Here is a 144,179-nt window from a genome sequence, read left to right on the forward strand (position 1 = left end):
CTATCAAGCTGACAGTTTTTAATTTCATTTTGTTTCTTTTTCAGAATCATGATGACCTGTGATGTTAAAAAGCATGTTGTTTTTCTCTCTTTTTTTTTTTTTTTTCTGTATTTGTTGTTTGGTTCTCAGCCTTTTGTGGTCCCATTGAAAACAGTACAGAGCGTGTCTTAATTTTACACACTACTTTAAATTTAATACTGAGATTCACTTCTTCTGATATCGCATCAAAACTGCTTTTCCTGATAAGGAAGTTAAGGTTTTTTTGAAGGACTTCATATATTTTCTGGCCATTCTTTCCTTTTGGTATGATTACAAGTTTCACTTAAATTTCCAGAAATGATTTTCATATTTCTTGGTTTTGTTTCATTCTTTCTTTTCTCATTACATGTTCTTTAATTTTAATGCTATCATCATATTATGAAGTAAGTTTCCCCAGTTTCCATTCATTAATCAAGATTTTAGGAACTTTTCTAGAAACCAAAGTAATCAATGAGCAAGCTTCCTTTAAAGTTTAATTATCCATATTTTTACCCCACGTAGGTAACCAGAAGATAATATATGTCATCAGAATGATCATGTGTAGAATAGCATCATCTAATTCCCTTCCAGTCCCCTGAATTGGGGCAAATTAAGCTTCATTCAAAGGTCTTAATGAATTTTCCATGGTCTCTGGAAGGTTTATGGCAGCTGTTAGTTACAAATCTCATTAATATCTTTAATAAATCACCAAATCCTTATTGAACACCTACTTAAAGACATAAAATATGCTCTGGGGAAACAAGAAATAATAAATCCAATCCTATGAAACTTAAATTCTGGAACACTGTATGTTAAAATGATTATTTTTGCTATGGATTAAACATTCACAGTGATGGCAAAGGAAGTGACTGAAAAAAATTACTATTATATAGTTTGGATAATCAAAAATGGACTCTATGAGATGATATATTTTGAGCCAAGATGAGGAAAATAATAAACTGTGAGGCTGGGGAAGAGTTTCTCAGGCAAAGAAAATAGGAAATGCGCAGGCTCTGAGCGAGAAAGCCTTTGCACAATTGATGGCAGAAAACCAAAGCTGGTGTCAAGATCTTTGTAAGAATGAAAATGACATAGACAAGATCAGAAGTGTAGAAAAGGATGAAATAAAAGAGGGCATTTAAAATCATGGTGAAGAGTTCGGAGAATTTTGCAATGACACAATGATATAATAGAGCTAAGTATGTGTTTTTTTGTTTTGTTTTGTTTTGATCTGTTTTTGAGACAGAGTCTCGCTCTGTCGCCCAAGCTGGGGTGCAGTGGCTTGATCTGGACTCACTGCAAGCTCCACCTCCTGGGTTCACGCCATTATCCTGCCTCAGCCTCCTGAGTAACTGGGGCTACAGGCGCCCGCCACCACGCCCGGATAATTTTTTTTTTTTTTTCTTGGATTTTTAGTAGAGACAGGGTTTCACCGTTTTAGCCAAGATGGTCTTGATCTCCTGACATCGGGATCTGCCCGCCTCTGCCTCCCAAAGTGCTGGGATTGCAGGCGTGAGCCACCGCCCCTGGCCACAGCTAAGTATGTTTTTAAGAGTCAACTTTTTTGTGTGTAGTATAGATTGATGTGTGTGGTGTGGATTGGTGATGCAAAATGAGAAATGAAAGCTAGTTACAAAGTGATTACAGTATGTTGCTGCACAGTAAAGGTAAATTTAGTAAGGTACAGGCATCATACTGATAAATAAGTGGATAAATCAGATTTATTGTGAGAGAAAGTTGTTAGAATTCATTGATGAGATTGAAAATCAAGTTGAGGAAAACAGAGAAATCAAAGTTTATTCCAAATTTTTTACTAAATAAATTGATTGATCATGAGCCCCATTAATAAAAGAAAAATCTAATTAGAAGATCAAAATAGAAAAAAGAAATCTCCAGTGTTATGCCTCAAATGTTTGGATTTAGACATGGTTCTTTACCCAACGTTTAGAGGATGGATAGAAAAAAAAAAAGAATTAGTCAGTAAAGGGGTATTGAGAATGAGTTTACTCTAAAGTAGGAGGATGCTAAAGACAGGGTTGTTTCTCCAAATGGAGAGATTTATTTCAACGGGTAATGAAGTAAACAGCTACAAAACTTCAAGTAAATGAAGGAAAAAGGTGTTGTTATCTCTGGTTACAAAAAGGTTGTCAAAGACTATGAAGTGACAGTTTCAATGAAGGAGTTAGGATGACACTAAGATTAAATTGGATCTGAGAATAAATGGGCAGCGAGGAAATGCAAATACCAATTTTAGACATTTGTTCCAAAAAGATTTTCTATAGATAATAAAATAATAAAAAAAAACAGCAATAGATCGAGGGAACATCCGATTATAAAAGGGTTTTGATTTTGTTTGGGTTTGAAACCATGGAAAGTTCATATAGTATGGTTATATCCTGATGAGAATAATTTGGGAGAAAGGGAGATATTGGTGATGCAAAAGGAAAAGTGTGAATAGCTCCAAGAAGAAGTCTGAAAAAGTCAAGAGAGTATAATATTGCAACTGTGAGTTACAGGTTTTACTTTTGATTGACTAAGAATGTTTATCTCAAAGTAACTAGGAATAAGACCAAGAATACAGATAATGATGCAGACAGTTTTGTAAACCAATTAAGTAAAAAAGAGAAAGTTTTTATTTTACCTCTTGTATTTCACAAAATAAAAGTGAGATAAGGCCATCAATTTAAAATGAGCATGGAAGTAGTAAGTTTGAAAGCAAAATGTGAAGATAAAAAACTGATTGGTCCAGGGAATTGAACAGTAAATTAGTAGATTACTCAGGCAGTTTCAAGTGCCCATCTAAAGCTTGCGGTCATTATCTCCAAGCAAAAACAGTCAAAGTGTTTTTCCTGCCACCTCCCTCTAAACTATCTTCATTAGTGCTTGTGCTCAGGCAAGAATAAAAAAGTAGTCTGGTTTAACTACTGTTTGAGTTATATGTCAATACTGTGATTATTCAGCCTATTTGGCCAATTGAGGAGTAGGCTAGATTGAAATGCCACCAGGTATACAAAAGAGCTAAGTTACCTCCAAAGGAGCAAGCATATGGATATACTATGGAGTTAGAGTTAGTAATGGGACTGTGAGGGCTTGTGGGCAGCTCATGGGTATTGGGAGCAATTGTAGAATCAATGAATAAGAACTCCAGTTGAAGTTTTGGAATGCAGGGTTCTGAATAAGAATAAAAAATAGAAGATAGTTGTGAGAAAATGAGCTAATTGGAATTGAAATTCTGTGGGTTAAAAAAAAAAGTTGTGGTGTGACCACCTAGATAGGCTGTGGAAAGAAGAAACCAGTGAATATTTTTGAGTACTTTGGATGAACCACCTCTGTAGATATTGAAATCCCAGAGAATAATGCCAGAAGTGTATGTAGGAAAATAGTAAGTTTGGGTTGATAAAGTCAGAAAAGAACTTTCTGTTATAAGTCTAAATTATCCTCATAGATGATAAACACAAAGAGTAAGATGGAGGTCATTAATGGGGAGTAATGTCTAACAACAGTAGATGCTAACAGGGTATGGTTATTCTTGGTCAGTATTACTCTGCCCTTATATCTGTATTTTATATCTAGGCCCTTGTAATTTTTCTCCTGTTACAACTTAATAGTTTTGCTTCATTTCTAGTGTCTAGTCCCTGCCTTGTTCTGTACTATTGCCTCAAATTTTGCAGAGCAACTAGTTTCTACGTAAGGTGTGTGTATTATTTACTGATGCAAAATGTAATTACTTTATACTTACTATGTGCTAGCTATATAACACGATGTTTGGGTTACTATGTGATTTGGACACTTAGCAAAAACTATTGGTCTTCAGTTTTTCCAATGTGCTTATCTTTGCTATCAATTGACCTTTTCTAAAGTGAGTTGTTTTTTTATGATTTCTTCAAACATTCTCACAGCAGAATCTTATGAATACATAAGAAATTTAGCAATATTAGGTTACAAAATAACCATTAAAACACCTTGTATGTATTTCATATTATAAATGATGAAGATCTTAAGAACTATATACAACACTCTAGGTCTCATCTCAAACACTGAAAATGGAGTCTACTGGTGACCTACTCACTTTATATTTACATCCACCACATTTGTAATTGTAAATAATGAGGTAAGCGCAACCATTGATTTCTTGGATTTCCATCAATTTCACAGTTATCATTTAATGTCTTTCTAAATACCTCATTTTGTGCTCTTAGGAAACCTGCATTAAAAAAATCACATCATCTGTTTGAAAGTTTATGTGACATCCACAATGTACAGAAGCACATGACTTTAATGTTTCCAGAATAAAAAAGCTTTGATGTTTGCACTTTGTGGTGCAATTTTACAGAAAAAAAAAATTAAATGGTATGGAGGCTAATAAATACTTTGAGTAAAATGTTGTCTTTGTTTTGTGCAAAATGAGTAAAAATACGCCCTTTAACCTATTAAATATTCTTGAAAGATAGAGGTGCTTTGTTACTGTAACTAAAACAATTGTCATTTAATTTTTTAAAATCCGGTATTTTTCCCCATATTTGGTGTATGTTATTTACGAAATAGTGTGTGAACGGTGATTTTTTTCACTTTTCTTCCAAATCTCTCTTGTAAAAAGAGGAATCGATTTTGGCTAATAGATTTAGTAAACCTTTAACATTTTGTCTGCCATTTAAACTGTGTCTTCATATTTGAATACTTTATACCTTTTAAATATGTTAAGTGCCATAATAATAATGTGTGCTCATGTTCATTCAGACACATAAGGTCTCAGAATGTGGGGTTATAATTCTGCAGAAGGAATATTTTGCCAAGTTGTGATATCCTAGTGGGAGACATTAAAAATATAAATAAATGAATAAAAACACAAAACAAACAAGAAAGTAGACCAGGAAACGATTGAAATATCATATAAAAGTAAAATGTATGAGGTTAATTTTAGTGACTTTTGAGGAAAAGTGTTCATGATATCTTACTAAGAGAAAAAACATCAAGTAGAAAAATAGCAGCTCATATTTCAGAATTGATAAATGAGTTGTAGTACATTCATGCAAAGAATATTATACTTTACAAGATTAGAACAAATATTGCTACAGTCAGCCCTAGATTATCTTAAAAACACGGCAGATGGGGTTAACAATACCTAACAGATTAGGTATTGGAAAAAAAGATCAGTAACCTTAGTAGAAAAAAATGAAAATAACATCAGTGAACTGTGGGATAATGTCCAGCAGCCCAGTAAGCTGAAAATATTTCACAATAAAACCCACAGATACAAAGAGGTCAATGAATGCCAGCACAAAAGATAAAGAAAACTATATGAAGGCACTATATAATCAAGTTGTTCATAACCAATTACAAAAATAAAATCTTAAAATCAGCTACAGAAATGCAACTTTATATAGAGAGCAATAAACATAAGAATGACAGTAGGTTTCTCTTCTGAAACAACACAGCTAAAAGGAGAATAAGACATCTTTACATTAATAAAAGGAAAAAAAAAAACCCTGCCAACAAATATTTCATCATTCACTAAAAGTATCTTTAAAAGTTAAGCAAATCAAAGGCTTTTTCAGACATACTAAATGTAAACAAAATTCATTAACTCTTGATGCACATTTTAAAATATAATATAATTTATATTTTAGGCACAAAGAAATGGTACCAGATGAAAATATGGATGTACATAATTAAAAAACCAAAGTGATAGACAAATTTCTTTCACAATTTCTTTAAAAGATATTTCACTATTTACGTAAAAATTAGTGTGGAGTTTATAATATGTAAAAGTAAAATGTATGAAAATTATAAAGTACAAAGGGAAAAAGTTAAAATAAGCTTTTAATACTATAAGTAAAGTCAAATACTATATTTTGAAAATAGATTGTGAAATGATAGAGTTATGAATACAATGCAACCACTAACGTAATGAAACTAAGTTTTAGCTACTAAGTCAACAAATGAAGTAAGCCAAATAATATAAGTATTCAATTTACCCAAGAGAAAACAGAAAAGAAAGAGAAACCAAGAACAGATTGAACAGAAAACAAATAAAAGAAAATAGATTTAGCTTTTGCCTCATCAAGAAACATTAAACATAAATGATTTGAATAATGTAATTAAAATAATTAAAACACAGATTAACAGACTGAATAAAAATACAAAGGCCAACTATAGACTGTCTACCAGAAATGGATTTTAAACATGAAATCACAAAGAAGCTAAAAGCAATGGGAAAGAAAAAGAAGGCACACAACACTATTCCTAATTTTAAAATGTTACAGGTATCTGCACTCATGTTTATTGCAGCATTATTCAAAATAACCAAGATACAGAATAAATGTAAATATCTATCAGTGGATGAATAGATAAAGAAAATGTGAAATATATGTCTATGTACAATACAATTCAGCCTTAAAAAATAATAAAATTTTATAATTTGTAACCACATAAATGAACCTGGAAGACATTATGCTAAAAGAAATAAGCCAGGTGCAAAACGACAAATACTGGATGACCCTATTTATACAAAAACCTAAAAAAATTGAACTCATATAAATAGAGACTATAATGACAGTTACCAGAGGCTAGTGATAGGGGAAATGGGGACATATTGGTTGAAAGATACAAAGTTACAGGGAGAAAGCAAGAATAAATTTTTGAGATCTACTGCACAACTTGACAACTGTAGTTAATAATAATTTATATTTCAAAATTCCTAAGAGATTCCAGTTTAAATGTTCTTACCAGAAAAAAATAAGTATTTGAAGTGATGGATATGTTCGTTAGCCTGATTTAATCATTCCACCATTTATACATATATTAACACATCACACTGTACACAATCAATACACATACAGTTATCATTAGTTAAAACACATTTGCTCATATGTGCATCATGGTGCTATTCACTATAGCAAAGACATGGTACATATACACCATGTACTTTTTATTGCATCCCAGCACTATTCACCATAGCAAAGACATGGTACATATACACCATGTACTTTTTACTGATGTGTAGTATTCCATGGTGTATATGTACCATGTTCAAAACCATGTCTTTTTAGAAAGATGGATGTAGCTAGAGACCATTATCCTAAGTGAACTAATGAAGAAACAGAAAGCCAAATACTGCATGTTCTCACTTATAAGTGGAAGCTAAACTTTGACTACACATGGACACAAAAATGGGCACTGGGGGACTGCTTGATGGGGGAGGGTGGGAGTGGAGGTAGATTGAAAGGCTGCTCATCGGCTACTATGATCATTACCTGGGTGGTGGGATAATTTGTACACCACGCCTCAGCAGAATGCAATTTAACTAGTAACAAACCTGCACATGAACTCCCAGAACCTTAAATAAAAGTAGAAAGAAACAAAATGTAAAATATTAGAGTAGCTATTTTAATACCAGATAAAGTACACTTCAGATTTTTTAAATGTTGTCATAAATAAAGAGGTTCATTTCACAATGATGGATCAATTATTTAGACAATACAATGATCTTAAAGGCTCACACATCAAATAACAGGGCTTAAAACTTCATGAAGCAAAAACTGACATTAAGTTTGAGGTAAATAGACAAATCCACAGTTATAGTCAGAGATTTCACTATGCTTCTTTCAATAATTAATAGAACTGGTAGACAGGAAATCAGTGAAGAGATATAAGGCTTAAATAGAATTTCCAAAACAACTTGAAGAAACTGACATTTATAGGACATACCAAACAACAACAACAGAATGAATATTGATTACAAGTACATAAGAAATATTTCCCAAAGTAGACTGTATCTAGGCTAGCAGCCACAAGCCAAATCCTGCCCATGGCTGATTCTAGAAACCCATGAGCTAAGCATGATTTTTATATTTTAAAGGGTTATAAAAGAAGATTATGTAACAGAAACTGTACATAAGTAATTCAAAAAGCATACAATATTTGCTATCTAGCCCTTTACAGAACATTTTTTGCTGACCCTTTTTATAAGCCATAAAACAAATGTCAGTATATATAATAGATTCAAATGATACAAAGTGTTTTCTCTGACTGCAGTTTAATTACATTAGAATTGAGTAACAGAAGGATGCCTTAGCAATCTTTAAATAACGCACTTTGAAATAACGTATAGATTAAAGAGTAAGTCAAAAGAAATATTAGAAAGATTTTGAACTAAATAAATATTTAAATACAGAATATCACATTTTGTGGGATGGTGCCTAAGCAGTAATTGGGAGATGGGACTCATGGCATGAAAGGGTCATATTAGAAAAAAAAAAAAAAAATTTGCAATTTTGTGACTTCAGTTTTAATCTTAATAATCTAGATAAAGTTCCAATTAAATATTAATAAAATAAAATAGAGGAAAATAACTAGAAATTGATTAAATTTAAAAAACAGAGAAATGATAGAGAAAGCCAATATCAGTAAAAACAAATTTTGAACAAGACCAACAACATTAATAAACCTTTATGCAGACTGATCAAAAATAAAAACAGAGAAGGTAAACAAGTCTAAGTAAGTGAAATTGCCACTGACTTTATTTATTTAAAAAGATTATAAGAATATTATGAACTACTTATGCCAATAAATTCAACAAGTTCGATGAAATGGACAAATTCATATGAAAAACAATTAATTAACACTCATTCCAGAATAAATAGATAACTGAGTCTCTTAATCACATTTGGAGTTTAAAATCCTTTTACGCAAAGGCTTCACTAGTGAATTCTCCAGAACATTTAAGGAATAAATAATACTATTTCTATACAAACTCCTGGAGAAAATTAAAAAGGATGCCTTTCCAAGTCATTTTGTCAGCATTACCCTGATACTAAAACTATAAGAAAAGATAAGTGTAGGTCAATATCTGCCATGAACACAGATGCAAAAGTTCTAATTAAAATTTTTAGTAAATTGAATCCAAAAATATATGAATTGGTTAATACATCATACTAATGGAGCTTATTTGTGAAATACATATGGGTGTGTTTTGTGTGTGCATTTTCTTAAGTAAACGTGAGTCTGCAAAGCTAAAATACAGATCTTTGAGAATATAAATGAAACAAGAAATGGGGAAAGGATTCCCTATTTAATAAATGGTGCTGGGAAAATTGGCTAGCCGTAAGTAGAAAGCTGAAACTGGATCCTTTCCTTACTCCTTATACGAAAATTAATTCAAGATGGATTAGAGACTTAAATGTTAGACCTAATACCATAAAAATCCTAGAGGAAAACCTAGGTAGTACCATTCAGGACATAGGCATGGGCAAAGACTTCATGTCTAAAACACCAAAAGCAACGGCAGCAAAAGCCAAAATTGACAAATGGGATCTCATTAAACTAAAGAGCTTCTGCACAGCAAAAGAAACTACCATCAGAGTGAACAGGCAACCTACAGAATGGGAGAAAATTTTTGCAATCTACTCATCTGACAAAGGGCTAATATCCAGAACCTACAAAGAACTCAAACAAATTTACAAGAAAAAAACAAACAACCCCATCAAAAAGTGGGCAAAGGATATGAACAGACATTTCTCAAAAGAAGACGTTCAGACAGCCAACAGACACATGAAAAAATGCTCATCATCACTGGCCATCAGAGAAATGCAAATCAAAACCACAATGAGATACCATCTCACACCAGTTAGAATGGCGATCATTAAAAAGTCAGGAAACAACAGGTGCTGGAGAGGATGTGGAGAAATAGGAACACTTTTACACTGTTGGTGGGATTGTAAACTAGTTCAACCATTATGGAAAACAGTATGGCAATTCCTCAAGGATCTAGAACTAGATGTACCATATGACCCAGCCATCCCATTACTGGGTATATACCCAAAGGATTATAAATTATGCTGCTATAAAGACACATGCACACGTATGTTTATTGCGGCACTATTCACAATAGCAAAGACTTGGAATCAACCCAAATGTCCATCAGTGACAGATTGGATTAAGAAAATGTGGCACATATACACCATGGAATACTATGCAGCCATCAAAAAGGATGAGTTTGTGTCCTTTGTAGGGACATGGATGCAGCTGGAAACCATCATTCTTAGCAAACTATCACAAGAACAGAAAACCAAACACCGCATGTTCTCACTCATAGGTGGGAACTGAACAATGAGATCACTCGGACTCAGGAAGGGGAACATCACACACCGGGGCCTATCATGGGGAGGGGGAGGGGGGAGGGGGAGGGGGGAGGGGGGAGGGGGGAGGGATTCCATTGGGAGTTATACCTGATGTAAATGACGAGTTGATGGGTGCAGCACACCAACAAGGCACAAGTATACATATGTAACAAACCTGCACGTTATGCACATGTACCCTACAACTTAAAGTATAATAATAATAAATAAATTAAAAAAAAAAAAAAAAAAAAAAAGAAAAAGAAGGGGAAGACGAGGGAAAACATACTAAACTTATGTGGGCATATCTTATTTTATAAATTTTGTATTGTAATCATAGAGCTATTTAATATAAAAAATAAATTACACAAAAATAAAAAATAAATCTTTTTCAAATTTTTTTCAAAAGAAAAAAAGAAAGTTAACTAGGTTTATTTTCTATTGCTGCCGTAAAATAATTACCAAATCTTAGCAGCTTAAAACGGCCTGAATTTATCTTATAGTTATACACATGAGAAGTTCAGTATCGATCTCACTGGACAAAAACCACATTGTCCAAGGGGCAAATCATTTTCCTTGCTCATGTACGCTTATGGCAAAATTCAGTTTCTTGTAGCTCTATTCTTGCTGGCTGTAAACTGAAGCTAGTTCCCGGGTTCCAGAAGACATTGCCTACCTTGGCTTATGGCCACCCACCTCTATCTTTAAACTAACAAATGTAAGTCAAGTCCTTGTCTTGTCACATCCCTCTAACCTTCTGTCTCATCACTCTGACTCAGATGGAAAGGTGTTACACTTTTACAGACGCATTTGATTAGATTGGGTCTATCTAGATGATACAGAATCCTCTCAACATCTCAAGTTCTATACCCCTTGTCACATTTGCAAAATCTCTTTTGCCATTTAAGATAATGTGTTCACAGTTTCCAGGGAATAGAACATGAACATTTTGTGGGGTGGGGGGGTTCATTATGCTGTCTACCTCAACAGCTTTTATCATAACCTTACGTACAAATATATACACACACAAAATATTTCAAGTAAATTTCTATTAGAATAACAAAAAGCATAATTATATTGTGACTGATAATATAAAAAATTATCAGCATAATGGAAAACATCACAAATTTTAAATAACATAGCTTAAATACCAGTGCTAAATTTGTTTTGGGAATGTAAGTTTGAGTTTATACACCATTTTCATTTAAAAAAAAAAAAACTCTAGTAATTCCTAGTTCAGATCAGTAAAAAGCCTAGAATTGATGATGAAAACCTTATATTATATATATAATATATATTATGTATTATAATGAGCACTTATAATATCAGATTGCATGTTGTAACTAAAGGGAAAAAGTCTCTTTCAGGGTGTTGCAGTGGGAGAGGGGCAGTGATTGATCCCAACTTTGGAACAGAAGGTTTATATTGTATAATTTAGCTTGGAATAACTTGCCGTGCAGAAAGACTACTGGGATCATGTTATAATGACCTAAATTCCAATCTGAAAGATCTCCTATAAGCCAAATATAAGATACTTAAGCCTCAATGAAATAATAACTTCAGTGATTTGAGATATAGCAGATATTTCAAAATTAATTAATTCTCTTTGAAATATGCTAAGAAAGCTGGGGAAAGGTAGTATTTTCTGTCTCATGGGGCTGAAGACAAATAAATTTAGAAATCAGAACGCCCAAGGTAGCATCTTATTTGAGGATATCTTATTATTTTGAAAAGTATTAAATAAAAAGGATTTTGTAATACCTCAAGTGCTTATCTACACAAACAGTACCTCATGAAAACCAAGTAATTGATGAGGAAAAATTTAAGTTTCTTTAAATAAGTATTCCAACTACAATTTAAGTATAAATGATTCTTGATGTCATCACTTTGCCACTAGAATAATGAATCTAGGCAATGATTAGCAAAGCCCATCCATATCAAAAAAGGGAGATATGTAGAAGTTACATATCTTCCATACATGCCACCTTGTAGAAATATATGACTCTACCAATGAAATATTTTTGCCAAAACTCAAACATGATAAATATCAGCATTCTAGTGGTTTCCCATATGTCCAATAAACAGATGAAAAATGTATCAATCCTAATAGGCATAGCAAAATGTAAAAGTGGTAACTGACCAATATCAAAGTGCTGTTGGTTTCTCAAATGGCCAACAAATAGATGAAAAATGTGTCAGTCCTAATAGTCATAGCAAAACTTAAACAAAACCAAAATGATATAGCACTACAGATATACAAGTTTGGGTAATAGTAAAAGGCTGATAACATGTTTTGGCAAAAATGTGAATTAATTGGGATTATCATTATACTACTGGTAGGAATGAGTGTTTGGACGTACCTAATAAAGTTGAAAATGCAAATATTCTGTGACCCAGTACTTTCGCTTTTAGGAATACAGCCAAGATAAATGTAAAAATACTTGGAATACATTTTTTTTTCTTAGTGGGAATATTTATAATGCCCAAATCTTGGAAACAACTAAAAGGTATATAGATATCAGACTTATAGATAGTAATAAAAAATAAATAGATAAATGGCGACACATTTTTTCAATGAATACTATTTAGCAAAGAGAGTGGATGAACCACTACTTTACTCAAAAACATGAATGAATCTCATGAACTTAGTTTTGAATGAAATAAATCAGAAGCAAAATAATGTAAATTGTCTGATGCCATGAACATAAATTTAAAATTAAAGTATAGGATTACGGCCGGGCGCGGTGGCTCACACCTGTAATCCCAGCACTTTGGGAGGCCGAGGCAGGCGGATCACGAGGTGAAGAGATCGAGACCATCCTGGCTAACACAGTGAAACCCCGTCTCTACTAAAAATGCAAACCAAAAATGAGCCGGGAGTGGCGGCGGGCGCCTGTAAGTCCCAACTACTCGGGAGGCTGAGGCGGGAGAATGGCGTGAACCCGGGAGGCGGAGGTTGCAATGAGCCGAGATCGGGCCACTGCACTCCAGCCTGGGCGACTGAGCGAGACTCCGACTGAAAAAAAAAAAAAAAAAAAAAAAAAAAAATATATATATATATATATATATATGGTTACACATTTATGGCATTAGAAATCAGGAGAAGGATGAGAAGAGCTGTCACTAATAGAAGAATAAGGACGCTTCCAAAGATGTGGTAATGCTGCGTAATTTTTTAAGTCAGATTAATTGTTTCACAGATTATTAAATTGTACAAAGTAATCAATCTGTAGTTTTTATGTATCATTCTATTAGTAATTATACTTTGTAAAAATATAATTAGGTACATTTAAAATTTTCAATTAAAAGTTCTTTTAAAACTTGTAAATGTTAAAATATCATGTAAGAAGTTATATTAGTCACAATTCAAAAAAAAACCTTACAAAGTGTAAATACAGTATTCATAAGTACTATAAATAATTACTTTGCTTAAAATGATAGACTGTACAAAAATGTCATACATATACACCATGAAATAGTTTGCAGCTATAAAAAAAAAAAAAGTATGAGATCATATCCTTTACTTTTTAGGAACATGGATGGTGCTGGAGGTCATTATCCTTAGCAAACTAATTCAGGAACAAAATAACTAAATACCTCATGTTCTCACTTTTAAGTGGGAGCTAAATGATGAGAACACAGAGACACAAAGAGGGGAACAACACACTCTGGGGTCTATTGGAGGGTGGAGCAGGAGGAGAGAAAGGATCAGGACAAATAGTTAATGGATACTAGGTTTAATACCTGGGTGATGAAATAATCTGTACAACAAACACATATGACACAAGTTTATTTATTTAACAAGCCTGTACATATTCCCCTGAACTTAAAATAAAAGTTAAGAAAAAGAGACTACTTTGAGGAATTGATAACACATATTTTTTTTAAAAGTACGTGTAGATTTCAGGAAAATAGATGTTTCCAAATAACTTATTTTTCAACCGTCTACAATTCTACCTTCAGGTTTTAAAAGAGACTAAAGACTTGGGACACTAAGAATGTAGTATAGGTTTGGAACAAATTAATTACTTGAGACATGCCCTTTAATTTATATTAACTGTTTTTACACAATATGCTTCTATATATTCTTACACATTAACTGAAAAATATCAGCATTTAAAGAGTAAAACTTTTACGAGGTTTCTAATTTAACATTAATGAAAGCACAATGGTATCACTGGTCATGCATTGAAATAAAGTAGAAAGATATTGGTAACCTTTCAATGACAGCTTCATGGAAGAATATGAAGACAGCTGTGGGTTATCTTCCCACATAAAAATGCTTCCTCATTTAATTGGAATTCATAAAGAATTAAGAGTAAAATTTCAATAAAACATTTCATGTCAAACTATTAGGGGCAACATATTTTAACAATTTTTTATAACTTTTGATTGCATTTTGCCACCAAGTTCTGGAGGCTTTCTTCAACTTTTTGTAAAGTAACATAAAATTATTTATGTAAAGATTAACCCATTTATAACAATTCTATCAAATTGTTTTACAAGTGAGGCAAGACTATAAAACGCTCCAGAAGACAGACGATCATCAGAAGACAGTAATGTGACATTTAACAACTGTATTTTCTAGTCATCAACTTCTTGTTTGATAGTCTGTGGCATGCTTTTAAATTTCTGATGAGTTTGAATAGCACTTGAAAGTTGAAGGGGAAAAAACACCACTGTTTCAGATAAGTGCACTTTTTTTCATTTTGAATAATTCTCTGAAATATATCAGAGAATAGCAGTACCATTTAAAAGTTAAAATTTATATACATATATAGGGTAATTCAAGCATTTGTTTTCCAGGAAATTTATCTGGATCCTGTATACTTTCTTTTGCTATTTTTTTTTTCCTTAAAGTCATTTTGGTTTTCTATGTTATCTGAAATTTTAAAAAGTAAGCATGCATGATCATCACAGGAATAGATCCTCTTGTTAGAATGTGGTAAAATTGTGGGATTTATTATAAATAGTCAATCTAACAGAGGGATGAAGGGGCTCTTAGGGATGTGGTAATGTTATCAGATGAGCCTTAAAAGTATGATACATTAAAATTAATACAAATGGAATGATCTCTTGTTTAACAGTTTATAGTGGAGCAGTAAAGTCAGTGGTAAAGCTCTACTTGTTGATTATTTGCAACCCTGGTACCCTAGGATTGTCCTTCCTACTCCAGAAAGAAGAAAGGGTTTCAAGAACATGCAAAGAAACTCCAAAAGCATCAGTACCTGAAATTACCACAAAGCAAAAGTACCAGACCTGAAATTAGTGGTTATTACTTCAGATCACATAAAAATGTAGTCATATTTGACTGCAAGGGAGACTGATGTAGATAACTCAAAATGGTGAAAACATTATTGATTAGGAAGAAAGGACAAAATATAAAGTTCCACATTTAGATGCAAAAAAATATTACATAGTCATAGTATGATCTTGAATTATACATACCTCCTGTGAAAAAGATCTGAAAGTTCTGGTGGACTGCAAGTATACTATAAATTTTGTAAGTTATAGATACAAACAAAAGCCTCAGGTCAAGGAAGTTAACAATCCCATTTTTCTCTCCACTGACTTGTCCACATATAGAATGGGGAATTCAGTTAAAAGGACATGTTTAGTGTTGGATTGACCTAGAGGCTGAGAACTATGTAAATGATGACAAACAAGCAATCACAGGAAAAGAAGATATTTCAGTGAAGTTTAGATATTCAAATGCCTTCAGAGGCTAGAGAAGTAAATCTACTTTCTTGAGATAGAACAGATATGTAAGATAAATATCTGAAGTGACTAAATTTAAAATTTATGTGCTCATCTCATAAAAAGGATTTTTTTTGAAAGATTGAAGAATTAGAATGTTCTACCTCAAAAACAAAACAAAACAGAGTTTTGTCCACCAGTGGAAATATGCATATGTAGTTGAAATGATTAACTCTGATGCAGGTTTCAGTACTGGATAAAAGGTTTGATTAAATTTTATGTAATTTATCTTTGACTTATAAAATGTTATTTGATTTTTGAAGAGGCAACGTTTATGTAACTCTTCTTTTTAGGTAAAATGTTGACTTTTTAAAAAAGTTTATGATTTGAATTGTGTTCAAAGGGAATACAATTTTGAAAAGCAAATGAATGTTATCTTCTGGTATTAATTTGCATTATAGTTTTCATATCAGATTTAAAGAAATGGATGTTAAACTCTTAAAGTTGTTCCAAGCTTACAGATAAAATGTCGACACATATGTATACTCATTTTCTCTCAACATTACGGACTATAGAAACACAATTTATTCTGGCTCTGTTTAAGTGAGAAATACAAAACTGCTCTTCTAAATTTTGATTTTTAGGTTTCAGTTGCTATTTTGCCTGTGGTTAAGACAATTGCTAAGGCTTTATCCCAAGTGATTCAAATTGTATGCTAGTGATCATTGTGCCTAAGTGCTCTTAATTTGATTTACACGGAATCTTTAGATGTGTTCCTTCTAACAAAAATGTAATTGTAATTTAGTGTTATCAAATTGAAATTCTAGTCTCACATCCCTGAGGATGTTATGGTCATATTCATCTCTCCATTTTACAGCACTGATTTTAATTTATGTGTAAGGGTTATTTTCCTAATGAAGATGTTGACTTTACTGAATTTGCCAACAGAAACAATTGTATGAGAGAAAAATAGCACACTATATAACTGGATAGAATTTTTTTTTTAACATTCAACACCCATTTCCTATTTATTCTCAAAATTTATAATAATTTTTAATATAGAATAAACCAGTGAGCTCTTATTAAGTGCAAGACATCCATATAAGGTGCTTACTTGTATTATCTCAGTTACACTTTCAAAAAACTCATGAATACACTGTTCTTCTATTTTATAACTTTATTTAACTAAGCGTTTTTTCCTAAACTATTGATTATATCCAGATTTTTTTAATGTATTCTGGTGGCAAAGTCAATTAGAAGTTCTAGTTTTTATGGCATATAACCATATTCTCAACTTATTGTCTGTGGGGCAGTAGATGTAGAAGGGCAGAGGGAGCACATTTACCACTGTTAAACTGCTGCTACTTCTGCCTGTTGCATGCTGGGGCGCTATCCTCCCTTTCAGCGCCATATGGCCAAGTAAGAAACATTAGAGCACATTACAGATTCATTATAAAATAGATATCTTGTTGCTATCATACTGCCCTAGATATTCTAGGCACACATATGTACACATGCTGCCAACAGACTGTCATTCATTATAGAGCAGTTTTATACCTTTTTAAGAAGGTGAATGTATTTTGGACTGCAGAGGTGAGCAGAGGGCAGGAAAAGATGAAGATATAGAGATTTAAGGGTCTGAATAATGCCCACAATTGCAACTGCAGGCACATCAGTTTACACATTCATCAAAATAAGAGTGAGAGTTCAGCCTAAAATTTCCTTTTTTTTTCTGTAAAAAAAAAAAAAAAAAAAAAAATTGGGGGAATTCTAGGAAAGCATTTCTCTCAGAATTGTATTTGGTAAATCCTGTTGCCCATTAAGAAAAGATTTACAAGTGATCTTTAAAAGGGAGTTTGTAGTGCCACACATTAACAGAAGGTGGAGAGTAAAACATCGTCTTAACTACTTTCCTTTATGGCAAGAAGTATTGAAACTCTTTTATACCATTTTAAATTTGCTTAATTTAATCTCCCTCTTAATTTAAAAGAACATAAAACTGAAGATTTTTATCATCATGCTTTATTTTTCCCTCTGCGGACTTCTATTTTAATTAATGCCATGGTAATTTTATTCATACAAAACTAGGCTCACCTAACAGCACCTCAATGATCTCACCAATCACTGTGTCATTCACTAAAATAGGGATACCTAATCTTCTCTTCTTTTACTTGTGCTCCTTTGTACATGTATAATGAATATAAAAGAAAGTTATTTTCAAGGAAAGTAACAAAATGCAATTTTTCAGTATTTTTCTGCTTTTAGGAACCTTGTGAATGATCTACACATTCTGCCTAGTGTTCATGGTTGCATTTTGGGAGGGGACTGGTAGAGGAAGGGCAAGTCATATGTCCCTTAATTGCTTCTCCTCATTGCAATTGGGACAGTAGTTCTATATGATTTACAGAACTACTCCAAGGAGACTTTTTTTTTGCTTATAAAAGTGTGGCTCCTATGGAACCCTGGCCATTTGTAAAAAGTATGGTGAATACTTTTAGTCATCCTCTGAGGACAAAAACATATCTGGAATTCATTTATCACGGGATTGCTTTAAGATCCCATGTACGTGAGAAACAAGGCTATACAATCACTTATTTCCAGTGTTCCTTGAAAAACAACTTGCAAGAGTCATCATACTTCTCTTCAATCTAGTCCTTTAATAATTAGCGTGTATCTATTAACATTATAATAATATTTACAACCCTTATAGATACCTTACTGTGTATTGAGACATAGCCGAAAATTGTATACTTATTTTCTTACGGATTCCTTATAATTAAGATGAGAATAATAGGAATAGGGAAATAGAATGCAGAGCTTTTTGAGTCTCAGATGTTGTCTTATGGAGTCCTGAGATAACAGGCAATCTATCCTAGCAACAAATCCAAGACCACCCTATTACCTGCCTTAACAATGTCCTTACTAGAGAAGATTTCTCTCAAGCTGTGTATGTGGCTACCTTATTTCTCATAAGAAATAATTTCTAACATTTTGGAATTCTCTCTGCAATACTTTACATAGACCCTATTTAAATCTATTACTAAAATATAGTGACAAGATTTAATATAGGTTACAGATAAAACTCCTTAATTATGGTGATTCATTTATATACTTGAACCATTCCTGCAGTTTACACATGGATAAATGGACTCATCTGCAGAAGTAATCAGGTCACAAAATTATTGAAGAAAAATAATTCAAAATGAACAGCAGTTTGTGCCTGATAACCCTGCGTTTTTTTCTCTTTCATGGTTTGTTTTTTTGAACACTTTAAAATATTTTACCCTTGTTAATATATTTAGAATTGTTCACGTCTAGGTAATATGGCACATTTTTTATGTGCTCCTAGAAATTTAAAGTATTGTGAAACATTCATCTTGTGGAATATAATTAGTTTCAAAATAAATCTAATGTACAGTAACAGTCTACAATATAATGTGAATGTAGACAACAACATATTAAGTGACAATATACACATAATTACATATAATATGATATACATTTTATAAATTATAAAAAATTTTAATGCATATACTCTTTAGAGATAAAATAATATAAACAATAAGGCTGGGTAATCATGAAGACTGAATTTAGGATATTGGTTATCTTAAAGGAAGAGGCAAGGATTTGAGATAAGGACAGACCACAGAGGGAGATTTTTGAGATCTTTATTTCTGGTTTTGTAGGTAGATTCCTACGTTCTTATTAAAATACGAACGTATAATTATATACATATTCATACTTATGTAAAATAAATAAAAAGAGGGTTTTATGTAGATTCATGATCAGAGTGTGTTGTGAGGCAAAAATTATGGTGAATCTAACTGTATCTTAACAGAAAAATAAATATGAGTTAATGAGATTAAATTCCAGCTCAGCAAAGTTCTAGCTGGGATTTCTTGAGCAAGTAACTTAATACTTCTGACCCTAATTCACTTTATGCATACATGTGTGTGTTGATCAATAATACTTTTGTCTCCAGGGAGTGTTGAGAATTAAATGATGCACTTATTCTGCTTCCTGGTTAGAGTAACAAAGGTTATTTTATTTTTCTTTCTAAGGAATCAAAGTTACTCAATTTTGCACTAAAATTACTGAAAAGACATTTGTGACTAAAATTTCACAAATTTTAATAATTTATTCACAGTTGTGTTTGCTACATTTCTATGAGTTGTTATTACACTACGTTCTTTACGATACAGGATTTTTCTTGCTCACTTTGCCAGCAAGGGAACTCCAGCCAGCAACACTTCAGCTCAGGCCTCACTCAGGCATGCTACCTGCCGCAAGAGGTGGCCCACCCACTTGTCCTGCCAGGCCTCACCTGGCTGCTGCACCGGCTCATCTTGTGGCCAGGCTGCACATGCCCCAGCCACCTATATTATAACTCGTACCCACTTTCGGCAGTTCCTGGGTCCAAGAAGAAAGAGAATACATTGACAACTGAAGGGTGAGGAGGGTGGATAATTTTATTGAGTGATGGAACAGCTCTTGGTGGATAGGGAATGCAGGAATAGCTTATCTCCCATTGTGACTGAGTCTGGGGCTTTTATGGGCTCAGAATAGGGGAGTGCATGCTGATTGCTTTTAGTATGCAAAAAAGGTTAAAACAAAGGCACCCCCCAAAGGTGGGCACAATAGTGTAAAAACCAATTAGGGAAAGGTAGGTATATGTAAAATAGGTGAAGGGTGGGGATCAATCAGAGGAAAGCATGGCGAACAGGTAGACAGGTTCTCAATCTGGTCTGTGCATTTGGCTTGTAGCTTGGCTTTCAGGTTTTAAACTGTCTTTGGCTTGGAGGTGGGGTTTCACCAGAGACCCACCCCTCTCTGCCTAGGTATTTGTCTGCTTCCTGCTGCTATTACTTGCAAAAATATATAATATTACAAGCAAATGTATAAAAATAATTTATCACATAAAATGAAGATGTGAAAAATAGTAATTAGGCTCTAAGAAGTTAAAACCTGACACTAGGTGCCAAGAAGTTAAAATAAATTATCATTCTTTGGTGAACCTTAGCCCTTTTAAATACCTTATGTTTTTGCTACCCTGTTACTAATTAGCTCACTTATATTGAATCCAAATAAGCTTATATTTCCTGAGCAGATTTCCACATTCTGGAAATATCTTTTACCATCTCAATTGAAATAACCCATTTCTGCATAAATTTCTATATATACTTAGGTGTCTTGCAAGAAAAAGTGATAAAATAATTCATGCCAAAGCACATAAGGTGTTGGTACCCTTGTGTTTTACTTCCATAGGTAAAACATTTCTATTTCAACCAAAGACTTCTGATATTACAGTCATAGTATGGGAGCAAGTGTATTGTCATATCACAGAAAATGAGTATTCAACTATTTTGACTTGAGATATTCTTGAAATTTTCTCCAATAACAAAGCATTAGTTTTATAATGTGAGGGGAAAGGTGTTTTTGTTTCATTTATTTCTATAGAATCATTCAGGCTTCACCTAACTTCTTTAATAATGTCTTTGGAAATACGTTCTTTGAAAACTAGCTATAATTTATGTAGCCAGTCAAAAAGAAATCAAGATTTAATATTGTGTTTCCTAAATTTCAGAGTCAGATTGATACTATAAGAAGCCTATAGAAATACCTCTGCACATTTATTAGAATATATAGATCAATACTGTGGGTTCAATACAACAGAAAACAGCTCTGAAGCAGTGGTGAGTATTCATATACAAATCTTATTCTCAAATTGTCTCTAGCCTATTTTATCCAGAAGAGCTTATGTTTGGATTACAAATTCTATACCTCTTCTATTTTCTAGTATTTGAATCCTTGGATGTATATATACAAATATATGTGCATTCGTATGTGTGTGTATGGGTGTGTGTGTGTGTGTGTGTGTGTGTATATATATATATATATAATATATATTTGGGGGTAGAATCAGTAGTATTGACACTTTCTAAGGAAAGTCTTTAATCCTGGTATTAATATTTATTTTTGCAACAAATATTCGATGGTTCCTAATTTTAAGGGTATAATATCCAAAGACTAAAGCTCTATGTCAAATATATACAGTTTAAATTTAATAGAATGCTTTGCCCATCTGATTCAAGCTTTTTTTGTAAGTGTTTTTCAGGGAGTATCACATTGAATTTTTTAAAAGTCAATGAAATTGTTGCTATTATTTTTACTCCACGTCACAAATGAAGTAAATAAGCCAGAGATTTTAAATCATCTGCCCAAGGTCACACAGTAAGTCAATAGCTGGGCTTGGAACCCAACTGCTAACTCCAATCCATCATGTTTTCTACTTACACACTATTGTTGTGTATGGGGAATGATAAATGAGAATTTCTGATAACCAGAGCTCTAAATTGTAATGGCTAGAGATGACACACCAGTTGGCCTGTTAAGATACGGCTCTATTGAGAAGGTTTCATTTGAAGCACAAATAGAACATAGACATGTTGCCAGAGTAGTGACAATATGTTAAAATTATCCACAAGAGAGTACTGCTGAATGGCCAGCTACCATTTATTCATTTCTTTATTATTTTAACAAAGCTTCGTTGAACATTTACTATGTGCAAGGGCTTTTTAAAATTTAATATGTAGTACTAGGTACAAAAAATTATTATAGTATCACTGTTCCAGATCATATATACAGGTGAAGAAAGCAGGATGAATCATAAATTAAATAAAATTACACATATAAAAAGTGGCAGAGGCTATCCAATTCAAAATAGATACTATGACTTATAAGAATACAAGCATGATGATGAGACAGACATTATTAGTAAGGCATTTCTAGTATTCAACCATCATCTACTTTTCTTCTTCCTGGTCACAGAAATAACAATGTTCTCAGTGCTCTTGTAGTTAAAATAATTAAATTAATTATATTTTATGGATGATAATCAGAAGTGATCCATGCAACTTCTGAGACAAGAAATAGAATAACTGTGACTTCTACATTGTCCTTCTTTCCCAGCCATGGGAACAAAGACTCAGGGTGAGATGGCAGCACCTAGAGTACCAAAGGAGGTTGGATAGCAGTCAGAAGGCAGCCATACAAGAGAGTTACTCAAACTTATCATGAACACTGAACGAGAATAAACTTGCTATATTAAATTGCTGAGATTTTGAAGTTGATATTTACTGCAGCATAATCTAGCTTAACCAGACTAATGCAATGATTACCCTTGTCTTTTGGAAAATCATGCCTGAAAGGAAGATGTTGTAAAATTAACTGCAGGTCATGTATAATGAGCTAAGGAACTTGGTCTTCATTTTCTAATAATGATTTGCATATATTTGACTAAATTTTTGGGGCCAAGCAGTCACCTCTAAAATCACAAAATTGTATTAGTTATATTTTTCACTTTTAATAGTTCATGACTATATAATGTATAACTTTGAAAAGTTTACAATGGTAGTTATATGAAAAATATTTTTGACAGAATTGATATGGCATCTCCCCCTCAAGATGGTAAAGAACATAAAAGATATTACCTGACTTGGACAGCTAAAATGCTGGGGCAAAAGAAGGTATACAAAGGGCTTCTTCTTTGCAGTGTGTCCTTACTCCTTAGTTCAAATAAAAAATTAATATTTAGTTTGAAACACAAGCATTTTTTGTTAAATCTATTGCATTTTTCCCTCAAGATATAGCAAATATATTAAATTACTTGCTACTCAAAGCATATGGTAATAGCTTATATTCACTTATTAAACATGCAAAATAGCTTATCTAGATCTTCCAGTAAAGCCTTCTTACAATATGCTTTATAATTTACTTTATATGTTTTTTAAATGAGTAGCTGAATGTATTAAATTTTGTTACATTATGATAGAATTTTATAGATGCTTCTATATTATGAGTTACCAAAATATTTTGCATACTTTAATTCCAGAAAGTTCCCTTCAGTAACTCCCATTATCTATTTCATAAGTATAATGAATACAGTAAATGTCAAGTAAAATATTTTTTTCATAAATGAATTAGCCAAACTCTCTTCCTTTCCTGGGAAAAGAGAAGACTCACATTTTTCAAGTAAGAGGAAAAGATACAATATTCTGTTTATCCCCATCTCTGTTTCAAAAAGATATGAGAGTCATGACCATGCAGGTTCAGAATTTCAGGGTGATAGGACTCTGTGGGCCCAAAAAAGTGGAGACAGTAAAATTAACTGTCTAGAACTGTGACCTCTTTTCAGCTGATAGCAGTAATTACCAGAAAAGCCCCACCTCCACTGGCTCTTCTTCTGCATAAAATGTCTCCAGATTATACCTATAAAGAAATAAATATGATCAATTTATTACAATCTTTCTTTACTGTAATATGCAATAGAAAGTGCAGTTAGGCATTTCCATATGCAGCCTTGAAGCAATTTAGCTCCTTTTCAAACAAACAAAGTTTAGTCCGAAATTTTCTTGTCAAGTCTATAAATGAATACTTGCTCCCTGTAATATTTTTTCAAAGACTTAAAATAATAAGGGAAATATTTTGTTCATTAACTAAAGTTATTTGTAAATATTATTTCCAAGTTACTTTTTATTTATTTTACGTTTGACCATAAATTACAAATAATAAGAACTGCATCCCTATGTTCTCACTGTGAAATCTTTGAAGTTTATATTTAAAGATTGATCCTCTTGTTCTTCAAGTTGAAAAAGGGAACAAATGATGAGAAATTTTCCACCTGTGTCTCTCTTTGTTGAAACAGATATCTGTCTTTATTCATCTGAAGCTGAATTAATGTATATGATGGAGATATTGTGATGTGAGTGTGTGTGTGTGTATATGTGTGTGTGTGTGTGATATATGTGTGGTGAAGGGGGGGCTGCTCAAGTAGAGCTAAATCACTTTTCTCTTTGGCTTTCAGAAAACTAGACCAAGAAAGAATCTGATCACTTCTCCCAGTTTGTATCTCCAAACAGGTACAAGCCCTAGAGAAGATAGCAACCCCACATAACACTGTTACTCTCCTCATTCTCAGAGAGAATGAAACTAGTCTTTCATAAATATAAGTTAGTAACAGAATAACAGGTGTCTAGACCGGTGTAGCCAATAAGTGCTGTTTAGGTTGCAAACCAAACTAAGTCACAAAGTATCTTATCTCTTTCCTTGGCTAAGAAAGCTTATGACGAACCCTGTTATTTAGAAAATGAATAAATTAATGCTGTTCTTCTAAATTATATGGATGTGACAATATATTAATTATATTAATTTCACGGTTATGCCTAAAGCAAAATATTATTTACATAAAGGTCTAAAGTGAAAGTCAAAGGCTTGAATGTGTTCAGCAAGCGTAAAGATTACTTTTAAGCCTCTATATTGCTAGTTACATTTGTAGACTTTACTATAATTTCCCAGGAAATTATAAGGAAATTTAATAAAGTCATATGTAAGAACAGATGCTTTATGAAATATTAGCTATTTTATTTTGTTAGTAGTATTCACGTTTAGTTTCTCTCTTTAGAGGACTATGCAAATGATGAAAAATATTATATCATAGTGGATGGATTTCCAGATATTAAGATATTATTCTTTTACCCTGACTCATGAAAGTTTAATTTAATTTTAGAAGTATTACATCTAAACAACAAAGTTTTTCATGCTTTTTGCTTTTTCACCAAGTTAGCAACATTTTCAATAAAACCAAATTTGTATTTTGAATGGCTATCTTGAAGAAAATTAGCAAAAATGCACCCTCCTAAATATTTTGTAAATTGATTTATGCATATTCTAATTCTTTGATCTGTGGATTGGGGAGTATTTCTATTTCTGAATGAGATGAACATCTCTTGTAAGCAGAGAATTAATGAGGGTTGGGACAAGGGATGCCAGGCTTAAATTGACCTAGTATCTTTGTGTCCTATACAAATTCAAAATAGAATTGGGCAGTGAAATACATGTCTGAAATAGAGGAATGTCAGAGTCTTCAATTTATTTTAGTCTCCCGGCCAGATAAATTATTATTTTCTTTTATGGTTGATAATATTTACCATATGTTCAAAGATGATAACTTGTTCCTTCTTTACCCTCTTTTATTCCCTTTTTTGGTAAATGTATTAAGTTTTCTATAAGATTGCTCAAATGATATTGCCAGATATATCCCTCAGCTTGCCTCCACAGCTTAGTAGTTGATGATGTACTTGGTCCTTCCAGCTAAAAGAGCACCTAACATTAGGCCTGATATTGAAGGGGTCACCTCCCGGGACTCAAGAGAAACACGCACAAAGTACGTTGAAAGTCTATTCAGAGAAGATTGCCAGGAGGTAGTAAAAGGTAGAAAAGCAAAGGATTGGAAGGGTTTTATTTATTTATTTATTTATTTTGAAAATATTTATCTTTGTAGATTGGAAAACTTTCTTTAACCCTCTTTCAATTTTTTTTTCTTTAGCACTTAGAACAATAGAGATTTCATCAGAGCTAAAGAATACTAATTGATTAAATTCAGTGTATGATTTTAAATAACTATTCAGTCAGTCCTATAGTATGCAAATTTCACGGCAGGAAAAACGTGATGCATGTGTTCAGAATACTGCTACATAAATTGACTTAAATATCCTCATCTTTAGAAATATTCTACTTTAAAGTAAGACATACAAATAATATTATAGATTTTTCGCTCTTCAAGCAAAAGTGATATTCTGGTTTATATCAGTGATGAACCATGATGCTCAATGCCTGGAAAGAATGTATTTACCCAGGTCATAAAAAGAGATCTCATCACTTGGATTGTTAATACTCATTCTGTGACAATGTTACTGTAATTTTTAAAAAATAGTTTCATAATGTAATTGATATTTTAATGTAAAATGCTTCTACCAATTTTTCATTAAAAAATGTGCAGTCTTTTCTTAATTAACACAGGTTAAGATTGTTTTCTCATTTGATATCGTGGGCCCCCTCAACCTGTATGACTGAGTACAATTGCACACGAGAGTTTAGTGCTGAAGTGGCATAAAAGGAGTTTTGGTTTACTTCAGTAGTATGTAGACAATGAGTTTAAGAAGCACATAGTTAACCTATGTAAATCACAAAGCAAACTAAAAAATTTATGTTAACTTCCTGGTGGAACTTGCTAATTCAATGGAAATATAATTATATTTATAGAAAGACACACATTTGTAGTTATCCAAAGTTTATTATAATATTAACATCATTTTAAGATTATTTTAGCAAAAGAAAAATATGAAAAATACTTGTTTATTCAGGAAGATACGTATGATTCCAAGTTCAGTGCTTTGTAACTTCTTCTTCTGGCCCCAATTTTCTGATAAATACTATACTATCCTTTCGGCTATAAGGGTAGCACACTGAGGTGTAGTTTTTGATGTTGTGCAGTGGTATCATCTCAAGTGTAGATGGAAAAGAGGGGCTGGAAATAGACCAAAAAAAAAAAAAAGAAGAAGAAGAAGAAAGATCCATAGATATTTCTGTTTTTAGAATCTCACTTTTACCTGGCCAACATGGCGAAACCCCGTCTCTATTAGCCAGACGTGGTGGTGCATGCCTGTAGTCCCAGCTACTCGGGAGGCTGAGGCAGGAGAATCGCTTGAACACAGGAGGCAGAGGTTGCAGTGAGCTGAGATCGCACCACTGCACTCCAGCCTGGGCAACAGAGTGAGAATCCATCTCAAAACAAACAAACAAACAAACAAACAAACAAACAAAAAACCCAGGAATCTCACTTTTAAAAAAGGATAAATCTTTAAGTATTTAAAATTTGTATGATTCTTTTATAAAAGACACTACCATATGAATGTTTAAACACAAAAATGAATACAACCAGATTAATCTTTGCAGAAAGAGATCTGAGATCTTTAAAATGTACGTTATTCAATCAATGTACATTTCATATGACACTTCATAAGAGTGTGTCTGGCACATTCTCATGTAGAATGTTCTTTTATTTGTTTGGACCTAGTTGTCTAGTGTATAAATTTTCTATTGTTATGTAATAAATCAGCACAAATTTTGCAGCTTAAAACAACACAAATTTTTTGTCTTATAGTTTCTATAGGTCAGGAATTCAAGTAGTTATCTGTGCCTGTGGCTTAGGTGTCACTAAACTGATTGAGATGTTGTAGCTAAGGCTAAGATTCCCCTCTGTGGTTCACGGTCCTTTCTCAATTGTTAGTGAAATACATCTGATTTCCCCAATCTTACACTGAAAGCCTAACCTTTCTCAGATGATCAAGCCTGCCCATATTAAGCAATGAAGATTGGTAGATAAAAAAAAGTCTAGGTCTTCATATTCTTAGCTCTTTCACCTAAATTTTACTTTTCCTTGATCTAGCTCATCACTCCAAAGATCTTTTTATATTTTTTCTCCTATTCAATACCTTAAAAACCTTTTTGTGTCTCATAATAATTTGCATATCAATGACTGTGCTACTTGTCAATACTAACCTGCAACATAATAGTGACTTAAACAATATAGAGGTTGATTTCTTTTTTCACACACATACAAAAAAAGGCTAGAGATTAGTTATTTACCACGGAGATTACGGATTTTTACACCTTAAGGATCCAGACTCCACTAACCTTTCTGCATTATTATTCCTATTGCCCACCTAGAATACTATTTCAGAGTCATGGAAGCAAACACCGACTTCAAAGGGAATTCCTAGCACCACTGCTGAGTAAATTCCCAACAAATGGCTGTTGAATGAATGCCTATATAATTGAATATAGAGAAAGACTGAAAAAGTCAATAGTGTTCTTGAAGTACTTAACTAAATATTAATATCAGATAGCACTGACACTGACATATACTTGATTTTTAAAAATAAACTAGTTTTGATATATTAATAAACATATCCAAAGTATAAAACTGTCATGCTTTGCAGATTGAAAAAAATAGTCTTTTGTTCAATTAGTAGTCATAGTTCTAAGAGATGATTGTTCTCTGCATTTTCATTTTTTTTCAAACTGTTAATAATATATCAGTATCGGATAAAGATATCCTCATTAAAGTAGATGAGTGAATATAAATTACACGTCCCATATTTTTAGCTATTGTCTTTTGTAGTCTTAATTTACAATTACTATCATGACTCATGATACCAATGCTACTTATATAAGTTAAATAGTCACGGATAGTAGGCACTGATTTTTAAACTTATTTTCTAGTTTGGATTTTACATCTCTGTTTTATATTCTATAAACCAAAAAATAATAATAATACTTTGACTGTTGAAAAGTTTGTAGATCAATACAATCATTTTAAGGATATAAAAAAGCCTTCAAGTCAGATATATTTTATTTAACTTAAATATATGTATTTTTATATAGTACATATATAACCTTTTGAATTTTCAAGATAATGTAGGAAAACTCCTTAATTTCATATTTCATCTGGATTTGCATAATATTAACAGAATAAAGAAAGCAAGTCTGAATCTTTTGCCTTTCCAATTATAACACCATTTAGACAATATTTGTAGGAATGGCTACAAAAATAATCTATCTTTCCTAGAAATACTGTAAACTCTATACAGTACCAGAAAACATGAAAGTGAGGCTTCGTCTACTACCCTGGGTATTTCAGGAAGTTTATTTAGTATTTTATTGTATCATGTACATGTTGAGAATCTATGCTTAAAATGGCCACATTTTAATTTCATATTTCTTCCTTTCTAATATGAGAATCAAAAATAAAATATCCAGAGGAAAACAAAGACGAAAGAGAAAAGACAGTAAAAGAAATACTATTTGACAAAATAATTGCTTTTTCTAAAGAAAAAAAGCCCAGCTTGTATATAAGTACAATTTGAAAAAAATCTTGATGAGTTGGCATTTGAGGAAATATTTTTGTCATTGTAGAAACTAATTGCATATGTTGAATCACACTTTAGAATATAAAAATTACTTTGTTAAAAATGTAATATACACAATTATATTTTACAATGCACTTTTTGGCATATTACACAAAATAAAACACTGTTCAAAATTTATAGAAAACTAAGGTAGATTTTTTTTAAAAAAAGGTCTTAGGAAAAATACCAGTTTTTAAATAGGAAATTTTGGGGAAAAGCCAAGGACTTTAAAGTGCTAAAAAGTGACTGAAATCACCATACCCACATACTAAGCAAGACATGAGAAACTCGTGTTTTTGTCAAATAAAGCTCTCATAGGGATTATGTTATCCAATCTGCTTTGTATTCTCTAGCTGCCAGATTTTTATTTCAATAGCCAATTGGTTCGAATTGAAAGATGTCCTTAGCTTTCTATTCTAGCCTGTGGGTTAATTTAGTTTGTTATGAATCTATACAGAGCTGTACTATTCACAATCCTTTATATTCACAACTTTGATTTATGATTTGAATTAGAATGTGAAATGGGAAAGGCTTCCACACAAATTCAGAGTCTGAATGCTGTAGGAACAGCTCAGTCAAGCACTAGAACTTGCACTTTCAAAATAGTCATCAAAATGCCAATTATTCCATGCAATAAACAGCAAGCAGAGACAGGAAAATTATTCATATGAGAAGCAAATCTGATGAAAGTCAATTTACAGAATAGAACGATAAAAAAATCTGCAATACACTTTTATACAAATTCCTCAGTAGATTAATATATTCTGTAGTTCATACAAATATACATTTTTCATCATTCAAAAACCACTTTGACAACAAAACCAATCAAGCCTTTTGAAGGTTTTCATTCTCTTTCTGGGGTTCAAGACTTTTTGTTATCCACCCAGCTATTTTTGTTTCCCATCGTAAACTCTTTTATAAATGTGCCTAGAATATTCACTTCTTCATTCTCACTGCTACATCATCACAACCTATTTCCCACATGTAGGCATACCTTTCTTCACGTATTTGCTTATATACACCATTGTACACTTTGAACTTTGTGAAAGTTTGTTAATAAATAACCCTAGGCTGGCGCAGTGGTTCATGCTTGTAATCCCAGTACTTTGGGAGGCGGAGAAGATGAATCACCTGAGGTCAAGAGTTCGAGACCAGCCTGGCCAACGTGGTGAAACTTTGTCTCTACTAAAAATATAACAATTAGCCAGGTGCGGTGGCAGGCACATGTAATCCCAGCTACCCGGGGGAGGGTGAGGCAGGAGAATCTCTTGAACCCAGGAGGCAGAGGTTGCAGTGAACTGAGATCATGTCATTGCACTCCAGTTGAGGAACAAGAGTGAAACTCCATCTCCAGATAAATAAATAAATAAATAAATAAATAAAAACCCTAGAAAATTAATGTCTTTTTGGCACTACAATATTTTGTCAGAAGACATTCTGTATGTCTTTGATAACTTGTATATCCCTACCAAATGCATTTTCTTTTCTATGTATGTATTAATGTGTAGATTTTTTAATCAGTCATAAAATGTAGATAATTTTGGTAATAAAGAACATTTGTCTAGTTACAGCTCCCACCAAAGAATTCACTAGAACTCTCTGTCTCTCTTTGAAGCCCCACTTTTTCCCATTCCCAAATATTTCCAGAATTTATCAAGATCTGTCTAATCAACACCTGTAAACAAATTTTCTTAAATGTGTTTGATTTTTGATAATTTCCTCTTTTGCTCTAGCTGTGGGGTTTTATGCAGTCATAGAGAGGTACCTTCAGTGCTGTTTGTCCCTGTCATAACAAGAACATCATCCCCCTTCACCTTTGAAGCCACCAGTGCTACTTTTCACCTTTCGTGTCAATCCATGCTAATTCCCAAAAGCCACTTAAAGCAAAAGGCACTCACTGAAATTGCTGTTACTTCCAAAATGTACTAGCTGAAAATGCAAGCATTACTCTGCAAAATTATCACAGATTATGGCCACCAGTTTTAAAACCAATGTGGGCATTAATACTACTAGTTCTGTCTGTTGCTTGTATTGATTCAGAGTAAATTGAAGTGTGCTAATGCTAGGCAACACTTAATCCTGTCTGATGAAGAAAGAGCAATCCTTAAATTTCACCTTTGTTCTACAGTCTTGTAGCAATTAGGATTCATATTTGCAAGCAATAAAGGCTGGCTAGGTGATTAAACAGAAAAAGGACATGAGGGTAGCTCACAGATTTGTTGAGAGGCTTGGAGAGCAAGGCTCAAAGCTACATTTCCAGAAATATTCCAAAGCAGTGTTAAAAATTTATCTTAGAAAAATTTTGCTACTGCTGCTGAGTAGAACTAGATACTGGAGTTTCATTGCTTTTATTTATGTAAAAGCAACCAGACTTTGCTGCTACTACTACTGTGAGGAGAAAGAGAAAGAGAGAGAGAGACAAAGACAGAGAGAACCAGACAGAGAGAGAGAGATCTGCATCTCTCATTCCTGTGTGAGTCTGATACACATATGTTTGATTAATAGAGCTTAGGTCATGTGCAATGGAAGCTAGGAGAGTGAATTCACAGAATCTTTTTAGCTTTTATAGATAAAAGTAGTTATTGCTTCCTCAGCAAGACTCATCAACTTGAATGTTCCCAAACACCAAAAAACCTTCAAAGTTGGGTGGCTGAAATAAAAAACAAATATATACAGATATATGTAAAATGTATTTTTTTGTTGGCCTCCTCTGTGCCTCAATGTTTAACAGGGATAAAATGCAACCACACTTATTTCCACCTAGACTTGAGAAAAGTTCTTTGTTTATAATAGAAGAGAAGATAATCTGAGTTATAAGCTCAATATTTTGCTCAAAATCACCTATTCCATATCGTGCTAAGTCACTATTTTTAGACCCAGCTCATGTTTCTTGTTCTTTTAACACATAGTAAGTTCTGTCTCTGTAGACTGCAGATTTCATATCTTAATAGTCTCTTGGTATAGTCCTCACCACTATCACTCCATGTATAACAGGGTAAATGGGTTTAAGTTCACTTGCACCATGTTGCATATAATATTGTGGTTTAATGATTATGCATTTTCAATTCTGAGCAAGATGGCCGAATAGGAACAGCTCCAGCCTCCAGCTCCCAGCGCGAGTGACACAGAAGATGGGTGATTTCTGCATTTTCAACTGAGGTACTGGGTTCATCTCACTGGGCAGTGCTGGACAATCAGTGCTGGTCAGCTGGTGCAGCCCAACCAGTGAGAGTTGAAGCAGGGCAAGGCATCGCCTCACATGGGAAGTGCAAGGGGGAAGGGAATCCCTTTTCCTAGCCAAGGGAAACTGAGACACACAACACCTGGAAAATCGGGTAACTCCCACCCTAATACTGCACTTTACCAAGGGTCATAGCAAATGGCACACCAGGAGATTATATCCCACACCTGGCCCTTAGGGTCCCATGCACACAGAGCCTCCCTCATTGCTAGCACAGCAGTCTGAGATCTAACTGCAAGGCAGCAGTGAGGCTGGGGGAGGGGCGCCCACCATTCCTGAGGCTTAAGTAGGTAAACAAAGCTGCCTGGAAACCCGAACTGGGTGGATCCCACTGCAGCTCAAGGAGGCCTGCCTGCCTCTGTAGACTCCACATCTGGGGACAGGGCATAGCTAAACAAAAAGCAGCAGAAACCTCTGCAGATGTAAATGACCCTGTCTGACAACTTTGAAGAGAGCAGCGGGTCTCCCAGCATGGAGGTTGAGATCTGAGAATGGACAGACTGCATGCTCAAGTGGGTCCCTGACCCTTGAGCAACCTAATGGGGAGACATACCCCACTAGGTGCAGACTGACACTGCACACCTCTGAAACAAAGTTTCCAGAGCAAGAATCAGACAGCAACACTTGCTGTTCAGCAATATTCTATCGTCTGCAGCCTCCGCTGCTGATACCCAGGAAAAAGGGTCTGGAGTGGACCTCAAGCAAACTCCAACAGATCTGCAGCTGAGGGTCCTGAGAGTTAGAAGGAAAACTAACAAATAGAAAGGACACCCACACCAAAACCCCATCAGTTCGTCACCATCATCAAAGACCAAAGGCAGATAAAACCACAAAGATGGGGAAAAAGCAGGGCAGAAAAGCCAGAAATTCCTGGACACTTACACTCTCCCAAGACTAAACCAGGAAGAAGTTGAATCCCTGAATAGACCAAGAGCAGGCTCTGAAATGGAGGCAATAATTAATAGCTTACCAAACAAAAAACGTCCAGGACCAGACAGATTCACAGCCGAATTCTACCAGAGGTACAAGGAGGAGCTGGTACCATACCTTCCGAAACTATTCCAATCAATAGAAAAAGAGGGAATCCTCCCCAACTCATTTTATGAGGCCAGTATCATCCTGATACCAAAGCCAGGCAGAGACACAATAAAAAAAGAGAATTTTAGACCAATATCCCCAATGAGCATCGATACAAAAATCCTCAATAAAATACTGGCAAACCAAATCCAGCAGCACATCAAAAAGCTTATCCACCATGATCAAGTAGGCTTCATCCCTGGGATGCAAGGCTGGTTCAACATTCACAAATCAATAAATGTAATCCAGCATATAAACAGAACCAAAGAGAAAAATGACATGATTATCTCAATAGATGCAGAAAAGGCCTTTGACAAAATTCAACAGCCCTTCATGCTAAAAACGCTCAATAAATTCAGTATTGATGGAATGTATCTCAAAATAATAAGAGCTATTTATGACAAACCCACAGTCAATATCATACTGAATGGGCAAAAACTGGAAAAATTCCCTTTGAAAACTGGCACAAGACAGGGATGCCCTCTCTCACCACTCCTATTCAACATAGTGTTGGAAGTTCTGGCTAGGGCAATCAGGCAAGAGAAAGAAATCAAGGGTATTCAGTTAGGAAAAGAAGAAGTCAAATTGTCCCTGTTTGCAGATGACATGATTGTATATTTAGAAAACCCCATTGTCTCAGCCCAAAATCTCTTTAAGCTGATAAGCAACTTCAGCAAAGTCTCAGGATACAAAATCAATGTGCAAAAACCACAAGCATTCTTATACACCAGTAACAGACAAACAGAGAGCCAAATCATGAATGAACTCCCATTCACAGTAGCTTCAAAGAGAATAAAATACCTAGGAATCCAACTTACAAGGGATGTAAAGGACGTCTTCAAGGAGAACTACAAACCACTGCTCAGTGAAATAAAAGAGGACACAAACAAATGGAAGAACATACCATGCTCATGGATAGGAAGAATCAATATTGTGAAAATGGCCATACTGCCCAAGGTAATTTATAGATTCAATGCCATCCCCATCAAGCTACCAATGACTTTCTTCACAGAATTGGAAAAAACTGCTTTAAAGTTCATATGGAACCAAAAAAGAGCCCGCATTGCCAAGACAATCCTAAGTTAAAAGAACAAAGCTGGAGGCATCACACTACCTGACTTCAAACTATACTACAAGGCTACAGTAACCAAAACAGGATGGTACGGGTACCAAAACAGAGATATAGACCAAAGGAACAGAAGAGAGCCCTCAGAAATAATACCACACATCTACAGCCATCTGATCTTTGACAAACCTGAGAAAAACAAGAAATAGGTAAAGGTTCCCTATTTAACAAATAGTGCTGGGAATATTGGCTAGCCATAAGTAGAAAGCTGAAACTGGATCCTTTCCTTACTCCTTATACAAAAATTAATTCAAGATGGATTAGAGACTTAAATGTTAGACCTAATACCATAAAAACACTAGAAGAAAACCTAGGTAATACCATTCAGGACATAGGCATGGGCAAGGACTTCATGTCTAAAACACCAAAAGCAATGGCAACAAAAGCCAAAATTGACAAATGGGATCTAATTAAACTAAGAGCTTCTGCACAGCAAAAGAAACTACAATCAGAGTGAACAGGCAACCTACAGAATGGGAGAACATTTTTGCAATCTACTCGTCTGACAAAGGGCTAATATCCAGAACCTACAAAGAACTCAAACAAATTTACAAGAAAAAAGCAAACAACCCCATCAAAAAGTGGGCAAAGGATATGAACAGACATTTCTCAAAAGAAGACATTCATACAGCCAACAGACACATAAAAAAATGCTCATCATCACTGGCCATCAGAGAAATGTAAATCAAAACCACAATGAGATACCATCTCACACCAGTTAGAATGGCAATCATTAAAAAGTCAGGAAACAACAGGTGCTGGAGAGGATGTGGAGAAATAGGAACACTTTTACACTGTTGGTGGGATTGTAAACTAGTTCAGCTATTGTGGAAAACAGTGTGGCGATTCCTCAAGGATCTAGAACTAGAAATACCATTTGACCCAGCCATCCCACTACTGGGGATATACCCAAAGGATTATAAATCATGCTGCTATAAAGACACATGCACATGTATGTTTATTCCAGCACTATTCACAATAGCAAAGACTTGGAATCAACCTAAATGTCCATCAGTGACAGACTGGATTAAGAAAATGTGGCACATATACACCATGGAATACTATGCAGCCATAAAACAACAACAACAAAAAAGGATGTGTTCGTGTCCTTTGCTGGGACATGGATGTAGCTGGAAACCATCATTCTCAGCAAACTATTGCAAGAACAGAACACCAAACACCGCATGTTCTCACTCATAGTTGGGAACTGAACAATGAGGACATTTGGACACGGGAAGGGGGACATCACACACCGGGGCCTATTGTGGGGAGGGGGGAGGGGGTAGGGGGGAGGGGGGAAGGATGGCATTGGGAGTCATACCTGATGTAAATGGCGAGTTGATGGGAGCTGACGAGTTGATGGGTGCCGCACACCGACATGGCACATGTATACGTATGTGCCAAACCTGCACGTTGTGCACATGTACCCTAGAACTCAAAGTATAAAAAAAAAACACACACAACAAAAAAATGATTATGCATTTTCTGTGAATGAAATATGTATTACACTGGTGGTGCAGTAATTTAATGATGCATAATTTTGTAGTTTTAAAAAACTTTATATTTTGTAGCCCCCTCTGGGAATGCAGTATAAAAGAAACAGAACGCGCACGTGTGTGTGTGTGTGTGTGTGTGTGTGTGTGTGTATTTGTGTGTGCAGAATATTGTTAGAGGCAAATTTAATATTAGCTTATTATAAGCAGCTGCTGAAATGTAAGCAATCTTACATGATCTCCCCCATCAGAAGTATTATTGTGTCTATATAGATAATAAGAATGAATAAAGAAGGAGAACTGGAAAAATACTCACAAGGCTAGTTAATAATAACCAGCTCAACTTATCAACTAAAACTATATTCTGAAAAATTTAGGAGCTGCTTGGGTAAAACAATTTGACATTTTGGATTATGATTTGTAATGAGTATTGGAAAACACAGGATGAGAATATGCAACTTAGGATAAAGTAGAGAGTATAGTCATTACATTTAATCTTACTTAGGACCTTTGCTTCAGCCAGTCTAGTCAATTAACAGGACTCTTTATCTACCTCACTTAGCTGTAAATATTCCTTGCTGTCTTAGTCTTATGCCGTAAAAAGCAGCAATTTTAAAACATATTTGAACTAAAAGAGTTTCATGACACCTTATTTTTTAAATTCCATACCAATCCAAAACTTTAATCAAGGTGAATACTGTCTCAAGTATTGCAGCCACTGTATACATTTCTCACGGAACTTCCAAACGAATTATCACTTTAGTGTGTGCGTGTATGTAGGTACTTAGATTTGCTGGGATATCTGCAAACCTGAATTTCATGGTGGTCTCTAACATTTTTAGGGTCTAAAGCAAGAGCACAAATGGATGTCAAAAAACCATATGTCTAAATATTCAAACGCTATAAATCAAGTTAATAAAATGTTAATAATACATCACATCCTCCTTCTTTGAAAGAATATAATTTCATAAAGACCAATAAAACCATGCTCCAATTTGAAGTAGTTGAACTGCTTGGCGTTTCACAACATACCTTAGAAAAGTATCTGCACCCCTTTCATCCCCATTCATGACTCTATCCTACTCCTCCTATAGACATGTCCGTCAATGTGGGGAAAATTCCAGTTTTAGGAGGGAATCTGAGTTCTCAGATACTTGGAGCATGTTGTAGAAGAAGGATACCGAATACCCTTATCTCATGCACAGAAACCTGTTTGATGGAAGGTGAAAGTGAAACTTCTCAAGGTATAGAGCTCCTCTTTCTGAATATAAAGGCAGTGTTACTGAACATGAAACAACTCTCTGGTAGGAATGAGGAAGATATACCTTAACTGAAGGAAGATTATTATGTGGTTTATACTCTAAAAAAGATTGCGATAACACAATATCTATGAAGATTCAATAAAAAGGAAAGTGAGATAAAGTGAGATCAAGGCATAGCCCACTGAAATAGGTAACTGCTAAATTAAAGACTGTATTGGAAGCATTGAGTAGCATACTGGGATGGGGGAAATAGAAGTTTTTCAGGAGAGGACACTTAAATTTTTCTAGAATTTTGAGAAAACAAGCAAAAAAAGATAAATGAAAACATAAGAGACATGTGGAACTATGAGAAACTTGAAAATATTAAATATGTAGAAATAAGTACAGTTATAAGAAAATTGGTATTTTTTCTATTGTAGAATATTCAGTAAATAAAAGGTAACAAAATCAGCATTTCTTGAAGCAAAGTTTTATTTTAATTAAATATAATTAAATTTTCCTTTTACAAATCTTTTTAAGATGGAAGTTAATGATATAAAACATTTGACGGTACATACTTCAGGAAAAGGCCAATACAACACCACAAGCAATATTTTTACAGCATGTAGAGAGAGTTGAGCAATGCTTTTATATGCTATAGCTATCATATACCAGCATCATCTCCTTGAGAAAATCTAGATATTGAACTCATAGATATTTAATAAAATATGACAGTTACATAAGATTTTTTAAAATGTAGCCAGCATTTAAAATTAGCTTTTTAAAGATCATTTGTTTTCCCCTTAGGGTAGCTTCCTCCTCTTTTACTTAATAGACATCACTAAGCACTGCCATTTTAGTGTGTGCTCAGTGAATTAAAATCTTTCAATATTTTCTAGACAAAACATGGTTCAGGTGGCAACTTTGTATCAAAAAATGTTGTATTCTCAAAATTAATACACAATTTTTTGGGCTTTTCTATGTTGTTCGGCATTTGCTTATATTTCATTTTTATTTCACAGAAACATGTTTTTGAGAATTAAAAGTTCTGCAGATGTATCAACAATCCAGCAAGCAAAATTCATCAGTTCAAACACAAATAACAAATAGTTTTATGTGGCCAGCATGTATGCAAAACATCAAATGAGGATTACTAATTTTTAGAGGCATACAGACTGATTTTCAATTTGAGAATTTGATATTAAAATTATAAATTCAGTAAAATATATATGTATATGTAGATATAATAACTAAAACATTAATATGTTCAATGCCAACTACTTTTTTTGAATCTAGGATTTTTTACATTTACGTAGTTTATTCTATCTTTGCAACAAATTAGGACAGCAAACATTCAAATTACCTCTTTTGAATTCTGGTGCTATTTCAATATTTTCAAAATAAAATTTTCAGTAACACAAAATCAATTTTACATTTTAAAAACTTGAAAATATTGCTATGTTAGAGTAAAATGAGTATTAATGTGAAAGAAAGAATCTTCTTTTCTGGAAAGAAACCAAGTACAGTATCAGCATTGTCCCAGTGGTACTTAGAATATGTTTTTGAGTGACATCCTTAGCCAGGGGAACACTTCATGATCAAGTAAGAAAAAAATCAAACATTAAATTTATTTTTAAAATATATGCTCTGTAAATACGATTCTCTTACCTTCTGGAAGGAAAAGAAAATTGTTGTATTGTCAGATCTCAAAACTGGGCTTTCTGAATATATATTCCTTCCCTTTCTTACCCCACATGAATTATACTGACATTTTATAATCATATTCATTTTATAAGACACTAGTTTGATTAACACACTCTGGCCACAGCTGCAAATTCTGGAAGCTTCATAGAGCTATTAGAATAACATACCAGGGTTCCTGAGTTATATATTTGAGATAATTAAATCTAACAGTATATGAGCTTGATGGTCATTGAAATATATGAACTAAAGCTGTCCAGTGTTGAATTGCAGTATCCCATTTCAACAGGACATTTTATTTCTTTATTTTTTCAGCCAGCATTGTTCAGCATGTTTAAAAAACTTAATAGTGAATCTCTATTACAGATTTGCATTTAATTTTATACACATTCATTGTACTTTAAAAAAAAAATCAAGCAAAGTAGCAATACATTTTTCTTGTTTCCTGAATTTTGGAAACTTGCACGAATTTGATGTAGGTCACATTTTGAGTTGTTCTCTTCAATGTCTTATGCAGTTTGTATCATTAAATGCAAATAACATCTGTGTCGCATCAATAACCCTAAGTGTTAATTTAGTCAGTTGACTTACAGAAAATAAGGTATGGCAGAGCAGCCTAATAATTAATATTATTACAGAATTCCAGCACAGGATTTTCAGCTTTTGCCATGGGGTATAAAGATATGGAATGAGTATCATCCCTACCCTTAAAATGAAATATGATTACCTTAAAACTCATTGGATTGTGGAAATTTTAGAACAATCAACTAACCAAAAAGTTAAGGAAACATAGTACTGACAGGCAGAGTGGGGATGTACAAACTGGTGGCCTTTGGCTAGATTCACCTACACAGAGGTAAAAATGGCTCAGTTAAATAATTGATAAATTGCCGAAGACCAAGTGTAAACCAGAAGAACATTTTGAAATTTTAATGAATCTCAAACTATGGGAGTCCATATCATCTTCCAGGTTCTTTCTCCATGCTCACAGAAAAGATAGAATCTTAAGAAATAAGCATTGTGATGCAAACCTAAGAAAGAAGAATAGTTTTATAGAAGAGGTAAAAAATTCTGCCAGATTCTTCTTCCCTATGTATACTACTGAACAAAAGCCTTAAACTGTGGAGAAAGTGCTGTAAGCACTGTACCCCTCAGGCCATTTGTGAAAACTCATGCAGCTGAGGAAAGGAAAATAAATAAAGCTTATTCCTGGGGTGGGATGAAATTATGCGTTGAGCTGAAAAGTAGAGCTGGAGAAGTGGCTGGAGAACAAAACGGCCACATTTCTGAAATCCAGCGACCCATGCATACCTAATATTTGGGCTTGATAAAAACACCAAAGAAAGCACCACACTCCAACCCCAACTGCCAAGATAACATGATTTGGATAACCAGTAAAAGGAGAAAACTGCTGGTAGGGAGCAGAAGGAACAAGAACAATCAAAAAGACCCATTTTGTGGCACAGTGCAGAGTAGATCTAAAACTTAAAAACAGTCATCATTCTAATAAACTAAGCTCCATCCTAAACCAAAGATAGTCCTACAGGAATCTGAAGGCTGTGGTTCATTGAGGCTAATTACAGGAACAACAAATCTAAAACCCAGACTAATTCTTAATTAGATGAATTCAAACATCTCCCTACACTACATGCCTGACAAAGGCACGCTTATTTCCAAGAATAAAAACTGTTTACTTCAATTTCCACTGTTCATACAAAATGACTAAATTTTAACATAAGAAATTACAGGACATGTAAAAAGTCAAGAAGAAGCACAGTCGTAAGAGACAGAGTAATCAAAACAAGACACAGATAGGACACGGGTGCTGGAACTGCCAGACGGGAAATTCAGAATAATTATTATTAATATGAAAAACATGCTAAAATTAGACAACATGCCAGATCAGCTTTGGCGTGACTCCTCTCTTCCTGTGGTTGTAGAGCTCAGCTCCTTCTTGGAGTGAGGGACATACCTCCACAGTGCTCTTTCCCTCATCTATTTTTGGGAATCTACACAAGACTGTTACCTCTATAGGAAAGTAGGGATATGACTATTTAAAAACTGAAAATGACAAAGAGTTATCTAGAATATTGAAACACTAAAAAGATGAAAAATAATGATCAAACCCAAGTTTATTCTGTGAATCCTCAGTAAGCGTGAACCAGTTTTTTTATGAGAAACTTCAGCTCAGAGAATTGAGACACAAATTGTCATTACAGTCTTTTTTGAGGAGTGTGGGGGACTTGTTAAATATATTCTGTAGTGTAAAGTGACTTTTAAGAGAAAACATACAGTAAAAATGAATATTATTTTGAAACTGTAAGGAATTATCACATGGAAATGAAGGGATAAATAAAACAGCAATGGAAATGAAGATGCTTTTGATGGCTTTATCAGTAGACTTAGCACAGAGAAGAAATGAATATGTAAGCTTAAACATAGGTCTATAGAAATTACCTAAAAATAAGTATAAATAGATAAAAAGTTACAAAAGCAGAGTATCACAAATTTGTGGAACAATATCAAACCTTGTATCACAAGTGTAATTATACCCCCAAAAGGAAAAGAGAAAAAAAAACCAAAAAAACTAGACAAAGAAATATTTGAAGATACTTTGATATTTTTAAAATTAATAATAGGAAAATTCATATTTCTAAGCAATTCAGAGAATATCATGCAGAATAAAAAATATAAAACCAAACAAAATATTAAGAACAAAAATGTAATCATATTTAAATTGCTGAAAATAAGAGATAACACAAAAATCATTAAGGCAGTTTGCTAAAAACAGAAACATTAAATTTTAATGATCACACATAAGATTTAGAGCAGAATTTTTGTCTACACCACATAAGGGAAATAATAGTGCAGTGACACCTCTAATGTAATGAAGAAAAAGGAAAAGAAAAAAACAACTAGAATTCCATACACAGTGAAAATACCTTTTCAGAATAAAGAAGGAAAACAGACTTTCTCAAGCAAAAGCTTAAGGATATTATTGACAGTAAATAAACTCTGTAAGAAAGTTTTAAAAAATATTTAATCACAAAGAATATGATAGAAGTTTAGAACTTGGATCTATACAAAGAAATGATAAACACTGAAAATATAATAAATAAGATTGGTAAATTTTAATATATTCTTACTGCTTTTCTGTTGCAAAGATAATTGAGTATCATAAGCAAAAGCAGAGAAAATTATGGTATGTGTATAGCATTTGTAAACGTAAAAGGCTAAACACAATAGAACAAAGGAGGAAAGAAAAAAATCGAGCTGTATAGTATTTAAACTACATATGTAGCAGTAATTAATTATTTAAAAGTGTACTCAGATTTATTAAAATATACATTATATTGTATCAACAAAGGCTACCACTTAATATTTTAAAAACCATATAAATAATAAGTAAAAGAGATGAAATAGAATTATTTAAAAGGCTCAATTAATGCAAGAGAAGGCAGAAATAAAAGGGAGAAAACAGAAATAAATGGGAAAAAGCAGGATGGCAAGTTTTAATCCAATCACATCAATAACCTCTTTATGCATCAAGAAACATCAATTATGAAACAGAAATTGTCAGATCAATTTTAAAAATCAAAAAGCAAGAATCATCTATATAACATTTATAAGAAAGACACTTTAACTATGAAAACATATATAAAACTTAAAGGATGAAAAACTATTAATATAAAACATTTAGTATCAGATGAAAAGAACTCTCACTATATGATATATATATATTTATATAAATATAAATAAATATGTAAATATTTAACTGCAAAACATCCTTTATTTTAACTTTTATTTTAGATTCAGGGGATACATGTGCAAGTTTGTTACCTGGAAGTATTGCAAAATGCTGAAGTTTGGGGTACAAATGAGGCTGTCACTCACGTTTTTCAACCATTGCCCACCTCCCTCTTCGCATCTCTACTAGTCCCCAGTTTCTATTGTTGCCATCTTTATGTCCATGCGTACCTAATATTTAGCTTCTACTTGTAAGTGAGAACATGTGGTATATGGTTTTCTGTTTCTGTGTTGATTCCTACTTGCCACTTTGTGCCTTTTACATGGGGTGTTTAGACTATTTACATTAAAGGTTAATAAAAATATGTAAGATTGCAATTCTGTCTTGAAGTTCTTAGTTGGTTGCTCTGTAGTTTCTATTGTGTGATTGCTTGATAGAGTCTGTGGGCTATGTACTTAACTGTGGTTTTGTGGTAGCAGGCATTGTATTTTCATCTCTATGTTTAGAACTCCCTTAAGGATCTCCTGTAAGGCTGGCCTAGTGGTAGTGAGTTCCCTTAGTGCTTGTTTTTCTGGAAAAGATTTTAATTCTTATTTTCTTATGAAGCTTAGTTTGCTGTGATATGAAATTATTGGCTGGAGTTTCTTTTCTTTAAGAATGCTGATAAATAAAATGTCTTTTCTTTGAAAATGCCCAATCTCTCCTGACTTGTAAGGTCTTTTGCTGAGAAGTTTGCTGTTAGCCTGATACAGTTAATTTCGGGCATGATCTGACTTTTTTCTCAAGCTACATTTTAGATTTTTAATACTTTTAGCATTGACCTTGGGCAGTTTGATGATTATATACCTTTGTGATGTTTGCTTTGTATAACGTTTTGGAGGTGTTCTCTGGATTTCTTATATCTGGATGCCTACCTCTCCAGCGGGATTGGAGAAATTTTCTTGAATTATTCCCTCAAATATGTTTTCCAGGTTGTTGCATTTTTCCCCTTCTCTCTTAGAAATGACAATTATTCATAGGTGTGGTAACTTTTCATAATCCCATATCTATCAAAGAGTTTGTTCAATTCGTAAATTATTCTTTCTTTATTTTTGTCTGACTGAGTTAGTTTGAAAGACCAGTCTTCAATCTCTGAAATTCTTTCTTCTGTTTGGTCTATTTTATTGATAAAGCTTTTGATTGAATTTTGAAATTCCTTACGTCACTTTTTCAATTCTAGAAGCTCTGGTTGATTTCCTTTAAAAATTTTTTATCTTTTCCATAATTTCCTGAATTGCTTTAGAAGTTATTTTTTGATGACTGTCAACATTGTCCAAGATCTCATTGAGCTTCCTTGAAATCCATGCTTTCAATACTTTCTCTATAATTTTTTTGTTTTCATTTTGGTTAGGAATCATTGCTGGAAAGGTAGTGCAATCCTTTGATGGGGTCACTACATTAATATTTTTCACGGAGCCAGAATTCTTCAACTGGTTCCTTCTCATCTGGAGGTACTGGCACTTCTATTTTTTTGTAATTATTTTCATGCAGGTAGAATCCTTGTTTTCTTTCTCTATATTATTATTATTATTTTCTTTCCCCTTCTGTTTCCCCCTCTCTCTAGGTGATGTGACTATAGACAATGATGCATAGAATATTTTTATTATACCTTGCTTCTATAGCCCTATGACCTTCTGTCAGCAGATTTTATATTGGGCCGTGAAGTTTAACATATAAACAGTAGGTGGTGCTTATAGGCAAGAGCTAGATGCAGCCAATGCAGCTGGGTACACACTTGATCCTTGTTTACCAGGAGAAGCTTTCTGTTGCCTCAGGCAATGGGCTTATTCATAAAGTGCATGGTGGTCTGAGCACCCTGTTCAGCCCTGAGGAGGCAGACCAAATGGGTGGGCCTGACTGAAATGGCCTGTGTACAGGTCCCCACATGGCAGACACAAGCACCACCATGGGAGAATATAGTGGGTGGCCACAAGGCACCAAGAGTTGTGTGTAGCATGGAGCTGGGAAACCACTTTAGCCCCAAGTTCCCTGCATAGGGATGAAGGGTGGCCTAAACTCCTAATCCAAGAGAGTGGGGGCTCTAGATGCCTGGAGATTTGCTTGGGTATTAAGCAGACAGAACTCTCCTTCACCAGGATCTCTACACAGGAAGGGTAGGATTTCTCAGGCTTCTGTTCCAGCCAAGCAGGTGTTCTGAATGCCTGGAGATCTGCCTGGGCATAGAGTGGAGATCTGCCACAAAATCACCACATAGGAAGAGTAGCGCAGAGAGCCCCCCGCAACAACTCCCCACCACCCACACACCAGGATCTCTGAACAGGAAAAGTTACATGGCTCAGTCTGCTGATTCAGGTAAGCTGGTCTTCTGAATGCCTGGGGATATGCCTGGGAGTGGCGTAGAGAAAGCCTTGCTGCACCATGATCTACGTCCCAGAAAGATAGCTGACTTAAAGTGTAGATCTAGGACAGTAGGTGCTACAATTGTCTGGAGATCTGCCCTGCTGTGAAGCAGAGAGGGTCTCCCTGCACTAAGATCTCTACACAGGAAGGGTGGCATGGGTCAGTCCACTGATCCAAGTGAGTGAGTGTTCCAAATGTTGGGAGATCTGCCTACTTGTGGAACAGAGAGAGCCCTGCTGCACAATTATCTATGTAAAGTAAGAATGGGGTGGTTCTAGTTGCTGGTCCAGGAAAGTGGGTGTTCCAAATGCTTGGATTCCTGCCTAAGGGGTCACGCTGCACCACAATCTCAGGTGAGCAGGCTGGGTCTCCTAGCAATAGCATGTGAAGACAGATTGTGGGTCACCAAGCTGACCTTGGTTACAAGTCCCATTGCTCAGGAGAAACTGCAACTATGGCACCTCCCTTCTTGCTCCAGGCTTGTGACGGGGGAGAGCATGATTTCTACTTATGGAAAAAATGCTCAGCATCAGAAATGCAGATCAAAACTGCAAGGAGATACTATCTCACATCAGTCAGTGTATCTATTATTAAAAAGTCAAAATATAGGTTAGTAAGGTTGTGGAGAAAAGGGTATGCTTACACACTGCTGGTGGGAATGTAAACTAGTTCAGCTACTGTGGAAAGGACTTTGGAGATTCTCAAAGAACTTAAAAAAGAACTACCAGCCGGGTGGCTCTTTTTGACAAGTGGCTCACGCCTATAATCCCAGCACTTTGCTAGGTTGAGGTGGATTCCCATTTTCCTTTTCCAACTAAAGCTCACAGAGTTGACGTTTATGCACTCTCTTCCTATTTCCAAGTGGCGGAGACATGCTAAAAGCCTCTAATTTGCCATCTTGAAAATAATAATATAAAACTCCTTTAAAAATTACTAGTAAAAGAAGTAAAATGTCCAGAGGCAAAAAGAATAATAATAATAATGAAGGAGTTGACTAGAACTTTATTATAAAATGGAATAATATCAGGAATAATTAGTGATAATTCATACCAATAAAGGTGTTAATTCATCAAAAGAACATAAACGTCTTATGTGTGGCTGCACCTAATTACAGAGTTGCAAAAAGGCATGGGGCAAAAAGATAAAAACTGAAAGGAGAAAATGACAACTCCATACACACAAATTAGAAAACATAGAAGAAATGGATAATTTCTTGGAAACTTGTAACCTTCAAAGATTGAACCAGGAAGAAATTGAATATCTGAAAAAACCTTTGTGTCTTCATGTGTCAAATGAGGGTAATAAGTGGACAACTGGTAAAAATATTCACTACAGCACTACACTGGAAGGTTGCATAAAAAGTTTGTGCTTCCTAGTGAGCTTTGAGGTCAGCTGTTTTGAGCAGACATTTTAACTCACTTGTGAATGGCGTGACATTCTAGGAGACACAGAGTCGTGAGATAAATTTTCTGAAAAGCCATTACGGGATCAGGATAGCTTTCAGACTTGGTAGAGTTATGGAAGAGATGTCACATAAATAATTAAGTGAGGTCAAAAGATTAAAACATTTTTCTTTTTAAAATGCTCCTCTCCCCTTTTTTGCCGGGAAATTTTCAGTATACTTGAGTTTAAAAAGTGTATATATATATAAAATTATGTATATAAAATAAATATATATATAATAAATATATATAATAAAAATAACTGTAAATTTATTTATTTATTTAATTAGTTCCTTGTATTTGCTCTCACATAATGCAACAATTTCTGGCCAGACGTTGTAAATGCAATATTGATCCACTATGTCTTTTATACTTTCTCATATTTTGTGCCACTTTGTGGACATTTAGGAAGATATTTGTGACTTTATCATCCATACCATGTATTGAATTTCTCATTTTGGTGGTAATATTTGAAATTTCCAATAGCTATTTTTAAATTCTTTATTCCCTCATTTTTAATATTCTATTTTTATGTTAACTGACATACTTTACAATCAATGTAGTAGGCTCCTCCAGTGCCAAAGTGAGGAGGATGTTAAAACATTCACATTAAAAATCCTCACACGGAGTTTATTCCACATCTTTAAAGAAAGTGGCCAAGTTTTATACCTCAGAGCACACACTGGGCTGTCAGTGGCTCTGCAGCTGAGTGGAGAAGGGAAACACGGAGGAGGACTTTCAGTTCATTTTTATTTCATGTGTTTCAGTTATCATTGACAAATTTGGTACTTGCCAACTTTGATTCTAGAACATTTCTGGATTTCCACTAGTAAACCGACTTGCAATGAAGTGGCAGATTCCTCCTGAAGATATTCTGTCCTATGGTTTTCTCTGTTCCTTTTTATCATCTTCTAACTTTCAGTGAATTTGAAAGTCGTGTTTCCCAAAGACCCTCTTCTACTACATTATTTGTTGTTTTGGGACTGCTCTAAGTTGTTTGTTTGTTTGTTTTTTGAGACAGAGTCTCACTTTGTCTCCCAGGCTGGAGTGCAGTGGTGTGATCTCGGTTCATTGCAACCTCCGCCTCCCGGGTTCCAGAGACTCTCCTGCCTCAGCTTCCCGAGTATCTGGGACCACAGGCACGAGCCACCACGCCCGGCGAATTTTTGTATTTTTTAGTGGAAATGGGGTTTCACCATATTGGCTAGGCTGGTCTGGAGGGCCTGACCTCGTGATCCACCCACCTCGGCCTCCCAAAGAGTTGTGATTACCGGTGTGAGCCATCGTGCCAGGCCTGGACTGCTGTAAGTTTTACTCAATCCACCCAAAACACAAGACACACTAATTTCAAAAATACATTTTCTAATTTGCATATTGAACAGAACCCATTAAAAATACAAATATATACATAAACATAGCTTACACTGATACATATTCCACCCGAAGGAGATTTTATTCTAGATTTATTGTCTTATATTCTTTGTGTTTCTATACATAGTATTAAATTATTCCAATGCCAAATTTACCACTTCTGGCATTGATACTAAAATAATAATATATAAGTTAACACAATTTGTTCATCAGACTTATCTTCTATACAGTAGTCTCTATTTATTCATGGTTTTACTTTCCATGATTTCAGTTACTCACAGTCAACTGCTGTCTTAAAATGTTAAATAGAAAATTCTAGGAAAAAAAAATCCATAACTTGTGCCATTCTAAGTAACATGGTGAAATCTCATACCAACATGCTTTGTCCAGCCTGGGGGTTGTGGTGAATTATATCTTCATCCAACATATCCACCCATTAGCTATGCATATCATCTGCTGCTCCCGACATTTAGCTATAGACATCATCATGGTTTGGTGATCCAGGATTACCCAAAGCAAATGATCCTTCTTCTGACATATTGTCAGAAGGTCAATAGTACCTTAACACTACATCACAATGCCTAAGTCATTTACCTCACTTCATCTCATCACGTAGATATTTTATGATATTGTATAATCACAAGATGAAGGGGAAGTACAGTACAATGAGATAGTTTAAGAGAGACCACAGTCACATAACTTTTATTAAAGTAAATTGTTATAATTGTTCTATAAGTTGTATCTCTTACTGTGCCTAATTTATAAATTATTTATTATTTAATTATTTATTACAAAATATTTAACGTTTATTATAAATTATTTATTTATTATTGTTATGTATGTATAAGAAAAAAGTATATATAGAATTTAGTCCTATCTTCGGTTTTGGACATCTATTGTGTGTCTTTGAATATCTCTCCTGCAGATAAGGGGGAACTACTATAGCTCTGATATCTTTTATACATGGACCAAGTACAATCATTCAGGGATGAAACATAGTCAAATAATTTCTGTGAAACAATATCTGATACCACTTATGCAAAAGTAATTTTCTAGAGTTAAAGGAATATCTGTATGCATGTGTGTGTATATACATATATATTTTAATTAGAGAAGGGTTCTTACTGAGTAGACCAGGCTGGTCTTAAACTCCTGGGCTCAAGGGATTCTTACATTCCATCCTACCATGTAGCTGAGACTACAGGAGGGCATTACTGGGCCCAGCAACTCTATATGTATTTTTTGAGTGCAGAAAATGCAGAAGTTACTCATTCTACATTATCATCACTAATGATAATATCCAGCACTGGTTATTTTTCAAGCCTAGTAAATATGGGTTCACTTTAACTCTTTTTATGTAAACTTTCTGTTATGGGTTGAATTTTGTCACCAACCACTCATATGTGTGTTGAATCCCTAAATCCCAGTACCTCAGTATGTGACTGTAATTGGAGATAGGGCCTTTACAGTAATAATTACATTAAAATGAGGTAATTACAAGGGCTCTTATTCAATCTGGCTGCTATCCCTCTAAAAAGGGGAAATTAAGACACTCAAGAGAAACCAGGGGCACTTACACTTGCACACAGAAAGGTGATTATATAAGCACACAGCAAGAAGGGGGCCATGTGCAAGCCAAGAAGAAAACCCTCAGAAGAAACCAAACCTACAACATTTTGATCTTAAACTGTGAGAAAATAAATTTATGCTGTTTAAGCCATACCATCTGTGCTATATTTATGGCAGCCCTAGAAAACTAAAATACTTGCTTAAGATCAGTTTATTAAAAACCAAAAACAAACAAACAAACAAAAAACTAGCTAATAGAAAGCAAATTACCAAATAAGCAATTTACCAAATAACATGTTCAAAAAGAATCACCAAAACATTTTGCCAAAAATTTAGTTTCCAATTGTTATTTGGCTGATAAATTTGACAACAGTTCGCTAAGCCAGGCTTAACAAGTTTAAGCAATTTTAGACATTGAGGCTTAAAAGTTAGAGCAAATTTGGGGTCATTTTATAAAACAAGTAAAATAACAAAAATAAAAATACAAAGGATGTCAGTATGTTACAGACAGGAGAGCATACTTCATATTTATCACCTGGCAAACTAGAGAAAAGTTGCATCAAACTGTTTAATGCATCTGTGAAGTGCTAAAGTCATCTGCTATCATCAGCACTAATAATGACAGGGATAACAATAATAATCTGCTACATTTACGTAATACTTTTTACTTTGGGAAAAGATTTTCAAATACATCTCCTCATTTGGTTCTTATAATGACTCTTTGAGAAACTAATGTAAATGTTTTACAAGTCTCATTTTATGAAAGAGAGAGTACAAAGAAGATACTGACCTGACAATATCATGTAACTGGAGCTAGAATTCTACTTCAGGTTTTTAAAATGCTTTTAAATTAATAGAGTTCATGATTTGCAATGTTTTCCTTATTCTATAAAAACACACTTAGAACCATAAATTTTCATTAACCATAACAAACAACTGATAAGCGAGCATGTGTTAAACAATTGAGATATTAGAAAGAAAGATACGTCTCTGATGAGCAGGGCAAAAGGGAATGTAAGTCGAAAGATATCTAAAGACTCTATAGCTTCTGGAATAACAAATTGGTAGTTTTCTTTATTTTTCATTCATTGTTTCAGAAAGCATTTAACTTTTGATACTATCATCACTGTAAAATATAATAGCAACAATAAATAAATCTCCATGTTGTCCAAAAAAAAAAAAAAAAGTTAGTAATTACTTTGACTAAAGTCAAAGAGTCAATAAATAAGTTTCCCAAAATCCAAAATGAAGCTCTTTCATTTTGGTAGAAGGGCTGTACTACCACATTTACCTTTATGGTAAGAACCATAAATGATAGAAAGCTTTCTGAAATTTCAGAGTACAAAGCAATATCTTTTCTAGGGTTATTAGATTAGATTTACTGAAAGATGGACTATATCATATAAGATGAAGAAGAATTCATATTTTATTAGAGCAAAGATATAGGAAGAGCATCACAAATTTTGTTTGAGGAATGACAATCCATTCATCTTGTTTGAAATATATTATATAAATAAAGAGCTTCTGGAATAATCACATACTAGAACCTGATTATGGCAAGCATTTTCTACAAGTCTAAAATTTGCAACAAATGTATTAGAAAACGGAAAACCAATAAAGCTTGTATTATTTAATATTCATTTAATTATAAAAAGATACTTAGGTTGAGCATACCCAATACAAAAATTTGAGACCTAAAATGCTCCAAAATCCAAAGGTTTTTGAGCATCAACATAGTGCCACAAGTGGAGAATTCTACACACAAGTACTTAACAAAAACTTTGTCATCGACACACAATTATTAAAAACAATGTGTAAAATCACCTTCAGGCTATGTGTATAAGGTGTGTAGGAAACATAAATGAATTTCATGTTTAGACTTGGGCCTCATCCCCAAGGTATCTCGTTATATATATTCAAGTATTCCAAAATTCGGAAAAAAATATCAAAATCCAAAACACTTCTCATCCCAATAATTTTGGATATGGGATAGTTAGCTTGTACCAATTCTACTTGGGGCAGAAGAACCTGAGGGGAATTTGGGTACAAAGCCCAATAAGATTTAAAAGTTGGTGTATTATGATGTTATTAACCAAAATACATAAGCTAGAAGAAACTGATGTGCTGTGGAAAGGTAAAGTGGTTCTGTATGTCACAAATATCTTTTATATTAAAGATATAAATTAGTCTTTTTGGTAACATTATCCAATTGTGCTACTTGGAATACTGGGTAATTAAATAAAAAATCAAATTACATTATTTTAGTTGGGTCAAGAAATCCATTTTTGAGAGGGGAATATCGAGTTTTTAAAATTATCTTAGAAAATAGATGAATAGGGGTAGGAGAGAGAGAGAAAGAACACTCTCAAGGAACAATAGAGATTCCATACTATTTCCCATAAATCATTTTTCTTTTAACTATATTATTTTACTTGTATTGCCTATATGACTATGGGATATTGTAGGAAGATTATAATGTATATTAATGAAAGCACTTGGCTTTTTGAGGGGATGAGGGCACCCAATAACAGATTATAAAAAATGAGAAAGTTTCCTTTACAATGATATAAACCTCAGAATGAAAATTCCTAGATTACCAACAATCACACTAATTTCTAGTTCCAAAAACCTAAGAGGAATATGAAATATCTACATATTTGCAAGAAAATAAAGAATACATTCCAATAAGTAAAAATTGGTATGGCGATGTTTGTAGAATTTACAATGCCACAAAAAAATATAGACATTGCTTAACACTTTTATTTCAGTATATAAAAGTTAACATAATTAGTTTAACATAAAGCCAAGAATTGTGTTATTTTATTTTTCCATAATATTTAGTTTAAATTTTTATTATATATTTTCTTGGCAGCATAATGATCATTTTACAAGCCCTCTTGCTGTTTCTTCTTCACATCAAACTCATTCTGGCCCATGGCCATTCTATTTGTTTTTATTTATCCTCGGACTATCCTGATCTAGATCTTTTACATTATTACTGCTCTGCACATTTCCCGTCTCTGTTAGAATACGAGTGCTTCAGAGATCTTGTCCATGGTCACTTTAAATAATACCCACCCATAATTCATTCTTGCTCTCATTTTTCTTCCAGGCATTCGTAGCTGCTCAGTGTTAGTTTTCCTTCACTGAAAAGACACATTCCAATGGAACAGGAATTTTTCTTCAGAAGCCTGGAGATAGAGTTCATGATCCACTTCTCCTGTGTTGTGCCTAATCTTTCCATTGTCCATTGGTTCGTCTGGCACTGTTTGGCACAAAGAGAGTCACCAGCCACCTGTTTTCTAAATGAATGAATTAAAGAATGAAGCAGTTTTTGCCAAACAATATTTAATGCAAATCTTCTTATTCTTGCGTTCCAATATCTGTTATTCTTGCTACGTTTCTTTATTTATTGTTAAAGTATGCTGTGGACTGTCAGAATGAACTTCCAGTGGCAAACTCAGGTGGACAAACAGAACTAGGTGGCCATCATTGCATGAAGGAACAGTCACACACTCTTGTGTTCTCTGAAAGATGTTGTAAAAGTATCACAACACCTACCTGCCTACAGTCAAGCCAAACTACTTTCTGTTGTGGGTACCAAGATAAACTATGGCCAGTAACCATCTACCCACCAGCAGTTTGAAAGAAATATCTGACAGAAACTTCTGGTTTTGGACTTGAAAAACAAACAGAGCTTACCTGCCCAGCCAATCAGGGCTCAGCTGTATCAACCAATCAGGGATCCGTTGCTTTGACCAATCAGAACTTAGCTGCACTGGCCAATCAGAAATGAGCTGTTATCCTTAATCTGCATAAACAAACTTGGTTGGGAACCTGAGGTGGGGAGTACTGTTGTTCTATAAAATCATAACCCTCTCTTTGTTCTCTGCAACACACTTTCATTTAACCCAAGGTGGTGGTGTGTGCTGGGTTTTCAGACTGGACTGTTCACTGGAATAAATTATTTTTGCTTTAAAACTCCTTTCAGAGACATTTTGTTCACACCCTCAATTTTGATTTCATTTTCAGTCTTCTTCGGTTTGTATAACCTTCCAATCGATCATCACTTTTTACTTTTTCTTTTTTTCTTTTTCTTTTTCTTTTTTTTCATTAGTAGTACATCATCACTGTCTTTCCAACTTACATTTGCCAATTAAAACACTGTTTACTTCATACCTATACTATAAAATCAACCTCTTAGGCAATGTTGCACACTAATAATTACACCATGCATGTAATTCTAATTGCTTATAAAATGGACACCAACTTGTTATTCTCACACTTTAATCTTGTTCTAAATTATTTTTCTCACACTATTTCCTACTGCTACTTATCACCCCTTATTATTGCTTTAGTAATTGTTGGGTTTGCAATATCTCATTTTTATGTGTTTTAGTTTTCTTTCACTGTACATGAACAATTTTTTCTTTTTAATTTCATATTTTATTCTTCAATACTTAATTTGTGATGCACCTCCACTTATTTCTTTTCTGATTCACTCCATTTTCCAATATTCTCTCTTGAAATTTAATGTTTTATATCAGATAATATCTTACAAATGTAGATTATGATAGAACATAGTTTTGCTGATTGATTAGTATTTTCCTCACTCTAAATTATTACCCTTACAAGTTAGAAATATAAGTGCATGCATAGAAACTTACTGTAAAACTTGGTCTCTGTGATGAAATAGGTTAATTATATACATATTCCTAGAGGGATAAGGCCTAATGTTGTTTTTTGAAACACACAAGCTTCCTAAAGTTAGCAACAGTATTTAATTTTAAATACAATTTTCTGAAATAGTGAAAAATAAATGTTTATAAAAGATTCCTGTATTGTGTAGTAAGTAATAATTTGTCAAGCATGGACAGTAAGACTAATGAAGAGAACAACCAAATGGAGAGACAAATGGGTCTGTATACATTGTAAATATCTTTGTTCTAGGTAATTTAAAAGATAACGTATTAAAGGATAGAGTAAACTAAGAAAGTGGGAGATTAATGCTTTCTGCCTGAATGCTTATTTGGCTAGAACAGATATTCAATTTACATCGAGGTAAGGCCATTGCTGTCAAATTTTGGTCTAGATGGTTTCACACTGGGTGTTACTAGGTTTTAAGTATTCTAGAATAATTGATTTTTAAAAAATCTATTACAAGATTCTAATGAGCAGAGTTACAACAGTCCAAACAAGCTGGCTAAAAAAAGAAATAAATTAGACTAAAAGTAAAGATAGGTGAAATTTATTTGGAGAATGCAGATTCTAAAGCTGATATTGGTTTTGTTTTTGATGTTAGAGTACGTAAGTCTTGGTTGTAGTGATTAACCTAAAATCAACTTATTTCTTAGGGATATTGAATGAGTACAATCAAAATCATAAGTGAGTAGCAAAAAGTCACATGGGTTCCAATGCCACCAAGATATAACAGATCAACAATCAGAGTTTTTACCACAATCATATGTAATTACTTATCCTTTTAAAGTTTAGAATTCAGAATTCTGATAGTGAAGAAATTCTAAAAATAAATATGATTAATTTTTTAAAATATGTAATAGCTACTGCATTATTTTTATATCATTCTTAAAAAAGATAAAATCACAAGAGCTAGTCAACTTCAATGAAATACTAGAATAAATAAAATGTTATAAACTATAAAAAAAAAAAACAAGAGTGTTAGAAATGATGATTTCTTTGCATCTATTCAGCTATATAGGCAAGTTACTTTAACAGATTCCGAAGAGGTTGATTTAACTATCAAAACAATACAGATCGAGCACCTTTAAACTGAAAATCCAAAATTTGAAATTCTCCAAAATTTGAAACATTTTGAATGTCAACATGACGGCACAGGTAGAAAATTCTACATCTGATACCTTTGGTTTCTGATGATTTGATGTACAAAAACCTTGTTCATGCATAAAGTCATTAAAGTTCATGCATAAAGTCATTAAAAATATTGTACAAAATTACTTTCGGGCTATATATATAAGGTGTGTATAAAACATAAATGAATTTCTTCTTTAGACTTGGTCTTTATCTCATTTTGTATATGCAAATATTCCAAAATATAACAAAATCCAAAATGCTTCTAGTCCCAAACATTTTGGATAAATGATACTCAACCTGTATAATTTGTATTCACTTTTGAAATGGGCTTTCACTTTAATTTTGAAAATGACTAAGACATTCAGGAAAACATGACTTTTGCAATTTGTCGACTGAACTGTGGAGTGATTATCTTTTTGCTCACTTTCCCCCCTGCAACCACACTTCTCCTTGTCCATGTAGAGGAACTACAAAATCTGGTTAGTATCTGATGTATTCTGAGTGGAGATAACATATTGTAGTGTTTTGACCTTTTCAATATTCTACACTTTAATTGGCTGTCCATTCTATATCCTCCCTACAGGTTAGTGGGACAGAAAGCAAGGGAAAAATGCAATGAGTAGCCAATCAAATCACAGAACATTGAAAAGGTCAAAGCTGTATAGTAGAAGACTGTAATCGACAGAATGTATGAGACATTAAAATTCTACCACTTCATTCTTATGGCAAATACTATAATGAAACAGAAAATGGCACTATATAAATCTGTTCATATGACAATCATTGTTCTGAGAACTGAGAACATAATTTAACACATTCCAATTATAATTTTAAAAAATTGCATTATTTTGGCATCCTACAGATTTTGTAGTGTAGTTAAATTACACACTGTCAGCAGAACTAGTTGTTTTACAGTATATATTCAGTCTAACACAGAATGACATATTAATATTACATTAAATGGCTCTACATTTATAAAAATCTAAAGAGACATCCCTAAAATAAAGAACTAAAGAATACTTTTTCTCTTACACAGGACTCACTAAACTTACTTGAAGAACTTATGGAAATCATTTTTTTGTTTTTAAAGAGAGAAGTAATATGAGAGAGTTTTTTTCCATTTAGACAAAAGCAATCTTAATCGATGATTTTTTAAAAAGACTCAGTAGTCCCTAAAATAAAGCTCTACAGCCTGAAGCAAGAAATATATTTGGCATCTAGTTCTTAGATAATAATTAAGGAAGACAGGTTCAGTCAGAGCATTGGTCTAGAAGCCACAATTTAAGTGTCACTTCATAGATTCAATATTCCCTTGACCACTCACATCTAAAGGAGATCAACTGAAAAAGAGAGAGTGGGGGGCAGGGAAAAGACTTACAGGATTTCAACAAATGATTTTGTAATGAATGTTGGCATAATTCAGATGGAATAAAAAGTTTACAGTGAATTGTTACAGAACATGATATTTTAATACCCATATTTGCTGTCAAATTTTTAAAAAGATCATGCTTATACATAGCCATTAATATTAATAACAGTTGGTGTATAATTGCCTATAGAAAGGAATCAATGTGTTTATAATTTGTTTTCAGCTGTTATTTTATTTACATTTTTAATAAGTTTGATAGTAAGAGGTTTTGGAAGAAAAATGAAAAGCTACATATGTACATTTTAAATTTCCTACCAATGCCTTTTTATTGTAACTCTATAGATCAATGAAGAAGTCCAGAAATTCTTTCCCTTTTTTAGGAAAATAGAATAGTTGCTTCCAAACTTTTAGTCTCTTAACCAGAATTATATCAGAATTTGTATTAAAAGTCTTTCAGCTCAACTTTAAGTAGGAAATGCACATGTGAATTAAAAAAAAAAAAAAAAATTAGGCACCAGCATTTCCCTCCATGAGCAAACAGGTAAAAATTACTATCAGATTTTTCAGACATTGAATATGCCTAATTTAAAATTATGAAATAAGACTTATTTTCTAATAATACTAACTGTATTCTTTTCTTTTTAATTTTGGCAATCACAAAGTGGGTCTGCAATGAAATTCACTTAGCTTTTGGGATACTGTTTCCACTGATTTCAGAGTTCTGGGAAACTCAGTCAATTTTTATTTATCTTATGATTGCTGAGCATTGTTTAAGATTGTACCCATTACCTACTGCATTTACAGATGTCTAAGTACAAGCAAAGCAGTGGCGGTTACACATTGCCCTGACTTTGGAGAAAGGAAATTTTGTCTGAGTGTCATCCTCTGTCCTCCTGAGCAGCAGGAGCTTTTGGAGTAATACTTTGAGTTTACTTTTGTGGCTTCGGCAATATATTAGTGTACACGCTCTATAACGCTTCTTCTTGAAATCCAAATAATTTGTTTATTTCTTATCTAAACCCTACACTCGTTGAATCCAACAATGTGCTTACATTCTCTTTGACTAAATAGGTGACAGTGGGGATGCAGCTCAAGGATGATTTTTGGAAAATTTTCTCTAACATTTAAATTATCTCTAAAATTTTCTCTAAAGCCAAAAAACATTATAAGAATGTTCTGCTCATTAATCCAAATGCTTTTTAAAATATATTTGTTAATGTACAAACCTAGGCACCACATTTTTGTGAAATATTTACTAGGTTGATTGTTTCCTAAGCCAAACTGTGGATATCAATACACAGATATGTTCCTAGATTCCCTTAAAACATAAGGGAATAATGTTTAAATTTTCCTTTTCCTGTGTGTCAACTCATTACCTCAAATCAAAATCTTGTGACACCATTTATTCTTAACTCCGGGGTTCAGCATAAAAACTTCATATTCTCTGTTTTTCAGGACTTGTTCTTGATAGAAAAAGCCAAACTTTTTATAAAATTACAAATTATTGCTCTTTCATATAAGCCTAGCTTTTACAAATCAAGAGAATTGGCATTGACAAATTGTCTCTGATATTTGACAGTTTGATATTTATCTTTTAAAACTGGAAGCTAAAACACAATTGACCTGGTTTATTCAACAGCAACATCAGATGTGTATAAAAGGGGGAAGGTGGAGAAATTATTAATGGGTAAATTAAAATGATGGAAGAGACATTTCAATCAAATTAATGGATGCTTGATCTTGCTCAGATCTCAATCAAATAATGTATCGGGAGAACCCGCTCCCGATGGTTACATGGGTTCCTTTCTATTTCCTAAGTGTCTTGGCTGGTTTCATAAATAAAGGGAAAGAGCAGGAGAGAGAGAAATTTAAAGCTGGGTGTCGGGGGGAGACATCACAAGTCGGCAGGATCCGTGATGTTCTCCCAGCGGTAAAACCAGCAAGTTTTTATCAGCAATTTTCAAAAGGGGAGGGAGTGCACGAATAGGGTGTGGGTCACAGAGATCACATACTTCACAAGGTAATAAAATATCACAAAGTAAATGGAGGCAGGGCGAGATCATAGGACCACCAGATGGAGCGAAATTAAAATTGCGAATGAAATTTCAGGCATGCATTATAATTGATAACATCTTATCAGGAAACAGGGTTTGAGAGCAGACAACCTGTCTGACCAAAATTTATTAGGCCGGAATTTTCCTCATCCTAATAAGCCTGGGAGCACTACAGGAGACCGGGGCTTATTTCATCCCTTCCGCTTGGACCATAAAAGACCTCACGCTTCCAAGGGGGCCGTTCACAGGCCTGCCCTCAGGGGCGCATTCTCTTTCTCAGGGATGTTCCTTGCTGAGAAAAAGAATTCAGTGATATTTCTCCTATTTGCATTTGAAAGAGGAGAAATATGGCTCTGTTCCGTCTGGCTCGCCCGCAGCCAGTTCAAAGTTACCTCCCTTGTTCCCTGAACATCGCTGTTATCCTGTTCTTTTTTCAAGATGCCCAGATTTCATATTGTTCAAACACACATGCTTTACAAACAATTTGTGCAGTTGACACAATCATCACAGGGTCCTGAGGCAACATTCATCCTCCTCAGTTTATGAAGATGACGGGATTAAGAGATTAAAGACAGGCATAGGAAATCACAAGGGTATTGACTGGGGAAGTGATAAGTGTCCATGAAATCTTCACAATTTATGTTCAGAGGCTGCAGTAAAGACAGGCATAAGAAATTATAAAAGTATTAATTTGGGGAACCAATAAATGTCCATGAAATCTTCACAATTTATATTCTTCTGCCACAGCTTCAGCCAGTCCCTCCATTCAGGGTCCCTGACTTCCTGCAACAATAATGCATGTATAAAAAATTTTTTGAGCAGATGTCAGTATGAACCGAATATTATAATGATCTATTATGATAAGGCTACCTTAAGGAAAATGGTCTTTATTATTTACAAATATATAATAATAATTTCAGGTTAAAAGATAAAATTTCTGATACTTTCTTTCAGAAAATCTAGAAAAAAACTAAAATATAAATGTGTATAATGGATGCAGAGACAGATAAAGCAATATAGTGAATGTAGAGACATATAAAACATTACTGTGGATGGAGAGGCATATGAAACAATATTAAAGAGACAGATAAAACAATATTGATAGATTAGTTATTACTGAAACCTGATTATGGATACATAGAAATTCATTGTTTTATCTATTTGATATTAATGTTTAAACACTTTTAAAATTCTAATTCTGATAACAATAGTTTATCAAACTAAAAATTCTTCTGACAGTAACAATAAACTCTGCATTCTCCATAAAAATACTGCTTGATGGCACTGCACGTTTATGAAAAACATAAAGAAACTGGAGGAGATAAAATCCTTTAAAAAGGGAAACATATCATGTGAATCTATATTTAATTGACTTTTCCATTGAAGGCACATTCCAGTCAATGAAGCACATAGGGACCACAGCTTAAGTAGTAAATGGGAATCTTATGGGCTCAAAATTCAGGCATAGAGGTGTGGTTGATACTTGAAAGGACAATGCCAGAGAGTAGGGAAATTAAGAGGAAAGATATTAGATCCTGTGAACAAATGTTCTCTGAAAAGGAATCTGAAAGAGAGATTTGTATTCCAGTGAATAGTTTGCAAACTGGAGAGACGCACTCTTGGGTGTAAAATGAATGTACTTTCCGAAGAAAAAAAAAGAGAGAGGGTTTGGATTTTATATCAAAAGTCCCTGCCCAGTTTCCCAATCAGGTATGGTATGCAAATACAGGATTTAAGCTTTCCTAGGTTCTGATTATTTGGTGCAGTGGAGTTGTGACTGGTTGATACAGCTGAACCCTGATTGGCCAGGGCAGATGAGTTCTGATTAGTTGGTTTCCAAGCCCAAAACCAGAGATCGCTGGTTTCTTTCAAACTGGTGGGGGGAGCAGATTTGTGTCCACAGTTTATCTTGACACCAACAACAGAAATTGATTTGGCTTGATTGTAGAAAAGGAAATCGTGTGATACGTTTACATCTTCAGGCAGGTGAAGGTGCAGCAGCTCAATCAGTTATAATTCACTGTAGCATCAAACTCCTGGGCTCAAGCGATACTCCTGTCTCAGTCTCCCAACTAGCTAGAACTACAAGTGCAGCATTGTGCCTGGCTAATTATTTTTTACTTTTCTGTAGACAGGCTCTCCTTATGTGGCCCAGGCTCATCTGGCACTTCCAGCCTCAAGTAATTCTTGGCCTCCCACAGTGCTGGTATAATAAGTGTAAACCACTACACCTGGTCTACAATATCTTTCATAGAACTAAGAGTATGTTATTGCTCCTTCACCCAACCATGTCCACTTGGTTCTGTTTTAACACTGAACACTTCAGTTTGCCATGGGAGTTCATTTTGTCTGTTGGCCAGGGAGATAACTTTAACAATCTGAATATATGTTCTCATTTAACCTTTGTCTGCTGTTTTTTTTTTTTTTTTTTTTTTTGAGAAGGAATCATGCCCTCTGTCTCCCAGGCTGGAGTGCAGTAGCGCGATCTTGGCTCACTGCAACCTCCACCTCCCAGGTTCAAGCAATTCTCCTGCCTCAGCCTCCCAAGTACTGACTATTATATTTCACATTTAGTAGTGTATGACTCCAAGAAGTCCAACAGAAAACAACAGTTTTGAGGCAGAAGGTGATAAATGTTATTGCCTAGTGCACGGCGTAAAGGTTTAGTGTTCAAGTCCTGACAAGTTAAACACTTTGTGGTCTCTGTTAAAATATCAGATAGACCATATCTTAGGAATAAGGAAGGTATTTTAAGAATGAATTCTGCATGCTCAATTTTAAGTAAATATAAGTGAAAAAACAAACTATGAAGGAATATAACCTGAATGAGCTCTAGGGCAATACTGAACAATCTAACATTGTGTAATTTAAGTCCCAAAAGGAAAGAAGGAGAGGATATGGAAAGATATTGACAAAACTATTGGCAGAAAACTTTTCAATTTTGGTTAAAATATTAATTCATGAATTTAGGAAAATTAGTAATCCATAATCAGGATAAATACTAAGGAAGTATTTTTCAGATATCTCATAGTCAAACTGTTGAAAATTTATTTATAATAACTACAAAATCTTAATAGCAGCCAGGAAAAAAAAAAAAAGAGAGAGATTATCTAGGAACCAATCATAAAAATGATGTCTGATTTTTCGTTTTTAAAAAAAAGGAAATGAAGAACAAAAATCTTCAGGCTAGAATTTGATATCTCACAAAAAATATTCTTTAAAAATAAAGCAAAACTAAAAATATTTTCCAGCACTAGCTGATGGAAATAATTTTCAGCAGATACTGCCATAGACATTCTTCAGACTGAAGGGTAATGATGCCACAAGGAAATACAGATTTTAAAAAGCATATACCAAGAGCACTGTCATTGATAAATATGTGGATAAGCATAAAAATGTTTTTGTCTTGAGTTCCCCAAAATTCAATTGACTAGTGAAAGCAAAACTGCTAACAGTGTATTAAGATAGAACTCAGATAAGTGATAATGATACACAAAGAATAGGAGAGGCTGAGTAAAACTACTCTTTTGCCCTTATAATGGTGAGATAATAATATTAATATGGAGTATAATATGACAAATTAAAGATCAATACATATTGGAATTTATAAAGCTAGCATAAAAGTATGTAAAAATACACAGTTTATAATCCAAGAAAGTAGATAAAATGAAATATTAAAATACACAAACAACAGCAACAAGATTAAAAACAAAATAAAGGTGGCATGGCAAGAAAGGAGGAGCCATGGGAAGGACTATATAAAAAACAAATAGCAATACAAAATATTGAAACCTTTTAAATTAATAGCTACATTAAATACAATGGACGAAACTTTCTGATTATAAGGCAGTGTTTGCCACAGCAAACAAAAAAGCAAACTGATCATGTGGTATTTATACGATACACTTTCTCTATAAAGACCCGGGTACAAAATTTTAAAAATACAAATATAAAGCTAGGATATAACCAAAATCGGAGCTGAGGTGAAGGAGATAGTGACATGAAAACCCATTCAAAAAATCCAGTAGCTGATTTTGAAAAAAAAAAAAAAAAAAAAATAGACCATGAGCTAGACTAATAAAAGAAGAAAAGAGAGAAGATTGAAATAGAAACAATCAGAAATGACAAGGAGTATACCAACACCGACCCCAAAGAAAAACAACCATCAGAAAATAGTATGAACACCTCTATGCACGTAAACTAGACAATCTAGAAGAAATTGATACATTCCTAAACATATAAACCCTCCCAAGACTGAACTGAAGAAATTGAATCCCTAAACAGACCAATAATGAGTTCTGAAATTGAAGCAGTAATAAATAGCCTACCAACCAAAAAAAAAAAAAAAGCCCATGACCAGAAGGATTCACAGCTGAATTCTACCAGATGTATGAAGAAGAGCTGGTTCCAGTCCTAGTAAAATTGCTCCCAGCATTTGAGGAGGAGTGACTCCTCTCTAACTCATTCTCTGAGACCAGCATCATCCTGATACCAAAACCTGACAGAGATACTGCCAAAAAGGAAGCCTTTAGGCCAATATCCTTAATGAACATCAATGCAAAAATCCTCAATAAAATACTGGCAAACTGAAACCAGCAGCACATCAAAAAGCTTATCACCCTGATCAAGAAGGCTTCATCCCAGGGATGCAAGGTTGGTTCAACACAAACAAATAAATGTGATTCATGGCCTAAACAAAACTAAAGACAAAACCCACATGATTTCTCAATAGATGTAGAAAAAATCTTTTGATAAAAATTGAACAGTCATTTATGATAAATACTCTCAGTCAACTAGATATTGAAGAAACATACCTCAAAATAGTAAGAGCCATCTATGACAAAACCACAGCCAACATCATACTGAATGGGCAAAAGCTGGAAACATTTCCTTTGAAGACTGGCACAAGACAAGAATGCTATTTCTCATCACTCCTATTCAACTTAGTATTGGAAGTTCTGGCCAGGGCAATCAGGCAAGATAAAAAAATAAAGGGTATGCAAATAGGAAGACAAGAAACTATCCCTCTTTGCAGATGACATGATTCTATATCTGGAAAGCCCCATAGCATCAGTCCAAATGCTTCTTAAGCTGACAAACAACTTCAGCAAAGTCTCAGCATACACAATCGATATGCAAAAATCACTGGCATTCCAATATACCAACAATGGTCAAGCTGAGAGACAAATCAGGAAAGAATGCCGATTCAGAATTGCCACAAAAAGAATAAAATATCTAGGAATACAGCGAACTATGGAGGCAAAAGATCTCCACAAGAAGAATTACAAACCACTGCTCAATGAAGTCAGAGATAACACAAATAGAAAAACATCCAATGCTTATGGACAGGAAGAATCAATATCGTTAAAATGGCCATACCACCCAAAGCAATTTATAGATTCCATACTATTCCTCATAAACTATCATTCACATTTTTCACAGAACTAGAGAAAGCTGTTTTAAAATTTGTATGGAACTAAAAAAGAGACCAACTAGCCAAGGCAATCCTAAGCAAAAAGAACAAAGCTGGAGGCATCATGCTACCCAACTTTAAACAATACTACAGGACTACAGCAAACAAAACAATATGGTACCTTTTACAAAAAAATAAAAAAATAAAATAAAAATAAAAATAAAAAAAGACACATCGACTAATGGAATAGAATAGAGAACCCAGAAATAGGACCACACAGCTACAACTATCTCATCTCACGCCAGTCAGAATGGTGACTATTAAAAAGTCAAATAATAACAACAGATGCTAATGTGGTTGTGGAAAAAATAGAAAACATATATCCTGTTGTTGAGAGTGTAAATCAGTTCAACCATTGTGGAAGACAGTGTGGTGATTCCTCAAACATATGAAGACAGACATACCATTTGACCAAGAAATCTCATTACTCTGTATACCCAGAGGAATATAACTTTTTCTATTATAAAGACACACACAGGCATATATTCATTGCAGCACTATTCACAACAGCAAAGACATGGAATCAACCCAGTATGGTTTGACTGTGTCTCCACCCAAATCTCATCTTAAATTATAATTCCCACAATTCTCACACATCGTGGGAAAAACCTGGTGGGAGGTAATTGAATCATGGGTGCAGATCTTTCCTGTGCTTTTCTCTTAACAATGAAAAGGTCTCAGGAGATCTGATGGTTTTAAAACTGGGAGTTTCCCTGCACAGGCTCTCTTCTCTTGTCTGCTACCATGTGAGATATGCCTGTCACCTTCCACCATGATTGTAAGGCTGTCCCAGCCATGAAGAACTGTAAGTCCATGAAACCTCTTTCTTTTGTAAATTGCCTGGTCTCAGGTATGTCTTTATCAGCGGTATGAAAATGAACTAATACAGTAAATTGGTACCAGTAGAGTGGGGTGCTGCTGTAGATACCCCAAAATTCGGAAGCAAATTTGGAACTGGGTAACAGGCAGGGATTGGAACAGCTTGGGGGACTCAGAAGAAGACAGGAAAATGTGGGAAACTTTGGAACTTCCTACAGACTTGTTGAATGGCTTTGACCAAAATGCTGATAGCAATATGGACGATGAAATCTAGGCTGAGGTGGTCCAGATAGAAATGAGGAACTTGTTGGGAACTGGAGCAAACTGGAACTGGAGTTATGTTTTAGTAAAGAGACTGGTGGCATTAGGCCCTGCCCTAGAGATTTGTGGAACTTTGAAAGAGATGACTTAGGTTATCTGGTGGAAGAAAATTATAAGCAGCAAAGCATTCAACAGGTGACTTGGGTGCTATTAAAGGTATTCAGTTATAAAAGGGAAGCAGAGCATAAAAGTTCAGAAAATTTGCAGTCTGACAATGTGATAGAAAAGAAAATCCCATTTTCTGAGGAGAAATTCAAGCTGGCTGCAGAAATTTGCATAAATAATGAGGAAGCAAATGTTATTCCCTAAGACAATGGGGAAAATGTCTCCAGGGCATGTCAGAGGTCTTCATAGTAGCACCTTCCATCACAAGCCTGGAGATCTAGGAGGAAAAAGTGGTTTCATGGGCCAGGCTCAGGATCCCCATGCAGTATACAGCCTAGGGACTTAGAACCCTGCGTCCCAGTTGCTCCATGTAGAGCTAAGGCAGTGGCATCAGAGGGTGCAAACTCCAAGCCTTGGCAGCTTCCATGTGGTGTTGAGCCTGAGAGTGCACAGAAGTCAAGAATTGGGGTTTGGGTACCTCTGCTTAGATTTCAGAAGATGTATGGAAATTCCTGGATGCCCAGGCAGAAGTTTGCTGCAGGGGCAGGACCCTCATAGATAACCTCTTGTAGGGCAATGTGGAAGGAAAATGTGGGGTTGGAGCCCCCACACAGAGTCCCTACTGGGGCACCACCTAGTGGAGCTGTGAGAAGAGGGCTACCATCTGCCAGACCCCAGAATAGTAGATCCACCGACAGCTTGCACTGTGCACCTGGAAAGGCTGCAGATACTCAATGCCAGCCCGTGAAAACAGCTAGGAGTCGGGGTATACCCTGCAAAATTACACGGGTGGAGCTGTCCAAGGCTGTGGGAGCCCGCCTCTTGCATCAGTGTGACTTGGATGTGAGACATAGAGTCAAAGAAGATTATTTTGGAGCTTTAAGATTTGACTGCCCTGCTGGATTATGGACTTGCATGAGGCATGTAACCCCTTTGCTTTGGCCAGTTTCCCCCATTTGTAATAGCTGTATTTACCCAATGCCTGTGCCCCCATTGTAGACAAGAAGTAATTAACTTGCTTTTGATTTTACAGGCTCATAGTTGGAAGGGACTTGCTTTGTCTCTGATGAGACTCTAAACTGTGGACTTTTGAGTGAGCGCTGAAATTACTTACGACTTTGGGGGACTGTTGGGAAGACGTGATTGGTTTTGAAATGTGAGGACATGAAATTTGGGAGGTGCCAGGGATGAAATGTAATGGTTTGGCTGTGCCCCCACCCAAATTTCTTCTTGAATTGTAATTCTCACAATTCCTACATGTCATGGGGGGAACCTGGTGGGAGGTAATTGAATCATGAGGGCAGGTCTTTCCCATGCCATTCTTGTGATTGTGAATAAGTCTCAGGAGATCTGATGCCTATAAAAACAAGAGTTTCTCTGCACAAGCTCTCTTCTCTTGTCTGTTGCAATGTAAGATGAGCCTTTCACCTTCTGTCATGATTGTAAGGCCTTTCCAGTCATGTGGAACTGTAAGTCCATTAAACCCCTTTCTTCTGTAAATTGCCCAGTCTCATGTCTTTATCAGCAGCGTTTAAACAGACTAATGCACAACCTAAATGCCCACTAACAATAGACTGAATAAAGAAAATGTGGTAAATATACACCACGGAATACTACGCAGCTATTAAAAAAGAAAGAGATCATGTCTTTTGCAGGGACATAGATGGTGCTGGAGTCCATTATCCTTAGCAAATTGACACAGTAACAGAAAATCAAATATTGCATGTTCTCAATTCCAAGTGGGAGATAAATGATGAGAACACATAAACACATAGAGGGGAACAACACACACTGGGGCCTTTTGAAAGATGGAAGGTAAGAGGAGAGAGAGGATCAGAAAAAATAAGTACTAGGCTTAATACCTGTGTGATAAAATAATTTGTACAAAAAAACCCATGACACAAGTTTACCTATATAACACACCTGCACTTGTACCCCTGAACTTAAAATAAAAGTTAAAAAAATAATTTCAAAAGGAAAAAGTAGACTAAGGATTGCAGAGGGATTAAATCAAGAATAAAGCCTTCACATCAATTATTAAAAATTCATAATTTACTAATGTATTTTAGAGGAAAGATCCAAATCACCAAAAGTTTCCTGGGGTTCAAGGGAAAAAAGTGTTTGCATAATTAAACTTGGTATGCTCAACTAAAATTACACTGAGAAAGAAAGGTGGCAGGGAGAGAGAGAGAAGGACTAGTTGAGGAAATAAAGAAATAAAGCAAATGTAAGAGTTTTGTTTAAGAAGTAATTGTGGGTTGTCTATTGGCATATACAGCTAACTAGAATCAAATATAAAAGAATCAAATATATATTGGGTGAGTCCAAACTGGTGTCAAAAGAAACATTAGCCTGAATTTTAAGAAACTTGGAGTGTTCTATATCTACTGGCCGGATGAGGTTTAAATAATGCTACTCACCTGCTGAAGAGAGTACATTCTCCAATGCCTGTTTTTGATATGGCCAAGGAAAAATCTTCAAGAGGGAGGAGCTTGAATCACAGGAAACAATAGATACTCATCCCAGGAAGCAGATCAAAGGATAATCTAGAAACATTCTCTACTCTCAGAGGAGAAGAAGCTCATTAGGTTTCAGAATTTCTGTCTGTATTTGTCTTTCTGCCTCCTATCAATTGTCTTAGATCTTTCTACTTTCCCAATAAGGCCATGTTTTTGCAGTTATACTATTCCTATTTTACACTTAATATTGAATAAGTGAGATAGATAACTTGTATTGTTAATGGATAGGTCTCTGATTCATGGGAGTCCTCATCCAGATCTGGTATAGAGACTACAACTGTCACTCCACCATGAAGAGACTGTAGTACATCAACCAGAAATGCTGGATATTGAGCTTGATGCTATGTTTAAATATAAAGGAAGATTGTGGTAATTGCTGGGGCTGTTCATAAGTGATTGACACAAGAAAAGATTGTACATCCCTACCCCCTTTGAAAGAGAGTTTGGCCGTCTGACTCGATTTGATTAGCATAATGTGAATAGAAGTGATATATAACATGTCCAGGTGGTATCTTTAAGAGCCAGCATACAATTCACAATTTTCCCTTTCCCTGCTTTGGTGACTATGAATCATGTATCAAGATTGAACATCTGTCATCTTGGGTCCCTGAGTGACTCTGATCTGAGCCTTTAGAAATTTTAAGTAAAATATATAAGGCCACAGAATCTGTTACAGTACAGAGATGGAAATTCAAAACTTGACTCATGTTATAGTAAAAGCATGTTCTCTTAACCATGTTATTGCAAAAGAAAAACAGACAAAACAAAGGAATAGCAATTCACAAAATAATGAATATAAATCATCTAAAATATATTAGAATGCTTATTTTAGTAAAAACAAAAAGAATAGTTATGAAAGTCTGTATTGCCTATTGTATTGACAAAGATATGTGTATACACACATACACACAATGTGCAATACTAGAGATAATGCAGTGAAATAGATACTCTCTTGAACTTTATATTGTGTTATGTCAGTATACTCTTTCTGGAGAGTAATTTGGCAATATTTATTTGATCCTATCATAATATGCATTCCCTGAGATCCAGCAATGACAGGTCAAGGAAGTTATCATAAACAGATAATTTCACAAGCACACAAAACTTAATGTGTATGGATATACAAAATGCTTTTTCACATCCAAGCATATTTTATGGGCCAATGAAAGTTATATGGCCATGCCAAAATTTATATAGACACAGAATATAATGACAGCAAATGCTTGGAAGGAAGATAATTAGAATATGTTCAAATGTCTACCACAGACTGATCGTCTATCACCAAATATTCACTACACACTTTTCCTCTGTAAAAAAAAAAAAAAAAAAAAAAAAAAAAAAAAAATATATATATATATATATATATATATATATTCTCTCTTTCTAAAGCGATATCAAACTAAAGTATTTTTTAGTCATTAACATCAAACTCAATGTTAAATGATATGGTCTGGCTCTGTGTGCCCACCTAAATCTTATGTCCAATTGTAATCCCCAGTGTTGGTGGAGGGGCCTGGTGGGAGGTGATTGGATCATGTGAGGTGGGCTGCTCCTTGCTGGTTTCATGATAGTGAGTTCTCACTAGATCTTGTTGTTTAAAAGTATGGCACACCTCCCCTTCTCTCTCCTCCTCCTGCTTTTGCCATGTAAGACATGACTCCTTCCTCTTCACCTTCTGCCACGATTGTAAGTTTCCTGAGGCATCCCCAGCCATACTTCTTGTAAGTCTACCGAACCATGAGCCAGTTATGCCTTTTTTCTTTATAAATTACCCTGTCTCAGGTAGTTCTTCATAGCAATGTGAGAATGGACTAATACAGTAATGATGCGCTGTAGTTTCCATGTTACTTTCAACTATGGACGTATGCTCCACATCCAACAGAATTCTTCCTTTCCTATTAACTTTGGACACATATGAAGTGGGTGATGGAGGGTATGCCATCTTTGATTTATTGTGCTAGAAGGTATTTGGGGATTCTACAGCTTTTTTAGGTCTTGGACATTCTTGGATTTTTATTCCCTACATGTAATTATCGGTGCACACCTCTTAGACACTTAGTGGGATGCTTATTTTTTTTAACTCCAATCATCTCCAGGTACCATTCATATATTCGTATTTTTGAATCTTCTTTTGCAATTGATATATTTTGTGTTTTGTTGCAAAACACAAAATGTGTCTTTCTCTCTAATTAGAATGACTAACTTGAATCTTTTTTTAATAAAAATTCATTAATTTGGTCTCATTTCTCACACTTGCCATTTCTAAAAGAAACATTTGACTCACTTTCACACCCACATTTGGGCCTTTTTTCTCAAGAATATTGTTCATTCATTCAGTTTTTAAGAATAAATTCAATGATTTTACTTTCAATTCGACTTCTACATTGGAATTTGATGACAAAAGTGTTTCTCAAATTTATCTCTAATTATGTCTAAAATAACTGGATTTTTCAATACTTCAAGGCTGTGAATTTCTGAAATTTGTCTAATTCATTTCATTTCTGCTTGCAAAGTAGATGATTCATTTCTGAATCCATGTTTATTTTAATACCTATCATATTTACCAGCAACGTTTTATTTTCTAAATTCTTCCAATAAAACGAAATAGCTATGAACTAAATTATCTGGAGGGAGATTATATGATATGTTGCTCAAACCAGAACACTTTTGAGAGAAAAGGAAATTCTATAAGTGGTAATACTGGGACTAACTAAGACTGTACTAAGCAAATTTGGATGGAAACTTACCCTAATTATCTACTGTCTAAATCATAGTAGATCAGAGTTTTACAAAATATTTTGCTAGTATATAAACAAGATCACCATCTTTCTATATCCCAAATGTAGCTAATTTTTCACTGTCTAAAAAGACTAATGGTCCTATATCATATACCTTAAGATTCTGTTACAGCAATGCCCAACATCTGTATAATACATTCTATGTGAGAAAAAAATGGGCAAGTGTATGCTTTAGTTTAAAAAAGTAACCCTAACATTTTTATGATTTAAAGCAATATGTTTGTTTCTCTAATATGTTGCTTATATATTATTGGTTGGCAGCAAAACCCTTACCCACTTTGAGAATATTATGTACTGAATTGAATGCCCCTAAATTTATATGTTGAAATATTAACCCCCAGGACACCTTAGAATGTGACTGAATTTGTATATAGGAAGTTTAGAGAGGCAAATATTGTTAAATGAACTCATATAGATGGGTCCTAATGCAATGTAACTGATGCCCTAATAAGAACAGGAAGGGATACTGGGGTTGTACCTGCACAGAGGAAGTATCACGTGACAGGCAATGAAAAGGCAAAAAGAGAGACCTCAGGAGAAACCAAACTTGCCAACACCTTATCATGGCCTGAGAGTCTCCATAACTGCAAAGAAAAAAAAATAAATTTCTCTTGTGACATTTTGTTATGGAAGTCCCAGCAAACTAATACAGAGACTTGAGAACCCAGCTGCTGGAAAGCCCTACTTGAATACGGGTGTTACGGTCTGAACGTTTACATCCCCTTCAAAATTAATGTTAAAACTTAATCCCAAAGACAACAATATTATGAGGTGGTGTCTTTAGGAGTTGATTAGGCCATGTGCATTGATGAGATTAGTACCTTATAAAAGGGCTTGATATAAGCCCTTATAAAAGGGCTTGCGAGTGTGAATTTGCCCCTTCCACCTCTTCTGCTGTGGAAGTGTGCAGTGTACTTGTCCTCTGGAGGACGCAACAGCAAGCCAACACGATGAAGGCAGAAAACACACTATCTCCACACACTGAATTTAATTTCTGTTCTTTATAAATCACCCTTTCTTATGTATTTTGTTGTAGCAGCAAAGCCAGACTAAGAAAATTGGCTTCCATGTTTACTCAAACAAGGGAAATGAAGCATGATGAGTCATGTGCTAGATGAAAAAAAGCCCCTATCAGGAAATTACATATATCATTGTGTTCACATTTCATTGGCAAAGTAAGTTGCATGGCCACACATATCTTCAAAAGATGAGATTAGACAAATGAAATCCTGCCATGTGCTCCCACCACAGGAAAAGAACTGTAAATGCCAGTGAATACTTCTAATGAGACACAGAAAATCTATTCCACTTTTTGCTTGGAACTGATAAACTTACGTATATGCATCCATTATACTTTGTGCAGACCACTATGTAGCTCTTTCTTACTATTTTGACTATTAGTAGTAACTCAAATTAGGTTATAAACTCATTAGAACACAGACTTTAATTTTTGGGGGTCTTTAATCTAATGTCTAGAAGAACACAAGTCATTGTTCCAAGTTTGTACCCAATAAATGCTGCTTAATTTACATTCTGATTGATACATATTTTTTGAGCCATCATGAGTATATGTCATTTAAGCAAGTTGAAATATGATCATCCTAATTATCTGCCATCCAAAATATCACAACTCAAATATTTTGTTAAGTGTTTTGCAATGGATTAACAATATATATTATGAATTACCACCTTTCTACCTTCCAATAGTAGTTTTCATAGTGCTTGCTATCTAACTGCTAAGCCAATATTATTTCTCTTTAAAACTGTTGAAAAACACTCCTGCTGATCAGTAGTGGGATGTTCTTGTGAATAGCCACTGCCCTCCAGCCTGGGTAACATAGTGAAACTTTGTCTGTAATTAAAAAAATAAAAAGAAGAAGAAGAAATAAAAATAAATAAATAAATAAATAAAAAGAAAAAATGTCATGTAGGTCTTTATAAACAAATTGAACTCTATGCACCCTTAGTATGAAGCAGTCAATTTATCTATTTTCATGACCTGTTTTCTTCTTTCAGTAACTTGATTCAGATGGGAACTGCAAAGGAGTATTGGTCTATATGTGTTCCCTTCTTTCTTTTGCTATACCTGAAATACTTTTAGTATGGTAATGGAGTTTGGGGACTGTAAGGAAAATGGGTTGTGGTCCACATGTGATCAATTAGGAAAGGGAAAAAATGAAAACAAGAAGCAATATGAAATAATAACTAAGAAGTACAGATAAAACTGGAATCAGAAATGACTAAGAAACATGACAGCAACTCCACCCTACACTCAAATAATTTTCAGGGATGTTAGAATAAGGACTCAAGCTAATTTTACCTGAATGTCAAAATAAATAAATAAATAAAACTTTAGTATGTATCATCTATTTTCTACAAAAAAAAATAATTCTACAATATAAGGTTTTTGAAGGTAGAAATTATATTTATTATCTCTTTCCTACAAAAATCTCAAATTCGGCTGCGTGCGGCGGCTCACACCTCTAATCCCAGCACTTAGGGAGGCGGAGGTGGGAAGATCACCTGAGGTCAGGAGTTCAGGACCAGCCTGGCCAACATGGCAAAACCCTGTCTCTACTAAAATATACAAAAATGAGCTGGGTGTGGTGGCGGGCACCTGTAATCACAGCTACTAGGGAGGCTGAAGCAGGAGAATTGCTTGAACCCGGGAGGTGGAGGTTGCAGTGAACCACGACCTTGCCACTGCACTCAAGTCTGGGCAACAGAGCAAGACTCCATCTTGGAGAAAAAAAAAATCTTGAATTCTAGAACACAAGTTTCTTGAAGGTAGGAATAAAGTATGCTTATGTATAGATTCATATAATCATAGTGCTACAGTAAGTTTAAATATGATACCTTTATGATTTTTAATTTGATTATGTAAGATGTCCATGTTTTCTCAGCTAATTAATTGAAAAGACAGTCTGTTGAATACTGGAGTTATTAAGTTTTAAGCTCATGATTCTTGCGGGAAGATTCTGTTATTTAAAATTCCCTTGAATCTACACAATGTTGATGAGTACATAAACATTGTTCAATAAATTTTGTTGATTACTTAAATCAATAAGTGAAATAACTTATATTTAACATCTAGGAGATGGTACTTTAACCCTATGAGAGATATTTTAGGTGATTTGATTGGTCATGCACTTGGGGACAGGAAAACTGACTCTAGGGAAACTGTGGCCTTCTTCTTAGCCTCAAGTTCTATTTGGGTAGTAAATTGCATGACTGTCACTTGGTGTCTCCTCTTTATGTAATTTACATTGGTCAGATGATGCTTGAAATTAAGAATAAAAACAGAAGATGAATATCTTATAATAATCCTGAAATTAGTCTCCTAGTAAAATGAGATATTTCTAAATACTCTACAGGTTTCTCCCTTCATTTTTTCGCAACTCTCAGATAAATTTCAGTACTCGTAGTCATCCTTTGGTCTGAGAAATGAGAGACACAGTGAAACATAAACCTGCTGGATTGTAGAATATTGTTATTTCTTTTTCTCCATGTAAAAATATCTGTAAGTAGTCCCTGGTATAAATGAGGTAGACCAGATCTCTTTAATGTCTAAATGAATGTTTCAGTTAAGGAAAAAAATGTTACTTTATAAACATGTCTTAATTATCTTATTTTTATAGAAAGGGTACTTTCTAGTAAAAAAAAAAAAAAAGATGTAATTTGACATCAAAAGGAATTTTTCAGTGATAGTGAATATGCATTGTTTTAAAAAAACCCTTTTAAAACAAACATTAATTTTCTCAAACATTTATGCTAAAAGAGTGGCTAACGCTAAGATGTTATCTCATAATGTTAGGTATATCTTTATTTGCTATTTATGAGGCTGTTGATGATTTGTGAATCATATTGTTTGGGAGCAAGAATGGATAATTTAGAAAGTGTATCAATGTATCAGAATAGGTTTAGGATTTTCCTTTGAAAAATTATAACATTTAAAAATTGAAACTGTATTTCTAGTGTATTATTTATATAATTTTAAAAATAAAAATTATATATAATGAGTTGGAATTTTACAGTGAGATGTTACTCTTTAAAACAAAACTAGTAAACTTGATAATCTTGACAATTCGTAAGGACAAAAACTGGTAAATTTAAGAATCTTCTATTAGTGACCATAAATCATACTTTCTTATGACGCCAGAAATAATTCAACCTCAAATATTGAATGACTTCAAATGTGATCTATCTACTAGGATTGCGTTTTCATATTGTTCAGTGACATTATATTATCTTTTTTTTTATTGAGTTGCTTTAGGCCACAGAGAGATGAGCCCATCAAAATTTAAAGCAAATTTGATACTCAGATGAGTTTTGAGGGCCTACTTTGATTTTCTGAAAGCTTATCAAAGATATATAATTTTTCTATGCCCTTTTCTATGTACTGAAAAATAATTATTTCAAATGGATTCTGCTCCAAGAGAGGGTACGCCTGATTAGCTTAAATCTGAAGTTTTATTAAAGCTTTTATCTAAGATTCAAGCTCTTTCCCAAGATTGCCCATATCAGTATTCTGCCTAACCCTCAAACTATTTCACTTTTTTGTTGTCGTTGATGTTATTGCTGTTATAATAGTATTGCTCTTTGTTATTCGGCCACTGTACTAGTTTAAAGATTCTTTTTCACTTTGGCTTTATAGTTCATAGTTGGGTAATTTATTTTTGTAAATTTTGATACTCTTATTATCCTGTGTAAACTTACACGATGCTATCTTCAGACATTATCCACATGATATTTGTATTTTCCAAAAATATTAACTACTCTAGTTATTCTCCTGAATGTGTGAAATCTGATAAATTACTATATAACTGTTGTGATATAAGACAGAGCAAGACAATTTCACTTCCAGTAGTGTTCCGGTAAGCAGACTCTCCAAAGAGGGTCATTGGGTGAGTGAGCAGCAGCTCTGATTGGTAATATTTTCTGTTTTCCATTATGTGAATACTCCCCACTCCAGCAATTTAAAACTTCCAAAGTGAAGTCACAAAATGAGTAGTTGAAATAGAATGTGGATAACAGCTTCTCCCAAGCCAGTTCCAGCTGACTTCAGCAAACCACTATTTTCTCCCTACCCACTTATATCCTTTGCATGCTGCCTGAGATTTCCATTGTTGGAATCAACGATGGAAAGTAATGCTTTTGTATTTTGGTATTAAGTAATGCTTTCTGAATTTTCTAAGTAAATCTAATTATTATTTCAATAAAGGTGCATCAGCTATCTACTACGTTATCTGTTAATACAATATTGCTGTCCCTAAAGACCTCTGTTCCTAAAAACTATAAATAAATAGATTTTTATTTATTTCTCAGGGAAAAGGAAGAAAGAAAGCATGTACTCATAAAATATACTAGGAGGGTAGATAAATCTTCCCATAAGAAGTTTTATATAATTTACAAAGATTAACAATACACAGATATGTGTACAGTTTGAAATGTTTTGACAAATAAATACATGTGTATATGAATGTTATCTACAACCCTATGAAGAGACAGAAAATTTTATCTTTCCAGAAAGTTCTTCCTGCTCCTTCCCAGTCAAACCTGATCACTCTCAAGTAGAAACCACTAACACAAGTGACTAGTTTTCATGTTATTAGAGAAATTCACTCATATAAATGTATTCATAGAATCATAAATATATGCATTTGAATCTGGCTTCTTGTAAAATATTTTTTGAAGTTTAAACATGTTGTTGGGTACATTCGTTGTATATTCCTTTTTACTGACATTGCATAATACTTATTTTTCTAAATTTCTTTCTTTTCAAAAGATAATTGATACGTTTCAATCTTTGTCTATTATGAATATAAAGCTTTATATGAAGATTCACATAATCTATTTGTTGATGCATGTTGTATTATCCTGAATTAATTGAAATGGAATTCCTGGGTCATAGGGTAGGTTCATGTATAACTTTATTAGAAAATTCAAGGCCAGTTATCAAAGATTCTGTACTATTTTACATTGCCATTGGTTGTACCATAGAGATGCTAACATCTGGCGATGTCAGTCTTTTTAGAAATATCTAAATTCTAATTCTGGCAAGCCAGTAATAATATTTCATTGTAGTTTTAATTGGTGTGTCCCCAATGACTATTGACATGGATTATTTTTCAGATGCTTATTTAACATTTGTTCATGTCTATATCATATTTTGTAAAGTACTTCTTAAACTCTTTTAACTATTTTTGTTGTTTTTATTTGTCTTATTAAGTTGTAGGAGTTCTACATATATTGTGTAGACAGGTTTTTCAGAACATAAATATACAATGAGTATATTATTTATATAACTTATCTGCTCACTTCTACACTGTACTTTTGATGAGATAAATTTTTACTATTTTTGTTGAAATACAATTTAGAATTTTTTTAAAGTTTGCCTTCTGTGGTCTTTTTAAGAAATGTTCACAACTATGTTATGTAGATACAGTCATACTGTTTTATTCTATAAACTTGATAATTTTAGTTTAATATTTAGGTTTATGATTCATCTCAAATTAATCTTTACAATATATTTCAAGGTAAAAACAAATTTATTTTTTTTTTCCCTGTGGATATGAAGTTGTTCTACCAGTGTTTACTGAAATAATGTTCTTGAACTGTTAAATTTCTTCAATGTCCCTGTTAAAAATTGCATGACTGTATGAATCTATTTCTTATATCTTTCAGGGAACCATTTATCTGTGCTTATGCTATTACAAGACTGTCTTGATTCCCATAGCTTTAAAGTAAGTCCTGAAATCAGATAGTATAATTCTCCCAATATCATTCTTTCTCAAGATTGTTTTATAGGGTAAAGACTTCACCTGATCTATTTCTTGTGTCAATCTGGTAATAATGGCTTTCAAGGAAATTTTCCATTTTATCCAAGACGTCAAATCTTTGACATAAATCTCTGATATAATCCTTTGTTAAGCTTGTAACAATCTGAAGTGACATCCTTTTCTCTTCTTCATTGCCTGTACAGGTAATTTTTCGCTCTTTTTGTCTAATTCATATTAATGGCTTATAAAATTGCTTACATCTTTTTAAATACCATTTTTTCCTTTATATCTTCTATTTGTTCATTTGCTATTTTCTTGATGGTCACACTTACTATTTTATTATTTATATCCTCTAATTACTTTGCTTTAGTTGTGTGCCCTTTTTATTAGCTTTCCAGGGTAGAACATGCATGATGGATTTCAAACCATTCTTATTATCTAATACAAAAATTTTCTCCAGCCACTACTTTTGTGTAACTTACAAAGTTTGATGTGTTGTGTTTAAACTTTATTGAATTCAAAATTTTGTATCTTCCTTTTTAGTTTCTTTTTTTTTTCTTTTTAAAAATTATACTTTAAGTTCTAGGGTATATGTGCACAACGTGCAGGTTTGTTACATATGTATACATGTGCCATGTTGGTGTCCTGAACCCATTAACTCGTCATTTACATTAGGTATACCTCCTAATGCTATCCCTCCCCCTTCCCCCGTCCCCCCTCCCCACAATAGGACCCGGTGTGTGATGTTCCCCTTCCTGTGTCCAAGTGATCTCATTGTTCAATTCCCACCTATGAGTGAAAACATGCAGTGTTTGGTTTTCTGTTATTGCGATAATTTGCTGAGAATGATGGTTTCCAGCTGCATCTGTGTCCCTACAAAGGACACGAACTCATCCTTTTTTATGGCTGCATAGTATTCCATGGTGTATATGTGCCACATTTTCTGAATCTGGTCTGTCACTGATGGACATTTGGGTTGATTCCAAGTCTTTGCTATTGTGAATAGTGCCACAATAAACATACATGTGCATGTGTCTTTATAGCAGCATGATTTATAATCCTTTAGGTATATCCCCAGTAATGGGATGGCTGGGTCAAATGGTATTTCTAGTTCTAGATCTTTGAGGAATCGCCACACTGCTTTCCACAATGGTTGAACTAGTTTACAGTCCCACCAACAGTGTAAAAGTGTTCCTATTTCTCCACATCCTCTCCAGCACCTGTTGTTTCCTGATTTTTTAATGATTGCCATTCTAACTGGTGTGAGATGGTATCTCTTTGTGGTTTTGATTTGCATTTCTCTGATGGCCAGTGAGGATGAGCATTTTTTCATGTGTCTGTTGGCTGTATGAATGTCTTCTTTTGAGAAATGTCTGTTCATATCCTTTGCCCATTTTTTGATGGGGTTGTTTTTTTCTTGTAAATTTGATTGAGTTCTTTATAGGTTCTGGATATTAGCCCTTTGTCAGATGAGTAGATTGCAAAAATGTTCTCCCATTCTGTAGGTTGCCTGTTCACTCTGATTGTAGTTTCTTTTGCTGTGTAGAAGCTCTTTAGTTTAATTAGATTCCATTTGTCAACATTGGCTTTTGTTGCCGTTGCTTTTGGTGTTTTAGACATTAAGTCCTTGCCCATACCTATGTCCTGAACAGGTTTTCTTCTAGGAATTTTTATGATTTTAGGTCTAACATTTAAGTCTCTAATCCATCTTGAATTAATTTCCATGTAAGGAGTAAGGAAAGGATCCAGTTTCTGCTTTCTACTTATGGCTAGCCCATTTTTCCAGCCTCATTTATTAATAGGGAATCCTTTCCCCATTTCTTGTTTTTGTCAGGTTTGTCAAAGATCAGATGGCTGTAGATGTGTGGTATTATTTCTGAGGGCTCTGTTCTGTTCCATTAGTCTATATCTCTGTTTTGGTACCAGTACCATCCTGTTTTGGTTACTGTAGCCTTGTAGTATAGTTTGAAGTCAGGTAGTATGATTCCTCCAGCTTTGTTCTTTTGACTTAGGGTTGTCTTGGCAATGTGGGGTCTTTTTTGGTTCCATATGCACTTTAAAGCAGTTTTTTAATTGTCAGATTCACCAAAGTTGAAATGAAGGAAAAAATGTTAAGGGCAGCCAGAGAGAAAGGTCTGGTTACACACAAAGGGAAGCCCATCAGACTAATGGCAGATCTCTCGGAAGAAACTCTAAAAGCCAGAAGAGAGTGGGGGCCAATATTCAACATTCTTAACGAAAAGAATTTTAAACCCAGAATTTCATATCCAGTCAAAGTAAGTTTCATAAGTGAAGGAGAAATAAAATCCTTTACAGTCAAGTAAATGCTTAGAGATTTTGTCACCACCAGGCCTGCCCTACAAAAGATCCTGAAGGAAGCACTAAACATGGAAAGGAACAACAGGTACCAGCCATTGCAAAAACATACCAAAATGTAAAGTCCATTGATGCTAGGAAGAAACTGCATCAACTAGCGATAAAAATAACCAGCTAATATCATAATGACAGGATCAAATTCACACATAACAATATTAACCTAAATGTAAATGGACTAAATGGTCCAATTAAAAGACACAGACTGGTAAATTGGATAAAGAGTCAAGACCCATCAGTTTACTGCATTCAGGAGACCCATCTCACATGCAGAGACACACATAGGCTCAAAATAAAGGGATGGAGGAAGATCTACCAAGCAAATGGAAAACAAAAAAAAAAATCAAGGGTTGCAATCTTAGTCTCTGATAAAACAGACTTTAATCCATCAAAGATCAAAAGAGACAAAGAAGGCCATTACATAATGGTAAAGGGATCAATTTATCAGGAAGAGTTATCTATCTTAAATATATATGCAGCCAATACAGGAGAACCCAGATTTGTAAAGCAAGTCCTTAGAGACTTACAAAGAGACTTAGACTCCCATACAATAATAATGGGAGACTTTAACACCCCACTGTCAACATTAGACAGATCAACGAGACAGAAAATCAACAAGGATATCCAGGAATTGAACTCAACTATGCATCAAGTGGACCTAATAGACATCTACAGAACTTTCCACCCCAAATCAACAGAATATACATTCTTCTCAGCACCACATCACACTTATTCCAAAATTGACCACATAGTTGGAAGTAAAGCACTCCTCAGCAAATGTAAAAGAACAGAAATTATAACAAAGTGTCTCTCAGACCACAGTGCAATCAAACTAGAACTCAGGACTAAGAAACTCAATCAAAACCGCTCAACTACATGGAAACTGAACAACCTGCTCCTGAATGACTACTGGGTACATAACTAAATGAAGGCAGATATAAAGATGTTCTTTGAAACCAATGAGAACAAAGATACAACATATCTTTTTAATTTCTTAACACATGAGTTATTTAGTGGCAGGTTACTTAAAGTTCAAATATTTGGGGAATGTAAAGATGCATTTTTGCTATTGATATCAAACTTAATATAATTAGAATTAAAGTACATATGTTTGAAAATCAGAATATATTGAAATATATTAAAACTTCTAAATGGCTCAACAAATGATCTGCCAGTGAATTTTCTATGTGTAGTTGTAAAGAATAACTATTCTCTTGTTTTATGATGTATTTATCTATGTCAATAAGGTTAAGTTGGTTTATTTTGTTCAATGTTTTTAAACTCCAGTGATTTTTCATCTATTTCTTTTAGAAATCACAGGAAGAGTGTTAACTGAAATCTCCAAATTAATATCTGTCTGTTTACTTCTGTAGTTTGAATACCTGACTTTAATTTGATATACATTTAAGATTATTGTATCTTTCTGATAAAAAGTGCTGTTATCATTATGGAATGTATGTTTTTATCTCTGGTAATATTATTTTTCTTAAAGTATATTTTGTCTAATATTAGTAAAGGCAAATAAGCTTTTTTTATATTTAGTGTTTACAGATTGTATCACTTACTTGTTTTTTAATTTTACCAATTACATATTTATGCACTTTTATTTTCTAAATGTCTATCCTGTCTGATTTTAATATAGTCAAATCTTCATATGTGCTTTAACTTATATTTATGTTTTTTTAACATTTGTGTATATTTAAAATATAAAATATTTATATATTAAAATGTAAAATAAATTGCATAAATTTGATTTTGCCAAATTTTATGTATATTTCTTCAAACATTATTTCCTATACAATTTTTCTCTTGTAAGTCTGGGTTTTAAATACTTATGTTAGATTACTTAATATTGTCCCACTGGTCACTGACGATCTATTCTCTTTTTTTCATCCTTCTTCACAGTGCACAATTTTAATTGCTCTGTCTTCAAGTTCAGTGATTTTTATTCTGTAGTATCAATTTATTGTTAATCTTATCTAGTGAAATTTTATATATTTTATTTTTTAGTTCTAGAATTTTTATTTGGTTCCTTAAAGTTTCTATTATTTTCCTGAAAATGCCCTTTTATTCAATCATTTTGTGGGTCTTTTTGTCTAAATTTTTGGTATTTCTATGAGGACTGTGGAAAATTCCTTGAAAACTAATTGCAACATCCAAGCTATCTCTTTGTCTCATCCTCTTAACAAGTTTTTGTCTCACTATGTGTCTCAATTTTCTCATTACATGTCTAGTGATTTCTAATTAAAGTATCCAATATTTCAAATGCTACTTTGTTTAGAGTCTAGATTGTAGAATTTTAAAGATGCTAGAATTTTCTTACTGTGGGCAGTAAAGTTACAGTTCAATCAGATTGCTCAGTCTAGGTTTATTTGAGGCCTGCTTGGGGCAGGTCCAGGGTAGCCCTTTCCCTACGGCTAGAGTGCTCACAAGTCTAAGACACAGCCTAGAATATTTTCTTCCAGGTTTTCCAGAGTCTCATCCTGCACATAGATAGCTTATAATTTGGCTAGAGAAACAAGGGGACTACATGCAAATTTTTTCCATAAGTTATTGGGGTACAGGTGGAATTTGGTTACATGAGTAAGTCCTTTAGTGCTGTTTTGTGAGATTTTGGTGCACCTATCACCTGAGCACTATATACTGCACCACATTTGTAGTCTTTCATCCCTCACCCCACTTCTACTTTGCCACCCAAATGTCCAAAGTCCATTGTACCATTCTGATGCCTTTGTGTCCTCATAGCTTAGCTCTCACATATCAGTAAGAATATACTATGTTATGGTTTTCTATTCCTGAGTTACTTCACTTAGAATAATAGTCTTCAATCTCATCCAGGTCGCTGCAAATGCTGTTAATTCATTCCTTTTTATGACTGCATAGTATTCCATTATATATATGTGTGTGTGTGTGTGTGTGTGTGTGTGTGTGTGTGCATATATATTCCATTATATATATCACATTATATATACATTCCATTATATATAACATTATATATATCACATTATATATATTCCATTATCTATCTATCTAGATATAGATAGATAGATATAGATAGATAGATAGATAGATAGATAGATAGATAGATAGATAGATAGATATCATAGTTTGTTTGTCCACTCATTGATTGATGAGCAATTTGGGTTGGTTCCACAATTTTGCAGTTATGAACTGTGCTGCTATAAACATGTGTGTGCAAGTATCTTTTTCATATAATGACTTCTTTTCATCTGGGTAGATACCCAGTAGTGGAATTGCTGATCAAATGGTAGTTCTACTCTTAATTATTTAAGGAATCTCCACACTGTTTTCCAGAGTGGCTGTACTAGTTTACATTCCCACCAGCATGTAGAAGTGTTCCCTATTCAATGCAACCATGCCAATATCTACTGTCTTTTGATTTTTTTTTTATTATGGTCATTTTTCCAGGAGTAAGGTATTATTGCATTGTGGTTTTGATTTGCATTTTCCTGATCATTAGAGATGTTGAGCATTTCTTCATGTTTGTTGGCCATTTGTGTATCTTCTTTTGAGAATTGTCTATTCATGTTCTTAGCCCAATTTTTGATGGAATTTTTTGTTTGTTTTTTCTTACTGATTTAAGTTGCAGATTCTGCATATTAGTCCTTTGTCCGATGTATAGATTGTGAAGATTTCCTCCCACTCTATGGGTTGTCTGTTTACTCTGCCGACTGTTCCTTTTGCCATACAAAAGCATAGTAGTGGAAGTTCTAGCCAGAGCAATCAGACAAGAGAAAGAAACAAATGACATCCAAATTGCTAAAAAGGAAATCAAACTGTCACTGTTTGCTGACGATATGATCATATACCTAGAAAACCCTAAGGATTCCTCCAGAAAGCTCCTAGAACTGATCAAATTTCCTGATGCAAGATTAATGTACACTATCAGTAGCTCTTCTAAACACCAACAGCGACCAAGAAGAGAATCACATCAAGAATTCAATCCCTTTTACAATAGCTGCAAAAAAATAAAATATTTAGGAATATACCTAACCAAGGATTGGAAGCACCTCTAAAAGGAAAACTACAAAACACTGTTGAAAGAAATCACAGACAACACAAACCAATGGAAACACATTCCATGCTCATGGATGGATAGACTCAATATTGTGAAAATGAGCATACTGCAATCCCCATCAAAATACCACCATCATTCTTCACAGAATTAGAAAAAAAAAAAATCCTAAAATCTATATGGAACCAAAAAAGAGCCAGCGTAGCAGAAGCAAGACTAAGCAAAAAGCACATGCAAATTTTTTAAGATTCTTCTTTACATAGTGATCTGCTCTCTGGTATTCTAACCCTGAAATTTCAACTGTCTCATGAGTCCTGAACTGTGGTGATCTCTTTTGTTGTTGTTGTTGTTGTTGTTTTTCCCAGTTTCTTTAAGAAATATTTCTCCAACAGTTACCTGTGGAATCCTTGGGTTACTGAAAAGATTCTTGTTAGTTTAAAATTTTTTCTCAGCATCTAAACTTTACATAAGTTTGAAAAACACTTCAATAAACTGTAATCTAAACTGAATAAAAGTTAAAATATGTTGAGGTATTGTCAATGGGCCAGTTCTAGTTCTCAATTTTGCCGCACAAAAGAGTTTGAGAGCAAGCCCAAAGTAAAAGTAGGTAAAGAAGTTTATTGCAAAGTGACAGTAAACTCTGAGAGGCAGAGTGGATTGTTCAAAGCTAGAGGCAGCCACTAGTGCACTAAGGGAATTCCCTTTATGGGGGTTATATATACATATTCATAAAATACTGGTGAGGTAAAGTATGCAAAGGGGACCCGCAGCTGGCACTTGTGCTCTGTATCTACATGCTCTAGCATGCATCACATGTATCATTAGCATATAACATTTCTACCTAGTGGTGCTTTTTTTTTGCTACTAAGATGAGGAAAAGGTCACTATAAGCTAAACCTTGAGCCTAGCTGCACATGGAGGACCCTGGAGAAGTCCTTGGTTTCACCCACCATCCCAGGCCCCCACCAAGGCAGGAATTTATAGCTAAGAGCTTCTTGGGCTTTTGGTGTTGATTGGCTGGAGACTGGGGAAGCTACATCATGAATAAGGGGCTTTTGTTCTCTTTCCTGGGCCTTATTAGGTAACAGGAACTTGGAACCATCTGGCAGTCTGTTGGTATCCTACAGGACAGCTCATCTTGCAAAAGAATCAGCTGCTGACAGGAGAGTGCAAGTGAAGGCAGACTGCAGCAAAAGGAGCCCATGGGGCTTAACACAAGGGGACAAGTCACTATGGCCTTTTACCATTATTTATCCTGCCTCAGGAGGTATGCCTAAAGTTCCATGGCTATGAAATAGAGCTACAATTTAAGAACTGTTTATTTTTTCACATCATGTCTTATCAGCACAGGGAAGAGAAGAAAAAAAATGTGGTTTTCTATATTTTATGTTAATAAGTCAAAGTTTTCAAAATATCAAGGAAATGGGAAAATATAAAATGCTTGCAAAATAGCTGGCACTTCCCCAGAGCTTCCTAAAACTGAATATGTTCACAGGTCATTTTTCTTTTACAGAAAGGTAATAGGCAGTTCCCAAGAACTTCAACAAACAGTATGTCTATCCCAAAATTTGATCAAAAGATTCAGCTCATACCCTTTATTTTGAAAATGTATTATATATTTGAAAATGTATTAAAATTGTGACACTTGAGATACTTCACTTGAATGTATTCATAGATCTCAATCATATACAGAGATAACTCCTGCCTAACTGCCTCCAAACCCATATCAACCATACATTTACTCTCTAAGCTGGCAAACTTTAGAGAGTGAAAGTGTAAACTAGGAATGTCACAGATAAACAAAGAGGTATGCTCACCCCAACCATGGTCTTAAATAGCACCATTATCTACTTATTTATGCCAGAAACTATAAAGACATCTTATTTCTATTTTTCCCCTATCCTCAAATCCAACCTATCAAAAATTATTTTTCTCATGTGTAGAAAACATATCTAATGTCTTTTAATATATATCAACTTCTGCTACTACTATCTTAGCAGAGAATATGAACATTTATTATGTTGACTGTTCTAAGAGGTCTTTGCACATACTCCTTGGTCCCTCAAATACATACTCCACAGAACAACAGTGTCATTAAAATGTACATTAGTTTATGTTAATATCTCTATTAAAATCCCTTAATGGTTTTCCATTAAAACTTTTAAGAAGTCAGTTCTTATCATGTCTCACCAAACCATGCCATAAGTTAGCCCTAATCTAATTTTCACCTTAATTTATTATGAGTGTCCTTCTCAAGTATTGTGAGTTAGGCCCATAATCATTGTATTATTTAGCCATATCAAATCCTTTCCAGGCACAGGTCCAATGTGCATGTTTTATCTTCTGCCTGGAATGTTCCGCTTCTACTCTAATGGACTACTCATTCATGGGGTGTCAGCTTAAACGTTACCTCTTCCAAGACATTTACATATTAATTACAAATTATTTACACCATTCTATAATTTTTTCTACCTCTGTCTCTTATTTTTATTTCATTATCATAAGTATCATAATTGCAAATGTTATTTACTTTTTAACCTATCTCCCTGACTAGAATACAGAGTCAATGACAATAGCATGCCATTCTATTTTGTTTACATGATATTCTGACATCACTCAAATTCAAGTAAATAGTGGGACCTTGTATCTTTGTTGACAGCTGAGCAAAATAAGATATTATAAAAATCATTGATTTATTTGCATTCACCTCTCAAGAAATAAATGAAACTTAGTCTGGGAATGTGTAGCCAATGCAGAACCTGGCATCCTAATATGTACCTAGAAATGAATATACTTAGGCTTTATTTTATTAATTGTGTCTGAACTAGATATTAATCTTTTAAGACTCTGAAAATTTTTGTTCTTGAGTTAATAATTACTCTAGATATTTATATCTCTAAGTATTTGTAAGTGATGAATTAGGATTTTTTAAAATAAAGAACCAAATCTCTAATATTAAAAAACTCTAAAATGTTTCTTCTTCTGATGAGAAATTATTGAAATAGAATACTGCCTCTCGAATAAAAATTTAAGCAGTTACCCTTTAATTTTCATAAAATTTGGTAATTATTAGACATTTGGACCAGAGACTAATAATGCAAATACTGATGGTACTGGCATGAAACCAGACACATAGACTAATGACACTGAAGAGAGAGCCCAGAAATAAATCTTCATATTTATAAACAATTGATATTTGACAAAGATGATGCCAAGAATGCACAATGAGGAAATAATAGTCTCTTCAATACATGGGTGTCAGAAAAACTGTTTATCCACATGTAGAATAATGAAATTGTACCCTCATTTCATGCCATATACAAAAATAAACTCAACTTAAATTTAGTTTTTGAATATAAGACCTAAAACTAAAACTGCTTTGAGAAAATATAGGAAAAATGTTCCAACACATTGTTCTGAACAATAATTTTTTGGATTATGACCCTCAAAAACACAAGTTGCAAAAGCAAAGATAGTCAAATAGGATTCTCTGAACTAAAAATCTGCACACAAAGGAAAAACAGTCAATAGAACTGAAAGACAACTTACAGAATGGGAGAAAACAATTGCAAAATCCCCCTCTGACAGGAGGTTAATATTGAAAACTGCTGAGGAACTCAGACAACCCAATAGTGAGAAAAACATAACTTGATTGAAAAAATTTGACAAAAACTTGACTAGAAATTTTTCAAAGAAGACATACAAATGGCCAATAAGCATATGGGAAAAAAAGTTGAATATCACTAGGCATCAGGAAAACATTTAAAACCATTATGAGATGCTACCTCATCCTGATCAGAATGGTTATTATCAAAAAAATAAAAAGTATTGGCTCTCACCACATTCTTATGTGGAGAAAAAGGAATGCTTGTTCACTGTTGGTAATGTTAATTAATGAAGACATTATGAAAAACAGTATGGAAGTTTCTCAAAAATTTAGGAATAGAACTATAATATGATCCAACAATCTCACCAAAGGGTACATATCCAAAGAAAATGAAATGAGTATGCCAAAGGAACATCTGCACTACAGTTTTCATTGCTGTACTATTCACAATAGCCAAGAGGTAGAATTAAACTAGGGCTCATCAATGGATAAAATGTGGTATTTATACACAATGGAATATTGAGCAATTAAAAAATGAAATCCTAACATCTGCATAAGCATGGATGAGTCAAAAGGGTATTATGTTAAGTGAAATGGTCCAGGAAAAAAGGGCAAATATAGCATGTTCTCACTCATATATGGGACCTTAAATAAAATAAAGCCATGGAGATAGACAATAGGATGAAGGTTATTAGAGGCTGAGAACTACAGTGGATGGAGGGGGATAAAAAGGGGTTGGATGGCCGAGCACGGTGGCTCAATCCTGTAATACCAGCACTTTGAGAGGCCGAGCCGGGTGGATCACCTGAGGTCAGGAGTTGGAGATCAGCCTGGCCAACATGGTGAAACCGCATCTCTACTAATAATACAAAAAAATTAGCTGGGTATGGTGGTGTGCACCTGTAACCACAGCTACTCCAGAGGCTGAGGCAGGAGAATCACTTGCAATGGGAGGCGGAGGTTGCAGTGAGCAGAGATCCCGCCACTGCACTCCAGCCTGAGTGACAGAGGGAGACTCTGTCTCAAAAAAATAAATAAATAAATAAATAAAATAAAATAAATAAACAAACAAAACACACACACAAAAAAAACAAAGGCGGGGTTTGGCTAATGAATAGCCAGAAACAGTATCATCTTATCAGTTTAAATGCATCTGGGTTAAATATTTTATAAGATGGTTGTTTTTAGAAATATTTATAGCATAAATGTGTTTAACTGTAAAATGCTGTATTTTGGCTTTTAAAGTAATCATGAGAGTGATTTTACATAAACCCTATTTAAAATTCAAATTTAAAAAATAAAAATGTGTCTGTAAATACAAAGCTTATGGCAACTGAAGGTTACATAATAAAGAAATTTTGTTAAAGATAAAATCTATTTTTGTCAAGCAACATAGATGACTTTCTGGTTCATTTATATCAATTTTGAAATGCATTTTGTGGGAGGTCTTATTCTAAGTGTATTGTCAATCAAATGAGCATGTCAATATTGATAACTCAGTTTCCTATTTCACTTAATTGGTGATGAACTATAGTTATACTAAAAAGTTCAAATGAAATAATTCATCATGCAATTTATTATAAGAACACAGAAAATTGCCGTGGCTAATTCTCCTGAAAGTTTTTTTTTTTTTAATTAAGTGATAAAATACCTGGAAGTCAAAATATTTCTAAAAGCGAGGACTGCCTTTATGTTTTCATATGTGTTATTCCCTTAGAGGTGGAAATAACACATATTAGAGGTGGAAAGTTTGCTTAAGTATTCAGGAGTGAATACAACTTACCTTGTTGCCCTCCTTGAGATAAACTAGACAATTTTATTAATTTTGAAATGGCTCAGGCCTGTTTTCGTTTGTCTGTTTGTTTGTGTTAATTGGCAGGATCTTGCCCTGTTGCATAGGCTGGAGTGTAGTGGCACAATCATAGCTTGCTGCAACCTCGAACTCCTGGGCTCAAGTAATCCTCCTGCCTTGCCCTCCCAAACAGCTGAGATGATAGGCATGAGTCAGCACACCCAGCCTATCATTGTTTGGCTTTATTTATTATCAAATCACAAACAAAAACTGAAAGAAGGATAGAATGAAAGAAAACATTTTATAAATGCTTATTTTATTATTCATTCATATTTTTTTTCAAATTGCAAGTTAAGTCTGATGAGAAAGAAAGAGTTCTTTGATGGGCATTGGGCAGTCTTTCTTTCCAATACTCTAGTTCTAGAGTTTTCTCATGCCTTTCATCTGAGTGATTGAGCATGATAGCTAAAGTATGAGTCACTATTGTCAGAGACAGCTTCCATTTACAAAAAGGTAAAATTCCTGCTGAAAGGATGAACTTCAGCATACAGAAATCTACCCATTTCAGTTTTCTGAGATCTAATACATCTGATTCATCCTAGTGTCTTTAGGTTTCTTGAGAAAACACAAAACATTCAATAGCACATGACTTAACATTATAAAACATGGTCATTGGAATTTTTAATAGAAAGAGTAAACACTGGAAATATAATTTTTAAATTAGATGCATGCTTTTCACCCCATTGATTAGTGCCTATGAGTTAAAAGCTTGCAAATGAGAAAAAAATATTCTCTGGTAGAAAGGGAGACTTCTCATGTCTTTCTGAATATCTAAATGTTATTTTGGGTTTCATGTGATTGAGTCTGAGATATAAAAACAATCTAGGTTTAGAACTTGTAGTGTGGAGTACCTGGAAGGAAGACAATCAAACATGTTTATTAATAACAAGCATTAGATTCCCAGTTAGGTAGGGGTATTACACTTACAGGGATTTAAAAAAAAATATTTCTGCAAAGCATGGTCAACCCCACCATGTTTTTCAACCTTGCCATCGATGGTGAGCACTTGGACAACATCTCCGTCAAACTGTTTGCAGACAAGTTTCCAAAGACAACAGAAAACTTTGGTGCTCTGAGCACTGGAGAGAAAGAATTTGGTTATAAGGGTTCTTGCTTTCACAGAATTATTCCAGGGTTTATGTATCAGAGTGCTGACTTCACACGCCATGAAGGCACTGGTGGCAAGTCCATCAAGTCCATCTATGGGGAGAAATCTGATGATGAGAACTTCATCCGAAAGCATACAGGTCCTGGCATTTTGTCCAGGGCAAATGCTGGCCCTAGCACAAACGGTTCCCAGTTTTTCATCTGCACTGCCAACACTGAGTGGTTGAATGGCAAGCATGTGGTGTTTGGCAAAGTGAAAGAAGGCATGAATATTGTGAAGGCCATAGGCTATGGAACACTTTGGGTACAGAAATGGCAAGACCAGAAAGATCACCATTGTTGACTGTGGACAACTCTAGTAAGTTTCACTTGTATTTTATCTTAACCACCCGACCATTCCTTCTGTAGCTCAGGAGAGCAGCTCTCCACCCCATTTGCTCTCATATCCTAGAATCTTTGCGCTCTCGCTGCAGTTTCCTTTGGGTTCCACGTTTTCTTTGTTCCCTTTCATGCCTCGCTGGATTGCAGAGAGTTTATGATGATGAAATTAAAACTAAATAACAAAAAAGTATTTCTGGTAGTTGTTGGTGAAGTGATTTGGAAACACTATTCCAAGAGAAGAATTTGTAATCCTATAAAAAATTATTTTTTTAAATATTTACTTGATGAAACTAAAACACTAACAAGATAACAAATAAATTTGTAGTCAGTTTTTAGAAGAAGAGAACAATCCAGAAAATTGACCTAAATATTGGGCTTGATTTTCCCTAGGGTTATCTGATTGCATAAAAATTAGCACACAGATAGTTTGAAACTAGAAGGAATGTAATCACCAAAAAATTGATGTAGCTATAATACTATCAGACAACAAATACTCTAAGGCAAGAAACTTTATTCAAGATGAAGAGGGACATTTAATATTGATAAACAGGTGAAAGCATCAGGAACATAGGTTACATACGAATACAGCCAATAACATCTTCATAACACAAAATGCAAAAATTCAAAATGAGCAAAGAAGAAATAGTGATATCATAATGACACTGGCAAACTGTAACATACCGCTATCAGCTGTCAGGGAAACAGACAAACAAGAAAGATAATGAAGATAAGAACAAAGTTGACTAATCAGTATCTACAGAATATTTACACTCAAAATTAAAAGAATTCACATTTCTTTCAAATATACTTGTAATATTAATAAAAATAAAGTAAAATAATTACATACTGGATAATAAAGCTTCAGAAGAACTTATTTTTTTCTTTGTCACAGCATAGTTTTTGATATTGTTATTTATCCATAAAAAGAAAAATAAGAAAATTCAAATAAAGGCAATTAAGCAATATAATATTAATAATGATCAAAATAAATTTTAAAGACTGGGAACTGTGATAATGAGGTATGACATACAAAATGTACAGGACTAAACTCAATCAAGGGTTAGAATAAACATATATTCTTAAAACACATTTATTAGAAATAAAAGTCTTAAGTCAACTAAACATTCATTTCAAGAAACCAATAAAGTAACAACAAATCAACATCAAAGAAAGTAGAAATAAACAAATAATATAGACCAAACATTACCGAATATAGCAAAAACCATAAAAAGACAAAATCAATAAAAACAAGTTAGCTTTTGAAAAGACTAATACAACTAATAAACTTTTACTAGAAATTATGAAGAAAAAATTGATATAAATAACAACTTACCAATATCAGAAATGAAAAAGAGGACACTTGTACCATTCCCTTAGACATCAAAAGGAGAAAAAGAGGATACAAATTTTGCCTAAATATTATATGTATTAAATGGATATTATTTGCAAATATATAACTTCACAAATACTAACAAAATATATGAATCATTCAATATTTATCCTAAAAATTATACCTTTGGTTTAAAACTTTCCCACAAAGAAACCCCAAGCTCATATGACTTCATCGGTGAATTTTTCCAAATAGTTAAGAAACAAAAAAGCATGTATATTGCATGAGTAGCTCCAGGAAAAGAAAAGAGAGAACACTTTCTAACTTTTTTCAGAAATCCAGCATAACCTCAACTTCAGTATCTAAAAAGCACAGTCTAAGAATGTAATATCTCAGAAAGCAATTTCCATAACTATTAAGGTAGATGTAATAATCTATTGTATTGACTATTCCTAATCAATCACATCTCTCAGTATTCATGCTCTAGTGGAGTCCCATTTTCTTGAATCTGGCCTGGACCTAGGTAATAATTTTGGCAATAAAGTGCAGTGAAAATGATGCAGTGCTTGTCCTAATGCAATGCGTTAGGCTTAAAAAGGGTCTGGCCACTCCTACTTTTGCACTATTGGGAGCTTTGGGCAACATGTTAGAAGTTCATTCATCATGCTGGAGAGATGACATAAAGAAATCACAATTACATGAAGATAACAGGCATACTGTCCCATTCTTCCAGCTAAGTGTTGCTCCAACCAAACCATTAGAGGTAGCTACATGAGGCAACACCACTAGCAGAAAAACTGCCTAGATATGTCCAGTCCAGACTGCAGAACCAAGAACATATAAAATGATTGTTCTTTTAAAACTCTTGAGTTTTGCAGTGACTTGTCATGCAACAACGGGTAAGTAAAACAATGGGATATATTACATCTGAACATATTTATTCTTAAATAAACAACAAAATTGTAAATAGAAGTCACTAAAAGTCATGTGCTGGAATGTCTCTAGCACTATTATTTATATCAGACAAAAACTAGAAAATACCCAAATATCCATCAACAATAAGAGGGATAATACATTTTGGTATATCTGGAATACTACACCACAATGCGAACAGCTACATCCCACTACTTGTGTGAATTTCACAATTATATTGCTCTGCAATTAAAGCCAAACACCAAAGATTACCACACTATTCCGTATATGTATAGTAAATATACAGACAAATCTAAACTACACTATTAGAAAAAGTCAGAATAGTGGTGATCCTAAAAAGAGAGTATAATGAAGGAAAGGGAGCAGGGAAGTCAGTCCTGAGTGCTGGAACTATATTTGATTGTGTTCCTGCTCTGGGTGCTGATAAGGAGTATGTTGTATTTGAAAACATTTATTAAGCTGTACATTTATGTACACTTTACTTCAATACAAAGTTGAAAAACATATGAGATGTAAAGTCAAAAGAATAGCCAAGGAATTCTTAAAGAAACAATGTGAAAAATAAACTATTTAATAGTAAACCTTACAGAATTTTAATAATAAAGTGTGGTATTAGTGAAATAATAAACAAATAAGGAAACAGAAAAGATTCAATAAATAGATACAAATTTGTGTGAACATTTGATTGTGACTAAAATCACATTATATTGCAGTGGGACAAAGTATGTTCTCAATAAATGAAGCTGTTTCGATTGGCTATCCTTTTGAAAAATAACTGCATAACAATAAAAATGAACAGCTATAACTCTGATCTATTGAATAAATGGCTACATTAAATATAATATTAAAAGTAACATGACACAAAAATTAGAAGGCATATAAGATTCAACTTATTTAAAGATCAAAACCAGACATGAAGTTGTGTTAGAGGTCAAAGCATTGGTTTCCCACTAGAGAGAGTGGTAGGTATAATAGGATGCAAAAAATGGTGCTTCTAAAGAATTATGGATATTCAAAACATATGCTTGATTTGTGCCAATCTAGTGAGTTAAAGCAAAATTTAGTGTTTAGCTAGCTAGGTAGTTATCTGTCTATCTATCAATCATACATGTGTATGGAAAGTTTATGCGTGTGTGTTACTTCATTCAGAAAGTTAAAAAATCTAGGTTACAATCAGGGTTATATATTCCGCTGCCAAATTAGCTTTTTGTCAGAATATGATTTAATAAGATGATATGAAGCAAGTAAGTCTCTCTAGACACAATTAAAACAACTTCTGTTCACAATAACTAAGAGAGAAATTTAACCTATGCCTTTATTAAGCAAAACAATTTTTAAAGGAATTACATTTATTTTAAATAAATGAACTAGTTTTAAGAGCAGAAAAAAGAAAGACATGCAAAAATTTTAAATGCTATGGCATTTATATGGCAGCTTTCATGCACTGTTTATTAAAAATACTTCCTATGACAAATGTAATTACTATGGTCCTTATCATTATATATCCCAGGCAGAAGAATTGCAATTTTCTTTGTAAAAATCTCCTTAAAAACACTGCATTGAGAATTCTGTGATCATTGTTGTTTCTCTGTTACAGCATAATGCTTATGCATTTATCACAGATAGGTCTATGATGCTTTGGAATAAATAAAACTGCAAGCACTTAGACATTAGGGAAATAAAATTATAAAACAATTAAATGAATCAAACAGGTGCCACATCCGAATAAAAGGTCTATGGAGACTTCTACAGCAAGTCCGTAGTGTCAATGGCATTTAAAATGTTGAATCAGAATCAGCCTCTGTGTAAGCCCCATTCTGACTACTAGGGCCCATTCAAAAGCTGTGTTAACCAGAGTCCACATGAAAGAAAGCAGAGCACTGACACCATTATATGGAATTTTAATGGAGTGCTTTAGTGATTGTGAAGGTTCCAGGTTCCACTTGGTTAATGCAGCTGAGATATGAAAAGTTGAGTAGAAAAAGATAGAGATTGAAGTATAATCCTAATGATGATTTCTTTTTGAACTAGTAATCTCAAAGTATTCATGCAATTTTCACAATACTTCCCCACCAGAAACTGCTGTTTTAAATTTATTTTTAATATACATATTTTTTTCTTAATTTTCTGAAATTAATATTTCTTCCCCACTGGTATATTTATGTCCCTGATATCTACAGTGAATATATCACTGTATAGAAAATAAATAATAATTAATTAAATAAATAATTCTGGATAATTAAAAAGTAGGTAGTCCATGGAGTAGGTAAACATGTTGTGCCATATTCCTCCTCATCTTTGAGATACTGTATTATATACTGATTAATAATCAGAGAGAATATTACCCTTTCAGATTCTACTTTCCACAAAGTAAACAAACGAATGCAAGGAAAAGGAATTCGTATGGGATCAGTATTCATCAGAGAAATGTAAATGTAAACCACAATGAGATACTACCTCACATCAGTCAGAATGGCAATTATTAAAAAGTCAAAAAACAGCATATACTGGCAAGGTTGTGGAGAAAAGGGGCCGCTTATACACTGCCGGTGGGAATGTAAATTTCCACTGTGGAAAGCAGTTTGGCAATTTCTCAAAGAACTTAAAACAAATTACCATTCGACACAGAAATCTCATTATTGGGTATCTACCCAAAGGAATGTAAATTGTTCCACCAAACAACACATCCATACCTAAATTCATCACAACAGCAAAGATATGGAACCAACCTAAATTCCCATGAATTGCTGACTGGAGAAAGAAAACGTGGTATGTATACACCATGACATACTATGCAGCCATTAAAGAATGAGATCATGTCTTTTGCAGCAACATAGATGGAAGTGGAGACTGCTATCCTAAGTGAATTAATGCAGGAACAGAAAACCAAATACTGCATGTTCTCTCTTACAAGCGGGCACTAAACATTGAGTACACATGGACACAAAGATGGGAACAAACACCGAGCCTATTTGAGGGTGGAGGCTGGTAGGAGGGTGAGGGTCAAAATGCTACCAATAGGTTCCTATGCTTATTATCTGGTTTATAAAATAAACTGTACACCAAACCCCCATGACACAATGTATCTGTAAAACAAACCTGCACATGTAACCCTGAATCTAAAATAAACGTAGTTAAAAAAGGATTAGAAAGAACCACAATCCAGTCCTGTGTTCTGTGTGGTTTACATGTTCTCTCTGTCGCTCTCTCTCCCTCTCCTAAACTAAAGCAATCATTTGGCTTTATTATATACCTTCAGACAAATGTATATTAAAAACACATATCTGTGGCATTATAAACACTGGTTTATAATTTTATTTTCTTTCATTACTAAAACTTTCCCAGAGAAAATTCATAAAATGACAATTAGTAATTTAAAAATAAAAATTTAAAATAAATTAACCTGGACTGGTATCAAAAAAGAATTTTAAAAAGTTCCAAATGACATGAGGCATTGAGAAAATTCATATGATTTTTTTTCATGAAGAAAAGAAGCTAAGTACATGTTTTACATAAATTTTAAAGAGACAAAAATTCTTAAAAAGTCTCACTAGTTATCCAGGTTCTAAGGATCTTGGGATCATCTGTAAATTAATTATGGGGGCCTCCTTCATTTTGCAGTCAGCCAGAGAGCCATTTCATTTTATAGTTTTCTCCCTCAAGATGGCAAAGCTCGAAGGGCACCTTATAATTCAATTATATTATAAGTACCCCTAAGAATTTTAATTACATCAAACAGATGAGTTTAATTCTTGAATTTCTATGAGATACACTTGAATAAACATGAATTTAAGTTTTGAGTCCTACTTTCCCTTTGAACAAAAGAAAACATATGGATGATACTGTCTTAGATCTTAAAGAAAGTAAACAATTTTACTCTCCTCACAGCAAGTTCTCTAAGGGAACCGTCTCTTAACCAACTCACAAAAATACTTTGGCAATCTCGTTAGACACAGTTTCATCTACACAATATGCTCAGAAAGGAGACGAAGAAGTCTTCAGGAAATTTTTCATCACTTCTCTAGCTTATGATTTCCTAATGTCTTCTTAACTCAAGCCTATACCACTGTCAGAGTCTACAAAATCAAGCAAGAGTATTAACAGAATAAAAAAGGGACAAACAGTCCAATGTCAATAGAAGAACTGCATTTCCATCTATTCCTCACTCCTTTATATAAAGAATCAGATCCACTAAGCAGGTTGAATTCAAACCCAACTAATAAATAAATAAATAAAGTCTAATTTTTTTTTCTACTTTGCTTGATGGAGAACCACTTCCAAGTAATCTTCTCAGAAGAAAGCCTTAATACATGTAGGGGGAAAATATCCTCTATTCCATACCTCTGCCCTTACAGGTCTTCAAAATGCAAACTACCATACTAAAATTCTGAGAATTAGTTCAGTGAAGAAATCTATCTATGCCTTTAACTCATCATATTTGAAAATTATTGGACGGAGAGCTCTATTTTCTACGGATTTAATACCAGTCATAACAACATTTCCAGATTACATCTTGAGCAACTCTTCGGTATAAACAATAAATATACTTAGCAAAATTGTATTCCAAGATAATATATTTATTTAATTATTGTGCTAATTAAATTATAAAGATTATAGTGTTACCAAATAGTTTTCCTGTACTAGAGAACATCTATACTGTAATATATATACATATATATATAAATTGATAACAATTTTACATCTGATATCACATGATTAGTTTTTTTTCAAACACAGATGCTTATGATAATGTGTTAGAACATTTTAGGAATATTGTAAATTAGTTCTAATTGGCCTGCATTAATTGATTTAGTTTTTCAATCATCATGGCAGACATGGAGATAAAATAATATTAATACATTTAATAATAATGATTTGTCATTAACATTTACTAAATACTTTCTATTAACTTCACATGAGTTATCTCAGTTTATCCTGAATATTGCCCTATTGAGGTAGACTAATGATGTTTCTGTCTTCCAGCATGGAAAACTACTGCAGAGAGTAATTTGCCCAATGTCTCATCATTATTAAAACATGGCTGAAATTTGAAACTCAGCATTCTGGCTTCAGAATCTGGGCTCTTAAATGTATTATGTAGTAAAGCTAGTAATATAGAAATGAATAAGACAGACTTTCCTTAAAGAGTTTAAAGTCCAACGAGATAGCCAGGCATATAAATAGATATGCGAAATTAAGTGGATTATAACAGTAAAAGTTAAATGAGAAAAAAGAAGGGAACGTACATGAGTTGGTGGGGAAAAAAATGAGTTTATCTGGCTAGAGTGGCATGGGTCATCTAGGTAATGGTATTCAACAAAGAACAGATAATACTGGTGTGAGCTACAGAAAGAATTTAGAGTGATAATATAATTAATTTGAGAGACTATAAGTTGAAATCAAGGAGATCATGTAAAGCAAAAAGATAATATGAACACAGATAAATCCTGGGGAAATCAGCAATTAATCTGTGATATTAAGGAGTGGATGTACTTTTTGCTAATGTCTCCAATGAACAGCAAACATTAATCAATTCATTTATACTGCTCATTTGATAATATGGCTAGGCTATATGGGGAACAATATAAATGATAAAATAAATATATTTTTAAAAATTCTATAATGGATTTGGCATACAGTTTTATTTGATTCAATTAACTTTGACAAATGTAACTTATAAAAGAAAGGAGTAGAATTTCTTTTCAATCTGACTCTCTTTGTTAAGAATCAGATCAATTACAATTAATCTGTGATCTGTGAGTGGTCAGGGAGTAACTGCCAGAATGATGAGAAGTGCATTCTCAGGGCTCAACACACTAACGTCGTCCCTGCGATAAAATATTTTTATTGAAGTGCAAAGTAGCTTAGAGAGAATTATTAATGAAAGTCACATTTTACTGCAAAAGTAATATAAATTCAAATCTTTTCTAATTTCTCACATCAACTTTATAAAGATAGACAAAAATTTTCTAAATTAGCAAGAATATGAAATTAGAAAAGTGCTTTAAAATTTTATTACAATTTAAGGTCTGATATAGCCTTTTTTCTACTCTAACTCTCAATTTCATGTACAAATGGGCATTTGTACATTTGGATGTCTATGTGAGGGGGTAAGCTGTGTATGTGTAAAACTAAATTGATAAGGCAATTTTTTGACAACATAGCCTCCTAGATGTAGCCATCAACAGTTTCATTTTATGTTTTTAAATAAATGACCTTTACGTTTCATAAAATATAATATCGCCCACTCAATTCCAATGCTTCAGACAGCTTTTCTCTACAGTGTGTACTTTCTGTACTGAAAAATGCTGGAGTGCATATTTATTGAAAGTTGTCTCTGTTAATGATCAAAAAAAGTCAACACTTCCATTCTTTTTTTTTTCATTGTTTCAGGAATAATTGTGTCCTCACCTCCCCACCAGTTTATCTCATATTCACTCCGCCTTTCAAGAATATTGTTTGGTATCCAATATTTATAGAACATTTATAGAACATTACTCAAGTGTTGAATTTTAATACAGCATTCCCATATTTTTCTTTCCTACATTGCTGATTCTTGACATCTAGCTTGCATTGTCTCTGCGCTGTCCCCCTTCTGTTATTCCCTGCAATGTCTATTTATGGAATACTATGCTTTATTCAGTGATGAATGTTTTTTTTTCCAAGTTGGATAAATAAATATCAATTCAGTGAATTTTTCTAAATGGTAATTATGGCAAAAAAAAAAAGTTTCAAAGCATGGTTGCATTTAAACAGTAGTGGTTCTTTGGGCAGCTATGTGGGAAAGGTGAGAATGGCATGTGTGAATCTTAACTCACATTATGAATGAGGATATGGTGTTTTCTAAGGTAGTGTTTGAAATAATTGTTAGTTTACATAAACCGGAAGAAAAAGAGATATAGTGTTGCGAATAAAGAGAAAGAGATAACTTTCATATTAATAGTATAAAATTAATCTACTTCACCGTTTCATGTAATGTATTGAAAAGTAATATTTAGAAAAGAAAAGTAAAAGTAGCTAATAATGAAAAGTAGTTTGTCACTGGGAGGATTTTTTTCTCAATAAAGATATTTTCTTATTACTTCCAGAATGGCAAAAATCAAAATAATATGGTTATTTAACATAAAAATAAAATATTAGCAGAAGATATACTTAGTGGTTTGTGCTTCCTAAATTCTTAAGGTCTGTAAATAATATATTTCACAGTAAAAAAGGCACTGGCAGGTATATAAACTCTTTTAGTTGGGAGGAATCTGAAGAGAAGATATTGGATGATATATGTTGAAAACTACTGTGTTTTAAAATCAGATAATATGTTAGCAAGCTAGCAAATTATCTTGGTCAACTATGTTATTTTATAAGTGAAAAAACAGGCCAAGAGAGATAAATAAATAGACCGGTGATGTATGACAATAAGAGGTTACATAACTTCTAGATCTGGGAACATTTTAGTCTGCCATGCTGCTACCTGTTTGTTTTACTGAGACCCTGAGACTACATAACACAACAAATATGTGTTTTAGAACAAAGTGAGGAGAAGACACTACTAAATTGGGGAATTCATCATTCTCGTAAAGTCATAGAAAAGAAAGATTTCTCTTTTCCCAGCAAGTAGGAGATAGAATAGAGAGGATGATGTGGGAAAGAGGGAATGTTTTCGTAGCATATTGGATTCATTTTCCATTGAAGACTTCAAACACACTGGAAATTTGCTGCAGTGGATTCAGCACAAAATTGTGTCAGAGCAGAACTCTGCTGGATCCCAATGTTTAAAAAACCTGTCAGAAATCAGCATGACTTCTGCTTCATAGATTCTCTAGATATTGAACGGCTTTCTGAAAGGTCAAAAAAAAAAAAAATCATAGTGTTAGAAGCCTGTGCAGGGCTATAGTTCACAAAAGGTGGGTCTCCTACTGTGCAAGGCAAGATCTTGCTGTGTAAGCCTCCTTAGAGCAGAATTTCAATTTTAAAGCAATCTGTGTGCCATGTTATTGTAAGATTTCCTTATTTCTCACAAATTACCTAACCTAAACGAGGTACTAACACAGAGTAATTCACTTGACATATAGGAATTAAATATAAACACAAACATATAAATATATTTTTATGCATGAAAGAAAGTATTCATTTTATTTTTCAATGAAATTACAGATAATATCTTGTATGAAAGATTGCTAGAGCCTGAGAAACCTACAATGACAGATGCTTATTTATTTTTGGAATTCAACTTGTCAGGCTTTAACAGTCATCTATGAACTGAATTAATTTTTTATGCTCTAGTACCATGTTTTTTGCCAAAGTAACTGCTTGACATTATAGAAGACTCATTTATTTAGGGAGATGTTTCTTATATGGAAAAAGGGATTATCCTATCTTTTCTGAGAAAATGTGAGGTTTCTGTATTTTTAAAAATTCATCTGCCACAGTTAGATAATTTAATATGATTGTATCTGTAACTCTTTAATAATCAATAAATTATCTTTAGCAATAGAAATAGCTACTCATTTTACTTTTCAGGTGTGGAACAGGAACATAGTCTGCAATGTGGAATATGAAGATAAATGTAGCAGTACTTGCTTTAGATAAGTAATATTGAATACCAAAGAAAATTATGGCCAAACTATCAAAGATGACTAATAGCACATGTAGAATTTGATTAATAGTATAAAATAAGAATAAAAAAACTTGTGGTTTGTAATAATCAGATTTGAGATAAATTATGCAACTTGTCCTCATTTTATAAATATAACTATTATTGACTGTAATTAGTCATCATTTTTGTAATATTACTTAAAAGTTCAGTACTAATATGTAGTGTTGTAGCAAACTGAAAACTTTGGAACAGAATAAAATGTTTAATACATTGAAGAATATAATTTAAAAATAATATTCAATGCATTCTAACTTCAAATACAAATAGACATCAAAATATAAAGTTTGAGTGCCAAATTGTTAGGTCCTCTTTTTGCATTTTTTCTATAAATCACACCAATTTGTGACAACACAAAACAAGGATTATTTTAAAAGAACATTATTTATGCTAAAAGGGGAAAAATGAATTAGAGAAAGATTATATTCACAGAATAGTGAATGAAATTTGTCAATTATCACAAGTTCAAGTCATCACATAAACCTATTGTAAATGCTTTTTCATAGACTTTTAGCTTTTACATCACGAGGCAAAATTTTTCTATTTAAAAGTATCAATGATATTGTGAATATCTTTATGCTCTCTCCATCTCTATTATTCAAGTAGAGTTACTCACATCATTGCTTTTATCACATTTACGTTCCCTAGAATGATTAGGACGATAATATGTAATCACCCAGTCTCTACTTGTTCTAGTATATTATATTTGATTCTGCTTATGTAATATATATTTTGGGTCAAAATAGTTTTTCCTGTGTACTGTTTGGTACAATCATTCCACTATAGGTCAGCTTCCCTATCTCAAAACATTAGGACCTCCATCCTACATTTGGCTACCGTGGATTATTGCAACACAAAGTATATTTAAATAATTAATGAATGCAGAAATGCTCTTTATTTTTAAATAATTATATTTAATTTTGAGGATGTAATTTGCTATAGATCTTTCAAAATGACTATATGGAATCATATTGTTAGTGAAAGTGCAATTCAAAGCTCCTTTGCTGTGCAAGTGTGGTATTTAGACAATTCAAAGATCAGTTTTAGCCTGTTTCCTTTGCCAGGAAGCTGTTTCTCTTCAAGCCTTGCCCTCAAGATTCCCACAGGTAGCTGGAGTCTTAAATTGATGAGTAAGAAACTGCTGACTATATGTTTCAGACGACTTCTTCACTGGGTAATTGTCAATAATTATAACTAAGCTTATTCATAAAGGATAGGATTCTACACCCTGGCTAATGTTCTAAAAGCATTAGGATGTGAACTCAACAGCCTCACAAGACCTGCATCTCCTGTTTTGGGTGTGGAGAGAATGATCCACACAGCTCGTTTCCACTTGTAGGTATATGTAACGATGGTCCAGAGAACTGTGGTGCTATTCTCTGTGCTCAGCTCATTGATAGTCTATGGTTTCCCTTTGGGGAAACAGAGGAACGTCTTATGTCTTGGAGAACAAGTAATATCGGCATTGACTCTGTAGGTATGGCACACTGACATTCAAGCCTATTTCCTTATTTTTAATAATGTAAATTTAAAAATCATACAAGTGATACAAAAGGTGAACAGTTCCTTTCTACCACAGAAACAGGTCAGCTTGTGGCTACTACTAAGACCTCAATACTAATTCATAGGTTATGCGTACTATGTACCAACAAAAATTAAAAATAAAACTTTTTCATAAAAGAATGCATAGGCCATAACAATGTCCAAAGAACATTAATATCTGTGGAAATTTAAGCTAATTATCTGTGTTCCCTCTTTACTAGCTTTTTAACAAAAAATTTTGTTCTGCTTGAATAGGTTCTAATTTTATACAAACTTTATTTGCTTAGTTAATTACTTTTGCTTCTGAAGTTATTTCTCTAAAGAAATTACTAGCAGTTTGGAAAGCATGCTGTTCAGAATTGTTTTGACATATGTGGAAAGAAAAAATGATGCTGAAAATATCAAACAAATGCCTTTAGTTTGGAACATTCATCTTTAAACATCTGTTAATACAATTGGTATTGCAACAGAATGCAAACAAATTTCTCACTTTTGAACCCCAGTAGGGCTGAAACATATAAAATTTATAACAAGTCAGACGTGCCCTAGACTCAATTCCCAAGAATGCTTTGCCCAGGCTCACCAATAGACCACTTAGAACATATAAACCTCTACTTAAAATTGTATCCTGAATTTATGATTTGAAAAGCTTGCTATTTGTGGTATGCTTTCATCAGCATTCTCGTCTTATATTTTGACCATCTCAAATGACAGCCTTTAAAAATCATAGGTACTGTTATTATTTACACACCACTAAAGAACTATTATCTCAGTTGAGCTCTTTGAAAAAGAACTACAATATATTTACTAACTTTCGACTCATAATTCTAGGTTGTGTTTGTCTTACTTTAGCTGCAGACTTTTTGTCTTTAATTTTCATTTTTTCAGCCCTCATACAGTGTCTTAGAAGATTCAATTTTCTTTGTTGAGGAAACACACAGAGCAAATTTCCATGTAAGTTATTTCATCTTCTTTAAAGCCATCCCAAAACCAGAAGCATGGCTTTTGACTTCATCCATGACCCCAGTATTTGCAGCAAGTATGTTCAGAGTGAGAAGCTAGTAGGCAGGACTGTAATGACAATGTCTCTCTGTTGTCCTCACAAAGCGGCTACCTGAACACACTCTTTAAATGTGTTTCAGAAGCCTGTAACAAGCCATAAAGTGCTGTCACTTCTTACAGCTCATCAAGGCATTTCATTTGATGACGTCATTGTGTTGCTATCGGCAAAAACCATACGCTGTGATTTAAAAAATAATAGAGGTTATCTATCAGTTTTAATTAAAAGACTATCATGACATACTAAAGAGCAGTGTCCCCAGAAGGCTAGCCCCTCAAATTGCTAATTAACACACTCAACTGGATAATGTAAAGACACTTGATTTTATTACTAATGTCACAACACCCACAATAACAATTAAATAAGATGTTCATTAACTTACCATGCTATTTAGAATCTCAACGTTTATATCGATTTCTAAGTGTTTTCAATTTTCAATTGTGAATTTGAGGAATTTATTGAAAGTAACATTAACAAACATTAAAACATTTGACTCACTCAAAATTCAATATCATATAGCATCTTCAATAATTGTAACCTCAGACATTCTAGATTGTTTTACTTTTTAACTTAATATTAGTGCAGGAGCATATAGTATTGTTTCACAGTGACTTACATACTACAAATTCAGAATGTATATTCCAAATTTGTTACAGTAGTTTTAATTACCTCATATTAGGTGGGCTTTTTGTTTATACATTTGTCTTTCTCTTTTGAAAGTCAAGTCCATGAGAGCAGAAATTTGTTGATTCCCTGTTGTATCCAGTCTCATTCCTAAGCTTAGGAGAGTACCTGATACATTTGTCCAATAAAAAATTAATAAATATAATATCGTGCCACTATTTCATGAGATTATATAATATATAAATAATAATTTAGTTGTATTCAAGTTATTGTTTTGACAAATATCTTTTTAATAGAATATATTGAATTATTCAGAATGAAAAAATATGAGATATTTAACAACTTCAAATTTTTTTCAGGAAAGTAAGGTATTTTCATTATGACTAACAAAGTATACCTTTATTCCCAGAAATCTCTAAACCTTTGCTTAAACTCATCAATTTAACTTTTCGTATTTCACTAACTTTTGTAGTGCTTTCTTATGTTCAAATTTGAGTTTCTCTAAATTCTTGAATACACATACATATCTTGTTTCGTTATATAAAATGAATGTGTAAAATATGCCTGCACATGTATATGTATATTCTTGGACAATTTGAGTCTGATGTTTTCAACAATTATCCCAAATATCTGCTTCAACCTGCTCATTGTTGTGCATTCATCACAATCACTCTGATTATTTTAACACATGACTATTAAAATTGTATTTACTAAATTTGTAATGGATATATTATTGTCTTTAAAACATACCACTGTGTTTGATATCTGCAGAAATAACAGTATAATCAACATAAAGATATAAATCAACTGTAGGCACAGAAGGAAATATAACTTGAATTGCAATATTAATATTACCTGTAAATACAATAAAGTTAATGTTCAAAGCTACAGAATATTATTTTGATTACTCTTTTCTAAGACTATTAAAAAATCCACCCTGACCAGCCTTTTGTTTATACAAACATCCCTCACTCCGTATGTTTGATATATCCTTTTCTCTTTTCTCTTTCTTTCTTTCTTTTTTTTTTTTTTTTTTTTTGAGACAGAGTCTTGTTCTATCACCCAGGCTGGAGTGCAGTGGTTCAATCTCTGCTCACTGCAACCTCTGCCTCCCAGGTTTAAGCTATTCTCCTACCTCAGCCTCCCAAGTAGCTTGGATTACAGGTGTCCAACAACACACCCAGTTAATTTTTGTATTTTTAGTAGAGACGAGGTTTTGCCATGTTGGCCAGGCTGATCTCGAACTCCTGACCTCAAGTTATCCGCCTGCCTCAGCCTCCCAAAATGCTGGGATTACAGTCATTAGCCACGACACCCAGTCCTGATACATCATTTTCTATTTCTCTTAAAAGCATTAGATTGGAGGGATGGTTGTTTGTCTTATTAGAAAAATGTATTCACAAAAACATACAGTGACAGTAGTACAGATGAAAAGCACATATTCTACCAAAAGTTATTTATGGGAAATTATAAGTACATTGGATTATTTTTCTAATTAACTAGAAGTAAAAATATTTTTTTTAATTATTATTATTATACTTTAAGTTCTAGGGTACATGTGCATAACGTGCAGGTTTGTTACATATGTATACTTGTGCCATGTTGCTGTGCTGCACCCATCAACTCGTCAGCACCCATCAACTCGTCATTTACATCAGGTATAACTCCCAATGCAATCCCTCCTCCTTCCCCCTCCCCCCTCCCCATGATAGGCCCCGGTGTGTGATGTTCCCCTTCCTGAGTCCAAGTGATCTCATTGTTCAGTTCCCACCTATGAGTGAGAACATGCGGTGTTTGGTTTTCTGTTCTTGTGATAGTTTGCTAAGAATGATGGTTTCCAGCTGCATCCATGTCCCTACAAAGGACACAAACTCATCCTTTTTTATGGCTGCATAGTATTCCATGGTGTATATGTGCCACATTTTCTGAATCCAGTCTGTCACTGATGGACATTTGGGTTGATTCCAAGTCTTTGCTATTGTGAATAGTGCCACAATAAACATACGTGTGCATGTGTCTTTATAGCAGCATGATTTATAATCCTTTGGGTATATCCCCAGTAATGGGATGGCTGGGTCATATGTAAAAATATTTTTAATTTGTCTTTAAATTTATTTGTTTACTTATTTATATCATATTATTTATTTATTTATTTATTTATTTATTTATTTATTTATTTTTGAGACAGGATCTCACTCTGTCGCCCAGGCTGCACTGCAGTGGCACAATCACTGTTCACTGCAGCCTCCACCTCCCATGCTCAAGTGTTCCTCCCACCTCAGCCTCCTGAGTAGATGGGACTACAGGCACATGCCACTGCCCCAGCTAATTTTTTCTTTTTTTTTTTAATTTTGTAGAGACAGGGTCTTGCTATGTTACTCAGGCTGGTATTGAAATCCTGAGCTCAATAAATCCTCCCACCTCAGGCTTCAAAAATCCTGGGATTAAAGGCATGACCCACTGTTCCTAGCCTAAATTTGTTTTCTTTAAGCATCACTCTGTGATGCTTATATATGTGATTATATATTATATATAATATATTAATTATATATTATATATAAGTTAGCTAAATTACTCATCAAGGTAGACATGTGTACTTTAGGTTGATGCACACTCACAGTTATTTGTTTACTTTGTAGAAAATTGGTTTCAAGATTATCTCACTGCAAAACTGTAAAAATTTTTATCATTTTTTTCTTTTTTTTTGAGACAGAGTCTTGCTCTGTCACCCAGGCTGGAGTGCAGTGGCCCAATCTCGGCTCACTGCAAACTCCGCCTCCTGCGTTCACTCCATTCTCCTGCCTCAGCCTCCTGAGTAGCTGGGACTACAGGTGCCCGCCACCACACCCGGCTAATTTTTTTGTGTTTTTAGTAGAGACGGGGTTTCACCATGTTAGCCAGGATGATCTAAATCTCCTGACCTCGTGATCCTCCCACCTCGTTCTCCGAAAGAAATTTTTATCATTTTTAAGATCCCATAACTGAGTTGTCTAAATAACAAACCCTGATTTATGCATGTAAAATTTTATATAGTCTTCTAAATTCACTATATATAGTATGAGTTTTCAACCCTTGTTACTCAATATGTTAAAATGTTAATTAGATCAATGTTTCTTGTTCCAGAGTAGTGAATCATTGAAATGAAGCAAATAATCTGTAACCCAATGATTAATAATGAGTGTGTATAAACAATTTATACATTGCCACATTCTCACTTCAACTTTTGGTATCTTTCTTTCTTTAAGTAGAAGAGTAAGATAATATCAAATCAAGCTCATTCATTCATTCAAAAATATTTTAAACACTATTTCATATACTCCTAATGAATGTGTTACCTGCTATATATTATAGCAAAGAAAAATAATAATTTAATTCTCCGAACCATTGATATAAACAATCAAATTTGACCCATTATTTTTCTTTAGAACACATGACAGTCTTCTTATTGTGGCTCAAGGACATTTTGTGAACTCAGTGATGTCATCAGCAAACTATTTTATCTGCCACTTGCCACTTGCATTAGTAAATATTTTGTTTTATCCAACTTTATCTTTAAAAAGATAATTATAAGCTTGACCTAACTTCCTTCTTATTAAAGCCACTTTTAGTTGCATTTCTCTGATGTGCAATTGAAAGCTGTTTGGCTGGTAAACTAAAACTCATTCAAAAATGAGTACTATGAAATTGTACTTGATAATGCATAGAACAAAGTTTTTAAGTGTGAAAAATTTTAAATGTTGAGTAAATTTTTTTTGTTGTTATTTTGTGTAATTCCCATCCCATGGATCTTACTTTACATTGTTGTTAAACACAAGTAATGTATCTATTTTCAAGATAATCTAAGTTATTTAAAATAAATTTTAAAGACCCAAAACAATTAATTGCAAGAAGTTAAGGTACTGCCTTTCTAAAGCAACAGGCAATTTTGGAAACAACTTGAAGGTGATTAAGTCTCTCAAATAGACTATACTCCTGTTTAATTACCCTTAAAAAAGAGATTATTTTTATTTTATAGAGAAAAATATGAATCAAGTTAGCATGTTTCTACACATGTATAGGAATGCAACAATATCCACTACCCCAAAGATAAAAGTTACAATATTAGGAATTAAATAAAAAATTGCCAGTCATTCAAAAAAACATTAAAATATGACCTAAAATAATAATATAATAAATCAATTACAACTTCCCACAGGTGTAGTAAATTGTAGGATTATTAAAAAAGGACATTTAAAGATTTATTATAACTATATCCCATATAGTCAAGAGAATAGAAAAAAGAATGGACAGGTAGAGTGGAAACAAGAAAGATATAAAAGATCCAAACTGAACTTCTAGTAAAAGAAACTCCAGTAACTGAAATAGAAAATACACTGCATGAAATTAATAACAATTAGACATTGCAGAAGGGAAGATCAGTGAACTTAATAACAAAGTAAAAGCAATATCCAACATAACATGGATAAAAAAGGAACATTTACAAATGAATAAAACGTTAGTGACCTAGAAGATAACTTCAGATGCCATTGTAATACCTGAAGGAAAAAAGAGAGGATGAAGGTGAACACATTAAAAATTGAGGAAGTACAGCTACAATTTATCAAGTTAGATTAAACCATCTAAATTCATACTGAAGCAGCTCAACAAGCCCAAAGCACAAGAAACATACAGAAAAATACACCAAGTCACATGACAATAAACTCAAAAACAGTAAATATTAGAAATTCATAAATGACCACAGAGGAAAAACACATATTATATACAGAGAATAAAGACAAGGATTAGAACGGATCACTTGTTAGAAATAATATAAGCAAAAATACAGCTGAGAATTTTATTTGAAATAGTAAAAGGCAAATAAATAACCTCTGTGGCTATCATTCCTTACCCAGAATAATATATTTCAAAAATGAAGAAAAAATACTTTTTTTCTGACATGAAAGTGTGAAAAGAATAATCACCAGCAGAATTACACTACAAGGAGGGAATCCTAAAATAAGTCTTACAAGCAGAAGTAACATGATATCAGATGGATATCGGGTTAAAAAAAATAAAACTCAAAGACCAGAAACAGAGCAGCAACTCTGTATGTAAGCACAAAGATTTCTGAAAGGATTAATGGTTGTCTAAAGGAAAAGTAAGAAAACTGTATTGTTGTAGAATTATGTAAAAATAAAATCTGTGGCAACAATAGCTCAAAAAACAGAGGAAAGAAGTCTGAAAACTATGACTTTCACTATATATGAAATTATATGAGTTGATAATAGTCTGTGATAGGAAAACTTGCGACTGGGTGTGGTGGCTCATGACTGTAATCCCAGCGCTTTGGGAGACTGAGGCGGGTGGATCACCTAAGGTCACGAGTTTGAGACCAGCCTGGCCAACATGGTGAAACTCCATCTCTACTAAATCTAAAAAAATTAGCTGGGCTTGGTGGCAGGCTCTTGTAATCCCACTCAGGAGGCTGAGGCAGGAGAATCGCTTGAACTTGGGAGGCGGAGATTGCAGTGGGCCAAGATCGCACCATTGCACTCCAGCCCAGATGACAAAAGTGAAACTCTATCTCAAAAAAAAAAAAAAAAAGAAAGAAAGAAAGAAAACATGCATACTTTAAACCTCAACATAAACCAGTGAATATCAAAACAGTTATAATCTAATATATTATTTTTTTCTTGCTGCATAACAATATACCATATGCTCAGTAGCTTTCAACAATTTATATCTATTATTTTACAGTTGCCTGGTGTTAGAAGTACAGACATGTTTTAGCTGGGCTATCTGGATAGGGCCTCACAAGACTACAATCAACATGTCAGTTAGGATTGTGTTCTCATCTAAATCCAAAGATCCTCTTCCAAACTCACATGACTGTTGGCAGAATTTATTTCCTTTCAACTATAAAACTCATGGCAGCTTTCTTCTTAAAAGTCAGCAGGAAAGTGTCTTTCTGATCCCCAGATTATCTACTAAAGGACCTATCTGATTAAGCCATGCCCATTCTGGATTATTTACCTTTGATTGACTTAAAGTTAACTAATTAGGGGGGCCTTAGTTACATCTGGAATTTTTTTTTACAGGTTCCTTAAATGTATTCTAATCATAGGAAACAGAAAAGGGAGTAGGAATAGCTATACTTAATAAAATAGACTTTAAATCAACAACAGTAAAAAATGACAAAGAAGGTTATGATATAGTCCTGAAGGGATCAATCCAACGAGAGGATATAACAATTCTAAATGTATATGCACCAAACACTGGAGCATCCAGGTTGATAAAACAAATATTGCTAGATCTGAGAAAAGAGAGAGACAGGTATATAATAATAACAGGGGATTTCAACATCCTACTGACATCATTAGACTGATAATCAAGGCAGAAAACTAACAAAGAAATACTGGACTTAAATCAGACTTTAAACCAAATGGACCTAGCAGACATTTACAAATCACACTACCCAAAAACTACTGAATATACACTCCTCTCATCAGTGCATGGAACATTCTCGAAGATACAACATATGTTGGGCCATAAAACACAACTTGATAATTTTTTTTAAATATTAGTTATATAAACTGTCTCATCAGAGCATAGTGAAATAAAATTAGAAATTAATTCTAAGAGGAAATCTTAAAACAACACAAATTAATGGAAAGTAAACAACATGCTCCTGAATAATTTTTGAGTCAACGACAAAACTAAGGTGAAAACTTAAAAATATTTTGAAACAAATAAAAATGGAGACACAGCATAGCAAAACCTTACATACAACAAAAGCAGTGCTAAGAGGGAAGTGTATAGCACTAAATGTCTAGATCAAAAGAAATACAGATCATGAATTAATAACCTGATGACACTCCTCAAAGAATAAGAAAAACAAGAAACAACCAAACACAAAGCTAGCAGAATAAAATAAATTACAAAGATCAGATCAGACCTAAATGAAATTGAGAAAAATATACAAAGGATCAACAAAGTTAATAGTTGGTTATATGAAAAGATAACCAAAATTGATAGTCTGCTAGACTATCTAAAAAAAGAAGAGAAATTTTAAAAACACACAGGTACAAAATCTAGAAATGAGAAAAGAAACATGAAAACTGATACCATAGAAACACAAAAGATCATCAGTGACTACTATGAAAAACTGTGCTCACAAACTAGAAAATCTAGAGGAAATGGATAAGTTCAGTAAACATACAACCTTTCAAGATTAAATCTGGAAGAAATAAAAATGCTAAAGAGACTAATACCAAATACGAGATTGAATCAGTAATAAAATTCAGCAACAATGACAACAAATACAAAACAAAATCAGGTAAATTCACAACCAAATTCTACAAAATGTACAGAGAACTGACACCAATCCTGTGGAAATTGTTCCAAAAACTCTGAGAACATAATTCTTCCCCTCTCGTACTTTGAAGCCAGAATCATCCTAATAGAAATCCAAGCAAGGACACACAATGAGAAAGACAACTACAGATCAACCTCCCTGATGAACACAGATTTAAAAACCCTCAAAAAACAAAAAAATTGGAAACCAAACCCGATAGCACATCAAAACAGTAGTACGTCATGATCAAGTGGGTTTTATTCCACATAAAAAAAGGATTATTCATTCTATGCCAGTCAAATGTAATTCACCACATAAACAGAATTAAAAACAAAAGCAATCTGATTATCTCAATGGATGCAAAAATTTGATAAAATTCAACCTTCATTCATGATTTAACGCCCTTTGAAAAACTAGATATAGAAGGAATATGCCTCAAAATAATAAAAGCCATATACAATAGCCCACAGCCAATATCATACTATACAGAGAAGAAATTGAAAATATTTCCCCTAAGAACTGGAAGAAGACAAGGATGCTCACTTTCACCACTCCTATTCAACATTGCATTGGAGGTCCTAGCCAGAGCAATCAGGCCAGAGAAAGAAATAAAAGGTATCCAAATAGGAAAAAAGGAAGTTAAATTACTTGTTTACTGACAATATAATCTTGTAGCTAGAAAATCTTAAAGACTCTACCAAAAGACTTCTAAATTTGACAAATGAATTCAGTAGCAGTTCAGAATACAAAATCAACATACAGAGGTCTGTATAATTTCTTCAGACCAATAACAATCAAACTGCATACCAAATCAAGAGGTCAATCCCATTTACAATAGTTATAAAAGAAAGAATATATTTAACTGAGGAGTTAAAAGATGTATACAAAGAGAACTACAAAACACTGATGAAAGAAATTGTAGATGACCCAAACTGAAAAGCATCTCAGGCTCATTAATTGGAAGAATCTAAATTGTTAAAATAATCATACTCCCAAAAGCAATCTAAAAATTTAATGTAATTTCTGTCAAAATACCAATTCTGTTTTTCAGGGAAAAAATCATAAATTTCATATGGAAACAAACAAACAAGAGCTCAAACAGTCAAAGATATCATAAACAAAAAGAACAAAACTAGACGTTTCACAGTACTTGATTTTAAATTATATTGCAAAGTTACAGTAAACAAAGCAACATGATCTAGTATAAAAATACACATATAAATCAGTGGAAAAGAATGAAGAGCCAAAAAATAAAGCCATACCTATATCCACATACCAGGTAATCTTTGACAAAGTCAGACAAAAACATACACTGGAAAAAAAATCCTCTTAAATAAATGGTGCTGGAAAATTTTCATTTTTACATGCAGAAAAATTAAATTGGACCACATCTTTCACTGTATACAAAAATTAGCTCAAGGTTAATTAAATACTTAATGCAAGACCTTAAACTATACAAGCCCTAGATGAAAATCTCTTCTGGACATTGGCCTAGGACAGGAATTTATGACTAAGACCTCAAAAGCTAATGCAACAGAAACAAAAATAAACAAATGGACTTAATGAAACTAAAAATCTTCTGGCTGCAAAAACAATAAAAGAGTGAATAGAAACCTGCAGAATGACAGAAAATATTTGCAAATTATTCATATGATAAAGGACTAATGTCCAGATTCTATAAGGAACTCAACAACAAAATAATAATTCATTAAAATTTGTGCAAAGAACATAAACATTTTAGAAAGAAGACACAAAGGGCTAAGAAGCAAATCAGAAAATGCTCAACTTTACTAATCAGAGAAATCAAAATTAAAACAATAAGATATCATCTTACACCAGTCAGAATAGCTATTATTAAATATCAAAACTTACAAATGTTGGCAAGGATGTGGAAAAAGGTAATGCCTACACATTGTTGGGGGGGGATGTAAATTAATACAACTTTTATGGGAAAAAGTATGAAGATTTCTTAGAAAACAAAAAATACATCTACCATTTGATTTGGCATTCTCCCCTCCTGAGTATCTAGCCAAAGGATAATAAATCATTATATTAAAAAAATACCTACACTGGTATGTTTATTGCAGCACTATTCATGAAAGTAAAGATATGGAATCAATCTAAGTGTCTATAAATGGATGAATGGATAAAGAATAAGTGATGTATATTTATTTGTATCTATATATCTAGATATACATCTGTATCTATTGGTATATATATTTATATCTATATATATACCAAATATATAAATCTATATATATACCACATTTCTTTATCCATTCATCCATATATACATACATACATATGTATCCACATATATACATATATACACACACATTTTCTATATCCATTCATCCATATATACACACATACATATGTATCCACATATATACATATATACACACACACATTTTCTATATCCATTCATATATATATATTATATATATCCATTCATATATATAATATATATAATATATATTATTATTCATATATATTATATTCATATATATAATATATATGAATATATTATTATTCATATATATAATATATATGAATAATAATATATTCATATATATTATATATATTATTCATATATATTTTATATATATATATATAAAAAACACACACACACACACACACCCCTGCCTGGAGAATACTACTCTGACATAAAAAGAATGAAGTAATTTCTTTTGCAGCAACATGGCTGGAACCAGAGGCTAATATCTTAAGTGAAATAATTCAGAAAAGGAAAACCAAATACTGCATGTTTTTAGTTATAAATGGGAGTTAATAATATGTACACATGGACATGGGCATGGAGTATAACAATAGACATTAGAGCCTTGGCAATGTGAAAGAGTGGCAGGGGTGTGAGAAATGATTATTAATAAGTATATATATTATTAATAAGTATATATATACACACATTATTAATAAGTATATATATATATACACACATGCACACACATATATATATACATGTAAAACAATGTCTTTATCTCAATGGACACTTAGGTTTTTTCCATTTATTCGCTATTGTGAATAATGCTGCCATGAATATAGGAGGGCAGATATCCACATCTATAAATTTTTAAAAGTATAAATTTTCTATGTCAGCTGAAAGCAGTGATTATCAGATTGTATATAAGATCAAGACCTAACTATATGCTGCCTTATGTCTGCAGTGAAGAAATTCCTGCCTTATATTTCTTCACTGCAAATACAAGTGTACACATATGAATTTCTTCACTGCAAATACAAGTGTACACATAAAATAAATCATTATATTAAAAAAATACCTACACTGGTATGTTTATTGCAGCACTATTCACAAAAGTAAAGATATAGAATCAATGTAAGTGTCCATAAATGGATGAATGGATAAAGAAAAGGTTACATATGTTATATACAAAGATATAATATCCTAATGGTAATATAATGAGAGCAGCATTGACTATATTAATATCTTTTCATAGCAAACAATATTATCAGGAAGAAATAAAATAATTTTTAATGACAAATGGATCAGTTTGTCAAGATGACAGAAGGATGTGAAACAGTTTTGCATATCATAGTAGAGCTCCCATATACCAATCTACATATAGACAAATCTGACAAGTCTGTAAAGAGAAATGGACAAATCCACAATTTGAGTCAGAGATACTGGCATCACACTTTCAACAATTGATAGAAATAATTGACAGATTATCAGTAAGATTATAGAAGACGTGAATAAAACAAATAATTTCATTTATTTTACATTTATAGGGCACTTTATCCATCAATAGCAGAATATATATTCTTTTCAAGAGCATATAGAACATTTTCCAAGTTACTATATTTTTCTGGAATATAAAAAATTTATAAGAATTTAAGTAATTCATACATAATATGCTCTAAAATTGAGTTAACTTAGAAATCAGTAATACAAAATATCTAGAAAATGACAAATATTTGGAAATTGGTAAGACTTCCAAATAGCTCATGTGTGAGAGAATAATTCAAACAAAAAATAGAAAATAATTAAATGAAATTTCCTTTACAAATTTAAAAATTGTGATTTCCAACTAAAGCAATAGTTACACTGGAAAATGCAACACTGTGTCTATATTAAAAAGAAAGAAATATTTCAAATTAATACCTTTGGCTCCTACCTTAAAAAAGAAACATCAGATGAAACTCAAAGTGGAAGAAATGAAAAAATAAAGATTAGAACAAAAATCTGTGAAATATGTTTTAAAATAGAGAAAATTAATAGCAACATAGCTGGTTCTTTTAGAAGATCGTTGTGAACATCCAGAAAAATAATTGGGAAAAAGAAAAGGAGAATACAAAGTCCCAATATCAGGAATGAAACTGATACAGATTTACAAATATACAGCAAAAATTTATAGAAAAAATGAAAAGAGACATATCTACATTCATAGTTTCAAATTATAGTAACATTTTAACAGAAAAAATATGCATATAGTCGATGGCCATATAGAACAAGAACAGTGAATGGAAATCTTTTAGGTCATTTTAACACTAAAATCAAATAATCTAATTAATATTTTTAGAAGACATCACCCAACAACATCAGAATACACACTCCTTAAGGTGAACACAGACTTTTCAACAAAAAGACTATAAAATACGGCTTGATACATTTCAAAAAACAATTGCTATGTTACAACGTATATCTTTACTGATCAAACAAATGAAAACTAGTATTCAATAACAAGAAGTTATCTAGAAGATACCCAAGTATTCAGAAATTAAATATATATCTGAATACCACTATGATTAAAACAGATAGCTTAAGGGAAATTAATTTCAATGGAATGATTATAAAAATACAGTACAATTTTTGGATTGCAGCAAAAGAATTTTAAGGAAAATTGTTAGATATAAATGTTTCTACTAGAAAATTAATTTTAAATCAATTTTCTAAATTTCTAAATTAAAAAGTAAACTGTACCAAACAATTAAAAGCAATTTAAACAGAAGAAACATAATTAAAAAGGAATATGCACAAGATGTTCATTTTTAATAACCCAAACTGTAAATGATCAAATGTACATCAATAAGAGAATGTATAATTTTTTTCTATATTTATATAGTGAAATCCTACTAAAAATTTTGAAAATTCCTGAAATACACAAAAGCACCGATGAATCTCAAAAACATTATATTGAATAAGAGAAATCAGACAGATAATAGGATATAATGTATGCGTTCATTTGTATTGTTTAAGAACAAAACTCAGAACTAATTTCTGGTGCCAGAAATCGTAATATTGATTTCCTGTGGCGAATGGGAACTAAGTGGAGTGAGCATGACGGACGTTTCGGGAGTGATGGAAATGTTCCACATCTTAATTAGGTTGTTGGTGACTTGTGTTTACATTCATCAAACCTCATTAAATTGTGGAATTAGAATATCTGTATTTTACTGTTTAAAATTTGTCCTCAGTAAAAATACATGTTTGGTTACCATTGCTAATTAAGTCAAATGAATGTTCTGATGTTACCTCTATATAGAACTATTATTTTATATTATATAGATGGCACTGTGAGTACTTTTGCTATAGTTTTCAAACTATTCTGTAAGAATAAGATGGCAAGAATATATTAACAGATCTTTACTCAGGAAGCAACTGTTTAGCAATCTGTTAATGCTGCTCTAACAAAACACCTAGGACTGGGTAATTTTTTTAAATGTAATCCATCTTTAATTTTTTTTATTATACTTTATGTTCTAGGATAATTTTTAAAGAACATAAACTCATTTCTCACAGCTCTGGAAGCTAGAAGTCCAAGATCAAAGCACTGGCAGGTTTGGTGTCTGATGAGAGCCTATCTGGACTTCCAAGATGGTGCCTTGTTACTACATTCTCTGGAGGAGAGAAATGCTGTGTCCTCACATGTAAAAAAGGAAGGAAGGGCAAAAGGAGACAAATTCCCTCCATCAGCCCCCTTTGTAACTTGTGCAATTAATCTTTTCATAAAGATGGAAGCTTCACAATTTAAACATTTTCCAAAAGGCCCTACCTCTCAACACTGTTGCACTGGGGATTATTTTCCACACATGAATTTTGGGGACACATTCAAACCATAACTACTGATATTAAAGTTATTTTGGAGGACCAAATAGATGTCTTCCTTTCTAAGAGTATCATTTTTATTTATTTTTATTTTGAGGCCTAATTATTCTTTTCTTGTCTTTGTAGAAAGTCAATAAATCAATAGATAATCAGTAGTATACCACATAGACCTGAAATCATGTAATTAATTATGGGTCCTTAAAAAACATGTTCTTGCAATTAATTCATTTATGCAGTCATACATTTAACAAGAATATAAGTTTTTGTGAAGTTTCTAGATTTGTTCAGGCACTATAGATCTATTGATGACCACAAATAAAAGAATGTATCATTGTGGCATCAATTTTCATCTATTCTATAATTTTTCATTGCTTATTTTTAAAAGGATAGCAGATTTTATTTAGGTTGAAGTACAAGCAAATATAATATTACTTCATATATTTATTGAATGAGGCTTTTGCCATATGCCACTATCAGTCAGTGTTATTGTATCCCTTTATTTGCTTATTCTGAATAATTTTTTTATATATTCATAGGTTGGCTTACAATAAGAGGAAACAAAGACATCTACAAATATATTATTTGTATTCTGTAAGTTCTCTGTTTACAAATCCAGGTTTTTATGTATATGAAGTATATAGACATTGTATATTTGTGCTACTGTGCTATTGGTAAATTTTTATTTATTATTTATTGCCTAGTCAATACACTATGATTGTATATATTTATGTGGCACAAATTGATGTTCTGATTCAGGTATATGTTATATAATGATCCAATCAGGGTAGTTAGCATATCCATCGCTTCATCCATGTATCATTTATTTGTTGTGGGAACATTTAGAAGCCTCTTTTTTACTTATTTTGTAGGTAGGTATTACCTACTTTATAGCCATTAGCTACAATGACTTCCTGTTGACTACTGTCACCCTACTGCACAATAGGACACCGTAATTTATTTCTTCTAATTGTAACTGTGTACTCTTTGACCAATCTCTCTTCATCTTCCTCTCCCTCCTCCCTTCCTCGGTCTCTAGTAAACACTATTCCATTCTCTATATCTACATTACAAACTTTGTTTTAGATTCCACATGCATGGGAGATATGTCTTATTACACTAAACATAATGTTCTCCTGGTTCATCCATATTATCACAAGTGTCAGAAATTCATTTTTAAAGGATAAATGGTATTCCACTGTGTATATATACACCATATTTTCTTTATTCATTCATTGATTGTTGAACATTCAGGTTGACTCTGTATCTTGGCTATTATAAACAGTGCTGAAATAAACATGGCAGTGCAGACATCTCTTCAAAATACTAATTCAATTTTCAGGGGATATATATCCAGTAGTTGGATTGCTGGATCATACAGTAGTTCTATTTTCCATTTTTTGAGGAACATCCATACTGATTTCCATAATGGCTGTACTAATTTACAATTCCAACAGTGTGTAAGTGTTATCTTTTCTCTATATCCTTGCTAACACTTGTTTACTTCATTCTTATTGGAGCCATTTTAACTGGAGTGAACTGTATCTCATTGTAGTTTTTACTTGCATTTTCATGATGGTCAGTGATGCTGAGCATTTTTTCATATACTAGTTAGCCATTTATATATCTTCTTTTGAGAAATGTATATTAAGGTATTTGCTCATTTTTAATCAAGTTATTTAAGTTTTTTTTTTTTCTGTTAATTTGCTTATACAGCCTGGATATTTACCTCTTGTCAGATGTATACTTTGCAAATATTTTCTCTCATTCTGTAGTTTGTCTTGTCACTGTTAATTGTTTCATTTGCTGTGGAAAAGGTTTTTATTTTGAAGCAATTTCAGTTGTCTATTAAAAAAGCAGTAAATACTAAATAACAAATTCAGTAAAGCTACAGGACACAAAATAACTATACAAAAATCAGTTGCGTTTTCTATGTGCTGGTAGTGAACTATCTTTAAAAAAATCAAGAAACCAAATTTTACTTACAATAGCCACCAAAAAAAAAATAAGATAGCTAGGAATAAATTAACTAAGGAAGTAAAAGATATCTACACTGAAAACTATAAAACACTGATGAAAGAAATTGATGAAGACACAAAATATTGAAAGATATTCTATGTTCATGAATTGGAATCATTAATATTGCTAAAATGGCCATACTGCCCAAAGTGATCTACAAATTTAATGCAATCACTGTCAAAACACCAATGACCCTTCTTTATAGAAATAGAAAAAAAATCTATCCTGAAATTCATATGAAACAACAAAAGACCTTGAAAACCAAAATCAATCTTGAGAAAAAAAGAGAAAGTCTAGAGGCATCGCATTATCTAACTTCAAAATATACCACAAAGCTATAGTAGCCAGAAGAGCATAAAAGTAAAGATAAACCAGTAAAACAGAATAAAGAGCCCAGAAATAAACCCAGGCACCTACAGCCAAATGATTTTTGACGAAGACGCCAAGAAAGCACTCTAGGCAAACATGATCCCTTTAATAAAGGCGCTCAAAAAATTGAATATCCACATGCAGAAGGACGAGACTAGACCCTCACCTCTCACAATAACCAGAAATCAACTCAAAAAGGATTAAAGACACAAAATGCAAAGCATGAAACTGTGAAACTAGTAGGAGAAATGGGAGAAATACTTTCAACATGAGGCCGGGTTAGGATTTTTTAAAAAAGAGCTACTGGGTAGATTTAGCATGTGCGCGCACACACACACACACACAAATAAGTAGTGTAAATACCAACTAGAATATCCCCTTAAACAATACATTTAAATAATGTAACCTTTCTTGGGAAAAAAATATATAAAAGACTGGTGTCTCACCACATGTTTAAAAAATGAGATATATAAAGCTTGGAGTTCGACTTAATATAAAATTAGGAGATCTCAGTCTCTATTAGCAAGGCTGTCTTTTTCATATTAACCAGTCTACTTTCTACCATTGTGATATACAAACCATACTCAAAAGTATTTTTAACATCTAAAGAAACAAGCAACTTATAGAGGAAGTGCAGAATGTTCAGGACAATCACTTGGCTAACTCATTCTAAATTTTATCTAGAGAAGGCCCAAACAAAAACAAACAAACAAAAAAATTGTCACCAGGAATTTGCATCCACCAATGTGTTCTATATTAGAAGCTACAACTTTGGAATAAATTGCTGCTGCAGTGCAGTGTCGAAATTGTTTCAATATGCATTTACACGCCATGGTGCTCTAGATGGCAACACGGGGTAGGCTGACAATTGCTGCTTACAATTCTATAACTTCAGAATAAAAGTAAGAATAAATTGATATGAATTTATAAAGTGTTTTCAAGCCACTCAGAAATCTTTGCACAAAATATGATAATACCAAATAGGGAAATTTTATTTCTTTTAAAATAAATATTTTAGCAAAGATCCTTCTATTTTACCTAGGTTTACACAAAATAAAAGTTATAGCTGATGATTACCCAGCAGTTTCAATACATTTCTTTTTTTGTGATGTATTACACATTTATCATGACATACAGATAGAATTTACCATATACTCATCATCTCTTCAGTTCACCTTCTGTACTGCTAAAGTATATGGTGATTGACAAGCCATTGTTCACCCTTTATAATTAATTAAAACATCACTACAGCATAGGTTATAAGAATTAAAACTTAGATTAAACAATATTATCTCCTTAGAAAATATGCTTTATTGTCTATATTTTTCAATACCCTGTATTTTTCTGTATCACTTTATTTTTTCTTTAAACATTTTTGGTAATTCTTTATATAATGCTTATCCATCTTTTAGAATGTTGAACTCCCTAATTATAAGAATTACACACATATCTAGCATTTCTGGTATCTGAAAAGGTGCCCAACATGGAATAAGCCATAAATAGGTAAGTATTGAATGATAGATTGCTAATTTAATTAGCATGAGCTGTATTTGTGGAAGAGTTTTATTAGGTTTGAAAAAGATGGGCTATATTGGATAGCTGTGTCCTGTATTGCTGCCGTCACAGAAATGGCTGGGGATGGAGATGGATATTATCTTTAAAAAAAATATTTTAGAACTTAAAAGCTTTTGGTGTGGTAAGAAGCATGTAGACCTACCTTGAGGAAGCATAAAATTATAAAGTATTAGGACCTAAATCTGTACTGTAATGGCAGTTTCAGCCATAGATTAATAACCAGAGATTACATCCAAATGCAAGCCTAAAAACTCACTACAACTACACGTCGAGAGTGGAAGGGCCAGATCCTGAGGATTCTGTCAGTCAGAGAGTGTGTTAGCAGAAAACTGACTGCAAATGAGTTTGGGAAGAGAGAAGCAAGACCTGTTTAATTAGCAGGAGGCAAACGACTACGGTGGAGGGGGGTAAATGGTGATATGAAAATACCCTTATCTACACATAGTAGGGTGACCTGGCGCAGGGTTTGCAGTTTTGTTTTATTTTTTTCCCTCACAATGCATGTTTGCATTTTGTTGTTTCATTTTGTTTCTTGGTGCTTTATTGTTTCTTTAGGATGATGGAACTTTCATTCAGTGCTTGGCTTCCAGAAGTGCAGTCTACTAATGCCTGGGTGCTCACTCTTTACCGTTGTAATCAAACTGATTTGGGGACAGAGTAGGGTGATATTCGAGGTGATGAGCTGGCATTACTTAGCTCTCTTTGCTAGGTCCTACCTACCTCTTCTATGAAAATATATTACATAAGCCCATGAAAACACTCAGGGAAGGAAAACAAAAGGCTGGGTTTTGCTAAATCTCTTATCACTATTCTCTGTTCTCTCTTTTGTTTTACTGCATGCAGCTGTCTCTGGCTGCTGCTGCTGCTCTTACTAAAATGTTGCAGTCCCCCATTCCACTTCACCTCCTTCTGGATCTCAACAGCTTCCTTCTGCAGTAATTACCCGAAGATTGTTGGATCACACCAAACTCTCATTCCATTGACTAAACATTTTGGACTACTTTATAGTTAGATGTCTCCTATAGGCATGGTGAGTGAGTGTCAGAATTTTCCTGTGTTTGGGAATTCTGGAAAATCTTAAAGTTCTGCCTGTTGAATCTTTTATCAATCATAATCTGTTTGATCTGCTTTCTTTTTAAAAATATTAATAATTGACACATAATTGTGCATATTTATGAAGTGCAATGTGATATTCCAATACATATATAAATTGCGTAATGATTAAATTAGCAAAATTAGCATATTCCTCACCTTAAACATGTATTAGTTATTTGTGATGAGAACATTTAATTTCAAACATTTGTAGTTATTTTGAAATATACAATTCATTTTTGTTAACACCAGTCATCCTATTATGCAGTAGAACACCAGAGCTTATTTATTCTATCTGATTGTAACTTTACCAGTCATTTGCAATCTTTCTTCTATTTAGATTAAATATATTTTATAAATTAAGAGAGACTCATTTGTAAGTCTTCTTACAAATTTTTATGTTCATATAAAACATTATACACCAATTTGCCTCAACAGTTTTATGCTAGTGAGTTATTTATTTTTCTCATGATTTCAAAAATATTTATTGTGTCTATGTACAATATCATCTAATTACATCTTCACAGTCACTTATCTTCAGAGAACTGCAGTGAATATTGGGTTAATATTCCAGAGAAAAACAAATGAGAGCAAGTCTAGTTATAACTAGTCACAAAATTCTGCATAGTGTTTGCATCAGTGTAATTGAGACCTGTTTTTAAATGTTATATATTTGTTTTTAAATTTTCTCTTCAATCTTCTGCTGTCTGGAGGAAAACTGCTATCAGTGTAGTTCTGCATCTCCAGCTATTAGCTCAATCAGTTTGCAATGTTTAAAGATTCAGAAAATGTAGCCTTAAATATACTGCCATAGTTATAAAAACTATTATTTCCGATTCTCTAAATTAACTTTAATTCACATTAATTAAAAAATCTATAAAAGATTATAATTTGTGTAGTGCAATTAATTATACATGATACAGCTTTTCTGCCAGAGTATACTCTCAGTTATGTATTGATATTTATTTTTTGTGAATAATTTCCTACAGAAATCATTAAAATCTGAATGGATTATTTTGTTAAAAGCCAGCAAAGCTAGCAGCTAATTTCTTTTTTTTTTTTTTTTGAGATGGAGTTTTGTTTACTCTTGTTGCCCAGGCTGGAGTGCAATGGCGAGATCTCGGCTCACCGCAAAGTCTGCCTCCCAGGTTCAAGCGATTTTCTTGCCTCAGCCTCCCGAATAGCTGTGATTATAGGCGCCTGCCACCATGTCCCCAGCTAATTTTTGTATTTTTAGTAGAGACAGGGTTTCACCATGTTGGCCGGGCTGGTCTCAAACTCCTGACCTCAGGTGATTTGCCCGTCTCAGTCTGCCAAAGTGCTGGGATTTCAGGCTACAGGCCTGAGCCACTAGGACTAGTGGTAGCAGCTAATTTCTTTTATAATCAATGTTTTCTTTTTAAAGTCAGTTTGTTGTCGTTAAACCAGATGTGTATATAACTTCTACCAGACTTGCTTATAAAGGACTTTAGCATCTGAGATTAGGTTGATAAGAAAAGAAGTTGAATCTAAGCAGGTTGATTGACCTGATTGTAGCCAAGTAGTTTGGAGTATCAAGACTAAAGGGAAGAGACAAAGTTGAGCATATTTTGGGTAAGCCCCTCTACTGAGACTGTTATATTGTATTAGCAGAAATCTAGGAAACAGTTGCAAAGCTAACTATCTCCCCTCAAAATCAGGCAGAAATAACATCATTTATTTGGTATTCAGATCATTCAGAATAAACAAGCATGTACGTTATGAAAATTAAAAACTGCAAGGAGATACTTTTTCATACTCACAGGAAGCTAAAATAATACAGACAATAACAAGTATTGGTGATGATGTGGAGAAACCAAATTCAACATCAATTGTTGGAGAAATATAAAATGGTGCAGCCATTTTGAAACACAGTTATCAAATATTGTATTAATTATAATATCTTCCTCTAAAGAGAGTGGCTGGGAGTAGGGAGCCTATCAAGGACAGGCATCCTTTTAGTTTCAGTGCGAGATTAGAGTAATGCTTCCGAATACAAATGGAACGTGAGGAATGAGGCAAGTAAATCAAAGCAGAACCCCAACCACTTAGAGTGGCCAAAAAGCAGATAAGAAAACAAATATCTCTCCATGTGCCAACGGGTGCCCACAGTTCATCCAATCTCAGCAAAAACTTAATATATAACTCTAGGACAAACAATTCTTACAAAGATTTAGTAGACTGAATTTAACCATACTGTTTGCCTTACTTTGCAATGAGTTGGATGCCAGGAAAGGGCAAGCACAATTCTGAATAGTATGATGACTGCAGATGAAAGGCACTCACATTTAATACTTAAAATGATAATATAATTTAAAATAACTAATATTTTGCAAGTAATATAGCCATGGTGGTGCAAATAAACTGCTCTGTACTGACGTATATCTGCAAAATAAATAAATAAATAAGTGAATCTGGGTTAAGTGTGGTTTGTATATGTGACACATCAAATGATTGAGGTCCAGAAAACACTAAACTCATTACATACAAGTACAATGTATTCCTCAATCATTCAATGGACATGTCTTTTATTTTGAGCTATGTTTCTTAATTTTTACTTTATTTGATTCTTTTTTTTTTGAGATGGAGTTTCAGTCTTGTTGCCCATGCTGCTGGAGTGCAGCAGTGTGATCTTTGGTTACTGCAACCTCTGCCTCCTGGTTCAAGACATTCTCCTGCCTCAGCCTTCTGAGTAGCTGGGATTACAAGCACCTGCCACCACATGTGGCTAAATTTTTGTATTTTTAGTAGAGATAGGGTTTCATCATGTTGGGCAGACTGTTCTCGAATTCCTGACCTCATGTGATCCACCCACCTTGACCTCCCAAAGTCTTAATTATTTTAATTGGTTTTTAGTTACAGAAACTTTGAGTTAATCATTCTCCATGATCATCATTGATCAATGTAAAGTCTCTCATTATTTTAAATATTATTTTATGTTTTTCTTCATTTATAATATCCATTAATTTTTTCTCCTGTCAATGACTAGTCACCCCTTCTCTGCATTTTAGAAGTGTCCCTATATAAATGTGAAAAATTATATAAATTGGGTAAAACCTAAAGGTTACAACCTAAGAGAAATCTACCTGGGCCTCCCTGCACTCTCAGGGGCCTGGGAAGCCCCCCGCTCCCACAGGCTTGGAAATGTCTGCTCCCACTACCAGGCCTCTCTCCCTACTTCCAGTGCTTGCTCCAGTTTCAGAGCAAAGTTGAGGCCAAGCCCAGGAGCTGTTGTGACCTAGCTGGGTGTGTGAGTGCTTGAGGCAGCACTGACATACCAGCCCCCCGCCACCTGAGCTCCCTCTGGATTTCAGAGAGTTCGAGGGGGACCTGAGGCCAGCTTGGCACAGGCCTGCAGGCACCCCTAAGCATGAACAGCCTGGGCACCATGGACAACATGACTGATGGTGGCAGGAGGCAGATGGACCCCTGGGCAGAAAGGGGTAGGTCCCTGGTGAAGCCACCTTTAATCCAGGGATGGTCTGAAGCCCCGGGGCTCGCCGTCAGTTCCAGGTGGAGTCCACATCCTAGAGTGAAAACTTGTATTATTTCCGGCCTGCCCATGGCTCCCCAGGGACCAGTCAGTGCAAACTTCCTCCATTCTGAGCTCATAAAATCCCCAGACTCAGCCAGACTCATATAGACATTGAGTGACCTACTTGCAGAAAGGAACTTCCCACTGTGGGTCTCCTGAGAGCTGTTCACTCAATGAAAGTCCTCTCAGCTTTGCTCACCTTCCAGTTGTTCATGTACCTCATTCTTCATGGATGCAGGACAAGAACTTGGGACTTGCTGAATGGCAGGACTGAAAGAGTTGTAACACAAACAGTTAAAGCACGCTCTCCTATTTGCTGCATTGCAGGTGACTAGGAGAGAAGAGCTGCAACCCTTTGGGGAGCCTAGACCTAGTTGCTCTCAGGGCCAGGGCTATGGCACTCTCTTTGGGGCTCTGTGGTTACTGGTGTCTCCAAGCCTCTGGGTGCCATCACATTCCCTTTGTCCACATGCGGATGCCCAAAACTGAAGCTTCATGCAGTATATCTGGTCCAGCTACAGCTTCATATAGATCCAGTGCCTGTGCTGATGCCTGGAGCTGCCTGTCCTGCCACAGCAGCCAGCATACGGGACACAGTGGCCAGAGCCCATGCTCACTTGCCCACACACCCCTCTCTACTTTGTGCCTGGTTTGCCCTCAACAGGTATGGGACTTGGGCTGATAGTGTGACCTGAGCATAGCCTGCCAGGCCAAGGGGGCCAGAATGAGCCAAGCAGGCAATAGGAATACTCAGGCAGAAGGTTTCACTGGCCACAGAGGTTTCTGGCTGGCAAAGTGACACCCTAAGGATCCTGTGACACTGGGCCACACAGCAGGAGGTGACCAGCAGGTAAGCAAGCATTACCACCTGAGCTCTGCCTCCTGTCAGATCAGCAGTGGCATTAGATTCTCATAGGGGAGCAAACCCTATTGTGAACGGTGTGCATGCAAGGTTGTGTGCTTCTTATGAGAATCTAATGCCTGATGATCTGAGGTCAAACAGTTTTATCCAGAAATGATCTTCCTAATGTCCCATCTGTGGAAAAATTGTCTTCCATGACACTGTTCCCTGGTGCCAAAACATTCGAGGACAACTGTTTTACAGCATAACTCAAAATAGTATTACTGAGATTTATCTATGCTGTGTAGATGAGTGGTTTGATCTTCCTTATTGTTGAGTAGCACTACACTGTGAGTGTATACACATACATACACACAGAGACCCACAAACACATATGTCTATTTATTGACCTTTTGTTATACATTTGGGTTGTTTTTAGTTCCTGGTTCTTGGAAATAAAGAAAATTTTATATTTTCACTTCTCTTAGATGGTGTTGCTGGGTTTATGTGAATACATATATTTAAAACTGTGAAATTGTTTTTCAAAGGGATGTAATATTGTACATTGCTACCAGGAATGTATGAAAGTTCCAATTACTTCCCATTTTAATATTGTCAACAGTTTTAATTTTCTGTTACCAAGTGTGTTTGCAGTGGTATCTTGCTATGGTTTTAATTTGCATTTCCTTGATGACTAATGAAGAAAAATGCTGAGCATCTTTTCATGTGTTTGATAAAATCTATGATATCTTTTGAAAGTATCTGTTAAACATCATTTGGTCATTTTAAAATCAAATCAAAATTTCTTATTTTGAATGTATTTCCCTTTCTTATTATCATTTTAATGGTTGATTGTATATTCTATTGAGAAATCCTTTGTCATGTTCATAAAAAGTATTTTCTTCTTGTCTTTGGGTTGCCTTTGCTTTTCTTACCCTTGTCTCAAAAGGTTTTATTATTGATAAAGTCCTATTTATAATTTTTTTTCCTTTCTAGTTTATGCTTTTTCTATCCTGCTAAGAAGTATTTGCTTATTTCCAAAGATGCAAAAATTTCTTATGGAAAACTTTTATTTGTCATACTTTTTTTTTCTTTTAGAGTTGTCAAGAATTTTTTTGTTTTGTTTTGTTTTGTTTTTATTATACTTTAAGTTCTAGGGTACATGTGCACAACGTGCAGTTTGTTGCATATGTATACATGTACCATGTTGCTGTGCTGCACCCATTAACTCGTCATTTACATTAGGTATATCTCCTAATGCTATCCTTCCCCCCTCCCCCCTCCCCACAATAGGACCCGGTGTGCGATGCTCACCTTCCTGTGTCCAAGTGATCTCATTGTTCAATTCCCACCTATGAGTGAGAACATGCAGTGTTTGGTTTTCTGTTCTTGCGATAGTTTGCTGAGAATGATGGTTTTCAGCTGCATCCATGTCCCTACAAAGGACACAAACTCATCCTTTTTTATGGCTGCATAGTATTCCATGGTGTATATGTGCCATATTTTCTTAATCCAGTCTGTCACTGATGGACATTTGGGTTGATTCCAAGTATTTGCTATGGTGAATAGTGCCGCAATAAACCTACGTGTGCATGTGTCTTTATAGCAGTATGACTTATAATCCTTTGGGTATATTTGCAGTAATGGGATGGCTGGGTCAAATGGTATTTTTAGTTCTAGCTCCTTGAGGAGTCGCCACACTGTTTTCCACAATGCTTGAACTAGTTTACAGTCCCAACAACAGTGTAAAAGTTTTCCTATTTCTCCACATCCTCTCCAGCACCTGTTGTTTCCTGATTTTTTAATGATTACCATTCTAACTGGTGTGAGATGGTATCTCATTGTAGTTTTGATTTGCATTTCTCTGATGGCGAGTGATGATGAGCATTTTTCCATGTGTCTGTTGGCTGCATGAATGTCTTCTTTTGAGAAGTGTCTGTTCATATATTTTGCCCACTTTTTAATGGAGTTGTTTGTTTTTTTCTTGTAAATTTGATTGAGTTCTTTATAGGTTCTGGATATTAGCCCTTTGTCAGATGAGTAGATTGCAAAAATTTTCTCCCATTCTGTAGGTTGCCTGTTCACTCTGATGGTAGTTTCTTTTGCTGTGCAGAAGCTCTTTAGTTTAATTAGATCCCATTTGTCAATTTTGGCTTTTGTTGCTGTTGCTTTTGGTGTTTTAGACATGAAGTCCTTGTCCATGCCTATGTTCCATTTTAACTTTAGGTTTATAATTAATTTAAATTTCATTTTTTGTACATGATATCAGATAAAAGTCAAGCTTAATGTTTTTGCATATGGATATGTAGCTACTTCACCACCTTATATTATTTTCAATCATAAATTGTTCGTGTATGTATAATTCTACCTCTAGCCTCTCTACTCCAGGCTACTATTCTACATATACATTGTTATGTGAACTATTGTCATTACTATGTATGTCTTTTAATTAATTTATTTATTTATTTATTTATTTGAGATGAAGTCTCACTCTGTCGCTCAGACTGGAGTGCAATGGTGCAGTCTCAGCTTACTGCAACCTCTGCCTCCCAGATTCAAGCAATTCTCCTGCCTCAGCCTCCCAAGTAACTGAGAGTACAGGCATGAGGCACCATGCCCAGCTAACTTTTTTTGTATTTTTAGTAGAGACGGGGTTTCACCATTTGACCAGGCTGGTCTCAAACTCCTGACCTCATGATCCACCCGACTTGGCCTCCCAAAGTGCAGGGATTACAGGCGTGAGCCATCACACCCGGCCACATGTTTTTCTAATAAGTCTTAAAATCAGGTACTATAAGTTCTCCAGCCTTGTTTTTCAACCGGCCAAAATTTGGGGGCTTTTCTGGGATTTTGCCTATTTATATAAAATTTTAAATTAGCTTTTCAATGTTTCCAAATTTTCTTCTTGGAATTTTGGAGGGGATGACATCAAGTCTATAAATCAGTTTGGGGAGAAGGATTTTTTATTGTAATAATATTATATGTCTTTCCATCCAAACACATGGTAGATCTTCTCATTTATGCAGGATTTTAAAAATTGATCTCCACAATTTTTGTAGAAATAAGTGTAAAACGTCTCTCATATACTTTGTTAAATTTATTGATGAGTATTTTGTTTTTTGATGCTATTGTACATGGTGCTATTTTAAAATTTAAAATTCCTAGTGTTATTGCCAGTATACAGAGATATTATAGATTTTTATGTGAATTATAATACTAAAATCACTTTTTAGATCTAGAAGTTGTTTTGTGATTTTTTCTTATGATTTTCTATGTACATAATCTTGTCATTTGTGAAGAAAGACAATTTTTAAAAAATTATTTTCAATATGCATACCTTCTATTTCATTTCCTTGCCTTATTGCTCTTGTTAAACCTCCAGAACAGTGTTTAATAAAAGTAGTGTTCATGGATATCTTTGTCTTTTTACCCTATCTTAGAGGAATGTCATGTAGTCTTTTACCATTGACTGTGATTTTGCTCATTTGATTTTTGCTATTTTTTTTTCCGTATACCTGAATGCCACACCATTGAACACTGTAACTTAGCCTTCACTGGCTCTTTTATAGATAACATGTATATGTCACCATGATAACTGTTGCTTAAGTTGTTTTTCAGGAACTTGGGGGCAGCTTCTGTTCAGTTCAAACAGATTGAGATCATCGACCCTTCAACTCGACCTGTTCTAATGCCTAAATGGTGGCATTTTGATGCCACAGGATTGCAAACTTCACACTCAGATCATGATAATGTTGCTATTATATCAACATGTGTCCTATGAAATGGCACAAATCTCAACTATGCTTGCACAGAGCACTGATAACTTCACTTTTCCCCACTGCCAATTACCTTTCCTCATGTCTTATACCACATTTTCTCTAATCCATAAATATTCACAAGCCTTATCTTCACGGAGGTGGATTTAAGAACTGTTCTCCTGCTTCCTTGCTTGGCTGCCTCGTGAACGTTTTTTCTTTTGCAAAACCAGTCATCACAGTGATTGGTTCACTGTGCATTAGGCAAAACAAACCTGGTTAGTGTATTAGCTGTAGTTTGGGGGGGTTTTGTACAATACTCTTCATCAGACTGAGGAAGTTTTCTTCTCTTTCTAGTTTTCTGTTTTTAAAAAATCCTAAATAGTTATTAAATATTATTTAGTACTTTCTCTGAATAAACTGTGATGCCCATTTGGAGTTTCTCTTCTATGAATCTTTAGATTTTGATTTCTTTACGAATCCTAACAGGGATAAATAAAATTAACTTTGTACCAAACTAGACAGTACTCAGGCAATTTAGAGTACCAAAAAGCAGTACCCCCAAAATATATCTTAAAAACAACGAAAGAGAAATAAGATATTATATGAGGGAAAAGGTTACTCACACACAGGACACATGCTAATAATAAATATATAAAAGGCGGGCCAGGCCCTATGGCTCATGCCTGTAATCTCAGCACTTTGGGAGGCCAAGGTGGGCAAATCACCTGAGGTCAGGAGTTTGAGACCAGCCTGGCAAACATGGTGAAACCCTGTCTCTACTAAAAATGCAAAAATTAGCCAGGTGTGGTGGTGTCTGTAATCCCAGCTACTCAGGAGGTTGAGTCAGGAGAATCATTTGAACTCTGGAGGCAGAGGTTGCAGTGAGCTGATATCGCACCACTGCACTCCAGCCTGGGAGACAAGAGTGAAATCCTGTCTCAAGGAAAATAAATATATATGGAATGAAAGAATAGCTTTAAAGGGCTCAAATAACTGCCAAGTTTCGCTTCATAGACTACAAACTGTTATTTGTGGTTAATACTTATGAAGGCTAAAAACTTATAAAAATAAAATTCTAAGTTGTGTCCTCAGAAAGGAGAAAAATGGAAAGTAATACCTAAAATAGTCTTGGGTGCAAGATAAATAGTAAGAAAGAAGAGTAGTATATATGGATTAAATATCAACATCAGTAAAACACTATCATACTTAAGTTTAAAATTTTAAGTAAAATCAAAAATGATAAACTATAGCATAGTCTAAGTATAGTCCACAGAAACATTTAAGACTGTTATCTTTTTTTTAGGAGGAGGGAGGTAATAATGATTATTCTTGGACCTGAACAAATATGAATTTAAAAATTTTAACAACACAATTGACAGAAATAGGGTATGTAGTTTTTAAGTGAGTAGAGAAAAAAGTGAAATAAGAAATCAATCAATTTTTAAAATGAAGAAAAAGAAAGAAAATATGTCGAATGCTTAGGGAGAAAAGTAGAAAAGAGAGCAGGTAAAATAGAAACTAAAAATTAAAGTGCATTAATAAATATAAATTGTGATAATTAACTTTATGTTAACTTGACAGGCTTAAGTGGTGCTCAGAAAGCTGATAAAACATTTCTGCATGTTTTTGTGAAGCATCATGCAGAAGAAATTCACGTGAGTCAATAGAGTGACTAGAGGAGATCTTCCTTCATTTACATGGACGGGCATTTTGCAATCAATTGAGGATTGCATAGAACAAAAAGCCAAAGGAAGAGCAAATTACTTCTCTCCCTCCTGGAGCTGGGCCATTTGTCTTCTCCTACCTTTGGACACTCCTACCTTTGGAGTTCCTTGTTTTCAGGCATCTGGATTCCAGGCCTTACATCATTGACTTATCTGGTTTCTCAGGCCTTCAGAGTTGACTGAACTACACCACAGACTTTCCTGGGTGGCTAGCTTACAGACGGCCTATCTTTGAACATTTTACCTTCTGTAATTTATGTCTAATTCTCATAGTAAATCTCATCTTCTATATTTCTATATATTTTCTTGGTTCTGTTTCTCTGGAAAGCCCTGAGTAACGTACAAGTGAAACAGTAATAAAATTAATTAGAAAAATTGATTAAAATTTGCTACATTTTGTTTAAAGAGAGACTATAAAAACAAAGACACAAACATAATGATAGTTAAAAAAAAAAAAAGGGGAATAAAAACATATGCCCGTCAAATACAATAAAGCCACTCAGTGTTTTAAGGGAAAGATGAATGAAACGACAACAAAAAAGCAAGTATTTCTAATTTAAAAATTAATAATAAGGTTTCTACTATAATGGTAAAATAATAGACTCCATGTTTAAGATTAATCATAGTTGCTCTACGCCACTTTTAACTTCTGCTGTAGCATAAATACATAGAAAACTACTTATTGTATCCCCTAATGAAGGATATCCAGATCTCCCCATATTTCTACCATCATGAAAAACTAGCATCTCCATGTTACCTTATATATCAGGAAGAGAGATTCTCTGGGGGTAAATGCCTAGGAATGAATTTCTGGGACACTAGTACATGCTATTATTATTATTATTATTATTATTATTATTATTGAGATGGAGTCTCCCTCTGTCGCCCAGGCTAGAGTGTAGTGATGTGGTCTCAGTTCACTGCAACCTCTGCCTTTCAGGTTCAAGCAATTCTCATGCCTCAGTCTCCTGAGTAGCAGGGATTACAGGCACACACCACCAAACCTGGCTAATTTTTGTGTTTTCAGTGGAGATGGGTTTCATCATGTTTGTCAGGCTGGTCTTGAACTCCTGACCTCAAGCGATCTGCCCAATTTGGCCTCCCAAAGTGCTGAGATTACATAGGTGAGCCACCTAGCCCCGCCCATCCATGTTACTTAAACTTATTAAGTTCTGCAAATTTTATTTTAAAGAACATAGCCAATTTATAATCCTGCTATGATTTAATGTCATTTACCAGATCCCCAACATTTGGTATTCTTTTAACTTTTGCCAACCAGATCTTCATCAAAGGTCTTCTATCTCATTATTATATTAATATCAATTTCTGTTACTGTAAATTTACTAATTGTTTTAATTACATCTGAATTTTTCTAGTTTAGTTTACTTTCTCATCATACTCATATTCTTTGCTCAATTTCCTTTTGTTTTCTGTGTTTATTAGTTGATTTGCAAAAGTTCCTCCTAAATTCCTGACGCTAATCCCTTGTGTATTGTAGATGTTGTAAATATCAAAGCCCAGACTGTCACCCCATCTGTTACCTTCGTTTTTGTGTTTTGTTGAATAGAAATCCATGAATCCTAAGATTTGTCCTGTGTGTATCTTTGTTTTGACAGACAGGTTTTTCTCCACTGTATGGTCACATAAATAACTTGCCCAGTCACAACGAAGAGACCAACAGATTTTCCTTTACTTCGTCTTTCAGTCAGCAGCAACAGCTTTTGTAACGGTCACATTTTCCTATTTTTTAATTGTGCCATGTATTCTTCTTACAGAAACTGCTCCCTATATATGCAGTAATGAAGTGTCACTGCAAGCTCAAAAGATACTGCCTTATGCTATGATTTTAATTGTTTAGTGCTAGGGACAAAATAACCTTGAAAAAAAAATGGGCTGCTGCTAATGGACTATCCAAGGAAGAGTGGAATTTATCTGCAAAGTCCATACACAAATCCATACCATTCACACAAAAAAGAAAATAACAAAAGCTTGTTGCATTTAATTGTGACCTATGGGCAGATGGCAGTAAAATTTATTTCCAGAATTTACCTGATTTCCATTTTCTTTTCATAAGCTTGAAAACATGACATCACAGATGGCTTCTTATTATTCTTTAGATTCACTGTCTAATCAGTAACTATATTCTAATAATTTATATTTAAAAATATTTTTATAATTCAATCTTTTTATTTGAAGATACAATACTGCACATTATAGAAGAGTCTCCAAATATTTTTAAGTTTGATTTCTTATACATCCAATTCATTCTGCATTCATGAAATTTAGAAGAATTCTTAATAAGTTACTCCATCTGCAAACCATTTACTGTCTGTTCCATGAAACTCAAGGTAATCTTAACTTCTGATATAGTAATCCAGTTTCTTAATAATAATATATATATATAATTTTTATGTTAGTTTTATTGAGATCTAATTCATATACCATGAAATTCATTCTTTTAAAATATAAAATTCCAGTAGTAGACTCACAGAATTTTACAACCATCACTATTCTCTAATTTTAAAATATCTCTATCACCTCTAAAAGAAATACACATATATTAATAGCCATTCTTCATTTTCCCCTCCTTCTAGTCCCTGGCAAATATTAATCTACCTTCCATCTCTATAAATTTGCCTATTCTGGATATTTCATATGATAGAATCAGAATATGTAGCATTTTATGTCTGCCTTTTTTTTCACTAATCATATGTTTTTAAAGTTCATTAGTGTTCTAGCATGTACTATATTTTTTCATAGCTGAATAACACTCCCGTGTGTGGATACGGCACATTTTGTTTATTCATCAACTGATAGGCATTCTTGTGTTTTCACTTCTTTGACAATTACGAATGCTGCTGCTGTGAGCATTTGTGTAAAAGTTTTTGTGTTTGCATATGTTTTCAACGATCTTGAGCATTTTTAACTAGCAATGAAATTGCTTAATTTTTTTTTTTTTTTTTTTTTTTTTTTTTTTTTTTTTGAGACGGAGTCTCACGCTGTTGCCCAGGCTGGAGTGCAGTGGCGCGATCTCGGCTCACTGCAAGCTCCGCCTCCCGGGTTCCCGCCATTCTCCTGCCTCAGCCTCCTGAGTAGCTGGGACTACAGGCGCCCGCCACCGCGCCCGGCTAATTTTTTGTATTTTTAGTAGAGACGGGGTTTCACTGTGGTCTCGATCTCCTGACCTTGTGATCCGCCCGCCTCGGCCTCCCAAAGTGCTGGGATTACAGGCTTGAGCCACCGCGCCCGGCGAAATTGCTTAATTATATAGTAACTCTATGTTTAACTTTGCAGCCAATACCAAACTGTTTCCCCAAAGCAATTACATTATTTTAAATTGCCACCAGCATTATATGAGGGATCCAGTTTTTCCAGGTCCTCACCAACACAGTATTGACCTTATTATTGTTGTTACTATAACTAACTTGGTAAATATAAGTAGATATTTTATTGTGGTTTTGATTTGCTCTTCTATAATGACTAATAATGTTAAGAAGCTATTCAGACACGTTGATAATTTTTATTTATATTTGAAGAAATGGCTATTAAAATAGTTTGCCTATTTTGATTGAGTCATTTGTACTTTTACAGTTGGATAGAAATAACCGTGTATCTTCTAGATACAAGTCTCTTGCTAGATAGATAAAAATTTAAAAGTATTTTCTCTCATTCAGTGGGTTGTCTTTTCACTTTCTTGATGATACTTTAAGGTACCAATGATTCACTGTGGTAAAGTCCAATTTATCTACTTTTTATTTGACTGCTTGAGATTTTTGGAATTATATCTATAAAATCCTTGCCTAACTCAAGGTCAGGAAGACAGCAGCATCTGTTTGTTTCCAGTAATTTTACAGTTTTAGCGCTTACATTTAAGTCTTCAATACATTTGGAGTTAACTTTGTATATGGTGTTAGGTAGGGGTCCAATTTCTTTCTTTGCCTGTGGATTTCCATTTCTCTCAGCATAATTGTTAAAAAGAATTTTTTTCTGTTGAATTGTCTTTGTAACCTTGTCAAAAAATGTGTGTATATATATGTATTTTTACTATATATATATTTTTTACTATATATACATATACATATTTTACAATAATCTGTTAAATATAGAGACTTATTTTAGTTCATGTAGGACCAAAATGCCAGCCAATATTTCTACCCTGACAATAATTTATTGTTTGTTTGTCTGATCCATTAGATAATGTCCATCTGTTATAATTTAAATAAAACTAAGGCTACTGTCTAAAAAGTATATGGTTACTTTTAATCATGCATAGTTACTCTGCTCTAAATATGTGTATAAGCAGCTGCATTGCCATTTCTTTCTGTTTCTTAGTAACACCACATTAATGAAAATCGTTGGAAATGGAGCTCATCCTGAATTTGTCCGTAAATTTTATAGAAGATATATAATGAATTCTAAATTATTGTTGCTATTCATCACTCATCTGCATGTGTAAGACTAAACTGTTAACAAACAATAATACTGATTACATCTTCCCACTACAGCATATACAGATTGGGGATATTAGACCTTAAGAGGATGCTTCATTGTCATTTTTAATACGTAATATATACATATTCCCACAGATAAATGTGTTGCAAGTTAACTGACAAACACACACCACCAAATAGTTTTCTGGAACGAAGCAGTTAAAAAGAATTATTGTCAAAATTGTAATAAGATTATAGTTATTGAAGGTAGGGATGAAAGTACTACTGGACTCTTTGGATAATTTTAAATCTTATAAAAATGTAAAATTAATCAAATACAATGACATGTAAGAGTCCTTGAAAGAGCCCACTGGAATAAACCCTTGTTGTCTAGGGAGTAATTCATGTTGAGCATCTCTCAAGACATGAGACAATCACAGGAATGACACCTGCTTTTAATAAAGACCCACCCCATGTAATATAGTGGGCATGCCAAATTTGATAACTCTCAGTAATTCATTACAATTTATTGTACACATAATCATACTCACATATTCTCTGTGATTGAATTGAATATTTACTCCCCATTTAAGTAAAAGAAAATATTTTAAATTTCTCTTGGCCTATTTTTTTTTTTTTTTTTTTTTTGTCACAGTAAAATGAGGATTAAAAATCTTGCTTCATTTGGTTTCTGGGTATATGTAAAAAAAGTTTGTGAACTGTAGAAAGTATTTGCACATTTCCTAGCTGCCACCTGGTACTTAGTAAACATCAAATCATTTGCCCTACATTTCCTTCCCTAGCGGAAAGAGGGCTAAATACTTGCAGCAGAGGAGTATTTATGGCACAGGCTGTAATACAGTCTTTTCCTTTTCTCTCAAGCTCAATGTGATCTGCAAATGACTACTATGCTAGACAATACTGATGTCATGGTTTTAAAAACACATACGATCAGCTTCAGGGACAGAGTCCACTCACCCACATATTTTCTATTCACAATCATCTAGTTGGCCAGCAATACCTTTGACATGGTATATGACAAGGGTAAAAATGTAGCTGTAGATGACAGCATTATGGATTTATGGCAAAAATATCAAGAAAACTCTTCTTTCATTAAATTACTGAAGAAGAAAAATAATAGATCCTGGCTTTTCAGAAAGAGAAAGGAGGAACTTCTGCACATGAGTAAGTTCAAGCAGTGTTGGAAGCTTTCTTTAAATAAATACAAAAATTCTAGAAAAGAAAAGCAGAATCTCTTGAATCTTATAATTCCTAATGTTGCTAAAAAATTAAGGAATCATTGAGGGAAAAAGTACCAACCTATTTTTGAATGTGTGTGCGTGCATATGTGTGTGAGCATGTATATGTGTGCATATAAGAGTGCTGAGGCACTTTGTAAATCTGAAAAATAAAATGGGGTGACTTGGTTAAAGTGTGATAAGGTTTGGCTGTGTCCCTACCCAAATCTCATCTTGAATTGTAGTTTCCATAACCCCCACCTGTTGTGGGAGGGATCCAGTGGGAGATAATTGAATCATGGGGTGGTTACCCCCATGCTGCTGTTGTCATGATAATGTGTGAGTTCTCACAAGATCTAATGGTTTTATAGGGGGCTTTTCCCCGTTTGCTCAGCATTTCTCTTTCCTGCCGCCATGTGAAGAAGGACGTGTTTGCTTCCCCTTTTGCCACGATTGTAAGTTTCCTGAGGCCTCCCCAGTCATGTGGTACTGTGCAAATTAAACCTCTTTCCTTTGTAAATTACTCCATCTCAGGCAGTTTTTTATAGCTGTGTGAGAATGGACTAATACAAGATGTAAAGATATCTGTATAAAATAAGTACCATAAATGATGTTGCATATAGATAAACAAACTGCTTTTTATTCTTCAATTGTTCTCAACACAGAACACTTCTGTGACCAGATGTATGGGTTTTCTATACCAAGTGGTGTCCACTCCTCCTTGGATACCAACTGGTTTTCTTATTTAATTCTGATACTAATTAGTGCAGAATTAAGCACAGGCCTCATGGGTTAAGAATTCACACACATATATCTACCACCTACTCCACAGTCCAGCTGCAAATTCCAGATCATGACCTGAATTCTAACCAACCACTATAAATCAAGAGTTCCCATGACCCCTTCTTCAAGCTTGATCAGTTGCAAGAATGGTTCACAGAACTCAGGGAAAGATTTACTTATGTTTACTGGATTAATATAAAGGACATTATAAAGAATACAGATGAATACTCAGATGAAAATGTACAAAGGCAAGGTATATGGGATGAGATGGAGAGCTTCTTTGCCCTCTGTTCAGCAACTTTGAAGCCCTTCAAACCCCTACTTTAGGAATTTTTATGGAGACTTCATGACATAGGCATAATCAATGATTAACTCAGTATCTATCCCTTCTCCTCTTCCTGGAGGATGAGGGTAGACAGTTGAAGTGAAAACTTCCCAGCTTGTAATCATGACTGGCTGTTCTGACAATCAGCCTCCATTCAGGAGCCTCATTGAAATAAAAGAATCTCCTATTACCCAGAAAATTCGAAGAGATGAGGAGTTTTGTATCAGAAACCAAAGTCAGAGACCAAATGTTAGAACAAAAGATGCATCTAGAACCCATATTGTTGAGGAAATTACAAGAGTTTTAGAAGCGCTATACCAGGAACTAGAGAGAGAGACCAAATACATATTTCTTATTAGATCACAATATTGTAGATGTCTGTTGTCATTATATATTTCTAGATCTTAGATACTATAACACATTTTAAATAAAAATTAGCTGATTCAAGTTTCTTCTTGTGGGTTCACATAAAGAAAAATGAATGCCATGGAAACTCAGGACTGCATCGCCATCTTTTGAAAGGACACTCCCTTTATTACAAGCTTTTAGGTCCACCGTTTGTTAGTGAATAATTTTCCTTGAGCAAAGATCTACTCTTAACTCTAAGATTAGGTCGGTAACCTTGAAGGAGGAGGTTGCAAAATGCCTAAACTTCTTTCACCCAGATCTGATCAAATCAATCAAAACTTGGGCTGCATTATAAACTGTCACAGGATTAACCATATATCTCTTGAAAAAAAATGGAATAACAGTTATTTAAAACTATTTTCAAAACTGTTTCATAATTTAAACTACCCTCTTTCTCTGATCTGCTGCTTTACATGCCTTTTAATGATCATATTTTTCAAACTGCAGCCAGAATCTTAATTGCCTTTTCATATGTACACATTTTTTGCTCAAATTTCTGTGGGAACCCCACAACACATTTGGAGAGGGAAATCTTGTCCAGGAATTTCTCATTTAACATGTGCAGTGGTTTCAAGCAAGTAAATCTTGATTTTCATCTTTAGATTATTTTTTGTTTAAATACAAACCTATGAAAATGTGTATTCGTACACTTCAAGTTAGCCCAAAGACAGTGAAATACAGCAATCAAAGAAACAAATAATATAGTAGGTATTGGTGAAAACACGAGGGCAAGGAAAAATGCATTTTGAATCTTGATGAAGTCATAATGATTTTTCAGACATGATTTTTAAAAATACAGCAAATTAAAAAAAATATTGCTAAACACGTAACTATTAAATATGGTACAGTTAGTATCTTTAGTTGTAAACATTCAGATACCTACAAAAAAATCCTTTAAAGTCCTAATTATTTCACCTAGTACAAGATTCAGGAATAAAAAAATGAAAGATGGGGGTAGGAAAGAGGATTGAATCTTTAATGGGAGCTTTAATTCTTATTCTTTCAGTTTTATCCTTGTAATCAGTAAGTTGCTGGGCTTGGTGATAACACATGCATATAGAAAAGGACTAATTTATTTTCATGAAGGTATTAAAAGGTTGCAAGAGAGAAAAAGTAATTAACAATTACTTCCAGCTTTATAATAACCGTAAACTTATTAAACCTCTCTTCAATAAATTTAAAGAATACTGATGCAGTATGTCTTTGAAGATCAAGTTGTCCTGAAATTGCATACAAATATTTAAGAAGTTAATTAAAATGTGATTTATTTTTGAACTCTGATACCGGTTATGTTGTGAGAATAAATTATAATTATTACTTAAGCATCTTTTTTTTCTTTTTGCCTATTTTGTATGCTCATGTCCATCTTGGGTTATCAAAAGTTCAATACTACTACTAGAGACATTGGTATGAATTACAAAATAGGAGAAAAAGTTTATTTTAGTAGTTTCTTCTTTTTATTCCATTAATAAGACCAACAAATTTACCCTTCATTTTGTACCTCATTTGTATGTTAAAATGTAATCTTATATTTTTAAGAATAAATAAAGGTGGTTCTATTCATTTTCAAAATACATAAGGGAAAGATGGACTTCAAGCCTACAGACACAGGGGAATAATTAATAATTCTAGGTTATTTTATATGATGACCCTACCGTTTATTATATTACATATTGATGCCTTGGTATCTGAACCTATAAAATTAGAATAAGATTAGGCATTTTCTAGAGTATCCTGAAATATGAATATAGTTGCATGCACACACATACAAGTTTAAAATAATTTGCTTCCTTGACATATAATGCATCATTTCAGTATCTCAGTGTGGCTATAACGATTTATGTTTTCATTAATTTACTTATTTTATTTATTACCATTTATTTTATTTTTATTAGGTTCATCTTTAGCAAATTATTTAGCAATAAAGCTAAATTTGCATTTAAGTCTACTTACAGGCAAATAACATAGCATAGTAAATTCATGTCTTTTTTAGATTTTTTTTAATGTAGACATTTGTTATGCATTTGCACCTTCTTAAAAAATGCAAAGTAGTGGAAGATCTGCACACGAATGGACATAAGCTAGAACTACATATGTCTTTTGCATCTTAGCTTGTTTCAAAACTGTTAGCTAACATCCAACTTTGAATTAACACACACACACAAGAAAATATTTTATTAAAAGAGGAAATTTTTTCCTATTTTCTTTTGTAGGAAATATCTGAATTGCCCAATTTAGTGATTGCCTTGTATAGATTAATTCAACCAACATTTGAGAACTTGCCATGTGCCATCATTATGCTTGATTCTGAAAGTTTAAATTTAAGTGAGATGTTCCATGACCTGGAGCTGTCTTTTCCTACACATGGGAAGAAGAAATAAGGGAAGAAAGGAGAAATATCACCATTTGTACTACAGTTCAAGTTGGAAGTATTTTACTTTTTTGTAAAGTACAATATTGACATTGTTGTCAAATTGTACTACAGTTCAAGTTGGAAGTATTTTACTTTTTTGTAAAGTACAATATTGACATTGTTGTCAAACTAATAAGTGTTAGCCAACCACTTTATTTCATACATAAGAAAATCGATGCTCAGAGACAGACAGCAAAAAGTGTCTTAATATGGTGTGCCTTCACCTTTTCATCATTTTGCTTGATGTTGGAAACTTGCATTCATGGCAGAAGAGGAAGCAAACATGTCCTCCTTCACATGGTGGCAGCAAGGAGAAGTCTCCAGCAAAAAGTGGGAAAAGCCCTTTATAAAACCATCAGATCTTGTGAGAACTCACTCACTATCATGAGAACAGCATGGGGGTAACCATGCTGGGTAAACCAAGATTTAAGTGGAAACACAGGCAAAACATATCAATGGATTAAAGACTTAGATGTAAGGCTGGAAACCATAAAACTACAGAAAAAAAGTGAAAGAAAAATTCCTTGAGATTGATCTTGGAAATTATTTTATAAATATAATTCCAAAAGCAAGGTAATATAAGCAAAATAAACAAGTGAAACTACATTAGACTAAATAGTTTCTG

The 144,179-nt window shown here is 33.7% G+C and overlaps 1 pseudogene; it reads left to right on the forward strand.

The window, feature by feature from the left end:
• Positions 1–90,942: 90,942 nt before the first annotated feature.
• On the forward strand, positions 90,943–91,434 carry LOC105475026 (peptidyl-prolyl cis-trans isomerase A pseudogene; annotated as a pseudogene).
• The last annotated feature ends 52,745 nt before the right edge of the window (positions 91,435–144,179 follow it).

The sequence above is a fragment of the Macaca nemestrina genome, chromosome 6 (assembly GCF_043159975.1).
Source record: "Macaca nemestrina isolate mMacNem1 chromosome 6, mMacNem.hap1, whole genome shotgun sequence".
In the NCBI taxonomy this organism is placed as follows: domain Eukaryota; kingdom Metazoa; phylum Chordata; class Mammalia; order Primates; family Cercopithecidae; genus Macaca; species Macaca nemestrina.